Source organism: Helianthus annuus, chromosome 2 (genome assembly GCF_002127325.2).
Source record: "Helianthus annuus cultivar XRQ/B chromosome 2, HanXRQr2.0-SUNRISE, whole genome shotgun sequence".
Classification (NCBI taxonomy): Eukaryota; Viridiplantae; Streptophyta; class Magnoliopsida; order Asterales; family Asteraceae; genus Helianthus; species Helianthus annuus.
The window spans coordinates 168,066,937-168,211,115 of NC_035434.2; the positions used below are offsets into that span (position 1 = coordinate 168,066,937).

Below are 144,179 nucleotides of genomic sequence, written 5' to 3' on the forward strand. Positions count from 1 at the left end.
ATTGATCTGAGTGTGGCTCTCACCGAAGAGGCAATTCGGTTGAACAAGTTTGATGAAGTCGAGCCGAAGAAGAAAGAGACTCACGTGGAGTCGTCAGGTGGAAACAAGCGAAAGTTTTCGAATTTCAAGCAGGGCACCGGGATGGTGGTTAAGAAAGGGGAATTGAATGCGCCAGCTCAAGATACAGCTGGTAGTAAAAAGAAAGGGAAGGGATACATGGGTGCACAACCCAAGTGCAACTCATGCCAACGACATCACTCTGGTCGTTGCAGCCTAAGAGTTTGTGAATCATGTGGGAAGGCTGGTCATACGAAGGATTTTTGTTGGGCTAGTGCTGGCCGGGGAGGCCAGGGAGGATCTGGGAATAGGAATAACCGTGGTGGTAATGGGAACCGCCCACAAGGAAACCAGGGAGGTGATGGGAACCGTGCCAACAATGCTAACCAAGCAGGCGCCATGAATCGGAACCAGGGAAACCATCAAGCTGGAAACAATGGTGGAAACGGGCAGAGGCCCGGATGTTTTAACTGCGGTGATGTTGGGCATTACAAGAGGAATTGCCCAGAATTAAACCAAGCACGTGGAAGAGTTTTTAACATGGAAGCCAGGGAAGCGCGCCAGGATCCCAATGTTGTCACCGGTACGTTCCCTGTAAACCAACGCTATGCATCCGTTTTGTTTGATACTGGTGCCGATTATAGCTTCGTATCGCTAGAATTTAGAAACATGCTTGGTTTAGCCGCTAGTAAGTTAGATATTCCATACTCGATCGAATTAGCGAATGGGAAGTTAGTAGAAGCAAACGAGGTGATTCGAGGTTGCCTAATCGAGCTGGGAGAGCGTGAGTTTGCTCTCGATCTACTACCAGTCCAGTTGGGAAGCTTCGACGTGGTAGTAGGGATGGATTGGTTATCAAGTAACAAGGCAGAGATAGTTTGTTACGAGAAGATTATTCGTATCCCGACCGATGATGGTGAGACCATTGTTGTTCATGGGGAGAAGCGTGAGATGTCGTTAAGGATGATTAGCTGCCTGAAAGCAAGGAAGTGTTTGCAGAAAGGATGTGTTGCTTTTCTGGCACACATTGTGGATAAAAAGGCTGCTGAGCCGAAGATCGAAGACATCCCTGTCGTGAGGGAATACCCAGACGTCTTTCCAGAAGACTTGCCTGGCTTGCCACCTCAAAGGCAAGTGGAGTTTCGCATCGACTTAGTTCCAGGCGCCGCGCCTGTGGCTAAGGCACCCTATAGACTTGCTCCGTCTGAGATGCAAGAACTGTCAACACAACTTCAAGAGTTGTTAGACAAGGGTTTTATCCGACCAAGCTTCTCGCCTTGGGGAGCTCCAGTTTTGTTTGTGAAGAAGAAGGACGGTAGTTTCCGTATGTGCATTGACTACAGAGAGTTGAACAAGCTGACGATCAAGAATAGGTATCCCCTGCCAAGAATCGATGATCTGTTCGACCAGCTTCAAGGTTCGAGCTTCTATTCAAAGATCGATCTTCGATCTGGATACCATCAGCTACGGATACAGGAGGAGAGTATTCCGAAGACAGCTTTCAGAACTCGATATGGACACTACGAGTTTCTCGTTATGCCGTTTGGTTTGACAAACGCACCTGCTGTGTTCATGGATTTGATGAACCGAGTTTGTAAGCCATACCTGGATAAGTTCGTGATTGTATTCATCGACGACATTTTGATTTATTCAAAGACAAAGGCTGAGCACGAGCAGCATCTTAGAGCCATTCTGGAGCTGCTGAAAAAGGAACAGTTGTACGCCAAATTCTCTAAGTGCGAGTTTTGGCTAAGAGAAGTGCAATTCCTTGGGCACGTGGTGAATGGAGATGGAATTCATGTGGACCCAACCAAGATCGAGGCGATCAAAGATTGGGAAACGCCAAAGACGCCAACGAAGATTCGGCAATTCTTGGGTTTGGCTGGCTATTATAGAAGGTTCATCGAGAACTTTTCAAAGATCGCTCAACCGTTGACACTCCTCACGCAGAAGGATAAGAAGTATGATTGGGGAATCAAACAGGATGAAGCGTTTCGGATATTGAAAGATAAGCTTTGCAACGCGCCAATCTTAGCTCTACCAGAAGGCACTGACGATTTCGTGGTATACTGCGACGCATCGCGTCAAGGATTGGGTTGTGTGTTGATGCAACGTCAGAAGGTTATCGCCTACGCATCACGCCAACTGAAAGTGCACGAAAAGAACTATACCACTCATGATTTGGAGCTAGGTGCAGTGGTTTTTGCCTTGAAGATCTGGAGACACTACCTTTACGGTACAAAGTGTACAATCTTCACAGATCACAAGAGCCTCCAGCATATATTCAATCAGAAGGAGTTGAATATGAGGCAAAGGCGATGGGTCGAGTTGTTGAACGATTACGACTGCGAGATCAAGTATCATCCAGGGAAGGCGAATGTGGTCGCTGATGCCCTAAGTCGTAAAGAGAGAATCAAGCCCATAAGGGTTAGGGCTATGGAAATGATAATTCAAACCGACCTTTCCTCGCGCATTCGTGCAGCACAGAAGGAAGCTCTCAAGGAGGGAAACCTTGAGGAAGAATATCTCCGTGGGATGGAGAAGATATTGGTGCCAAACAGGGAAGGAACGTTATGTTTTGGGAAAAGGATTTGGGTTCCTCTGTTTGGTGGTTTAAGAGAGATTATCTTTGATGAAGCTCACAAGTCGCGGTACTCTATCCACCCTGGAGCGGATAAGATGTACCAAGATCTTAAAGATTATTACTGGTGGCCTAGGATGAAGGGTGATGTTGCTATTTACGTGAGCAAATGTTTAACTTGCGCCAAAGTTAAGGCGGAATACCAGAAGCCTTCGGGACTTCTGCAGCAACCAAAAATTCCCCAGTGGAAGTGGGAAGAAATCTCCATGGATTTTATTACGAAGTTGCCAAGAACGCCAAAAGGCCATGACACTATCTGGGTGATAGTGGATCGCTTAACAAAGTCAGCACACTTCTTGCCTATCCGCGAGAAGGATCATACAAGCAAATTGGCTGAAATCTACATGAGAGAGATTGTTACACGCCATGGAGTACCTCTTTCGATTATTTCTGATAGAGATGGGAGATTCGTATCGAGGATATGGCAATCCTTCCAGGAAGCGTTTGGCTCAAAGCTGAATATGAGCACAGCTTTTCACCCGCAGACCGACGGTCAAAGCGAGCGGACGATTCAGACATTGGAGGACATGCTGAGAGCATGTGTTATGGATTTAGGCGGTAGCTGGGATAAGCATTTACCCCTGGTTGAATTTTCATACAACAACAGCTACCACACCAGTATTGGTGCCGCGCCATTCGAAGCGTTATATGGGCGCAAGTGCAGGTCGCCGCTCTGTTGGTCTGACGCAGGTGATAGACAATTGGTAGGTCCCGATGTAGTTCAGGAAACTACAGATAAGATCGCGCAAATCCGAGATCGCATTAGTGCGGCTCGCGACCGTCAGAAGACCTACGCAGATCTGAAAAGGAAACCTCAGGAGTTTGAGGTTGGGGATATGGTTTTGTTGAAGGTATCACCCTGGAAGGGTGTGGCACGATTTGGGAAACGTGGGAAGTTGAATCCGCGCTACATTGGTCCTTTCAAGGTTTTGGAAAGAATTGGGACTGTAGCATACAAGTTGGATCTACCTGCCGAACTGAATAATGTTCACGATACATTTCATGTATCCAATCTGAAGAGAAGTCCAACTCAAGTTAACGTTGCCATTCCTACCGACGAAATTCATATTGATGACACGCTCCACTTCGTTGAAGAACCTGTCAGGGTCACGGATTGGAAAGTTAACAAGACCCGCCGGAGCAGTGTCAAGCTCGTCAAAGTTCGCTGGAATGCTAGACATGGTCCTGAGTTCACCTGGGAGCGTGAAGACCGAATGAAAGAGAAATACCCCCACTTATTTCCTGAGAACCCTGCTTCTACAAGCAGAGTTTAAAATTTCGGGACGAAATTTATTTAACGGGGGGAGAATGTGACAACCCTCACTAAACCAGGTATCCGTACGACTTAATTAACTATTAATTGTTGCCTAATTACTGTGCTTAACTGAGATTTCTGATAAACTGCTACTGGATTGTTGATACTTGTACATATCTGCATCATACTTTGATTTTTCCGTCACTACATTATTTACTTACTGAACTCTAGTGACAAACATGATGCACAAAAGCACAGTAGCATTTGGACGGATAACCTATTGAACATGCTGATATAGCCAGCATCAGGCAAACACTGCCTCTAAAGGCCTGAATGAGCCAGAAATATTTTACTACACCCATAGTGTGTGTAGGGATACAAGGGTTGTTAAACTGCGTCTTTAGGAATAAGATACAGAGATTGGATGTGCCTAAAACGTACTCTAAGCACAAAACACAGCACTTTTATCTACACACTAGCTTTTAGCTAATTAATAAAGTGCCAAAACATGGGGAAATATTCCTGACACTTTGCAGAATAAATTGTGTCGCTAAAAATATTATTTACAACGCTTAAAAGATTACTTAAGCACTTTAACGAATTACTATCCAACCGAACAACCGGACTATACCCGGAACATAAAAATATTGCCAGAAATATTATTAGCCTTTTTCTGAGCCAGTTAGGGTCCCTGATTACCCTAACACCCGCTTTATAACGCGTCATGCAACTAACGGGGTTAATCTCTAAAAGTAACCAACTTAATGTAACTGAGCACTAACTGAACAATCGAGATCCAACCGGATACCCCCCCCCCTTTGGGCCGGTTCCATCCTCATGGAACTAGAGGTACACCTTTTTGAATATTTTATTTGTTGATTGTGGATATCTAGAGACATAAGAAACCGTTGGACGATGATCAAGTTTTGTCTATAAAATCACCACAAAACACACAAGACTTGTCACCATTTCACCAACACCCAACTCTCTCTCCCTCTTGCTCCCTTCTCGGCCGTAACCCCCCACCCACAACCATCCATCTTTCGGTTCTTGTTTAGCCATTCCAAGCTTATACAAGGTGTTCGGGTCACGTATAAGGAAGCTTGAAGCAAGCGGAAGTTGAAGGACCTCGTTCATTTGCTTTTATCCACGCCATTTCCGACTAGATTCTTCCCTAGCCCCGAGCTAGAGGTATAACGTTTAAAACTCACTCTTGATCGTATCTAAAGTGGTTAATATGATTTTTAACGGTTAAAAGTCGGAATCATGCGTTTTGAATCTTTAAAGGTTACTAAAACTTGAATATTGTTGGTTAAAAGCTTATAATGCGTGTAAAAGTCGTAGTATTTGAATATGTTGATTATTGAGGCCCGATCTACATTGTGGTGGCTCTTATCATCGTTTAACCCGACTTTGTTAAGATCACGAATCTTGACATACGCTTGTTTCTATTGGTACAAGGGTTAAAAGGTGAAACTCCACCACACGAGAAACATGAACTTGTGTAAAAGTATTTTGACTTGTAAAATAGTATTTAAAACGAGCCGATCTACGTATGTACAAGTGGTATATTCGTAGAACCAAGTGTCGAGAAAATCATGTTTTATAAAAGTTGGATGACATGTTAACAAATATGATTTTTACAAACTACAAGTGTATAAACACTTGTGAAACGAAAGATCCGACAAAATAACAATTTTTACAAAAGATTGTCGGGAAGTTGTAAAGAATGATTTGTTCCAAAAACGGGGTTTTTACAAGACTAAACTATTTTATACATAGATCCATTAAATATAAGGTGATCTACACTATGACTTTCGGAAAAATTACAAGTTCATGTAACAACGCGACTTTACATATTAGTCTACAAGTTTAATGTATTGAAACTGGTTTGAAGTATCGGAAATTGATTGGTTGATTTAAAGAAATTGTTGAAGTGATTTTGTAAAAGAAAATGATACGCTTGAAAGCGTGGCCACCTCCAGTTACAGGGGAAACTCTGGCGAAATTTTTCTAAAATCTAACACTTAGAATTATTTGCAAGTGTTAAACTATTTTGAGATGTTTTCAAAATATATTTCGCCATGACTTTATCAAATATTCGGAGGTGGGATTTTCACAAAAACTAAACGTGATAAATATTTATTCGATAAATATATTTTTCACCACACTGTTTATGATTATTTTGTGAAAATATATAAATATTATTTTTAGAGTAAAAATAATATTTACAAACTGTAACGAACCCAAAATAATACCAACGCCTACACGACAAACATATAAGTTACAATGGTAATTACTATTACCACTTAATCACCAAAACGTAACTTACGCTTTATACGGAAATATTCATAAATGCGGATATTGTCAATGTATTATTTTGGAAAGTATTATACGAAGAGAAAATATATTATTTTTGAGAAAAATAATTATATTTTGGAATGAGAAGTAAAATATATTAAGTGAGACTTAATATTATAAACGCACATGTATTAATTCCCCCATCCTTGGGAAGGAAATTAACTACCAATTATGTACAAGGAACGGTTGTCTAACTGTTTCCCGAAAATTAAACTATAAAGCTAAAGCACGGCCATCCGTCTAATAGAATTAGCACATGTAGGTCGTTGCACAGCTTTCGGACATTTGGAGTGCTTGATTTAGCGACGCACTGACTGTGAGTTCATGTCCCCCTTTTCTCTTAACTGTTTTCAGTTTTCTAAACTGCGGGGGTGAAATACATGTTACATTGATTATCAATACTTTATACATGGTATGGTTAGCGTAAGGAGGTTTGTTACTTAGATCATGTGAGTGGGTAGGCGGAAACTTGAGGCCATTAATCCTCATAGTAGGACCGAGGGACAGGAGCGGTAGATCTATCTGGGTGTAGCGAGCCCAGCCCCAGGTCCAGCTGAACGGACCTCGGGGTGACTTAGTGCCCGACGCATAAATCCGCTAGGTTTGAGTCATCCCTACTTGCACTTCACACATATCAATGGCCTTGCAAACCATTGGTGATCTCTTTTTTCCTTATTTGCTACATACTAGGTTTTTTGATAAAGATAAAGGTTTATTTACTCACTATCGCATGAACTCGCTCAACATTATTGTTGATTTTTCAACTTACATGTATTTCAGGAAACTAACGATCTGGCGCGGTATGGCTTGTTTTCCGCTGCATTAGGCCCGAGGTCATCCAGGGTTCGAGACTTGTGACTCTTTCCTGGACAAGTCACAGTCCCCGAACCATGTTTACTTTAAGTTTGCATTTGTAATGTTTAGACAAGGTTATGGTTGTTGGGTGTTAACCCGTTAAGACAATGTTTAATATTTTTATTATCAATGGATGATCTTGCATATTTTTAATTCATATAGCTTGTTATGATTAAGCTATGGTATTAAGAAGTCACACCAAAATAACCACGCTTCCGCAAAGCCAGGGTGTGACAATAAGAGTCTAAGATATATATTTGGGCAAAAAGAATTAAACATGAGGCAAAGAAGATGGATGGAAATGCTAAGCGATTACGACTGTGATATCCAATATCACGAAGGAAAGGCAAATGTAGTTGCAGATGCCTTAAGTCGTAAGTACCATGAAAAACAGAAACGAGTCCGTGCTTTGAGGTTAAATTTACAAGTAGATTTAATGGCACAAATCAAAGAAGTTCAGAACACAGCAATCCAAGATGATGCTAACAGAATGAAAGGTTACTTAAAAGAACTAGAACAAGGAAATGATGGAATTTGGAAATTCCATAAGAAACGAATTTGGGTACCTAAGCAAGGAGAATTAAGAAATAAGATCTTAGAAGAAGCTCATAAATCTAAGTATACCATGCACCCAGGAAATAATAAGATGTACCAAGATTTAAGAAATAATTTCTGGTGGATAGGAATGAAAAAGGATATAGCCGAATACGTATCCAAATGTTTAACCTGTTCACAAATTAAAGCTGAACACCAGAAACCTTCAGGGCTACTACAACAGTTAGAAATGCCTGTATGGAAATGGGAACTCATAACAATGGATTTTGTTACTAAGTTACCCAAAACAAAAAGAGGGAATGAAGCAATTTGGGTAATTGTAGACCGATTAACCAAATAAGCTCATTTCTTACCAATGAAAGAAACCTTTAGCATGGAAAGGTTAGCACAACTATACGTGGACGAAGTAGTATCCCTACATGGAGTCCCACTCTCTATTGTATCGGATAGAGATAGTCGATTTACTTCTCATTTCTGGAAAAGTTTTCAAAAAGCAATGGGAACTCGACTAAATCTAAGTACTGCATATCATCCACAAACAGACGGACAGAGTGAAAGGACAATACAAACTTTAGCATGGAAAGGTTAGCACAACTATACGTGGACGAAGTAGTATCCCTACATGGAGTCCCACTCTCTATTGTATCGGATAGAGATAGTCGATTTACTTCTCATTTCTGGAAAAGTTTTCAAAAAGCAATGGGAACTCGACTAAATCTAAGTACTGCATATCATCCACAAACAGACGGACAGAGTGAAAGGACAATACAAACTTTAGAAGACATGCTCCGAGCATGTGTAATTGACTTTGGTGGTAATTGGGATAGTCAATTGCCATTAATTGAATTCTCCTATAACAATAGTTATCATTCAAGCATCGAAGCTGCACCATTTGAAGCACTGTACGGACGTAAGTGCAGAACTCCAGTATGTTGGGCAGAAATCGGAGAAAGTCAATTATCAGGTCCTGAAATTGTACAAGAAACTACTGACAAGATAACTCAGATTAAGGAAAGATTGAAAACGGCTCGAGATCGTCAGAAGAGCTATGCAGACAATCGTCGTAAGCCTTTAGAATTTCAAGTAGGAGATAAAGTACTTTTAAAAGTCTCTCCTTGGAAAGGAGTAGTACGATTCGGAAAGAAAGGAAAGCTAAGTCCAAGGTACGTTGGACCATTCCTAGTGATTCAATGAATAGGACCAGTAGCTTATCGATTACAACTACCAGAAGAATTGGCTGGAATACACGATGTATTTCATGTATCCAATCTCAAGAAATGTTTAGCAGATGAATCCTTGGTAGTACCTCTTCAAGATATAGAGGTAAACGAAAAGTTGAAATTTATAGAGAAACCACTACAGATCGAGGACAGAAAAGTCAAGTTTCTCAAGCACAAACGACTAGTACTAGTAAAAGTCAAATGGGAATCCAATAGAGGACCAGAATACACTTGGGAACTGGAATCAGAAATGAAGCGAAAATATCCACATCTATTCCAGTAAATCTCGAGGACGAGATTTTTCTTAAGGTGGGGAGGATGTAACAACTGTCAATAAAACCCGTAATTAGGATAATAATTATCCAATAAGAAAACCCTAATTAAGACACCCAAGTAATTTGGCGTAAACCCTGAAATTTTCATAACAATCGGAATCAGGATTAGGGCCCCTAAAACTCAAGGGGGTAAACCCTAGTTGATAATTATCAACAATTACTCGTTGTCTAAACTGAGAATTCTCGAGGTAACTGATTCAGCAAAGCTATACCACGACAAGGCTACTCTAGGCTAGATAGTCACCTCAGGCGAGTCGCGACAGGATCAGGAACATCTTCCGCGACACGCGGGGGAGTCCAATTTCAAGTATAAATAGAAGGGGTTGGGACTTGAATTCAGATGTTCATTCGACGTTAAAACTCATAATATACACCGAGTTAGACGTAAATCACTATCAAACACACACGAATCACGAGGTGCTGCCACAATCAGGGTAATAACTCGATCGCTATTACGATTCAACGTCCGATCGATTATAACTATCCAACGATAGTCCGGGTGCTGCTCAATTGAGCTTGTACTTTGATTATTCGTCGTGATTTCGACTTGAATATTTGAGTGCTGTTCGAATTCGGACTATGCTCTGTTATTCGTTGTGAATCCGATTGAATTATCGAGTATTGCACTGATTAATCGTTGTGAAGGTTTAATCTCGTGAATTGACATAATTGCTGTATTAGTTACTAACCTGTCTGTGTGTACATTGTGTTAAAACTAGGTGTAATCAAGGCTAATCAGTAGGCTTATATCTATTGCTCGTTAATCTGCAATGTGAGTCATTCTTCTTTTTAAACTGTTTTCTCACAGTTTGTGAGTAAGTATTACAATACCTCAAATTATTTTCAAGGTTATAATTACAGGGATTAAGTCTTTGTAATCACCAAATTACAGCTGGTATGTGGGGTATTGTGCACATTACTATTTTTATCACTCTATGTGAGTGAATATTACTCTATGTGAGTAATTATTACTCTGTGTGAGTACACCGTCACTATTAGGGCAACGGGACCCAATAGTGGTATGACCACAGTCACAGAAATGAATCGAGTGACAAATACCCATTCTTGATAATTGGTTGATAGAAACATTGTAATCGCTCTTAATACTGTAAATTATAACTAACGGGTCGTTTTAGAAAACAGAATGATTCACTCAGTATTTCCCCGCTGACAAAACCTTTTTCAAACATGTTTCAGGTGATCTGTGTGATCCAGGAAAAGTGCAGTAAAGCACTATCAAGCTCAGAGAAGTGGCTCAGTGTAAATAAACCAATAAAACGTGTTTTGAAAAATAAAGATTTCTGTGTGAAATCAACTTATTGTAAATTATGGGATTTATCCCTTAAACTTTGTGTAATATATTAAACGAGCATTTTCCGGTGAAAAGATCCTGTTGTAAAAAGACTTCCGCTGTCGCATAAATTAAATACCACGGGTACCACTGAAATCTGCATCGCGGGCCCCGACTCCGTCCAGGGTGGGTCGGGGGCCGCGACAACATGTAACAACCAAAATAATATGGATAACCAGATATTAAAACTAGAATAATTTAATCCTTACGAAACTTATTAAACTGATCGAGAGAGTCGACACAAAACAAAGACAGATTCAACGAAAATTATAGAACAAAGATTGAATCAAATACTGAATACAGGTACTGACAGATACAAACTATACGTATAACACGGAATCGTAATCCAAATTGAGACTGATACTGAGATGAAACTGATATAGAGAGACTGAGTCAAAACAGACATAACTAATACAGAACATAATCGGATACTGAACATAATCAAGAGGATGATTAATTCGATACATGATCGCAAACATGACCAGATGCGTACAAAACATATTAGACATATCAGAACAGATACTGAACAGTATGGAAAGCATAACCCGATACATAATCGAAAGTATAATCATACGCGTATCCGACATATCAGACATATCAGAACAAATACTAAACATATTCAGATACAGACATGTAACACCTCGAAAATTCCTGTCCAATAAAATAAAGACACGTATCATGTGGGACAGACGTGTCAGGAACCCGGATCAAATATAAAGATGTATGGTAGGATTTTTAAGAGGGCGTCATGTTATTAAAAATACCTCTGAACGACCCAAGGGCGACATATTATTAAAAATACATCTGAACGACCCAAATTTATAAATCCCAAGATCCTTAAATCGTTTGATAAACATCTTATATATTAACCAGTTGTTTCTAAATAAATAAGAATCCATCTTTTATATGGAAATTGGATTATTGGAATGTTACTACAAAACTCTAATTTAAATTCTGGAGTTAAAAAGAAGTTGAAGTAAGTTTAGTAATTCTTGTTCAATCTATATTGAGAATCCAAGACTTGTTCTTAGTATTTTCGTCACTTTAAAATCCCACAATAATCCAAATTGATAGGGGGACATGTAAGAATCATTCAAGCATGCAATGGTTGAGCAAGAAGGTCCCACAACTGAAAAAGATGGCATGGTTTCGGACTTGTGTGATTGCATGGTCAAGGCTTGAAAGTTTACAAGCAAGGGTCATGGCTTACGGTCCGTAAGAGGGGTACCTGGGCGATCGGTTACGGACCGTAAGGGTCATGGCTTACGGTCCGTAAGAGGGGTACCTGGGCGATTTCAGCAAAGGTCGGTTATGGACCGTAACTATTTCAGCATACGGTCCGCAAGAGGAGCTTACGGACCGCAAGGCCTTAAGCTTACGGTTCGTAAGGCTGTCGCTGGCAGCAGGTTTTGGACAGCTGCCTGTTCAGCCTGTTGCACCGACTTAAAATGGTGGTATTCGAAACAAGGGTCTTGCTAGGCAGTATTTAGCCACATAGGGACATTTGGGATGATCTTGTAACTATCCTAGACTACCTTGGCATGATCTTGAGCTTCTTGGTTCACTATATAAAGGACTTGAGTTGTGACCATTTCACTTGCTCACTTGGGACTTTTGTTCAAGACACTACTGGAGCTCCTGGACAGCTATCAAGTTTTCTTAGGCTCCATAAACCTTCTTAGGACTCTTGTAAGTGTCCTTAACCTCCCTTAATCCATTTTAGCTTAGTTAATTAGCTAAAAGTCAAACCATCGTAATTAAGGTTTGACTTCGAGATTAGTCCATAATTACTCAGTTAAATCTCGAATTAAAAATACCTATAAGTAGGTAATTATGTGGGTAACAAACCCTTAAAAGGGTATTTCCAGATTCCCATTCTAACCATGATAATTGTCGAGTCAAAGTACATTTTAAAAAGTCAACAGAATGCTTAAATCCAAATTAACTTATAATTAGCAATGTAGGATACATGCAACCTGTTTGATCATTAAAATAACTTGGTAACTAATCTAAGAACATGTCCCAACATGTTCAACTCGACAATTTTCTGTTTAGACCCGGTTTGGAACCGAAAGTCGCATAGTTTGACTTTTGCATTGACTTTCAGTTCTGACCCGTTTTAGTCAAGTTTAGGATTGCCTTAGAGCTTCTTTTGGACCTATTTACATGTTAGTATATCCCCCTGTGATTATACAACTTGGTTCATTAGATATCCTATTCACATACATGTTTCCGTTAAATGCCCATATGTTGACCATTATGCCCATATATCCATAAAATGTGATTTTTGAAAATATAAAAGGGTAGGCATCTTAGTTACTGAATTATAGACTTGTAACCAAAATTTGACCTCAGTTGGAGGTCTAGATTAAGAATTATGCTCATTAGCGTAATTAGAAGCTTTCTTAGTATTTAATTAGCGTAATTAGCATATAGCCCATCTAAACCCAATTTTTATATCAAAACTTTATACCCACTGATATATATTAATATTTTGGGATTTTTAGAGATTTTTATTTATTTTTAGGCTGAGCATAACTTAGAGTTCTAAACTTATTTCGGTTATCGCCGGTTTTGCCCTTTTGGGCTATAAAATGAGTTTTATAAATCCTTTTGACCTCAAACCTTTTTCTACTGATCCTTAAACAGTATAAAACGAAGATATTGTTTAAAAGTATTTAATCGCTAAACAATATGGCTGATTAAAAGTATTTGATCGTTAAAAAACAAACAATATGGCTGATTATTAAGTACCGATTAATTAATGAGCTATAGCTCAATTGGCATTGCAATGAAGTGAAGATTTGGGTTTGAGGCCATATCGATTCCAACCTGGTTTTACCACAGTGGACCTTCGGCAGTGAGTTTTCCCCGTAACTGGAGGTGGTGGGCTTGAGCTACCCAGCGGTATCTGCAATCACAGATATATCGGATCGCCTTTTGCCATTGGATTACCCAGGGTAGCCTAATTTTTATTCGTTGACTATTTAAAAAAAACGTAGATATATATTACTTGCCGATTTGAACCGGTTTTTAAAACATTGGTAACTTGTGCTAAACATGTACAAAAAAAACCGGTTTTAGAATTGAAACCGAAAAAAATAAACCGAAACTATTTTTTTTTACTGGTTTCACACTGAACCGACCTGGCGGTTTGTAACTGGTTCGTATCCTCAATCTTTGAAACCGGTTTTTAAAACGAATCTCAGTTGTAAAAAAACCGGTTTTACCAGTATGGGGTTTGAACCCTAGAAACCGGTTTTAAAACCAAACCAATTTGAAAAAGAAAAAAGAAAAAAAAAACCGGTTTGCCCCCAACAAAAATAAACCGAACCCGTTAAAAGAAAGGAAAAAAGAAAAACGGTTTATACACCTCTACTAAAAAAAGAAAAAAGCGGTTTATACACCTCTACTTGTGAGTTGTGACTGCTACACTCATGATGAGTGAGTAAAACCCTCAAAAAAAAAAAAAAAGAAAAAAAACAAAACCAGAGGAAGAATTAGCGATGAGCAACAACGGCAAACGGAAGCCGGTGAACGAAGAAGAAGACGACGACGAAGAAGACGGAAACGAGAGAGATCTCGAAGCATGGGAGAAAGCATACGCCGATGAAAGATCATGGGAGTCACTCCAGGAAGACGAATCTGGACTCCTTCGTCCCATCGACAATCAAGCGTTGCATCACGCGCAGTATCGCCGTCGCCTCCGCTCACTCTCCTCCGCCTCAGCCGCCTCACGTATTCAAAAGGGTCTTATTCGCTATCTCTACCTTGTTATCGATCTATCTAAGGTATTGATAATGTTGGTTGGGTATTATTGTTTACACATTTTTAGGCAAATTTGATTGATAGGGTTGTTCTTGTTTACCGAAAGTTGGGGAATTGATAGGGTTTATTATTTGGGTTTTGGGTTTTTTTATGTATTGTAACCAACGTTGTAAGAATCGTTAGGCGTTAGTCGGCATGTGGGGTACCGACTAGCAATTAATCGGGATTAATCGGGTCTCAGATGTTGTTCAAAGGGTCTGCCGCTTGGGCCATTTTCAAGGGACATCTGGGTGAAGGGACGAATTGGGGCTTTAATCCTGGGTTACGGGTGTGAGAGTTTACGAATTCCATCCGGTTCCGCGCATCAGGGACACGGTCTCATGGTGGTCGAGGAGTCGACCTTGAAAATAGCCCCGTGCAGGGTGGATTTACACGTGAGATTCTTTGCCGTTCAAACAAAAAATTAGGGATTAATCGGATTGGGATTTATAAGTAATTTTCAGTTTTATATGTATTTTTTTTAAGTAGACCTACTGATTAATTAGCCGATTAGATAAAAATTACTCGGTGAACCTGGGACTAGTGATTAATCGGCGACTAATCGGAGGCTAGTCAGGGTTTTTACAACCATGATTGTAACTGATGACTAATTGGTTTTGCAATCGGGTTTGTCGGGTTCAGGTTGTTTGGTTATCAGGTTATTCGGGTAGGGTTTGAATTGATTACTGGACACAAGTCATGTTAGTGTTTGGTTAGCTGTTAATTGCCAACATTTGTGGTGTTCAGTTCTTGGTTTAAAAAAGCGTGCCTTAGGCGCAAAGAGCTGCGCCTTGTGTGACATAAGGCGAACTCTGTACAAAAAGCGAGCTTTTTTGGAAAAAAAATCTCACCGAGGCGCGCGTTTCTTGTATAGAAGGTGCTTTTGTGCTTTAAAGTGTTATACATGTAGCTTAAATGGTTGTACATTTAAGTGTTTTATACATTGGGGAACACTAAAAAAGCGGGGAACAGCGGGGAACCGACTCAAACGAACTCCGATTGGACTCATTCCAACGGCGTTGGAACCGGCTCGTCGAACCCTAACTAAGATCTCTTAACCCTAAACCCTAAATCCTAACTCCTAAACTCTAAACCCTAAAGCTAAAAAATAAGGCTAAAACCTAAGCTAAACCGTAAAATCTAAACTATAAACCTAAAAGTTAAACCCTAAAGGCTAAACCTAAAGCTAAACCTTAAAGTTAAACCCTAAAGTTAAACTCTAAACCCTAAAGCTAAACCCTAAAAGCCAAACCCTAATATATTTAGGGTTTAGGGGTTATGATTTAGGGTTCAGGGTTAAGAGATCCTAGTTAGGGTTCGACGAGCCGGTTCCAACGCCGCTGGAATGAGTCCAATCGGAGTTCGTTTGAGTCGGTTCCCCACTGTTCCCCACTTTTTTAGTGTTCCCCAATGATACTCACTATATATACATTAAATCATATATTAACCTTATTTATAACTATATTTTGGGTAAGGGATGCTAAAAACCTATAGGATAAATAAATAAAAATATAAGCACCTTGCGCCTCGCGTAAAAAAAAGCCCTCCGCTTTTGCGCTTTGATTTTAGACCTTGTCGCTTTTGTGCGCTTCGTGCTTTTTAAAACCAAGGTTCGGTTGGATGTTATAATATACAATTATGTTTCTAATTACTGTTGATTGATTTTTTTAATATTATAAACTCATTCACTAAATCAAGTTTTCGTTTTATGATCCCTCGAACGGTAACTCGTAGGCAGCTGGAGAGATGGATTTACGCCCAAGCCGAATGGTGGTAGTTGCTAAACAAGTAGAGGCTTTCATACGCGAGTTCTTTGACCAAAACCCGTTAAGTCAAATCGGTCTAGTAGTTATAAAAGACGGGGTCGCTCAGTGCTTAACTGATCTCGGCGGCAGTCCCGAGTCTCACATCAAAGCCCTAATGGGAAAACTCGGGTGCTCGGGTGAAGCGTCCCTTCAAAACGCTTTAGAACTTGTACACGAGCAACTAAATCAAATCCCGTCGTACGGTCATCGGGAAGTTATTATTTTGTATTCGGCTTTGAGTACTTGTGATCCCGGAGATGTGATGGAGACCATTCAGAAGTGCAAGAAATCGAAGATTAGGTGTTCGGTTATTGGTCTCTCTGCGGAAATTTATATATGCAAGTATTTATGCCAAGAGACCGGAGGATTATACTCCGTTGCTTTGGATGAGGTATGTTCAAAACCCGAAATTGCAATGCTTAATAGGCTAAATTAGAGTAAAATGTCATTTTCGTCCCTGACGTTTGGCTAGTTTTGTGACTTTCGTCCAAAGGTTTGTTTTTTCACATCTGGATCCAAAAGGTTTGAAATCTTGCCATTGTCATCTGGCTCGTTAACTCCATCCATTTTTCTCCGTTAAGTCACGGGTCTTTTCGTCCTTTTTATTTAGTAAGGGTATTTTGAATACTTGTACATTATGCTTGTACATAAAGTGAAAAGACCGAATTGCCCTTTAAGTTAACAAAAAAAGACGAAAATACCCTTAACAGAGAAAAATGGCCGGAGTTAACGAGCCAGATGAAATTTGCAAGACTTCAAACCTTTTGGATCCAGATGCGAAAAAACAAACCTTTGGACGAAAGTCGCAAAACTGGCCAAACCTCAGGGCGAAAGTGACATTTTACTCGGCTAAATTATAAAGCGAAATTGGATAAGAACTTATTTGACGTAATTCTTTTGTAGGCGCATTTAAAGGATCTAATATTAGAGCATGCGCCGCCACCACCAGCTATAGCGGAATTCGCTATAGCTAATTTAATAAAAATGGGATTCCCACAAAGAGCCGCGGAGGGTGTTATCTCTATATGTTCATGCCATAAAGAAGCTAAATTTGGCGGAGGGTACATTTGTCCAAGATGCAAAGCGCGTGTTTGTGAGCTACCAACCGAGTGTCGTATTTGTGGTTTGACACTTGTTTCCTCTCCACATTTGGCACGGTCGTATCACCATTTGTTTCCCGTAACACCTTTTGACGATGTTGCCCCTATGCTTGTGCCTAATCAACATCGTCGACCGAAGAGTTGTTTCGGTTGTCAACAGTCTCTTTTGAATCCTGGTGAGTAGCATGCATACATGACTAAGGCTGCAAACGAACCGAATGAACACGAACAAGACCTTGTTCATGTTTGTTTGTTAAGGAAATATATGTGTTCACGAACTGTTCATGAACACTTACGAACGAGATTTTGTGTTCGTGTTCGTTCGCTAAGGAAATGAACGTGTTCGTTTGTTAATTTTAGGTAACGAACGTTCATGAACACAAACTTATGTTCATATACTGATACTTATTAAAAATTTAATTTTTTAGGATTTTGAAGTATTTAAACAAAATAAAAACTAAAAACACTAATGAAGTATCAAACACAAACGAACATAAACAAACACGTTACCGAACGTTTACGAACATAAATGAACGAACGCGGCCTTTGTTCATTTAACAAAACGTACGGAAATGTTCCTGTTCGTTCATTTATTAAACGAACGTAAACAAACGAACTTCCCGTCGAACGGTTCACGAATTGTTCGCTGAACATTCAGTTTGTTTGCCCATACATGACCGCTTTGTGCTGTTTAATAAAAATTATCTTTTTAAATTCTTTTAATGATCGGTTTAACGATGTAATGTAGGAAACATGCCGGTTCGTTGTGTTACTTGCCCTAAATGCAAACAATTCTTTTGCCTTGATTGTGACATATACATTCATGAGAGTTTGCATAACTGTCCGGGGTGCGAAAGCTTACGAGACTCCAAATCGGTTAATTGATTTTAGTTTTAAAACCGGAGAAATGATGCATGAAATTTGTGTATTCCATTTTGTTTGTTGTTCTTATATGCTGCCTTCTGAACCGTTCTTTATATCGTGTAACTTGTAAGCATGGTTACTGATAGGATTTTGATCCAGAAGAACAAGGGATTTTTACTTTTTTTCTTTGTTATATTTATTTAGACGAAAGATTTCGTTGAGTTTCTAAAGATGTATGTTTTTGAGAACCAGAAATTTTATTAGTGTTTTGAAAACCGGACCAATCAAGCTAAACCAACCGAGCACGAGCTCATAAACTAGGTACAAATGAACAGGCTGATTTTGAGTGAAATCGAGCAAAACGGATAAAGAATAGTTGATGCTTTCTTCCCTCAGTTGCTGACCATCAATGAATCGCCAATTGGGTTTTCAAAACATTGTAGTTCTTTCAGAATTTTAAACCCCCAATTGTTTGGGTTTTATGTGATTTTAGAGATGACACCCAAAACCGAGTACGTGAACGGAGAGGGGGTCGAGCTATGAAAGCGTCATATGTGCATGTTTTTTAGGACCCTCAAAATCAAACTTATTAGAGAAGCTCTAATGGATTTTACTTGCGACTCTTTCAAGGCGATGGGGCACTCACTTGCGACTCTTTTAAGGCGATGGACATGCACAGAGCGCAGGTTGAAACAGCTCGAAATGCAGATGCGAGACACGCCTCTTGTACACAAGCATTTTTTTATTGCTTCACAAGATTGTACATGTAGCCTTTTAAGTTGTACATAGAAACTATTTATATATGTATTATAAAATCATATAAGCAAGTTATTTCTATCCAAGTTTTTGGTACGAGACAAAAACCTATGAGAAATTAAAAAAAAAAAAAAAACAATTCTATAAAAAACTTTGCACCTCGCTTACGCATGGGCGTTCTCTTGAGCGTCAGCTCCGGAGAGACCCTATTGCCTCGATGCAGGTCATGCTTTTTGAAACCATAGTTTAAGCAAATGACATTTAAAAACTATTTTGCTACCAAAAAGGTATGCCACAAACAGGGTCTCTAGATAAAAAAATAAAAAATAAAAAGAAGAATCTATACCAAAGCCCTGTGTACAATAACATTAGCAATCGATATAAAAACAAAACTAAATAAAACAGGGCTGAGATTAGGGTTAACAGAGAGCAGGTGTACTGATCTAGAGGGCAAAAATGGGGTTAACATGGAAGAAAAAGACTTATTATCGGTCTATCTATAATCTATCATCTTCAGAGTCGGAGTTAATAGATAGGTACAATCGCGGTCTCACTGAACGCTTTTGACGGGGACATGAAAACGGGTCATCAGATCTTGTCTTCCCAGGTTTCATTCCAAGTAGCAAAGAAGCTGCAACAAATCCATTCATCAAATAATTAGTTTCAACTGAAACTACTATTTATTGGTCAAACAGAACGTAGCTGCAACACCACATTATCATACTTGTGTGATTATTTACCAGTCATTTTACATAATAAAAATGAAAAATTACAAGTTTTGTCCTTTATCTTTATAACACTTTCAGACGGTGTACTTTTTAACGAATGTTGACAGGCGGTGTCCTTTACTATGTATTTTGTTGCAAATTTAGTCCTTTACACTCAACCCAGTTAAAAAACCCTGTTAATTGTTGGGTGTAAAGGGCTAAACTTGCAACAAAATACCTAGGCAAAGGACTAAACTTGTAACAAAATACCTAGTAAAGGACACCGTCTGTCAACAATTAACAGAGTTTTTTAACTGGGTTGGGTGTAAAGGACTAAACTTGCAACAAAATACCTAGTAAAGGACACCGGCTGTCAACATTCGTGAAAAAGGACAAAACTTGTAATTTTTCCTAATAAAAATGTTGATATAGTTTCCGTTTTGTTATAGTAGTTGATTCCGATTATACCTAGGGGTGTGAATTTCTGACACCACACGAAATTCGCGGGTTTGGATTTAGTCTAAACAGGTTCGGATCAGTTTCAGGTTGAACCCACGTACCAGTTTAGCTAAACGGGTCGGGTTGGCGAGTTGACACGTTTAACCCATTTATATTATTATTATATTTTTACAATATGTTTAATGTTATAAATTAAATTGGGTGTGTATTTTATATTGTAATTATAACTTAAAAAGACAAACTGACATAAGATTTTATAATTTAAATGTAATTGTATTATATACATTTGTGTTTTTTGTAGTGAATTTTAATTTTAATATATTAATTTGTAGATAGAGTTATAAAATAAAAAAATTTCGGGTCGTGTTTGGGTTCATATGTATGACACGATTTTCGGGTTCGTCTAAAATTTTCGGATTCGGGTCGGGTTAAACCCACCAACCCGCAAACACGACCCATTTAGCACCCCTAATTTAAAACCCTATGCCAAACACTAAATCAGGTCGAAGCATTTGATGAACAATTTCATTGAGTCACATATTTACCAGTATCCGTCATTTCACCATCTTGGGATGGTGGCTGCTGACTCGAGTTCAATCCATTCACGGCAGCAGGTTCACGATTTCTCCCACCATCACCATCACCGCCACCTAGCCGGAGGGATATCCAGTCGTCGTCGGTCAAACCCTTCGAAACAGTTGGCTGATCTTTCGAATTCACCTGCTCCGGGGTCTCTATCGGTCGCGTAGGAAGAAATAGCTGAAGTGACGGGTCTTCATGCCCAAAAGCTAACGGGTTATCAAATAACTCATTGTTAACTTCAAGATTAGATTGATAAAGCGAAGAGCTGGGACCCAGTCCAATTTCATCTGTGAATGTGAAGCCATTGTTATTATCATCTGAACCGAAGAGCTGGAAACCGGGCCCCATTTGACTTGTTGAAGGTAAAGACCAAAACGGTACACCGAAATCATCATCATTGTCGTTAAATAAACCTAAACCAGAACTCCCACCATGATACATTGCAGGATCTTCAGCTTGAGGGGTAACGTTAATTGCACCGTTTTCGTTGTACGCAGTAGGTGCTGACGACATTGGGTTTTCAGTCTCGTCATCTGAATCACTAAGAATGATGACGTCAGCATCCCCATCACCGCCAGTAGCTGGCGGGTTCAAGTTAGTAAACCCATATCCCAGATCCATGTTCGGTGAAAGTGAGCCAAAATCAGCACCGTTGGTGGTAGAATGACCAAAATGCCCTCCATCTTGATTGATACTAGCATCTTCACCGTCTCTACCACTGAAAGTCGCACTGCTACTCATAGGAAAACCGTTATTCCCATTATGCCCATTATTCACAATATTGTTGCCAGAAGAAAGTGAACGAACATTTTCGGGTTTGCTGACTTCCCAAATTCCATTGTTGTTCTTTTTGATCCCAAGTTTTAAACCTGTATTTTGAACTTCGGAACCGCCTTCGTGTTTAACGGGTCTTAACGTTTCTGGTTTAGGTTTAGACTCGACTTCCATTGGAACGAAGAGAGTACCGTCTGGTAAATGCCACTGCCCGAGCTGACCTAAGCTTTTTTGGTCGTTTTCGGCTTTTACACGCCAAGATCCGTCTGGTTTCACCTCAATTTCTGTTACATCCTCTCCACAATTCTGCATCTATATAAAAAAAAGTTTGGAAGAATAAGAAAAGAACCAACAAAAGTAAAAATAAAAAATGAAAATTATACTGAAGCAATAATACCTTAGTTGTGATACGAGTAAAATATGGATCAATTATAACATCTTCCAATGAGTAGTTCTTGAGACAAATAGGGCATTGCCACTGAAAACAACCCAAGAGAAAAGAAAAAAAAGTTAATTAATATATGTTAAAAAAATTGAATAAATTGCATTTTACATCCTTTAAATTTGAGCCAAAATGCAGGCGTTGTCCTTTAACTAAAGAAATTACACTGGATGTCCTTTATGTTACTGTTTCTCATCAGGCGGTGTCCTTTTGCCCTAACCTAATTAACTTTTTTGTTAACTACACATGCACTCACATGAGGGCAATATGGTCATTTTCACTTACTTTGTTGTTAATATATATTATTTTCATTTAATTTTGTTTTAGTTTTTAAGTGAAAATGGCCATTATGCCCTCATGTGAGTGGCACATGGTATAAGTTAACTGAAAAAATTAACTGGGTTACGGCAAAAGGACACCACCTGATGGGAAACAGTAACATAAAGGACATCCAGTGTAATTTCGTTAGTTAAAGGACAACGCCTGCAATTTGGCTCAAACTAAAAAGACGAAAAATGCAATTTACTCAAAAAAAGTCAATAAAAGATTTGTCTTTTATATAAAGCTTGCCTTTCGAGAGCGTTGGTTCATCTGCACAAATACTTCAAGATCAAAGCATCCCATGTGAACACAAGGTTTGAATCTTCCAGCAATTTTCATTCTTGAACCACTCATCTATATGCATACAAAACAAAACAAAACTCAAGTGTCAAGACACAAAAAAAAAAAAAAAAAAAAAAAAAAACAGAAATATGAATGCTTTTTTTTTATTAAATACCTGTCATGACGCAACACTTTTATAATGACACACTTTCTAAAACAAATATTTTAAAAATTGGCTCGTTTTATAACAACAAATTTTGAAATTGTTTTGACTTGTATGTATGACAAATCCGTTTTCATTAAATGGCCAACTTTTTAAATTTTAAGTAGTATTATTACGAAAAAAGTTACTAGTCGTGTATTATTATTTTATATATACAATGACTATTTTTATAGTACTACACTACTACATGTACTAAATTTTATAAAACAATTTTAAAAAATGCGAATACTATTTTCATGTGCTCACTACCCAAATTTAGTCAAATAGTCAACTTCTACAACAAACTTGTAAGTGTAAAACGTAGCAAGTTAAGAAAAGGAATTACTCACAGGACACCGTAAATTAACCGGTATATTATCGGCGACAACCTCCAAATCACTGTCACTGTCTGCATTTTCTGTAGCGGCACCACCACCAACGCACCGACGAACACGTGCCAACGCGTCTTCAAATCTCTCACCATCAGACTCTTTGGGAATGAGGTTGAGAATCTTTTAATGTTAACGTGCAACAAAAACAGTATTAGAATAACTAGAAAATCCTGTAAATACTTTGTTTACAGATGGACACAGGCAGTCAAATTAGGTTGGACACTTAAATTAATATTACATCTATAAAAAGCTTGAAGAACGCCAAACAAAGGACCAATACATCAGATTTAATTTAGTAATATTACTGCGGGTAGAAGTGGCAATTTATACCCATTTACTTATTCACAAGTCGATTTGAGTTTTGTTTAATCTCAAAAAGGTAAAAGTCAGTTACTTTTTCTTCAGAAATTTAAATTTACAGATGAGTTAGCCAGCAGGCAGTATCACCAAGCTTTAAAACACATGACTACAGGTGCAAACAAGCTGAGCGGCTCGCGAGCTGCTTGAGATCGGCTCGAGAAAAAGCTCGAAACGAGCCGAGCCTTATCGAGCCTGAGCCGAGCTTGACCCTAAAATAAAGCTCGTTTATTTATCAAGCCCGAGCTCAAGAGCCTGGCATGTGAAGCTCGTCAGGCTCGTCAAGCCTTAACGTAATATTAGTTTCTATTAATATTTAATAACATTTACCCCTTATTTATACTTGTCTAGTAAACGAGCCGAGCTGAGCTTATTTAAACTTGTTTACGAGCCGAACCCGAACTTAAAAATAAGCTTGTTTAGTAAACGAGCCCAAGCTCGAGCTTCACTTATCGAGCTCGCGAGCCTAAACGAGCCGACCCCGATTTGAGCTCGAGAAACTACCAACTAGCCGAGCTCGAGCTCTCATAAGTTTATTGAGCTCGAGCCTGGTCGAGCACATGACTAAAAAATAGAACTTTTTCTTCACCTGCTGAACTGTGCGCCGCCTCACAATTCTTACACCCAAACAGAACACGCGAGCATCACATCCTGTCAATGAAATTTTGTTACTTCCTTCACGGGTGCATGATGTGATCTGACATGACAAAAAGAAAAAAAAAGACAACTAAATAATAATCCTTAACAACATAGTGTGTGTGTGTGTGTCAATAGAACATAATTAATAGAAAACTGTTTGATGCAGAGGTTGAAACTTACAACAGGGCCATCATCACGGCCATTCGCACCCAGAAGTTGAGAGCCAGGTCTATTGATTGCTCGCACAGGCATACCTGTCAAGCCCAAGAATCAAAAATTAAAAAACAAAATTTTAATTATACAATAATTTAACAAATTAATACGTTAATAGAATCAGATACAGCATACCATTGACTTGTAAGTCTGCATACTGTGGCCATTGCATTCTAAAAGAAACCTTGTCATTCAAGAGCATACACCAGACCTATTATTTATAAATGGTCATTTATCAACCTATCATCAACATGTTATGATCACCTAAACTAATTTAGGAAACCATTGAAAAAACAATAACCTGAAGTTCGAACTCTGATTTTGCCAACAAATCCCTGTCTGCTTTTGTAAGATGAAAAGTCTTTTCAACATTCTGCATTGGGCTTGTGCTGAAAAATATTATGAATGCATGCCAACAAGAGCAAGCTAATATAAGTGACAATTTCGACCCAAAGGCTTATGAATGGGTCGATACGGGTTATGTTATATCTCTTATCAGATTGAAGTTGAATAGGTAAAATCAAAGTATTAGCTAGAAAAGAAATGGGTTAAATGAGTCAATCACGTTAGAGGTAGGGCTGTCAGTTTTTACCCGAAACCCGACCCGAATTTGAAGCCACCCAAACCCGAATTAGAGAATATCCGAAAAATCCAAACCCGAATAACTAAACCCGACCAAACCGAACCTTAAATGGGTCAGTTATTGGGTCACTTTTTCCCAATAAAAAAACCGAACAACTCGACCCGAAAAACCCGAAACTCAGAACCCGAATAAAAACCCAAACATTAATTGTCTTTTTTTATAGATGGGATTTGATTTGGAGTGTTTTGTATTTGAAACATTAAGTTTTGGGACTTTTGAACACTATCATGCCAATTATTGTTAAATAACGTTTGAATTGTGATGATATTTTTTAACATGATATATTTGATAATATTTTGTGAAAAAGAAAAAATCTTTTTTTTTTCATTTTACATCTAAACCCGAAAACCGAACAACCTGACCCGAACTAACCCGAACCCGAATAACCCATACCCGAACAACACGAACTTTAAATTGTTCGCTTATCGGGTCACTTTTTCCTAGCCAAAAACCTGAACAACCCGAACCGAAACCCGAAAAAAAAACCGAAGAACACCCCTAGTTAGAAGTCATTCAAATAAATGAGACCACTAACATATGTCTTGAATATCTATAAAAGCATGGAAAGGTATATTTGCTTATTTCATAAATTGCGCATTAATAAAAAGGTTAGTTTCTTCTACTATAAACAAAATTCCACCTACAGCTTCTATGTATTAGAAATTGTAAAAAAATAAAAGTTCAACATCATAGAACTTATAGACTCACCCATCTGTAGGGACGCTTGCAATAGTCAGCTTCAAAGGATATAAAGGATTCCCCATGGTTACCCAAAACCTGCATGCTCAAAAAGCATTTCAAAAGGATATGTGTTAATTTCTCATTTCTTGTTATCAGCTTAAAAAATCATCACATTAGAAGGCTATAAAACAATATGTATTTTATAATGTCGCTTACGGATCTGCACGAGCAAGTCTACATAGTTCACAATAAAAAGTTGTGGGACGTGTTGGTTGAATGCCCTCCACTGGCTTCTCGGGTATAATAACACAAGCAAGATGCTGCCGCACGTTACACTTTCTATCTTCACACTGAATACACGAACATAAAGAGATTAGGTTAAAAAACCCCAAACTTAATCATTATAATACCATTTTGAAAAAACAAATAATTAGGCATGTAAACGAACCGAACGGACACGAACGCGGGCATGTTCGTGTCTTCAATTAACTTTAACCGAACACAAACATGAACATATAATCCAACACATTTTTTTTGTTCAAGTTAGTTCATTAAGAAAATGAGCATGTTCATGTTCGTTCGTTTAAAACGTAAACAAACAGTTCACGAACGAAAACGAACAAAAACAAACTTATACGAACATAACTTAAAAAACATAACGAACACAAATGAACATAATTGACCACATAAACTAGTTTCAATTATATAAATTAGTAATTAATCACGATAAGTTCCAACTCGAACGCTCACTTTATGTTACTAGGAAGCCCAATTACTAATTAGTTATTTTTATATAGGTAGTTAGAAATCCCATTTGACGTTTATATCTATATAACTGTAACTCTTTATGTATTTATTAAAATTTAAACGAACGTAAATAAAAGGGCGTACATGAATATTAAAATTTAAACGAACGTACATGAACGAACATAAACGAATTTCCCGCCGAACTGTTCACAAACATTTCATGAACATTCAGTTCATTTACAGGCCTACAAATAATGGAGAATGGAAGAAATGTTAAAGTTCAAACCTTAATCATTGAATCTGTTTGTAAAGAACTTCCACAGAGACAGCGGACTTTATCTATATGATAACCATCTTGAATTTCCTCCTTAAATGTTATATTGATAGTAACATTTGAAACATTTTTACTTTTTGATGCCAAGTCAGATGCCCCTGGAAGCTGCAACTTTCTGATAAAATAAACAGGAAATTGAAGGTCTATCGGAACATTGCAAAATAATTTAAACTAGAATAGAATTGAGTCCCCCGCATTGCGGAAGGGGGGGGGGGGGGATACCGTTAAGCCAACAACGACAAAAATGGGACAACATTTAATACACCAAGTGACTTAGCGTCGAGGGAGTCAAAGTGATATTGTATAAAGTTTTTGGAAAGCGGGGGTAAAAGTGACAACTTTTAAACATGAGGGAAAGGAAGTAAAAGCTTACATTAAAAGACAAAACAAAAAAGTTGAGGGGCCAAAGTTGATCACCAAAGAAAGTATGATGATCAAACCCAAAAGTCACCGAAGGTGGCTGTCCTTAACAATAGTCCACAATTGTGCCCAAATCTAGGAAAAGCGTAAAACAAAAACACGAATTTCTAAAACCAAGTGACTTACTTGACATTAAACATAGATGAAATTAATGTGCAAAATTATAAAAAATTAAAGTTTGGTTGCAAAAATATAAAATCCTAAAGTTTACAATACTTAAAAAATAACAAACTATTAATAAATAACTTCATAAAAAAGACAAATACACTAAAGAACAAAATAGTTACTATTCATTGGGGTGTTAAGAATTAACATATACGAGTCATACGAAAAAGGATACATGATTCTAAAAATAACACCTGTGAACGTCTTCAACTAGTTTTGCGACTTCTTCCTTCCTAACAAGGGTTTTTGTGACCCACATTCCAGAAACCGCTAAACATGACATAAAAATGCAATGGTCATTTTGTTTAGAATACAAAATAGATGACAGAAATATATATATGTAGGGGAGGGTTATCTTGAGAACGCTAAATATTGCGAGAACCATGAAAACAAATGGAAAAACCGTGAGAACTTGGTCAAAACAATTCAGATTCAATTTTTTTACACTTATCATTATTATTCGAATACAATGTTAGAAATTAAATTTACATGTATTCTTAAAAAAAGAAAATTTAGACATGTGTAAGTTTGCCATTTACACCTGTGTAAGTGTAAATTTGTTATGTTTACACATGTGTAAAAATTTTATTAAGAGTGATTTTGAGAAAAGAGATAAATTATTTAAAGAGTAAATTCTTTTTTTAATGTTGTTTTTTAATAATAATGAGGTTTGTATTTAAAAATTTTGATTTAGATTGTTTTTTTTCATTCTCTCACGGTTCTTGCAATATTTAGTGTTCACAAGATAATCCTCCCCTATATATATATAGATAGAGAGAGAGAGAGAGAGAGTTTAAAATACAAAAGTCCTTGACGTGCGAAGCTTACACAAGTAGAGAAATAATGTGCGTAATTATGCATATAACATGCGTGATTAAGGTTTACTCTTGCGTGATTTTGTTTGTTTTTTTGGTGACTACATGCGTGATTATGGTTTTTGTTCATGCGTGATTATGTGTATTTTGTTCATGCGTGATCTTGGTTTAGAAAAAGCGGGAAGCGCACAAAAGCGACGAGGTCTAAAACCGAGGCGCAAAGCGCAAAAGCGGTGAGCTTTTCGAACGCAAGCCGCAAAGTGATTATATAAATTATTTTATATATCCCATAGGTTTTTAGCATCCCTTACCTTTGATTTAGCTAAAATTAAGCTTTATATATGTTTTAAAATGAAAAAAACAGAAATGTACAGCATAAAAAGCCTGTTGTACAACACTCATCTGCACAGAAACACCCCATGTACAAAAGGCGCGCGCCTCACCTGCACCTCAGGTCAAATTTTAGCCTAAAAAGCGCGCCTCACCTGCACCTTTTGTACACCCTGCGCCTTATGTCACACAAGGTGTTTTGGTTTGCGCCTTAGGTCGCCTCGTGCTTAGGCGCGCCTAAGGCGCGCTTTTTAAAACCAAGTGCGTGATTAGGGTTTGAATTTTATAACATGTGTGATTTACTCATGTAGGCTTCGCACGTTAAGGATTATTGTACATTAACCTTCCCCTATATTATATATAGACTAAAATAACTTCCATATTGACTATGGAAATAGTTAGTATACTTCCCATATTCGGGAATAACAGTGAAAAGAATGTAATTCCAGGAACTCAAATACAAGACAGATGTTCAAATATTGGATATAATGAGAGGAAGTACCATTTACCTCGGTCATCTGAGATAACTGCTAATATCCGGTCAGCAAGATCCTACAAACAATGATACCAATTGATAAATTAAAGAACCGCATCCCTTCATAATAAGCCAACGGAACACTAAACTAGTTAAACAATGAACCTGCTTCTTTCCTTGTTTGGAAAGGCCAAGTTGAGTAAGAATGTCTTTAAGCTCTTTTAACCGGAAATGTGACAATTTTTCCTAAATAATAACAAAATTATATAAACATATAGTGATCAATTTAAAGCATGTGAATAAAAAGGTAACAACAATAAGGCTTCTCATCTGTAAGAACTAAGAATAGCATTTAATTTTACTATCTTTTACCAAAAAACAAGTGTATGTGTCCGGGATATGCGTACATGATACATGTATAATGGATATCGCTATATCAGGATTCAGATCAACTAAGAAGTTACAATTCTATACCAAACCAATAAATAACAAGTTGTTTTATGATTCATATGTTATATAGGCAACATGTATATAAACTAAAAAACCAGGCTTTATGATACTTTTTTACTTGGTGCCCATTTTCATCCAATCGATTAGAATCGCCTAGGCGCAGCGCCTATAAAAAACTGCCTCACGCGGGCCCGGGTTTTTCGGAGCTGCATTCGTGTCCGCAGGTGCGGGCACGCATGAGTTCAACCAAATTCCAGCTCAGAAACTCGTGTAGGACTTGTGGTAAAACGTGTCATAAAGCTACAATAGAGTAGTAAAGGCTTTACCTTATAAACAACCACTCACTTTGTTCCCACACCAATGTGGGACAAAGTATTTACCACCTTTTGAGACTTTTATTCACACACCCAAAACTTACAACATATAAGTCCTAAACTTTTGCTACTAACTATTAGCTCCATGATCTTAAATGGCATATATAATAGTTTTTTTAATTTTATATGTGGAATCTTATTTATTTTCAAAGCATAACATGTTTTTTATATTTTTTTCTCTATGTGCGCTTTTCTTAAAAAAGCCCACGCCTTTTTTGCGCCTTGCGCCTAGGCTCCGGGCGAGGCCGATGCGCCTCGCCTGCGCCTTGCGTCTTTGACAACATAGTAAAAAACTATGTGTCAACAACTTCACCACTCATATCCTCATAACTCCTTAATACTGGCTAATTTAAAAAGTTTCACATCAAGCATTTTTTTAACTACATGCATAAGGTAAGTGAAGGGGTATGGTCCCAAAAAGTCGCGCAAACCTCATAACAGGTTGCACGTGAGACCATACTCCTTAACATAACAACTTGATAATACAGCCTCGCGCAACTCACGTCACATTATAACTTACCCCGCGCGAGGAAGGGCACATAATAAACTCAGATAGCAACACTTAGCATAAAAACAATGGTATAAGTGAGCACACTAGCCCCGCGCGGGTTAGTTGCCATCAAACAAAATCCTCTCCATAGGAAGACGCGCTGTTACCTACAGAGGTACACAGGGTACAAGTGGCAGCAAAAAGAGCCAATGAGCGTCCAGCAGGCTCTGTTCAATCGTGCGCCACGATCTTCTGACGATAAGTACACAAGGACGCCTACATGGCACCAATCAAGAGACGGGGACAACTGTCCCACGATCTCCACTTGTCTGCTGATGACAGAAGGACAACAAGGCCGACAACAATGACACGTGGCTCCAATCAAGGTGCGCCAGCGCCGACGAGCATCTAGAAGCCACTAAGCAGTCGAGGCCAGCGAGGCAAAGAGCATATTCGTTGTTGTCCGTTTCTGGCCCAAGGCCCATCAGCCCACAACCTCTTACACCTCTCCGGCTATAAATAGAGACCTTCATTCCTCAGGTTATTCATTCTATATTCTCGGCTCTTACTCTTAACTACTTAATTACTCTCAAAGCAGTCGCTTATTCTCACGCCGGAGCCCGGTTAAGAGGGAAACCCCCACATTCCCCTCTTAACGAGTAACGGTGTTCTGTTTTGCAGGTTGATTAACCAGTCGGAGCTCAAATACCTAAAAGAAGATTAACCTCTATGATAGGAACATAAACCCTTCTAATTAGTACCATAATTAGATCACTGTTTCTTCATTGGCGCCCACCGTTTTTTTCTATAACCACCCTCATCTTCTTTATTTGAGCCTTTGACATCTTTTCATCCTTCGACTATGACTGGTCAAGGAATCTTTCCAGAGTTCGGCTTCGGAGCCAACTCTAACACGGTCTTGGGTGAAGGAGTCCAAAACCTCCAAGCCCAAGTCGAAGAAATAGGTGAAGTTGAGATCACCAACACGGGGGGTCAACGCGGGAGCGTTACCCGTATCACACAAATGGTTACCCCAGGTAACAACGGCGAAGGACCGTCCAACCCAGCGCCACCTCAAAATGTATCTGCATTACTTGGCTTACCAGAAGGCGAAACTCCAGCCTCATGGTATGCCAAGAACATCGCCACTATCAATGCAGCATACCAATCGCTCATCGCGCAGCAAGCAGTTTTGACGGCAGAACCGTCCTTGGTCACCCCTCCGAGTCAGGGGGTGCGCCAAATGCCACCACCAGCCAATCTACAAGGCAGAACTAACAGGCCTCCCCCTACAAGACGTTTAAGCGTACAAGACACGCGCGATACAAGAGGGGAAACGGATAGTTACTATGAATATCCGTCGAACCTTCAACGAGGCCCTGTTCACAGCCGGCTCACGCCGCGCAACATGAACAATGAATGGGAAGAAACCGACCCATATGATCCTACATGGGAAGGTGATGAAGAATCATCGGTCTTTAATCGTTTACCAAAGAACCATGAGTACTATAAGCCAAGACAACACATTGGCTATACAGAAGAAGCTGAACGAGATTTCCGCCTGGCATACAGACCAGCGGAAGCTGCGGAACATTCCAAGTTTATTCCGAAAATCGCACTCGCACCGCTCTCACGAGAGAAGCTACCCCCAACCGTTGGGAAATTCAATGGGTTGACTGACCCAGACGATCACGTCAGAACATTCACGAGTGTAGGCTGCATGGGAGGGTGGAACATGCCCATGTGGTGCCACCTGTTCATTCAAACTCTTACCGGAGCGGCTCGCGCCTGGTTTGACAGCCTTACGCCCGGAAAGATTAAGTCATGGACAGATTTCAAGACGCAATTCTTAAGCTACTTTAGCCAACAACGTCGCTACCAACGCGACACAGCCGAAGTAGAAGATATTTGGAGAAGAGATGGTGAAGGTCTGGAGGACTTCATCACACGTTTTAACAAAGAGTGCTTGGAAATAGGCGGCGTCAGTGAGCAACTCATGCGCTGTCACTTCAAAAAGGCTATACGCTGCGATAGTCTCATTAGAACCATCACAGGCAAAGATGGAATGCCGAAAGAGTGGGATAAACTGATGGAAGCCGCAAAAATCATCGCGCAAACTGAGGAGTTCCTTGCTGGTGGAAAGGGCTACTACCCAGAAGATCGATTTTCAAGAGGAAGTACGCGCGACAACAACAACAAGCGCAACAAGTACAAGAGTCATGACTGGAAGTCTGAGAGACCCAGAGGCCGCGACGACAGGCCACGTTACAGAGAAGATGCGCGAGAAACGATTGACCGAATCGGTTACAAGAAAGCAGTCAGAGACGACAATCGTGACAAACACTGGACTCCGCTCACAAAAACTCCAAAGGAGGTATTGATGACGAAGAATGTCGATTTCAAGGCGCCAAGGCCAATGACAAACAAGAAAGGGCAAGACCCTAACTTGTACTGCGATTTTCACAAAGATTCAGGGCACCTAACCGACGACTGTTACAGCTTGCGCCAAGAAATCGAGAGAGCGCTCAAAAACGGCAAACTAAGCCATTTAGTAAAGAATGTGCGCAAGGAAACCCGTCAACTCCAGCGCCATGATGAAGGTAACCACAAAAAGGTCCGTCGACTAGAGACTCACATGGTCAACGGACCCAGGTACAGCGCGAAAGATAAAGGCAAACGCCCTTATGAACCTTCGTGGCAAGAGCAGCAAGTTGTATTTCCAGTAGTGCGCGGCGGACCTCGCGCCACACGTCCCGTGGTCATCACCGGCATACTCGGGCATTATGAAACTGACTACATATTCATAGACCCGGGAAGTACTGCCGACATCATTTATGAGCAATGTTTCAATCAGCTGGATGAAGAGGATAAAGCGCGACTCGAACCTGTCGATTATCCTTTGTCTGGATTTTGCAACGAAATGGTTTTTCCTCTCGGACAGATCAGTTTCCCTGTCACGCTCTCTGACGGGAAACACTCAAGAACAACAAATGTGAACTTTATGGTAATGCCAGTGAAATCAAGGCATGATGTGCTTCTTGGGAGGGAAACACAAGGCGAGCTAAACATGGTGACGTCAACGCCTCATTCTGCAATAGGTTTCCCAACCAAAACAGGAGTAGCAATCATATACGCCAAGAAGGAAGTAATGTCAACTGACGAGCTGCGCCCAACAAAGGCGGCAAAGGTCTCCACGACTGAGCCGGAGAAATGGGTTCTAAACCGAAAATACCCCGAGCAGACCGTGACAATTGGCCACGCCATTTCGTCAGACATCAGAACACGTCTAAAGCAACTGCTGTTTCGAAACATGGATATATTTGCCTGGACGCCGGCAGACATGACCGGTGTCCCGCGCAACATCACCGAGCATTGTTTAAACACGTACCCATCTGTCGAGCCAAAGGTCCAAAGAAGGCGCAGCCTAGGGTCAGACAAGACAAAAGCAATGAACGAGCAGGTATGTGAGCTGCTCAAAGCCGGGATCTTGCGAGAGGTAAGATATCAGAGTTGGGTGGCGAACCCTGTGATGGTAGAAAAATCAAATGGCGGATGGCGCATGTGCGTAGACTACACTGATCTCAACAAGGCGTGCCCAAAGGATTGCTATTCCTTGCCTGAGATCGATAAAAAAATCGATTCTCTCGCGCCATACCGATGGAAGTGCTTTCTGGATTGCTATAAAGGATACCATCAAGTGCAGATGAAGCTAGAAGATGAAGACAAGACAGCATTCAGAACAGACCTTGGAATCTTCTGCTACACAAAGATGCCTTTTGGTCTGAAGAACGCAGGCGCGACATATGAACGCTTGATGGACAAAACCTTCGCAGGCGACATCGGAAAGCATATTGAGGTTTATATCGATGATCTAGTGGTGAAAAGTCCCGAGGAGGACCAAATGTTAAAAGACATCGAAAAAACGTTCAACTCATTGCGCAGCGTCAATATGAAGCTAAATCCAGCCAAGTGTTCCTTTGGCATGGAAGAAGGGAAGTTTCTGGGCTTCATTGTCACAAACGGCGGTTTCAAGGTGAATCCAGAGAAGGTACAAGCTATAGAACGAATGCCATCACCGAGAAACATCAAGGAAATGCAACGACTAGCCGGCCGGCTGGCCGCGCTAAATCGTTTTCTCTCCAATCACGCCGCAAAGTCGTATCCCTTCATTAGCACGTTGCGCAATTGTGTAAAGAAGCAAGAGTTCAAATGGACCCCGGAAGCCGAAACAGCTTTTCAACAAATGAAAGCGTGTCTGATCGAACTCCCTACCCTGACGGCACCATTTGAAAAAGAGCCCCTTGTGCTGTACTTGTCCTCCTCAGATAAGGCAGTAGGGTCAGTATTGTTGGTAGACAGGAACGGAGTGCAAACCCCGATCTATTACGTCAGCAGGGTACTCACAGACCCAGAAACAAGATATTCCACAATGGAAAAGCTGGTTCTTGCGCTACTACACGCCTCCCGAAGATTGCGCCGATACTTCACAGGCCATGTGATAACTGTGCTTACAAATTTCCACATTGGCACTATACTACAGAAGCCGGAGACATCAGGCAGATTGGCGAAATGGGCCATTGAACTGGGCGGCCATAACATCTTGTATAGGCCGCGCCCAGCCATTAAGGGGCAGGTCCTCGCCGACTTCATCACAGAAGTGCCGGCCGATAAAGTCAAGGAGTGCGAGCTGGTAGAGACTCCCGAAGAAAATACAACAGAGACTTGGATGCTTTACACTGACGGGGCATCAAATGAAGATGGCGCGGGAGCAGGTTTACGTCTAGTGAGCCCAGAAAAGCACGAGTTTACTTACGCCATTAAGCTTGACTTCAAAAACACCAACAATGAAGCTGAGTACGAGGCTTTTCTGGCAGGCTTACGCCTCGCCATCAAGATGGGAGCAAAAAACTTGCGCGCACATGTTGATTCACTCCTGATAGCCAGTCAAGTAAATGGCATATACGACGCGAAGGGTGAAGTCATGGCTTTATATCTGAAACAAGCGAAAGAATTGCTCCAACAATTCAAAACCCACGAAGTCATACATATCAATCGCTCAGAAAACAAGCCCGCTGATGCCCTGAGCAAACTCGCCTCGACTTCCTTTCAACATCTCGCCAAGGATGGAAGGATAGAGGTACTCAAGAATCCGTCAGTATTGCTGCGACAGGTGAATGTGATCGAAACAGGGCAAACATCGTGGATGACCCCCATCATCCAATACTTACAAGAAGGGGTGCTTCCCGAAAACAAAGCGGAAGCAAGAAAGATCCAGAACAAAGCCCTACAGTACGAAATGAACAGCGGTATCTTATACCGAAAATCCTTCCTGGGACCACTACTGCGCTGTGTGGACCCCCAGGACGCGAATTATTTGATAAGGGAAATCCACGAAGGGATTTGCGGCATCCACTCCGGACCAAGGATGGTTGTCGCGAAGATCATGAGCGCCGGTTACTACTGGCCTGGTATGCATGTTGACGCAATGAAGGAGATCCGCAAGTGTGACTCTTGCCAGAGGCACTCTCCAAAAACGCTGCGTCCTAAAAACGATCTTATCCCCGTATCCACCGCATGGCCCTTTCAGCAATGGGGAATTGACATGGTGGGACCCTTCCCGAATGCCCCCGGCGCCGTAAAGTTCATCATAGTAGCTATCGACTACTTCACGAAGTGGGTAGAAGCCAAAGCCCTTGCATCCACCACAGCTATGATTGTGCGCAAGTTCATATGGGAGCACATCATATGCAGATTTGGCCTCCCGCTCAAGATCGTGACAGACAATGGCACCAACTTTGCTTCGGACGATCTTAAGAACTGGATGAAGGAGATGAACATTGAACACACTTTCACCTCTGTTGCACACCCACAAGGCAACGGACAAGTGGAAAGTGTGAATAAATGCATCGTCGAAGGGATAAAGGCCAGATTAGGAACAAGGCGGCGCGGATGGGTTGATGAGCTCCCAAGCATTTTATGGGCTCATCGGACCATGCCAAAGACGAGTACCGGCGAGACCCCTTTCAGCCTGGTCTATGGCTCAGAGGCGGTAATCCCGGCGGAGATTGGCCTGCCCTCGCCACGCATGACAACGGTTAACACGGTTGACAATGAAGCAGAAAGGCGCCTAGACTTGGACCTGTTAGAAGAAAGACGCGAAATCGCAAGAATCCGAGAGGCCAAGTACAAAACTCAGCTGGAAAGGTACTACAACACAAGGGTCCGCATTTGTACCTTCAACCCAGGGGAGTACGTCTTTCGCGACAACGAAGCATCGAATGCGGAACGCCCAGGGAAATTGGCACCTAAGTGGGAAGGCCCATATCTGATCCATGAGGTCCTGGGCAAAGGGGCCTACAAATTACGCACCTTAGATGGCCACATCTTACCAAGAACTTGGAATGCGCAACAATTGCGCAAATGCTATATGTAATCTTTTCGGCCTTACGCCATCTTTCAATTAACTACGCCGGCTACGAGCCACTGGCAAATATGTATGAAGGCCTAAGAGCCAACTTCTGACTTGAATGAAAACATACGACGTGTTTTTTCTATTACATTTTTTCGTTACAAATGCATGTTAAACTTTTGATTAGCGCGAAAACACTATAGCATTTCAAGACGGTTCAAACAATCTCCAAGGTCCTCCGCAAACAAAGCGCGAGACCGGACGATCACCTAAATACTTACAAAACGCTTCCATTTATTCGAACTAATTTAGCATAAAGTTTTATAACAATGCAATAATTGCAACGGAAAAAACAAAATGTTTCATTAACAACTTGCGCAACCGCGCAGCATCATACATAAGAATATCAAAGATATTACAAAGGCACAAATGCCTATCGACTACCTACTCAACAAACTCTCCTACTCTTCGCGACGATCATCACCATCATCTCCGTCATCTTCACCATCATCATCGTTGCCATCATCATCACCATCACCGCCATCATCACCAACTGGCTCTTCGTCGGACAACTCGACGGTAACCGGTGGATCGAGGATTGCCTTAAGACGCTGGCACCAGTCGTCTTTCTTTAACGATTCGACAACCAACTCCATGATAGGCAAGGAGAGGTTGTCATAGGAATTTTCAGCACTTGCCAGCGCCGCATCGGCATGTTCTGTTACTGAGCAATGGCTTGTGTCAAATTCTTGCCCGAGCATTTGCTCAACATGATCAGCACACTCCAGGTAGCCTCCCCGGTGACCCACCGCACGCGCCGCATCTGTCAGAGCCGCTACGGCGCGATCTAGCTCGTTCGCATTTAGGATGGAGTTGGCAACCTTCAACAAAAGATAAGCATTAAAGAAAAAACTCTTCAAATCAACTTAAGAAAAAAAGCATAAGGCACTTACCAACACTACTCCACGAGTGCGCATCCACTCCGCTTCTGAGACAAGTGTATCGACGATACCTTGAGCCTCAGAGTAGTTGGTTTGTGCCACATTCAGCGCGGCAGTGCTCACAGCACGCGCCTCCTCAGCATCAGCAGCCTTGACCTTCTCAGCCTCAAGGTCAATCTCCAAAGACTCACATCTGTCGATTTGCTCATTCAAGCGACGTTTGAGTTCCGCTATCTCAACGTCCTTGGCATGGAGATCCTTGTCCTTGTTGGACAATTGCACCTTGGCTGCAGTCAGCTCAACCTAAAAATTGGCAAACGCCTTGAGAATTTACTTAAAAAAATCTCATAAACAAAAAAGGAAGAGCGAGAATCAGTAGAACTAACCTCCATCTGCTGCTTGGCAGCTTTTTCACCCTGCGCTTCCTCCACCTTTGAGGTCAAGTCCGCAACTTTAGCCTCAAGATCAACGATCTTCTGTCGTAGAGCATAAGCACGATCGTTGTCTTGGGCGCATATACGCTTGAACTCGGCCTTCTCCTTGGCCAGTTGCTCCTCAACATTGTGGAGTTTTTTCTGCAGCCCCTCGCGGCCCCACTCCTCCGCCTTCTTGTCAGCCTCAAACTTGGCTCTTTCTTCGTCGAGCGCAGCTTTCGACTTCTCAAACTCCGCAATTCGCTTCAGAGTACGCTCGCGGTAACCTTCCCAATCGGCACGTTCTCTGACCATCGTCCGCCATTCGCGAACGATCTGATGGTTGGCAGCGCGGGCATTGGCCTCCCCAAGAATATAAGTACGATATAACATCTCATGGGTTTTTGCCCTTTGCCGATTGACCTCACCAGGGGGGAAGGAATTCAAAAACCATTCACGCGAAGCGCCAAACTCAACAAATGTATCCTTCTGTTTTAAGCTCCAGGGGGCTTGATGGAGGGCATCGCCGCGCTCTTCTTCAGTATATGTCTTGTAGTAGATATCTCCAACGGTATCTTTCGCCCCTACCACGTTAGGGTTATAACCACCGGCTCCACCGGAGCTCGCGCCGCTAGAAGAGTAGCGGCCGGACCCTTTCGAAGTGATAACAGGGCCGGTGCTGGTTGGCCTGGTGACTTCAGGACCTTGAGACTTCAAAGGCTGATCCATAGCCTTTTTCGCCGCTACCTCCTTCTCCAAGGCCTGCTTCCTAGCCACCTCAGCCAGCCTCTCCTGTTCCGCCCTGCGCTTCCTTTCCTTTTCTTCCTTCTTTTTTCTTTCCTCCTCCTTCCTCTTCTCTTCTTCCTCCTTCTTCTTTTCCTCAGCAATCTTTTTCTCTTCTTCTTTCTTACGCGCCTCCTCCACCTTTCGTTGCGCCTCAGCCGCCTTCGCGGCGTCCTGGGCTGCAGTGTCAGTAGGCTTGACGGTTATCTTGGGCCTCTTTACCCCAGCTTCACTGAATGTAACCGCCTTTTCAGGGGTCTTCTTCTTGATCTCTGCAAAATAAGGCAAGTGTATGTAAGCAAAGAGGTTTTTTAGAAAAGAGAAGAAAAGAGCATACCAGGAGAAAATTGGTACAACGAGCGCAGCCTGCTTGTCTTCCCTATCACAGGTATCACCACAGATGTAGGCGCGGAAGCGACAGCAGTCGTAGCCTCGCTCCTACCCCTCTTCCGCCTAATAAGTTGGGCAGCAGCATCTTCCTCTTCCACTTCTTCATCCTCTGGGAAAGACGGAGTCGCGCCAGCTTCAGGGTTGCGAGAACCCGCGCTTCCAGAACTCTTTGACCCACCAGCACCAGCTTTTCCCTTAGCTGCATATGATAAACCTTCATATGAGTCACTGATGATCACATAATCATCCAAGTCACGTTGACGAAGGCGAAGAGTACCTTTGCCAGCAGCAGTTGTTGCGCGACTAGGGCCAGTGCCCTTGCTGGTCACCTCCGGCTCCGCCTTCCTCTTCTTCTTCACAGGCTTCTTCTTTTTCTCCTCTGGGTCAATCCCCAGGTCGCGCAACACACCTGCAAAGATTTTAGACCAAGAGCTTAGCTCGCCGCTGGAAGAACCTACAGACTCATCGCTGGAAAGATAGAAAGTCTCTTTCCCAGCGAGAGTCACAGAGCGCAATGGACGAGGTTTAGGGTACTGCGCACCTTCAGTAGCGGTTGGCGGTGAAGCGAAAGCATCAGCAGCAGGAAACATGAAGTTTCCTCTAATCTGGTCATACCAGCTTTCCTCGTCATCGCGCAATGGGCGAACGCCCATGGAGCCTCCAAAAGTAGAAAAAGCAGCTTGGTAGAGTTGCGCCTCTATAAACGGAGATACGTAAGTAATAATTACAGAAATCCTACTTAAAAAGAAGACAGAGAAACGACTAACCTTGATCGCCAAGCTTCAACACGGGAACATCCCTGCTGCTAGGTGACCACTGGTCACTCATCTTTGCTGCAACTAGAACACTTTCCCCAAACACCCGGTTCGGGGTTGGGGTCAGCTGCTGATACCATAAAGCCGTTTTTGGGATCGTCAGGTCTTCCTTGGGTATGGCCTCAGTCCATTCCCTAAAGGTCATAGCAATCGGCACAACTTCTTCCCTGATGAAGAAGAACTTGGGTTTCCAATCATGGAAACTCTTGGGTGGATTCAACAAGATCTTTTTCGCCGCACCCCGGCTCGCAAACGAAAAAACCCCATCGTCCTTTGCAGTTGGTAAAAGGATCGAAACTTGTCTACAGATGGCTCGATGCCATGAGACTGACATAAGAACTCGAAGTGTCTCACCCTCACCATCCCAGGTGGACTCATCTGAGATATGTGGAACCTGTAGTAAGATAGGATACTACCCAGAAAATTGGTCGCCGGCAGCCGGAAATTACCCTAAAGAAAGAAATCTTCATAAAGGGTAATATAGCCGGGTGGGGCATCAGCCGCGGTTTGGCCCTGAGCCGGATACCGGGCGTCCCACTCCGGTGGGAATCTGAAGCTCCGAACAATCTGTTCGAATAAACCTAAGTCCCATCTAAGGACTGGAACCGGTCCTTCCTCACTAGCAGGAACCTCTTGGTGCTCCTCACTCATATTTTAGCAGGATCTGGAAAAAAGAACGAAGAAAAGTTTGAAGATTTGAAGAAATCTTGAAGAAGATGAAGAACACTTTGAAGATTCAAAGACCTTTTGAGAGGAAATTGGAGAAGAAACGAAGAGAAAGTGAATCTCTCACCTTTCTATTCGGATATATATACCCATCGCATTTAATGCGATGGGTAACCGTGCCGCACTCGCCGTAAGGGCAACCAACGAGAAGTTGCCACGTAGAGCGGAAAAGCAGGGACGACGGTTACCACGCGCGCATGGCACCCACTCTCCTGACATGAAGTGCAACCGCCGCAGGCGGCATGATGACATCCGTGCCAGGGGTCAACTCAAGCGTCGCTCTCAGCGACTTATCTCACCAACCTGTCAGAAGTTCAAATTTCGAAGTTTCCCGCCATAAAACACACAAGAAACTTCATATAGAAGTTACATGAGCCGCGCCAGATATATATAACCTACTATAATCTTGCGCACCTAAAGGGCACAATAACAAATCACCCAACACCTGCCTTGGGCCTGCGCATGAAGAACATCAGTATCATACATGCGCCATACAAGTCAGGACCAAAAGGACTATTTCCCCTTCTCTTATTTTTATTAAGTCCAGAACTCCAACCACTTGCGTTGCGCATGGTGCAGCACTGGACTGGGGGGACTTGAAGGGGTATGGTCCCAAAAAGTCGCGCAAACCTCATAACAGGTTGCACGTGAGACCATACTCCTTAACATAACAACTTGATAATACAGCCTCGCGCAACTCACGTCACATTATAACTTACCCCGCGCGAGGAAGGGCACATAATAAACTCAGATAGCAACACTTAGCATAAAAACAATGGTATAAGTGAGCACACTAGCCCCGCGCGGGTTAGTTGCCATCAAACAAAATCCTCTCCATAGGAAGACGCGCTGTTACCTACAGAGGTACACAGGGTACAAGTGGCAGCAAAAAGAGCCAATGAGCGTCCAGCAGGCTCTGTTCAATCGTGCGCCACGATCTTCTGACGATAAGTACACAAGGACGCCTACATGGCACCAATCAAGAGACGGGGACAACTGTCCCACGATCTCCACTTGTCTGCTGATGACAGAAGGACAACAAGGCCGACAACAATGACACGTGGCTCCAATCAAGGTGCGCCAGCGCCGACGAGCATCTAGAAGCCACTAAGCAGTCGAGGCCAGCGAGGCAAAGAGCATATTCGTTGTTGTCCGTTTCTGGCCCAAGGCCCATCAGCCCACAACCTCTTACACCTCTCCGGCTATAAATAGAGACCTTCATTCCTCAGGTTATTCATTCTATATTCTCGGCTCTTACTCTTAACTACTTAATTACTCTCAAAGCAGTCGCTTATTCTCACGCCGGAGCCCGGTTAAGAGGGAAACCCCCACATTCCCCTCTTAACGAGTAACGGTGTTCTGTTTTGCAGGTTGATTAACCAGTCGGAGCTCAAATACCTAAAAGAAGATTAACCTCTATGATAGGAACATAAACCCTTCTAATTAGTACCATAATTAGATCACTGTTTCTTTAGTAAGATAAGTCAAAAACTACATTACCAATAACACATGTCACATACTGCACACCATAGTATTAGTACCATATCCCCGATATTACTATTTAGAATTCAATTTTCCAATGAATAGTTCCAACATGAGCCCGTTTCGTTCTAAAACGACTACGTGCCCATAACTTCACCACTCAAACTCCCGTAATTCCTTAATACTAACAAATTCACAAAGTTTCACATCAAGCATTAAAAACACCAAAAAGCAACAAACAACAAGCATCAACAATGAACAAACGCACAGAACTGAAACAATACCAAGCAACTCGCTACCAACTCACATTTTCAACTAAATGCATAAGGTACAATACGTCAAAAATTAGTAATCACAATCCAATTTTAGTTATCACAATCCAGTTTTCCAATAACTAGTTCCAACACAAGCTCGTTTTCGTTCTAAAACGCCTGCGCCTCCATAACTTCACCACTCAAGCTCTCATAAACTCCTTAATACTAACAAATTCACAAAGTTTCACATCAAGCATTGAGAACACCAAAAAGCAACAAACAACAACAAGCATCAACAATGAACAAACGCACAGAAATGAAACAATACCAAGCAACTCGGTTCCAAATCCATATTTATCTGAACTAAATGCATTCACATTTTCAACTAAATGCGTAAGGTATAATAAGTCAAAAATTAGTAATCAGAACCCAAATTTAGCTATCAGAATCCAATTTTCCAATAACTAGCTCCAACACGAGCTCGTTTTCGTTCTAAAACTCGTTCTAAAACGACTACGCATCCATAAATTCACCACTCAGACTCTCATAACTCCTTAATACTAACAAATTCACATAGCTTCACATCAAGCATTAACATTAACAAAACTAAACATCAACAAACAACAACAACAAGCGTCAGCTAATTTACAGAACCGAAACAATACCTACCTTACAACTCGCAACCAAATCCATAACTATCCGAACAATTATACCGCCAGCAATGAGCAATCACCGCCAATAACCGCTCATACGCTTCCAATAAATCACCGATCAATCTAAAACACAAAACATTCAAACACGAACAACAATCAGCTAAATTTGCAAACAAATCACCGATCAACCAATTCAAAAACAACAAAATCAACAAACATTCGTTGTTTCCTCACCTGCAAGGCAGCAGTCGAGCAATTAGGTCACCGGAACGATGAATAATGATGATTTGGGGAAATCGGAGTGAATTAGGGTTTCGGTTTTCGGTATTGATGTATATGATGAAATGATTTCGGTGTGAATTGATTGAAAAATGTTGAAATGATGCTGGAAATTGATGATAATAGCAATATAATATAATAAAAATAATAATAATAATAATAAAATAATCGAACTGTAATAACAAAGGTGGACGGACGTGTAAGGTGTTTTGCAATCCGGTTAAATTCATGCAAACAAATCCGGGTTCGGATTCTCTGGTACGGTGTGTAGTTTAATATTCCTGGGTCCTCCTTTTGAGTTATTTGTACTTTGATGGTACATGTACATTTCGTATCTTTATTTGTATTGAGGTAGGATTCCTCATTCCTACACGTGTATGTTTATCTTATTGGTGTCGGTGTAACGTTTTAGAAGGCTTTAAGCGAACTAGAAAGTCGAGCTTTATTTAATTGGTATAAAGAAACCATCGGCAGTGATTATTGATTATCCTTAATTTTGCCCTAGTTTCTCCCTAATCACCATTCACGTTGGTTGCAGTTCGGGAGGTCACAAGTAATGAGGATGGAAACGGGGCTACAGAGGACGCGTTTAAGGGAAAGGTGATCGGGTTGTTAATTCTTCAAGTGTTGGACTGTACATTTTACTTGTTTCGGTCGTTATGTCTTTACTTATTTGTTTATTCATTTGGACAAATACACGTGTGATATAAGAAGAAAAAAATTGGGGGTCCTAGGCCTTCGCCCTACTTGCTAAGCCTATTGGGTCGGCGTTGGTTGTGTTGGGGGTTCTGCTAAGATTCCAAATATCAAAATGTAAATACAACAACACGTCGCAAACTATTACTCCCACATAAAACCTACATATCACTCCCACATAAAACCCTAAAGCATTTCGCATTGTAAAAGCTTCTTGCACTTCTTAAACTTTTAGTTTTCTAAAATTTATATATTATATGTTTCACATGATTATGTGATTTAATCTTACATAATTCGTATTTACTATCTAAAGACACAAGATTTCATCATGACATTCACCTTATATATTTTACCAACCTTAATGATAAAATATTACTGAATAATGAACATGACACAACTCGCTATGTTAAAATTCCAAAACATCATACAATGAACTAGCTAAGTTTAAGAATTGAACAATTCATGTCTTAAGCTATAGAAAACTATAATTAAGACTCAAGTTTAACTTGTGAACCGTAAATGCAAATCTTTAAACAAGAGACTTAAACGTGAGCTTGCAGTCGGTAAATATTGATCGTTCTTTTGACCGTTTGATGAGAGACTCACAAGGACATTTTCAAAATATATGAAGATATATTTTAGCCATAGTGAACCAATTGGTACGACACACATACATATATGCATAAACAACCGTTTTATTGAATCTTGAAGCAACATAAGCCAATAAACTTCATAGCAGTTTGCACTTGAGCATCAATTTAGTGGTTAAAAGCAAAAACGAAATGTATGATCAATTAAAAAGCAAGAAACAAAAAAAAAAAAAAGAATTGGCTGATTAATAGGTATTAGTAGTTAAAAAGTAAAAGTAAAAATACTATTGATTGAAAAGTATTTGATGTTAAAAAAATAAAAAATATATGATAGTTAAAACATGAAATAAATGATAGTTAAAAAAAATATGATTGTTAAAACAACAGGGGAGGGACTGCTTGTAAAGTCATAACTAAAAGCGAAGTGCGGAAAAATACAAGGTATTCAACATGACATTTTATGTGATTAAAGAAAAGCTTGTATTTTTTTCCATCTTTTACAACTTTTATTTATCATCCTCTTTTCTTTTTTTTTTTTAACGGCAAATTTGGATCACTGACGGACTACTGGAGTATCATCGTGCCACCAGCAGAACCACCCAATTATATCCATCTCCACTAGGCAATATTGCATATACACCAATTCAGGAGGAAACCCAATAAATCTGGGAAAAAACCCCCTTTTGTGAGAATCGAACTCATGACCTAATGATCATAAGCCTTATTTATCATCCTCTTCCAACCAATCTTCTCTTCCTCACCATAGTCGTTTATTGTAGGAGAAGACGGGGTGAAAGAAAGAGGATGTTGAATATATATGTTAGGGTGTAGGGAGTGGTTAGACACTTGAAAGTGGCAAACTTGAAAATCAACCAATGAGAGTGTGCCACGTGGTTCAGTCATAAGTGTTTAAACTATGTTGAAAAGTGTTGGCAATGGTTAGACACTTGGTGAAGTGGTAAACTTAAAAAAAAAAAAAAAAAAGGTGTAATTGGTTAAAGATGGCATGGACCCCACTCCCCACACACACTTCTCCCTTTACCGAACGGTGATCCATCACCGATTTGGCAACTTTGCCGCACGTCAAACAAGTGAGGGGTGGTGGTTACCGAGCGGCAACCATGTTTGCTGATGGTTTGCCGCACCCACTCCCTATCCCCTTAAAGTATATATTCCATCAAGACGACTTGACTTTAATTGTTATTTATTGAATATATTGATATATGTTGTGATTTTTCTCTTCTGTTCATACCATCAAGCAAAATGCAAGCCTCACCTTATGAAGCCTTTTGCTATTTGAGTCGATGCCTACCATGTTGAACCGATATAAATCTATCTACTATAATAAAAGAAACCAAGTTTTGGACACGTATCATTCATTGAAGTCATCTATTTTTATAGATAATAGAGTAAACTGCAATTTTACCCCCTGTGGTTTGGGGTGATTGGCACCCTTACCCCCCCTAACGAAATAATTGCAATTTTACCCCCAATGTTTGCTGTTATGTCGCAACCTTACCCCCCGGCCTCAAATTTGTTGACTGATCTGTTGACTTTGTGGTGAATGACTATTTTACCCTTTTATTTTACCCTCCAACATTCCTGTTATGTTGCATAATTACCCCCCACATGTAAATTACTAAAATGCTCTTTCTTATTACCCCCTATACTTTGTGTTACGAAGCAATATTACCCCCTGCAACTTCCAAAAACCTTCCTGCCACCATCCATATTCGATTATTATAAACCCCTGCTATTAATAATCAACCCATTGATAACCTATGATTTAGTGATTTGCATACTATCATCAATTTACAGAGCTGATGTAAATATATATGCTAATAATTTTATATAATTTTATACTATCATCAATCCATGAAGGCGTCACATAATTTTATATTTTTTGTTTATGCTAATATATATTACGGAGGTGTTTAGGATTCCTTGTTTTCCCCCAACTTTTAACTTATTGACTTTTATAAGTTAATGAGTTGTTAAAATAGTGTTTAGCAAAGTGAGAAGGACTTTTAAAATGACTTTTAGTTTACTCTTGATAAGGGGCTTTTTGAGAAGTCATGATTTCTCACTTCTCAAACCCCAAAAGTCCTTTTATGAACAAAATCCCCATTTTACATGAATAAGTTAAACCAAACACCTTTTAAAAAAACTACTTATTGACTTATTGACTCGTAAGCTAACCCAAACACTTTTTTAAAAAGTCATTTTCAAAAAGTCATAAGTTAATAAGTCCTTCTCACGAAAAGTCCTTTTTAACTTAAATAAGCTAACCCAAACACCCCCTATATCAGCATATCCAATCTCCGTGCACTGTCGTCTTCATCATCGTTTATCATTATCCTTGTTCCGACCGTCCACTGAACACTAGTCATCGTCTCCGACGATCTCCGTCGATCATCATCTTCTCACCTCCGACACCTCCGAGGTTCATCATCTTCACCATCTCTCACCTCCGGCACCTCCGACACCGAACACCATCACCTCCGGTTAAAGCCTCCGCCACCATCATCCTTCATCTTCTTATCACCTACAACCTGCAACAACCTTGAAATATGGCAAAACTAAGGGTAGTTCGTTGATTCAATAGATTGATTACACTTAAAGAAACGAACACAAAGATAGATTGAGATAGGAATAAGATTACATGAAGAGATGAGAAGAGAAGAGAAGACAATCACAGTCATAACAATATTCATTCATGACCCGTTCCCTATTCTCGTTGTGCTTATACCACCACTACCAACATAACTGTTCAATTTGTTGGGCCATTGGACTGGGCTGGTTGGATCTCCACTACCCTTATCTTTTAAGGGCTTTTTTCTCTTTCTTCTTCATCGATTGCAGAGTGAAGGAAGGCACTTACTGTAGATCCGATTTGTTTGTTCAGCCGGCCATTGTTAGGGAGATTTCTCCGGCGAGCGATTTGGTTAAGTAACGGCGATGGAGGTTGATCAGATCTGTTCTTGTGGGTTGAAGGAAGAAGGGGGTGGGTGGTTGCGGTGGGGGAGGAGCGGCGGCTAGTGGTGGAGGAGCGGTAAAACGCCGATGGAGGTTCAGATCTGTTACTTGAAGATGATGATGATGATAATTTGAAGATGATTATGATGATGGATCTGTGAGTATTTGAAGATGATATGATAATTTGATTTTATAAATAATAATAATAATAATAATAAAAATAATAATTAATATAAGGTAAAATTACCAAAATACCCTTACCTATAAGGGTCAAACTACCGTTGACTGATGCCAGGGGGTAAGGTTGCGACATAACAGCAAACGTTGGGGGGTAAAATTGCAATTATTTCGTTAGGGGGGTAAGGGTGCCAATCACCCCAAACCCCAGGGGGTAAAATCGCAGTTTACTCTAGATAATATCAATTAAAAGATAATTATACAATTAAATTTAATATAAATTTAAACAATTCATATAGGAGATAATATATATAATATTTAAAATAGAGTAAATTACAAAAATCGTCCTTTATGTATGTCACTTATTGCAAACTGTGTCCTTTGTCTTCAATAATTACAGAAAACGTACTCGATGTTTGCAAACCCTTGCAAGTTATGTCCTTTAGCCCTAACTCAGTTAATTTAAATGATTTATTTATTTTATTAAACTAAAATAATTAAGGGTGGAACCTATTTCAAAAATGTTTAAAAGGTGTTTATTGGTTCTATACTTATATTTTCGTGTTCAATTCTCAACTCAAATGCGGTAATCACTATGTTTACGTGACATTTATAAGAACAATCACCGCAATCACCCCATCCATCGTATATCGAGTATATCCGTTAGTTTTTTTAAGATATAAATTTTTATTAGATTTATTCAACCCGTGTAATAAACGAGGTTTTTTAAAGATATAACATTTTTATTTTTTACTATACAAAATTACATTTATGCAACTCGTGTAATACTCGGGGTTTTAAAAATATAACTTTTTTTATTATGTAGTATATAAAATTAGATTTATTCAATACATATAATACATAGGATTTATAAAGATATAACTTTTTATTGTTTGGTATATAAAATTACATGTGTTCAACCCGTATAACACAGCCTCCCGCTTTAGTCTCACTAACGGTCGAACTTAGTCTCGCTCCTCAGCTCGACGAGGTTCTTAAAAATGTAACTTTTTTATTATTTAATATATAAAATTAAATTTACTCAACCCGTACAATACACGGGGTTCTTAAAGATATAACTTTTTTTATTATTTAATATATAAATTACATTTATTCAACCAATGTAATAAACGAGATTTTTAAATATATATTGTTTTATTATTTGGTATATAAAATTGCATTTATTCAACCCGTGTAATAAATGAGATTTTTAAATATATATTTTTTATTATTTGGTATATAAAATTGCATTTATTCAACCCGTGTAATACACGGGGTTCTAACCTAGTTATTATAATATTCGAAAAGGTCATATGTAAATTATTATAAGAGTAAACTTCTGTTTTGCTTCACGTGGTTTGGTCATTTTAACGCCTTTGTCCCAAACCTTTAAAAATAGTCATTTTCCTCCAATAGTTTGCTATGGTTTTTTCAATTTGCTCCCTGCAGAGAGCAAAATGAAAAAACAAACAATTTGGATGGAGTTAGAGACGGTGAGCAAAATGGAAAAACCATAGCAAACTATTGGAGGAAAATGACTATTTTTAAAGGTTTGGGGCAAAACCGTTAAAGTGACCAAACCACAGAGAGCAAAACGGAAGTTTACTCTTATTATAATATTTGAAAAGGTCATGACATTAAGGCTGGAGGGTGTGGTATAAAGCCCCTAGGGTTTACGGGCAAAACCGTTAAAGTGACCAAACCACAGGGAGCAAAACGGAAGTTTACTCTTATTATAATATTTGAAAAGGTCATGACATTAAGGCTGGAGGGTGTGGTATAAAGCCCCTAGGGCTTTATCACGCCACCCTAGCGCCACCTCACCACCACGTCACACAAGCCCCTTCCTTTAACTTTCATGATGTGGTTTAAAGCCCATGTTTTAACTATAGCGCCCCCCATCAACTTCGAAAAACCTCAAATGTCCTCGTTAACGTGCTGGCGGAAGGGCCATGGTGCCCCCCTTTAACCACGGCAGTGTGGACGATGGCGCCCCAGGGCGCTATGGAGGGTGATGTGGCGGCCATGGGAGGCTTTGATGGTGTGCGGGGAGGACCTCCGCACAAGGCCCACGATTTCGAGGGGTATGCGATTTAAAAAGAAAATCCGATATGTATATGTTATTTTTTTAAATAGCAAACACATACCACTTTCAATATAGGCCCATTTACAAATCATTTTTTATGGTTTAGAATTTAGCCCACTTGGAATTAGTTTATTAAGCCCAATATTGATTTGATCTTTTTTAAATAATTACAAAACATAACAGAAGGGCACATTTTTCAATCTCGAACAGGGTACATGAATTCTCAGAGACGTCTCTGGGGGCGGCCATGGTGCCTCCCATACCCACCGGCCACCGGACTAACCATATATTTTAAGATATTCGTAAGAACACTAATGTTTATAGGATATGTTTGAAGGGTGTGATTGTGATTGGGAAAAGAAAGAAAAGCAAGTGGTAGTTATTGGAATCAGGTGTGAAATACGACATCAATGTTGACAAAAACAATCTTGTTCACATATCTTGACGAAGAATCTAATGTATTATACATTTCCATCTTACTTATCATTTGAACCTAATATATAGTCAAGAACCCTATTGTGCACCATTACAAAATACGCCGCCCCGAATACAAACTACATATGTAACTTTGCAAAACACCCCGTTGGACTATCTAGTTCTATCCAGAACGTCCAGACTAGATTTTCTCATATACCAACGGTCTCAACTGGTCTAACATGAGTTGTTAATTACTATAGAACATCTTTTCTTGGATGACCACGGGATGAAATGCCTTTTTGGCGGAGTTAAATTGTTTCTTGTGCTAAGTAGGACAAAAGATGTAAGTATGTTATAAGGGGAGTGGGGGCGGTCCGTTATGGCCGTCCCACCACGCGTGGAAAAATCACGAACACCGCCTCCACTGAATTGATCACGCGTGGATATTTCAACGAGCTGAGAATATCACGCGTTGATTTCAAATGTTACCGTTTCATTTTTGACGGTTTGGAATTTAATTGTTTGGAATTTAATTGTTTGAGGGTTTTTTATATAAAATCCAAATTATTCCCCCACTCAATCAAAAAACTCTCCAATTCAACTCAAAAACTCTCCAATTCAACTCAAAAATTCTCAAATTCAACTCAAAAATTATAAAACAAACATCGAAGGTTCAAGCAAGAGAGGTGGGGGTTCGAAAAAAAGAGGTTCGTGTACGAAGAAAAATCCCGTAAGACCCAAGGTTCGAGCGAATCTTGGCGAGCCGACGCGCTTTAGGTTGCAAGACGAACCCGAGCAAGTCCCACCCTTTCAAACCCAACAATATCCATCCTTTCAAACCCAACAAGATCCACCCTTTCAATCGCAAACGTATCAAAACCAACCGTTGTTCCACCGTTTCAACCTCAATAATTTCAACCCCAATCGTTTCCAAACTTTCAAACCCAACTCGACCCACTACTAGAAGACAACACCCTTATCCGTCAATTTGCAAACGCGTATCGTGAACCACAACAAAGTCTTGACGATGAAGATGATGATTATATTCAAGAACAAGAAGAAGAAGAAAAAGAAGAAGAGGAAGAGGAAGAAGAAGATGGCGTTCAAGAAATTGTCCAACCGTCCGACAAAATTGGACGAGCGAGTAGGAGGTGGCCTTGGTGAAGGCGTACTTGCACATCTCCGAGAACAAGAAACATGCCAACGAGCAAAGAAATGATGCGTTTTGAAGACGGGTCATTAATCATTTTAGCCACTTCCCGGTGCAAAGGAACGAAACATGGACCAAATGACGTCGAAATGGACGAATTTGAACGGGAAAATTATTAAGTTCAACGGTTGTTTCATTCAAAAAGTATGTTTTTTTATAAAGTTTAAATCTTTTTTTAAACTCTTATTTAAAAAAAAAGTTTTTTTTTTAAATACAGAAAACTATTTTTTTTAACAGAAACAATTTTTTTTAAATACATAAAACTGTTATTTAAAAAAACAGTTTTTTAAAATAAAACAGAAAACAATTTATTTAAAAAAAACAGAAACAGTTTATTTTTTTTAAAAACAGCAACAGTTTAAAAAAACAGAAACAATTTTTTTTATATATATAAAACAGTAAACAGTTTATTTTTAAAAAGCAGAAACAGTCTAAAAAAACAAAAAACAGTTTACTTTTAAATAAAACAGAAAACAATTTATTTTTTTAAAAACAGAAACAGTTTAAAAGAAAAAGAAAACAGTTTTGTTAAAAAAAACCAAAAAACAGTAATTTTTAATAAAAACAGAAAACAGAATTTAAAAAAAAATACATAACTTTTTATATTTTGTGTAGAGCCAAAATCCACAAAGTGGAGCGAGCGAGTCGACAATCATGCAACAAGCCACCGCAGAGTATTGCGAACTCTACAAAAAGAGGAGTTTTCCACACGTGGTGGCATGGGAGGTTGCGAGACGTCACCCGAAATGGGTCCCGGTTGATTTGGTCGACGTGGTTGGGCCTACGGCTCCAAAAAAAGAGGAGGTCCGAAAAGATCAAAGACCTCCGATTCGGGGAACTACACGACTTTCGCGTCGGATAACTTGCCCCAAATGAACTTAAACGACGACCCCATTGACGAACCCGATCATCCCGTTGACGACCCCGTTGAAGAAGATACGCCAACAAGGCCACGCCGCAAGAGAAGTGGTGAATCGTCAAGCAAAGGAAAAGAAGCGGTGGCGGAGTCGATCTTTATAATCGAAAAGGCGAAAATGACGCAATGCAACAAGGCCGAACAAAGAAAAGAAAAAATTATGTCCGTAAAAGTTGAACGCGAGCAGGCGTACATGAGCCACTTGAAAACGGTAGAAAGACAAAATGATTTAAAAATCTTGTGTGAGCCGCACGCCCATCTCGACGAACCGTTTAAGACGGTTGTACTTCAACAAAAGCACGAGATTTGCGAAAGGTGGGGTTGGGAGATGCCACCCGTTTAATTTAAGTTTTTTTTTTCCAATGTTTAGTTGTTTTTTTATTTTGCTATGTAATTTATTTTTTAACTTTAATGAAATTTATAATTTAGTGTTTTATTGTTTATTTCTAATTTTAAAATAAAAATTAAAAAAAATTGTGAGTGATGGAATTCTATCACTAGTGTTGACCACCGCCACTACAAAATGCTTGTGAGTGATAGAATAGTGGTTGATGACATGGCAGGAGTTGATTGGATATTGTGACTGATAGAATTCTATCACAAGTGACCACCCCCACTCTCCTAAACACCCAAATGGTCAATCAATCTGCCTACAGTTAGATGTGACCAGCCAAAAGTATGAAGCATTACAAACCATCACTTGAAAACAAAAGACAACAATGCAAGCACAATAAACCTTCAGTGTTCAAAAGCAACATATAAGTCTTCAAAATCAATAGACAGTTTCAAGCAGTTCTTCGAATATGTTATGATTGATGTACTTTCAACAAAGCTTTTGACGGAGCATGTCGACGAACAGGTCATCCTGCTCAAACAAAAAAAAAAAAAAAAAATTCCAAGAGGTTAAATGTTTGAGAGAATTAATTCTAAATAAATTCTTTATAGTACTTATAATTATCCTTCAATTGACCACTTCACAATAGAATAGAATATAATAGAATAGATAGATTTCAATACCCGTAAAAGCATCACAAGTGAATCTCGGACTTCTTCTCTGATCAACTATTTATAAAACACAACAGAAGTAAAACTAGGAGTTTGTGACGGCGGCGGGAATGGCTGAAGCAAAGAAACACCAACACTTTTTTGTACATTCAGTGGCGGCGGCTGGAGGGCGGCAAATGGCACAGATGTTGAGGGTTGTCTCATCAAATGATTGTTGTTGTTGACCGAGGTGGATGAGGGTGTCTTCAATGGTCGAATGTTGATCACAGGTGTTGGTGCATCACGAGAAGATAAAGGAATTGTTGTTGAGCTACTGCAATTATTATGTCCCAAATTCATAGCAGTCTGCGGTAAAAAATCGATGTACAATAATAAGCCGCCATATATTCAGAAGGATGCATAATATACACGGGTGTGCCCACAATTCACAGGATGGCATATAACACAAAAAAGCACTTAGGGGTGTGTTTAGATTTGTGTTTTATGAATCAGATTATGTATGTTTGGATATCCTTATATATATAAAATAAATTCAGTCCCGCTACAACAAAACAGACAATTTACCTATGTACCCCTTTCTTTTAACAAAACTGGGACACTTATACCCTCAAGTGATCAGGATTTGCTATTATATTACTCCACTGGTTTGTATAAATTTAACAAGTTTGGGGCTTTAGCAAGTCAAAATTTAGTTGAGGGATTTTTTCAAGCAAAACAGAAAGTATGTTGGTTGGTTTTTGTATGGTATTACCCTTATTTCATTATCACTGATTCAAATAAGAGAAGCACATCCAAACACTAGCTTATACACCACAATTTTTACTATTATTATTTAATATTCTGGTTACATTATCACAGTCACTTTTTACGGCACACACATATCCAAAAATTTCCCCTAGTCATATTGTCGCCACATAACAATCAAACATAAATTAGAGATATGTGTTGGTAGATGTATACATTACAGGGGCTGACAACTAAAGAACCCTCAGGTACATCTGTAGACCGAGAGATGATCAACCCCAGCTCCAGTCGTCGTTCAAGTTCCTCAATCTCCTCACTACACAACAAAACGTTAACCAAAAAGAAAAAAAAATGTAATGACTTATTACCATAGTTGTTAAAAGTCATCGCCTCTTGCGCCTAGACCCAATTTCCTAGCGAGGCGAGGCAGTTGCGCCTTAAGTCAAGGCAATTGCGCTTTAATTCTCCAAGTGATGGTTCATGCACAGGTTCCGGCGAGATTCCTAGATTCTTGAGAGTTTTCGGCCAAATTCTCTAAATTCTGGCAAGATTCTAGCTAGACTTCTACTTTTATCTAATAAAACTACTTTTCTACACTAATAAACTAGCATTTTATAACTTTTAGTACTAAATAGACGATATTAAATGTTATATAATAGCTTTAGTTTATTTTATTTGAAGAATAGTATTAATTTTCTATTATATAAAAATATTTTATGTTTTTTTTGTTGTACGCTTTTTTTTTCTCAGGCCCGCGCTTTTTTTGCGCCTAGGCCCCAGCGAGGCCTATGCGCCTTGAGTGCGCTTAACGCTTTTAATAACTATGCTTAAAACATGAAAAGACAAACGAGAACCGAGAATTAAAGGTGGTAATTTCAACCCGTTTACTTATACTTATGAATTGGCCGACTCAAGCTATATTTTATTTCCAATGGGTTAAACGGCTAAAATTGGAAAACAATTCACCGAAACCTCTTGAAACATTTAACTTAAAAAAAGATTATTGAAAACATTAAAGCTTTGCACTTCGGCAGTCAGCTATCTAAAGGTGTTAATAGAACTTAAAACAATTATAGGATCTTGGCATCCAATATGAAGAAAACAAAGGTATATAGCACAAAGAGCATCAATATGCATACTGAATTAGATGAAGATTATAAATCATAATAATATTAGCTATCTTTTGTTCACTTTCTGTTTTTGGGGAACCTTTGAATATGAACCACGTATTCTGGAAAATAAAAAATTAAAAAAAGGATGATTATTAAACAAGTATATCTCTGCCAACTGCATTCAAACATATCATGAAAACCATGTATTAGTGTAAACCATGACAGAGTACTAAACCATTTACAAGTATGTCACAAAATAAACTAGAAATATACAATTATATATGTATATATTCAGGTTAATGACTCTATGTTTCGTGGCTTGATGACTTCCATAACAATTGGTTGTACTGTTGCAGCCTTGGCAGGTGTCATTATAGTTGGATTTAAGAGACAAATACCATGTGTCTAATTATTATTGCATTAATGAACGGTAAAAGAGAGTAAAACTAGCACAGAAAAAAAAAATTAATTACCTAGTAAAGAGGCTTGCAACACCCTGACACTCACGCTTAGTGTTGAACCAAAAACCAATCACTTCTTGAGAAGCATTTCGGTACAGCAGAGTTGAAACTTGAACTTCAACCTCAAACTCTCCTACCAGATTCTCCACAAAGTTTTCTGTTAATTATTAGAAAATTTTGTCAAAAATCATGAAACCAAAGCACGCTAATATGAATCCACATTTGTACTAGAACAAACAGTGTCATTCAAAAAAAAAATAGCAGCATACTTATTAAATATTATAGGAAGCATGCATGTACTTCGTCGATTCATTACTATAAACTGGAACCTCGGCTAAATGGTCCTGTAATTACAGTGAAGAAGATATAATATATTAAATCGAATCCTTGTCATACTCCACATAAAAGCAATCAATCAAAAGCTTGTCCCTGATGCTCAGAAGATTTCAACACTTAGACCCAATGTTCTCAGAACCGGACCGGACGTCGAATCGGTCTCCTTACCGGTCTACTGGTCGGACCGGTTCAACCGGATGTAAGAACCGGATGGTTTTACAAATATTATAAAAATGTATAGGATTTAAGTAAATGCAAAAATATGATTTAATGGCCTTAAATAAAAAATCACCATTATTTACTTCAAGTTCTTTATTTAAATGTAATTGGAATTGACAACATTTCCAAGTTGAGGTGTCATACACTTGACTTTAATTTACAACTAGTGGGAAACCCGCGCGTTGCCGCGGAGTCGACAATATGCGGCAAGTACATAATTTGCATCTGACAACCAGGTGGTTAGTAATATGATGATTTCATGGGTGGTTTATATCCAATTTAGTTATATAGAAAGTTTATCCATTAGAAGGGGTCTAGAGGCCGGAGCCCTAAGTTCCATGCGTTGACAGTTAAATCACTATAATGTATAAAAAATGATTTGTGTTGAATATGAATGAATGCATAACATTCACTTCAAATCTATAAAGTTGGAGACCTAAAAAAACAAATACCCGAAATGAAAAAGAATGTTCAAACTTAGACTTCTGAATTCACAGCTACTTGCGTTCAATGTGTTGAGTGGCTTCATCAATAGAGAGTAGTTGTTGCATTAATGAGGCGAGTTTTGTAACATTTTCTTCTTTGATATGAGCTGGCACCTTCTCCTTGTACCCCTTGGCACCCATCACCTTGTTTAAATTATCCTTTTGCCTGCTCAAATAGGGAGACGTCAACCAATGAGGTGGTACAACCGACCCGTTTACTAATGAACGGGTCAAATCATATTGAGAAAAGAACAAGTAAAATGGGTGAAAAATCACCCAAAATATATTTTTAAAGTATATAACTTTCAAATTACTTTTATTAAAAAATTAAATTATTACCGTACTAATATAACTTTGCATAAGATTTCGTAGAGGTATGCTTAGTTCTGTAATTCTGCAAACTTAGCGTTGAGGTTTTCTCGTTCCGTTTTAACATCAATAGCTCCTTGAATATTCAGATAAACTGAAAGTGCTTCATTTACAAGCGCCACTGCACATCCAACTGGTGCAAGATCATTTTCAGTGAGTACCTGCGAGTTGTCAAATACCAAAATATTAGAATGTTTCTAACATATCGTATTAAACTCCATTAATATGATATCAAACGTGCATACCTTTAAAGTTGAAAAGTTAGCTAGGGTTGAAACCTCCATTTCATGGCTCCTTAAAAGGTCTGCAATTTGATCAGGTTGGGACACAACAAAACCAGCCCGCCTGAAAAGAGAGATATGTTTTTTATATTAAATATTAATATTAATATTAGAAAATCACTGAAGAACTCCATCAACAAAGACGCATAATCCCAATCAACCTGTTTAAAGCAATTTGGTTGAAAATGTCACCTGATGTTACTGTTAAGACTTGTTTTAATTTGATACAATACAAACAACTGTAATATAAAAATAAAGAAAGAGATTGAAGAAAATAACAAAATTGTACCTTTCCGCCAGGAAGGCCGCCACCTCCAACTACACGCACAGGTGAACAGTTCGTCCCGAGAAAACAATGAACATCTGCACCAAGCTGCTTAAGACCTGTGACAAAGTCATCTATCGGTCTCTCTCTCTTATTCGAGGAACCCCATGTAGTATGTAACCGGAGAAAATGACAATAAATTTATGTGTGTTTCTCTAAGAAGAGATACCCAAAGTATGCTTAAGCAATTTACAACTTTCTAAATTGCTTCATTTACAAAAATTAGATGATTATCAATAAAATAGATTTTGCAATCGTGTTTAGTATAGTAATTATTAACGTAAATAAGAAAAAGACAAACACTCTGGGAGGTCAAACCCGACCCGAACTAAAGATTTTGACCAGTTACCCAATTTTACCACAAAAAGATACCTCACTATTGGCATACCATCTCTAATGGCTGTAGGGCCATCCGCATAGAGAGCAACAACAGCAAGAGTCATGGCAACATCATGAGTAAGAAAGCCTTTCAAGTGTTCCAAGATGTCTGCTCCCTTTATGTCTCATAAAAATCCTGCGTATGATTAAAATTCGTAATAGTAAATAGATAATCAATATAAAACATACTTAGTCAATAAAGACTGAGTGACAGACCTTATGCATACGAGCTACATCTGAAAAAAATGGTGGCGAAATCTCTTTTGACGATCCAATCACCTTCGACACCTTTTTTCCGACAATCATCAATCATCCTACTTAGACCTAGAATAATGATAAATATTATTCACTAATAGAAACAAAAATTAGAAACTCAGTACATATTTAGAAGATTTAAATATATAAAATCAAACCTTGATTGCATTGTGAACACCAGTTATCTCTTCAAACTCAACAAATCGTCGTAAAGCATATTTAGAAACCCTAAATCAGAAACAAGGAAAATTGAGCCCATAACAGACAATAATGATTGCCTATCTCATATACAAAATCGCATTACCTTAACACCTTCGTATGGAACCAACAAAAAGGCATGACTGAGGTTTGGCGTAAACTAAATCGACCCACCATCGCCGCCTGGTGTTCATCGTCATTGCCTAGAATCCACCAGTCGTCTTCTGTGTGAACCAACGATTGAAGATGACGGTGAAGTAAGAGTCGCAGAAGCCAAAAGATAATGGGGAATGCGAGACTCCTAGATTTACACCCTTCTATTTATGTTGAAACTGTAACTGAAAGTGAAGGAAGAAAGGGAATCAATGGGTTTATTGCGTTTTTCCAAATGACGGTGTCATTTCTCTCTCCTGCAATTAAGGTTATGGATTCCAAATTACCCATTATACCCCTGGAGCGTCTTAAAAATCTGATGAACTTCCTCTTTTTCCAGCTTGCAGTCCCTTGTACATGCTTCTTAAAAATGTGTACCCCTGGTCAAATTACTTTTTTGTACATCACTTCTCCTTTTTATAATAGTATAGATATAAACTTTTGACTTTTCAAATTCATCATTCGCAATACCAAATTTACTTTCACCTTCACCAGAACCTCTATATAAACAAATATAATGTGACAACTCGAACTTTCGACTTGCTTTGATGTAACGTTACGTGTTTATGTGACACTTTGAGCTAATGAATATTACGTGATTTATGAGATGTCGTTATGTGTATTGTGTGATATACGTTGTATGTTAATTGAACCGAACCCAGACTGCACACGATAAACCGGTCACACAAGCCTTTGGGCTTTACACCTTACATTCGGTCCATTAGGTAACCGAGTGGGCTCGGCCCACTCCCCACTCGCAACACACAAAACCGAGTTAGGGGTTTTGTTTTACCACTTTTGCAAATCACAAACACACACACATAACCCTAGCTCCTCCATCTCGTCTCTCTCTCTCTCGGCTTGTTTAGGAACCGACGGCACAAGGCCATCCGATCACCCTCTTGTTCGGGTCACATCTCGTTACTTGTAATCGGTTAGTATATCATCTATGATTCTGTGTTTTATATGCTTAGATGATGCCATGATAAATCGGATTGCATGATTTAGTATTCGGTTAGTATGATGTTTTATGCTTGTGTGTTAAGTGATGTTTTGATTACATGTCTAGATCGAACCGATTAGAATTTGCGTGATGATGAACTAGGGCCGGTTAGATATTGTGGTTATGTTGGTCCTCGTATTGATTGATATAAAACCGGATTTGTTGTTGATGATGTTAATGATAATGTCTTGTTGATTGGCTGTGAAGTTATGCAATTCGAGTTTAATGTTCATGAAATCGGATCATAATATGATTGAGTGTTATGATTATTGTTATTGTTCATAAGTGTGATTATTAGGGTTCATAAGAATTGATGATTTATTTCCCTGTTTGATCGATGAATTCTTGAATGGCAAACTGTTAGTTGATAATTGATTTTTGAAAACTGTCAACGATGATTGAATTGCCTAAATGAATTGCATGAAATCAGGAAAGTCGTTACACACGCGGTTGCGACTCGGCATCACTCGTTGCGAGTCGGAACCCCACTCGAGACCACAACCGCACGAACCGCAACCACGGTTGCGAGTCAGATTGCGACTCGTAACCAGACCGGGATGAACCGAGACCACTTGTTACGACTCGAGATCCCCGTTGCGACTCGTAACCCCGTTGCGAGTCGAGACCATCGTTGCACATGCGCACTATTGGGCCTTCACTGTCACGGGCCCAATGATTTGATGGGCTGTTTATTAATGGACTTGTATGTGTTTGCTATTTGGGCCGATTGAGAATCTGGACTGTTTTGTTATTGGGCTGCTTATGTCATTGGGCCGGGTATGATTGGACTTAGACAATTGGATCACGCATGCTATGTCTTATCTGCTTACGTGCGTACATGTTTGCCATGACTATACGTGATTACTATATACGTGCTATATACAAACCTGACTCGTATAATAACCATGATAGGACGTGAGTGACCATTTACTTGCTACTTATATTCCTTGTGTATCTGCCGAGCAAACCAAGGTGAGTTCACACAGCCAAGGCATGGGATTCCCGGGTTGGGAATTGGGTTGGATATGATGAATGTGGAATGATTACTCGTACTTACGCATAATACCAGACTATAGACCATCGTCCTCAGGTTAGTCAGGACACGTTACGTAAAGCCTACGTAACCCAGATCTTTTGCCATATGTCTCCCGGGTCGGGAAGGACACGTTACGTAAAACCTACGTAACCCAATACCATTCACTGGCTTCCAGGACGGAAGGCCACGCTGCGTAAAGCCTACGTAGCCCCCACGCGTACCACTGTCCTCGGGGAAGGGCACGTCACGTAAAGCCTACGTGACCCTGTACGTTTTCCTGTTCTCGGTAAAGAAGAACACATGGTCGGAAGTTAGTCTAGTAAGTACCGTTAATGAGAAGCCCTCATTAGCCAGGATAAGCATGGGAAGCCCCCACCTTTAGTACACACTAGTATGGGAAGCCCCCACTAGCTATACTTATGCATTACGTTATGAACTTACTTTCTGTGAACTCGCTCAACTAGTTTGTTGATTATTTGCTGCATGCCTTGCAGGACCTTAGGTACATATTGGAGCTTGCACAAGGAAGGAGCAGGTCGTTGTGGCAGATGGGTCATGAACATTATTGAACTTATAACTTAATTTGGGTTTACTTTATGTTGCTTCCGCTACTTAAACAGTATTTGGTTTTGGAACATCAGTCATGTCACGATGATTTACATTGATTACTTTTATTATTAAATGCTATGTTTGATATGATTGATGGCTTGATCCTGGTCAGTCACGCCTCCAAGTGGTGGTACTCCGCGGGTGGATTTTGGGGGTGTGACAGATTGGTATCAGAGCCATTGGTTATAGAGAACTTGGTTTTAATATGGGAAAACGTTTTTATTAAAACCGGACTATAACCAGAACAGTGCTCTCAATGATCCACAACGACGCTTCGCTCCACGTGCAAGACTCGACATCCTAGGTAATAAGGTTATGTTTATTGCCTGTTCGCTAGAACTGTTTAGAACTTTGCTCGCATTACGCTTAGATACACATGCTTTGATTTCATGAGAACACCTATATGCCTACGCTTTTCTGTCATCGCCCTACTCGCGAACCATTCTTACGTATGCTACTTGTTACTATGAAGATCATGTCTGGACGAATCAACATGACACAAGCCCAGCTAGAGGCTCTTGTTCAAGCTCAAGTTGCTGCGGCAGTTGCAGCAGCTCAAGCAGGTAGTATATCCTGCAGTATAGGCACACACTAGGATCTTTAGATCCTACATTAACTCTCGTATTTAACTTCGTCCTATTCGTACACAATAGGTCAACACGCGCAGCAGCCTGTCTGCACATTCAAGAACTTCATGGACTGTCGTCCAAACTCTTTCAGCGGTACAGAAGGAGCGGTTGGACTCCTCCACTGGTTCGAGAAGCTAGAATCAGTATTCGAAATGTGCGAGTGCCCTGAGGCTCGCAAGGTCAAGTTTGCCACCGGTACTCTGGAAGGAATAGCACTGACTTGGTGGAACGCCCAAGTTCAGATCTTAGGGTTGGCAGCTGCTAACGCCACCCCGTGGAACGACTTTAAGGAACTCATCAAGCGTGAGTATTGCACGCGGGAAGACATACACAAGCTGGAAGACGAGCTTTATAACCTGAAAATGGTTGGATCGGAAATCGAAGCATATACCAAACGGTCGAATGAGCTGGCCGTTCTGTGTCCTACTATGGTGGACCCTCCATACAAGCGCATTGAGTTGTATCTCAAGGGTTTAGCGCCAGAAATTCAGAGCCACGTGACGTCGGCTAACCTCGAAAACATTCAGGAAATTCAGCGTCTCGCTCACCGTATCACCGATCAGGCAGTGGATCAGAATAAACTGCCCAAGCGTGTTAATGCTACTGCTAATGTCACCACCTCAGTTATTCCTGCTACATCTGGTGACAGTAAAAGGAAATGGGATGGAGATTCGAGTAAAGGTTCAGCATCCGTTCAGTCTCAAGCTCAGCAACAGAAGACTGACCAGTACCAGAGCCCCAGTCAGCAATCCTCTGGTAGTCACAGACAGAGGAGATATCAGGGTAGTCAACCTAGGTGCCACAACTGCAACAGGCATCACCACGGTCCATGTAACAAGGGTCGTTGTCAAAGGTGTCTTAAGATGGGGCACGAGGCCAAAGACTGCAGGAGCCCCCGTCCTGCGAATCAGAATCAGCAGCCTCAGCAACCAGCTCCACAGAACCAGCAGCAGCAGCAGCAGCCACAGCGTGGAAACCGGGGATGTTTCCAGTGTGGGGCCGAAGGTCACTTCAAACGCGATTGCCCTCAGTTGAACCAGAATCGCAACAACAATAACCAGGGCAACGGCAACAACAACGGTGGAAACAACAACAACAACGGCAATGAAGCTCGTGGTCGTGCATTCGTGCTAGGTCGAGGTGACGCAGTGAACGATCCCAACGTTGTCATGGGTAAGTTTCTCCTTGACAATATTTACGTTACTGTTTTGTTTGATTCGGGTGCGGATACAAGCTATATGTCTGTGAAAATGTGTCAACTGCTAAAACGTGCACCAACACTTTTACCCACCAAACATGTAGTCGAGTTAGCTAACGGTAAAAGTCTAGAAGCCACGCACGTAGTTCAGGGTTGTAATCTTATCCTAGCTGGTCAAGCCTTCTCTATTGATCTCATTCCCATAGTTTTGGGTAGCTTCGACGTCGTGATTGGGATGGATTGGTTATCCCAACACCAGGCAGAAATCTTATGCAGCGAAAAGGTTATTCGTATTCCTCGTTCTGGTCAGGAACCTCTAGAAGTTCAAGGCGACAAGAGTGGTGCAGTGGTGGGCATCATCTCTTTCTTGAAGGCTCAGAAATGCTTACGTAAGGGGCACACAGCCATTCTGGCTCTTGTTACAGACGCCTCAGCAAAGGAAAAGAAATTGGAAGACATTCCAGTTGTACGTGATTACCCTCAGGTGTTTCCTGAAGACTTACCTGGCTTACCGCCTCATCGTCAGGTCGAATTTCAGATCGAGCTCGCTCCAGGAGCAGCCCCCATAGCTCGCGCACCATATCGTCTAGCTCCATCGGAATTGGAGGAATTGTCAAAACAGCTGCAAGAACTCTTGGAAAAGGGTTTCATTCGACCAAGCTCTTCGCCTTGGGGAGCTCCAGTACTTTTCGTGAAAAAGAAAGACGGTACGTTCAGGATGTGCATCGACTACCGTGAACTCAACAAGGTGACGGTGAAGAACCGTTATCCTCTTCCACGCATAGATGACTTATTCGACCAGTTGCAAGGGTCGTGCTACTATTCGAAGATAGACTTGAGGTCTGGTTATCATCAGCTGAGAGTCCGGGAGGAGGACGTCTCTAAGACAGCATTCAGAACTCGTTACGGTCACTACGAGTTTCTTGTCATGCCGTTTGGGTTAACGAACGCGCCTGCCGTATTTATGGATCTGATGAACAGGGTGTGCAAACCCTATCTTGACAAGTTCGTTATAGTATTCATCGACGACATCCTGATTTACTCAAAGAGTCAGGAGGAACACGAGCAGCATCTTCGCCTTATTTTGGAACTCCTTCGGAAGGAGCAACTGTACGCCAAGTTTTCAAAATGCGACTTCTGGCTTCGTGAAGTCCACTTCTTAGGCCATGTGGTAAACAGGGATGGGATCCATGTCGATCCATCCAAGGTAGATTCGATCAGAAACTGGCCTGCACCGCGTACGCCAACGGAAATACGCCAATTCTTGGGTCTGGCAGGTTACTACAGACGGTTTATTAGAGACTTTTCGAAGATTGCTCAGCCGCTTACGCTACTGACACAGAAGGGTGTTACCTATCGCTGGGGAGAGCCTCAGGAGACTGCTTTTCAGCATCTAAAGGATAGACTTTGCAGTGCACCTATCCTCTCATTGCCAGAGGGCACAGATGATTTCGTGGTTTATTGTGATGCATCCATTCGGGGACTGGGATGTGTGTTAATGCAGCGCGACAAGGTTATCGCTTACGCCTCTCGTCAACTCAAGGTTCATGAACGCAACTACACGACGCACGATTTAGAGTTGGGAGCTGTTGTTTTCGCGCTTAAGATATGGCGACACTACCTGTACGGTACCAGGTGCACGATTTACACCGATCACAGGAGTCTCGAGCATATTCTTAAGCAGAAGGATTTAAATATGCGTCAACGACGATGGGTCGAGTTACTTAACGATTACGAATGCGCTATCAAGTATCATCCAGGCAAAGCCAATGTTGTGGCTGATGCCCTCAGTCGGAAAGACACTTTACCACGGCGCGTGCGAGCGCTACAGCTTACGATTCAGTCTAGCCTTCCTACACAGATACGAAATGCTCAGACAGAAGCACTGAAGCCCGAAAACGTCAAGGCTGAAGCCTTACGCGGCTCACGACAGCAAATGGAACAGAAGGCAGACGGCGCCTACTATGTAACGGGCCGGATTTGGGTCCCTCTCTATGGCGGTTTACGCGAACTTGTAATGGATGAAGCACACAAGTCTCGCTATTCGGTACATCCAGGGTCGGATAAAATGTACCACGACATCAGCACTACTTATTGGTGGCCTAGTATGAAGGCCCACATCGCTACGTACGTTGGAAAGTGCTTGACCTGTGCGAGAGTCAAGGTCGAATATCAGAAACCAGCTGGCCTACTGCAGCAGCCTAAGATACCACAGTGGAAATGGGAAGAAATTTCCATGGATTTCGTTACAGGCCTACCTAGATCCCAGCGTGGGAACGATACGATATGGGTCATAGTTGATCGACTCACCAAGTCTGCACACTTCCTACCGATTAAGGAAACGGACAAGTTCTCCACACTTGCAGACGTCTATCTTAAAGAAGTTGTCTCGAGGCACGGGGTGCCCACATCTATCATTTCGGATCGCGATGCACGATTCACGTCAGAACTTTGGCAAGCAATGCATAAATCTTTTGGCTCACGACTAGACATGAGCACAGCATACCACCCTCAGACGGATGGGCAGTCTGAGCGAACGATTCAAACTCTTGAAGACATGCTTCGGGCATGCGTCATTGATTTCGGCAACGGCTGGGAAAAGCACCTCCCTTTGGTGGAGTTTTCTTACAATAATAGTTATCACACCAGCATTCAAGCCGCTCCATTCGAGGCATTGTACGGGCGTAAATGCCGGTCACCTCTCTGTTGGGCAGAGGTGGGGGATAGTCAGATCACGGGTCCAGAAATTGTAGTGGACGCCACAGAAAAGATAGCACAGATACGACAACGCATGGCGGCAGCACGCGACCGTCAGAAAGCCTACGCGGACAAGCGTAGAAAGCCATTGGAATTTGAGGTCGGGGACCGGGTTTTATTGAAAGTTTCACCCTGGAAGGGTGTGGTCCGTTTTGGCAAACGGGGTAAACTAAATCCGCGATACGTCGGACCATTCGAAATCATAGAAAAGATTGGCAAGGTAGCCTACAAGTTAAACCTACCAGCTGAACTCGGGGCAGTTCACAATGTCTTTCATGTATCAAACTTAAAGAAGTGCCTATCAGACGAAAACCTCATCATTCCTTTCAAGGAACTCACTATCGACGAGCGGTTGCAGTTCGTCGAGGAACCAGTAGAAATCACGGACCGGGATGTGAAGGTCCTCAAACACAAGAGAATCCCTCTTGTCCGAGTTCGTTGGAACTCCAAACGTGGCCCAGAGTACACCTGGGAACGCGAAGACAGGATGACAGAAAAGTACCCCCAGTTATTCGGGAACAAGGCAACCACTACTGAGGCTGAAGCTACTACTTCGGAATTTCGGGACGAAATTCCAGATCAACGGGGGGAGGATGTGACACCCCAGGAAAATCAGTGAACAGTACAGTTTACCTAGCTTCCTCAGTGAGTGCATACCAAATTTCGGGACGAAATTTCCAATTAGTTGGGGATAATGTGACAACTCGAACTTTCGACTTGCTTTGATGTAACGTTACGTGTTTATGTGACACTTTGAGCTAATGAATATTACGTGATTTATGAGATGTCGTTATGTGTATTGTGTGATATACGTTGTATGTTAATTGAACCGAACCCAGACTGCACACGATAAACCGGTCACACAAGCCTTTGGGCTTTACACCTTACATTCGGTCCATTAGGTAACCGAGTGGGCTCGGCCCACTCCCCACTCGCAACACACAAAACCGAGTTAGGGGTTTTGTTTTACCACTTTTGCAAATCACAAACACACACACATAACCCTAGCTCCTCCATCTCGTCTCTCTCTCTCTCGGCTTGTTTAGGAACCGACGGCACAAGGCCATCCGATCACCCTCTTGTTCGGGTCACATCTCGTTACTTGTAATCGGTTAGTATATCATCTATGATTCTGTGTTTTATATGCTTAGATGATGCCATGATAAATCGGATTGCATGATTTAGTATTCGGTTAGTATGATGTTTTATGCTTGTGTGTTAAGTGATGTTTTGATTACATGTCTAGATCGAACCGATTAGAATTTGCGTGATGATGAACTAGGGCCGGTTAGATATTGTGGTTATGTTGGTCCTCGTATTGATTGATATAAAACCGGATTTGTTGTTGATGATGTTAATGATAATGTCTTGTTGATTGGCTGTGAAGTTATGCAATTCGAGTTTAATGTTCATGAAATCGGATCATAATATGATTGAGTGTTATGATTATTGTTATTGTTCATAAGTGTGATTATTAGGGTTCATAAGAATTGATGATTTATTTCCCTGTTTGATCGATGAATTCTTGAATGGCAAACTGTTAGTTGATAATTGATTTTTGAAAACTGTCAACGATGATTGAATTGCCTAAATGAATTGCATGAAATCAGGAAAGTCGTTACACACGCGGTTGCGACTCGGCATCACTCGTTGCGAGTCGGAACCCCACTCGAGACCACAACCGCACGAACCGCAACCACGGTTGCGAGTCAGATTGCGACTCGTAACCAGACCGGGATGAACCGAGACCACTTGTTACGACTCGAGATCCCCGTTGCGACTCGTAACCCCGTTGCGAGTCGAGACCATCGTTGCACATGCGCACTATTGGGCCTTCACTGTCACGGGCCCAATGATTTGATGGGCTGTTTATTAATGGACTTGTATGTGTTTGCTATTTGGGCCGATTGAGAATCTGGACTGTTTTGTTATTGGGCTGCTTATGTCATTGGGCCGGGTATGATTGGACTTAGACAATTGGATCACGCATGCTATGTCTTATCTGCTTACGTGCGTACATGTTTGCCATGACTATACGTGATTACTATATACGTGCTATATACAAACCTGACTCGTATAATAACCATGATAGGACGTGAGTGACCATTTACTTGCTACTTATATTCCTTGTGTATCTGCCGAGCAAACCAAGGTGAGTTCACACAGCCAAGGCATGGGATTCCCGGGTTGGGAATTGGGTTGGATATGATGAATGTGGAATGATTACTCGTACTTACGCATAATACCAGACTATAGACCATCGTCCTCAGGTTAGTCAGGACACGTTACGTAAAGCCTACGTAACCCAGATCTTTTGCCATATGTCTCCCGGGTCGGGAAGGACACGTTACGTAAAACCTACGTAACCCAATACCATTCACTGGCTTCCAGGACGGAAGGCCACGCTGCGTAAAGCCTACGTAGCCCCCACGCGTACCACTGTCCTCGGGGAAGGGCACGTCACGTAAAGCCTACGTGACCCTGTACGTTTTCCTGTTCTCGGTAAAGAAGAACACATGGTCGGAAGTTAGTCTAGTAAGTACCGTTAATGAGAAGCCCTCATTAGCCAGGATAAGCATGGGAAGCCCCCACCTTTAGTACACACTAGTATGGGAAGCCCCCACTAGCTATACTTATGCATTACGTTATGAACTTACTTTCTGTGAACTCGCTCAACTAGTTTGTTGATTATTTGCTGCATGCCTTGCAGGACCTTAGGTACATATTGGAGCTTGCACAAGGAAGGAGCAGGTCGTTGTGGCAGATGGGTCATGAACATTATTGAACTTATAACTTAATTTGGGTTTACTTTATGTTGCTTCCGCTACTTAAACAGTATTTGGTTTTGGAACATCAGTCATGTCACGATGATTTACATTGATTACTTTTATTATTAAATGCTATGTTTGATATGATTGATGGCTTGATCCTGGTCAGTCACGCCTCCAAGTGGTGGTACTCCGCGGGTGGATTTTGGGGGTGTGACATATAAACCTTCCATTAAAACTCTAAAATCTAAATCCATTGTCAGCCATAACCAATCACCTCCGATCGACATAAAAACCCCAACACAAGATCTGATAATCCGATTTCAGAACATACCCATTGTTGATCAAGACGAAAAACACTAGCAGCTTCCGATTTAGCATTTCCATACTCATCGGTGGTCAAAGTTCAGCATATACACAGATCTGAGCATCTTTAACAACAACCGGCCTGATTGAAAGCGTAGACCCGACGGCCCGACCGCCGGCTCCCGGCCCGATGTTGAAAGCGGTTTTGGGTATGAACCGGCCCGGAGGAGGTGACGGATCCCGGCCGGCCCGGTCCGGTTTTTAAAACATTGTTTAGACCACCCGTAGTGGGCGTCTTCTCCCCCCAAACACGCCCAAAAACGCCACTGCCCCCACCCCCGCCGGCGTGTTTGGGCATTTTCTTTCAAAAAATGCCCGGCCGTGTGTTTTGAATCACGCTGAAATGGTATTGTATGAAGGAGAATTGGCCAATAGCATTTTTTGAAGGTTTTTTTTTGTTTAATTATATTTATACCCCCTTTTAACATAATGCCCCATAACCCACATCCCCACCACACCCTTTTTAACATAATACCCCTTTGCTGACTGGACCGCCACATGGCGCAAAAACGCTCTAGGGTGGGGGCATTATCTTCCCCTTCCACTACACATGGTCTTAAGTGTCATTGACATATAATGCATAATCAGAGATTATATGCCATAATGAATCGGGACCCTTGGAAATCACAACTGGCAAAAAAGAAACAGAAAGTAACAAGATAGCATAATTTGAATCAACTACCACCTCTTAACCACAAAGAGAGGCCCTGCAACATCCTTGCAAGTCTGAGAAACAAAAGAAGAAGAAAATAAAAAGAAGACTAAAAAAACATTTTATACAAAAAAACACTAATTTATGAGATGGTTGCAGGGCATCATTACTGAACTTAGTTTAGATTAAAAATTTAAGATCTATATATTTAACTAAAACTTCTCTCTATAGCTTCAATATCATGCAAATTTCAGTGCGAGTTTATGTTAGTTTTTACTCTATGATTAATATATATATATATACACACATAGGGGTTGGTTAACGTACAATATTTCTTAACGTACGATGTGTACGAGATGAAATTATGCATGTTATATAACTAAAAAACCCTAATCACGCATGTTGAAAATGAAAACCATAATCACGCATGTACAAAATCAGAAATCACGCATGGGGTAAAAAACCTAATCACGCATGTTATAAAACTAATCACGCATGCTATATTTTCACAGCGTACGTTAAGCAAAATTGTACAATACACTTTCACTATATATATATATATATATATATAAAGTATATCGTACAATATGCCTTAACGTACACTGCGTACGCGAGGCAAGTTCACATGTTATAAACCCGCTAAAAATATCACATGTTATAAAAACAAAAGTAAAGTACAACTCGCATGTTCAAATGAAAAATACAATTTCGCATGTTGTATGGAAACCCATACAATTTCGCATGTTATTATGAAAAACCCAATTCGCATGTTACTTACAAGTATTCGCATGTTGATAATGCCTCGCATACGCGTCGTACGTTAACGCATTTTGTACGTTAACCGGCCTCTATATATACACACACACACACACACACACACTGAATCAGACTCAAAAGTTGAACCAATAAGTCGAAGACTTCAATGATATGCACACATCTCATCCAGATCTGTTAATCCTTCATTCCATACTAATTATAAAAATTAAATTTCAATCCACCTATATCTAACATTTAAAATATATATGTATTATCAATCAACAAGTGAGTGAGTGATAACATCTAGAACACTAAAAAACACTCTGAACATTCAATCACAGTTGCAATCAGTCGATCAAATAACAACTCAACAATATCGACTGAAAACAATAACCAGCTAGTATAAATCCTAAACTCATTCTAGAAAACCTAGAGATTCAAAATTAACCACAAACAGCTACAGGTAAACCAAAAAACATGAATTTACCCATTGATTGAGGAGGAGGTCGACATCGTGTAAGGTGACGTGAGCAGCGGGCATTAAGATCTTTTCGATGCAGGGATCCATCCTGTGAAGAGCGGTGCATCAGTGATCTTCATGCTTTTTTGGTCGATATTGGGTATTGATTTGCCACTTCGAAGCATTAGATAAAATATCATATATATACCCAACACAAAACCTAAAATTTACCCTTGTTGGTAAAATATCATATATGTCCTTAGGCTATGAGGTGTGGATGGAGCCCCCTTGGGCTTTATCATGCCAACTAGGATTCACGTCATCGCCATATCAGCATGGGGCTTTATCGTGCCCCCCTTTAGACCGTGGGGTATGGTGGGGCGTGGGTTGGGGGCATGGTGCGACACGTGGAGTATGGGGCACCCAAGACCAAAAGCCAATTTCAAAGGGGTATGGTGGGGCGTGGCTAGTGCTCTTGGCCAATGAGGTTTCACCATATCATGTGGGTAGCCCCGCCCCACGCCCGGGCTAAATCCCACGCCAATGGGGCCACGCCCAAACCCAAGCCCACCCGGGGTGGTGACTTGGGCGTTTCTCTTCAACCCACGCCCCATACCCCATGGTCTTAATTTGGAGGGTGTGGATGGAGCCCCGTGTCATGATTAACTAATGTCACACCCCAAATTTCCACGTGTCACCGGTGGGCCCGGTGGGGGATTATCGTGACGTAGTTGATATCATCATTGTCAAACAACACAAATTATAATACACAGCGGAAGCAATAAAAATAGATTTACTTCAACCATCAAATGTAATATCTAAGTATCACAAGTAGTCGAAATAGATCCACAGGCGGATCGGAATAAAAGAGGTAATTGTTCAACAGATAAATGCATCCCAAAGCTTGCGAGACTCTAATGATGCTAAGGAGTGGCCAGCCTATTACGTGTAGAACCTGCACTTAATCTTTTTAGGGAAAATACGTCAGTTTACACTGGTAAATACAATTTAACTGACTCATTTTGAAAATCTTTTAAAAAAATTGATTTGAATGCACATGGCACAAAACTTTTTATAACTTGGGATAATTAATCAAATTAAACTTGTAAAAGAATTACATGTTTGTTATGCGTTTAGTGGCCCGGTTCGTGCCGGGTTTAAGATTAATAGACACGCCACATAGTATAAGTCCGCGGCAGGAAACCAACGGTTATACCTTAAAAATATGGACACATTGTCAGGTGTACGCCTACACCCGCGTGTCAAGGTCGTGGCCATTTCATGAATGATGCCAAGGATATCCGGGACATGGTCATTAAACTCCCAAAGGCGTAAAACAAACAAAACCAATTTTTAAACGGGTCACATTGATAATACCCAACTACCAATGAGTTAGGGTCAATTTCCCGACCAAGCGGGAAGGAATGTGATTTTAGACCCAACAATTTTGGAGACTTGTATAATATGGGTAAACTAAACACATTCTGGATTTTGAGACAAAGATGATATGGTTTGACCCGTTTCGGCTAATATGCGTAAACTAGTTAGATAAGCCGATTCGAACACGAAAAATGCGTAACGGGTAACCATATAAATCATATACAAGTTTCCTGAGGTTATATGCACTAAATATGTTGCGACATCAGTAAGATATGTCCAATTATGCCCCAAATAATTTTAAATCTCAAATTATGCCTCATAAGGGCATTTTGGTCATTTAAAAGGGTATAAAAGAGTTAAACTAGAAATCTGAGTTATATATCTGAATAAATTAGTAAATATATTTAGTTAACTAGGTTATAACAGTATAGTATCAATTATATGTGAATTTTATTAATTATAGCCATATTATGCACCGAAAGGGCATTTTGGTAAATTCACATAAGCCTAAAAGGTCAAAACTGGAAATCTGAGTTTCAAACTTTAGTTTACTGTTATAATATAAAATTTTACTAAGTATATCAGTAGGTATTAACTCATATATATATAAACTAGTTTTGACACATACTATTTCGTAAAAATGCCTAAAAAGGCGATTTGAAGCCAATTCCGGGTTTTAAAAGAAAAGCTGATATTTTGAAAATTTTCAGAAGGCTCAAAATAATATATTTATCATAATAAATCAGTAGAAAAAGATTTGTGGTCAAAAGGATTTACGAAACTCATTTTATAGCCTAAAAGGGCATAACCGGCAATAACCGAATTAAGCTTAAAACTCTAAGTTATGCTCAGCCTAAAATTAAATAAAAATCTCTAAAAATCCCAAAATATTATTATATGTCAGTGGGTATAAAGTTTGTTATAAAAATTTGGGTTTAGATAGGCTACACGCTAATTATGCTAATTAATTATTAAGAAAGCTTCTAATTACGCTAATGAGCATAACTCTTAATCTAGACCTCAAACAGATGTCAAATTTCGGGTACAAGTTTATAATTCAGTAACTAAGATGTCTACCCTTTTATATTTTCAAAAATCACCTTCTATGGTCATTTGGGCATAATGGTCAACATATGGGCATTTAACGGAAACTTGCATAATAATTAGACAACTAGTGAACCAAGCCGTATAATCACAGAGGGTTATAATAACATGTTACTAGGTCCAAAAGAAGCTTTAAGGCAATCCTAAACTTGACTAAAACGGGTCAGAACTGAAAGTCAAAGCGAAAGTCAAACTATGCGACTTTCGGTTCCAAACTGGGTCTAAACAGAAAATTGTCGAGTTGAACATGTTGGAACATGTTCTTACATTAGTTACCAAGTTATTTTAATGATCAAACAGGTTGCATGTATCCTACATTGCTAATTATGAGTTAATTTGAAAGTAAGCATTCTGTTGACTTTTTAAAGTAAGCTTTGACTCGACAATTATCATGGTTAGAGTGGGAATTTGGAAACACCCTTTTAAGGGTTTGTTACCCACATAATTACCTACTTATGGGTATTTTTAATTCGAGATTTGACTGAGTAATTATGGACTAATCTCGAAGTCAAACCTTAATTACGACGGTTTGACTTTTAGCTAATTAACTAAGCTAAACTTAATTATGAATGGTTAGGATTACTTACAAAGATCCTAAATAGGATTAGGGACTTAAGAGGAACTTGTTTGTTGTCCAGAGTAGCTCCAGAGAGTGCCTTGAGTGTAATGTGAATGAGCAAGGAAAAATGGTCACAACTCAAGTCCTTTTATAGTGAACAAAGGAGCTCAAGATCATGCCAAGGTAGTCTAGGATAGTTACAAGATCATCCCAGATGTCCCTATGTGGCTAAATACTGCCTAGCAAGTCCCTTGTTTCGAAAACCATCTCAATAAGGCGGTGCAACAGGCTGAACAGGCAGCTGTCCATTTTCTGCTGCCAGCGACAGGCTTACGGACCGTAAGCCTAAGCTCTAGTATGCTCCTCTTGCGGACCTTATGCTGAATTGGTTGCGGTCCGTAACCGACCTTTGCTGAAATCGCCCAGGTGTGCACCTTACGGACCGTAAGCTTAAAACCATACGTTCCGTAACCGGTGGCCAGAAGCCAAAAATTACAAACTTCCAAGGTTGACCATGCAACTTACAAGTCCGAATTCACATGCTATCCTTTTCAGTTGTGGGTCCTTTAGCTCAGCCATTGCATGCTTGCAAGTCCCTTACATGCTTTTGGATCCATGTGAGAGTTTAAAGTGACGGAAATTACAAGAACAAGTCTTGGATTCTCATAATAGTTGAACAAGTTTAATTTACTACTTTCAAATTCCCATTAGACCAGGATTTAAATCAGAATTTTTGGTAGTAACATTCCTAATAACCCAATTTCCATATAAAGGATGGAATTTTAATTATTTAGAAAACAACCGGTTAATATATAAGATGTTTATCAAACGATTTAAGGATCTTGAGATTTATAAATTTGGGTCGCTCAGAGGTGTTTTAATAACATGTCGCCCTTGGGTCGTTCAGAGGTATTTTTAATAACATGACACCCTCTTTAAAATCCTACCATACATCTTTTTATTTGATCCGGGTTTCTGACACGTTTGTCTCTTGACACGTGTCTTTATTTTATTGGGCAGAAATTTCCAAGGTGTTACATCCTCACCCCCTTAAAAGAAATCTTGACCTCGAGATTTACAGAAATAATTGAGGGTATTTTTCTTTCATTGTGGACTCTAACTCCCACGTATAATCGGGACCTCTGCGGGCATCCCATTTGACCTTGACAATAGGCACATACTTCCTTCGAAACTTCTTTACCTGTCGTTCTTCAATCGACACAGGTTTTTCCACAAATTTCAAGCTTTCATCTATGAGCACATCTGAGTGTGGTATGACTAGTGATTCATCAGCTAGACATTTCTTAAGATTGCAGATGTGGAACACATAGTGAATACCACTGAGCTCTTCAGGTAAGTTCAACTTATAAGCCACTGACCCAACACATTCGATGATCTCGAATGGTCCTATGTACCTCGGGCTTAACTTACCTTTCTTACCAAATCGCATCACCCCCTTCCAGGGTGATATTTTGAGCAAAACTTTATCACCAACCTCAAACTTGAGGGGTTTTCGCCTTTTATCAGCATAGCTCTTCTGCCTATCCCGGGCAGCTTTCAGGCGGTCACGAATTTGGACAATCTTGTCCGTCGTTTCAAAGACTAGATCGGGACCTGACAATTGAGTATCTCCTACTTCTGCCCAACAAATGGGTGTTCTGCATTTTCTACCATATAGTGCCTCAAAAGGCGTAGCCTGAATGCTGGTATGATAGATATTGTTGTAGGAGAACTCGACCAAGGGTAGGTGCCTATCCCAACTACCTCCTAAATCAATCACACATGCACGAAGCATGTCTTCCAAGGTCTGGATGGTATGCTCACTTTGCCCATCCGTCTGAGGATGGTAAGCCGTACTAAAATTTAATTACATGCCCAGAGACTGTTGGAAACTTTTAAAAAAATGCGAAGTGTATCTAGTATCCCTATCAGATATAATAGACACTGGTACCCCATGTAGGGATACGATTTTATCAACATACAGTTGGGCCAACATGTCCGAACTGTAAGTCTCCTTAAGGGGTAGGAAATGTGCTGACTTAGTCAGTCTATCAACTATCACCCAAATAGTGTCATTTCCCTTCTGTGTCTTAGGCAACTTGGTGATGAAATCCATCGTCACCATTTCCCATTTCTAAGTGGGAATTTCAGGCTGTTGTAGCAAACCTGACGGGTTCTGATGCTCAGCCTTGACTTGAGCACACGTCAGACATTTGGCTACATGGGTAGCCATAGACTTCTTCAAGCCTATCCACCAATAATTTGCCTTCACATCCTGGTACATCTTATCCGCTCCAGGATGAACGGAATATCTGGAACTGTGGGCTTCCTGAAGGATAACGTCTCGAAGTCCTCCCTAAATAAGAACTCATATTCTTCCATTTAATCTCAGGATTCCATCTTTGCCATATGATAATTGTTCTTCAGTCACTCCGAGCTTTTCATTAGGATAGTTAGCTTCTGGCACAGCTTCCTTCTGTGCAGCTAACAACCTTTCATTCAGACTGTTCTTGATTTCAATGCTCTTGGCATTGATCCTTATTAGCTTCACTCTTTCTTTTATGCTCAAGGCATCTGCGACTACATTAGCCTTGCCTGGATGGTATCTTATTTCACAATCATAATCGTTCAGAGTTTCCATCCAGCGTCGTTGCCTCATGTTCAAATCCTTCTGATTGAACAGATGCTGAAGGCTCTTGTGATCAGAATAGATCACACACTTGGTTCCATACAAGTAGTGCCTCCATAGTTTTAGTGCAAATACAACGGCACCCACCTCCAAATCATGAGTGGTGTAATTCTTCTCGTGCACTTTTAACTGTCTCGAAGCGTAGGCAATGACCTTGCCTTTTTGCATTAACACACAACCTATCCCGGTGTGTGATGCATCACAGTAAACTACAAACTCTTCAATTCCCTCAGGCAACGTCAACACTGGAGCATTGCTCAACTTCTGTTTCAAAATATCGAAGGATTCTTGCTGCTTAGGCCCCCAATTGAACTTGCTATTCTTGCGAGTGAGAAGAGTTAGGGGTGTTGCGATCCTTGAAAAGTTCTCGATAAAGCGTCTGTAGTATCCTGCTAATCCTAGGAAACTGCGAATCTCTGTAGGCGTCTTCGGCTCTTGCCAGTTCATGACAGCTTCAACCTTAGCGGGATCTACTTGGATACCACGCTCACTCACAACATGTCCAAGAAATTGGACTTCTCGAAGCCAGAACTCACATTTAGAAAATTTGGCATAGAGCTTTTCTTGTTGTAGCAGTTTCAGAATGCAACGGAGATGCTTCTCGTGGTCAGCTTGATTCTTCGAGTAGATAAGAATGTCGTCGATAAAGATGATGACGAATTTATCTAGATAAGGCTTGCAGACGCGATTTATGAGATCCATGAATGCGGCAGGTGCGTTAGTGAGCCCAAAAGGCATCACTAGGAACTCATAATGACCGTAACGAGTCCTAAACGCAGTTTTGTGTACATCTTCATCCTTGACCTTCAATTGATGGTAGCCTGACCTTAAATCAATCTTGGAAAAGTAGCTTGCTCCTTGAAGCTGATCGAACAGATCGTCGATCCTGGGCAGAGGATACCTATTCTTTATAGTGACCTTATTAAGCTCACGGTAATCGATGCACAAACGCATCGAACCATCTTTCTTCTTGACGAACAAGATTGGCGCTCCACATGGAGACGAACTAGGTCAAATAAAACCTTTGGCTAGCAGATCATCTAGCTGCGTCCTCAATTCCTTCATTTCTGTTGGTGCCAATCTATATGGTGCTCTTGCAATAGGAGCTGCTCCTGGAATGATGCCGATTCTGAATTCCACTTGTCTATCTGGTGGCAAACCAGGTAGTTCTTCCGGGAAAACATCAGGGTAGTCAGAGATGACTGGAATATCTTCAATCTTGGGTCTTTCCTCACCAATGGTTACCTGTGCCATATAAATGACACAACCCTTTTTCAAACATCCGGATGCCTTTAGCATAGCCACTTGCTTAAGCAATCCATGTTGAGTATCTCCCTGAATGGTAAGTGGTTCACCAGACGGAGTCTTGATCACCACTTGTTTCTTATTGCACACTATCTGAGCTTGGTTACGCGATAACCAATCCATGCCTAGGACTATGTCGAATCCGGCTAGCTTAAAGGGTAACAGGGATAAAGGAAAAGAGTGGTTCCTAATGGATATAACACGTCCATCTAACACAGTCGAGACTGTTTCCATAGTCCCATCAGCTAATTCTACCTCATAATTCACACTTAAGGCTTTAACAGGTAATCTTAACAACTCACAAAACTTATTATCTACAAAGGATTTATCTGCTCCATAATCAAACAATACTCTTGCGAAAACATCATTAATGAGAAACGTACCGGTTATGACGTTGTCGTTCTGGATGGCCTCCTGAACATTCATTTGAAAGACCCTGGCGTTGGTCTTCTTCCCCTCCTCAGCTTTCTTCGCCAGTTTTGGGCAGTTGGTCTTGATATGCCCTTTTTCATTGCAACTATAGCAAGTTGCATCCTTTAACTTCTTGCATTCAAGGGTCCTATGCTCAGAGGACTTGCAAATCCCGCATGCCTTCGGCTGGGATTGGGATTTCTGTTCATACTTGCACCTTCCAAAATGGTGCTTCTTGCAAATCTTGCACTTGGGCCTATCACCCGATTGTTGCCCATCTTTCTTGGTCTCAGACCCTTTCTTGTGGTCACGGTTCCCCCTATGCTTCTTGCTTGACCGACGTGAATTATCATCTTCACGTTTCCTCTTCTCTGTGTAAGCATTTCTCAATGATCTCTGTCTCACTGCATCCAGAGTGAGAGACAGAGATATATCAGCTACGGATCTGAAAGTAGTGGGCCGAGAGGCCTTCACGCTAGCTTTGATTTATGGGGCCAAACCCCCAATGAAACGTGCGATCCTTTTGGGTTCCAGGGTCACAAGGTACGGAACCAATCTTGACAGGGTGTTGAAACTTGTGAGATAAGCCTGGCAATCCAGGTTCTTCATGACCAGCGATAGGAAATCAGATTCTATCTTTTCAACCTCATGCTAAGGGCAGTAGTTTTCCTTGATAAGAGCAACAAATTGCTCCCAAGACATGTTGTACAAAGCAACTTTTCCAGAGGCTTGGATCAATGACCTCCACCATGCTAGGGCTTCACCCTTAAATGACTGGGATGCAAACTTTACCATGTCCCTTTCAGCACAACCACTAATGTCCACCACAGTGTCCATTTCATCCAGCCAGGTCATGCAATCCACATAGCCCTTTTCCCCAGTGAAATCTCAGGGCTTACATGATACAAAATACTTGTATGTGCATCCTTTAGAGCGGGGTGCATCATCGAACACTATTTTCTTGGGGTGAACATTGTTCTCATTTGATGAGTGTCGGTCATCATCCTTCTTAGGTTCATCCTTCTTAGACTTAGGCTGGACAGAGGGTGGTTTGCTATGAGCCTCAGAATGGGTTTTTGGCTTGGAATGAGGTGTAGACATGGTTCTACTTTGGGTCCTAGAGGACTCACTGTTCTGCCTCTCCAAAGCTTTTGCAACGGCGTTGTCCACTAGTGCTTGCAGCTCCGCACAAGTCAACTGTATTCTGGCGTTATCATGGTTTTCCACCGGATGGCTATTTACTTCATCCGACCCCGCCATGTAGCTTCAATTGCTACATATAAAATAATGGGCAAGGTTTTTATTTAGAGGTTTTTACAGTATTTCTTATTCTATTAACCATGGTTTTAAATTGCCATTTTAGGTTAATTTGTTAAAATTTTAGGATCTTTATTATTACCCTAAATTATGAAATAATAGCACATAAGGCCTAGTCACAAGGACAATTTTAATTTAATTATGAACCAGAAATTTACAGAGTCCTGGTATTCAGGTTTGAACCATAGTTCGTTACCTGTTATTTACAGGGAGTCATAAGCTACCACTGTTCTTAGTCCCAGATGACATTTAATTATTGCCCATAGGCACTTCGCCCTTAAGAAGCGGTTATATAATTAAGGGAATTTAAATTAACCCTTTTTAAAGGATGGCCTGTGTGACTTTACTGATTCACAGTTTGCCAAGAATGTTAACATACTAACAGATGTTAACATACTAACAGATGTTAACAATAGTTGGAATCTATTATGTGGGTTCTACCATCTTAGCCATGTCTGCAACAACATAAGGCTAGGTTTTACCTCTAAGATTCCTTTAATAATTAACGCAGAATAGTCCTAAATTGAGATGTTAATAAGGATCTTAATCTAATTATGGAACTACCATCTTGGCCTTGTTTTATGATAACATTTGGCTAGGTCTTTGTCCCTTTTTAGATTTTACCGTTTTAATATGATGGCAGACCTTTTAATTATTTTCATTTATTTCATGTTTTATGCACATAATAAATAATAAATAAATAAAATGAAAATTTAAACTAGAACATCTCATAAATTGTTTTAACAAATACATCTTTTGCCCTAAACGGGACTTCTATGCACATAAATGCCCACGCAGGGGCGGAAAAACCAAAACAAACCCACGCGGGGGTCAACTAAAAGACATGCCCACGCAGGGGCTGAATACAAGAGACAAGCCTACACAGGGGCTGAGTACTGAAGCAAAAAGTCCACGCAGGGACTTGATTACAACTAAAATAAATAAAAAAAAGGTCTTCAATGACCCCTTCTCTTGGACTTCCCTTTGATCAAGTCTGATAATCCCTTGAAGAAGCCTCGTGTGTTGTAACACCTCGAAATTTTCGTGTCCAATGAATAAACGACACGTGTCACTTACGACAAAAGTATGGTAAACCCGGATCAAATTAAAAGATGTGTGGCAGGATTTTTAGACACGTCGACATGTTAATTTACACCTCTGAGCGACTCCATTATAAATCCCAAGACCCTAACATGATTAGCAAACATCTAAATTACCTTAATCCGATAATTACTAATAATAAAGGATGCCCAAGTTTACTAATTTGGATCCTAAGAAAATAATGCAATTCAGATCTTTGTTCATGAACCTCATCTTTATGCAAGCCAATAATCTTCATGATGGGTTGGCACACCTGATCAAGCATGGGTTAAAAGGGCCTCATACTGATATTTTCCAGACTCAAAATCATGCATTGCAAGTTGTCTGTTCGAATCATGAAAGGTTAATTTTTTTTGCTTCTGGCAAGGGCTTACGGACCGCAAGGGTCCTGCCTTACGGTCCGTAAGGTGCGAAAGGGTAAAACATTTTCTCTGTCAAAGGCTTACGGACCGCAAGGGCCCTGCCTTACGGTCCGTAAGGGGTGCCCAGCGACAGTAAGTTGGCTGTTGGCTGTTATAACGGTTAAACCGACTTAGTAAGATATTTTCAGCAACATGGGCGACCCCTAACCTTTCCTAGACACTAGGAAACACTTGTAAATGATCTGGATCACCCCTTAGACCTAGTTGTCATGATCTCAATGGATTAAATTCACTATAAAAGGCCAATGAGTTGCACATTGTGTTCACTCATCACTTCTGCATTCCTGGAGCTTTTCTGGAGCACAAGTGCCTTTCCTAAGCCTTTCTAATCTTGTATTAGACTCTTGTAAGTATGCTCCACCCTTTCTTGGTTAAGTTTTGCTTAGATGTAGCTTAAAAGTCAATCCGTCGTAATTAACAATTAACCTTACGATAAATCACAAATGGTCCAGTGATTTGTCGAATCAAAGGTAGTTATATGTTGGTAATCATGTAGGCTTTAAACCCCTAAAAGGGCACCCTCTGATTCCCACTCTAACTAGTCCGAATGTCGAGTCAAACTTGCTTAGAAAAAGTCAACAAAATGCTATTTTGCGATTTTATGCATAATCGGTAATGTAGATGGCGTGTAACCTGTTTTAACACTCATATAACATGATAATAAGTATATTAACTAGTCTAAGCTTGTTTGATCCGACCATTTACTGTTTTGACCCGGTTCGGAACCGAAAGTCGTAAAACTTTGACTTTTGCTTTGACTTCAGTTTTGACCCGTTTTGGTATGAGTTAGATATGCCTTAGGACTCTCATAGGACCAGGTTACATGATGGTATAACCCTCTGTGACCGGTTCGTTGTTTGTCCAAATCTTTAGCACATTTCCGTTAAATGCTTAAAAGTTGACCGTAACGCCCTTTTTACTTTAAAACGAGAATTTTGGACACATGAAAGGACAATAACCTTAGTTACTGATTTCTAAGCATGTCCCTAAAATTTCGCATCAATCCGAGGTCTAGAATAGGAGTTATGCTAAATAGCGCAATTACGGAAACTTTAGTAATTAAACGGCGCAATTAGCATAACGCCTATCTAAACCCAGATTTCGACACCAAACCTTTTACACACTGATGTAAAATAATATTTTGGAATTTTTAAAGATTTTTAATTATTTTTAACCTGCTCATAACCTGCGGTTATGGTATCGGTTCGGTAAATACCGAATATACCCTTTTCGAGCATAACTTGAGTTCTACAAGGTATTTTGACCCGATTCCAGTTGCTACCGATTTTAAATAATAAATAGAGTATTTTGTACTTTATAAACTGTTTGGAAAACTCAGATTTCCTGTAGAACTCAGAAACCTCTTTTATAATCTTTAAAATGACCGAAATACCCCTACGGGGCATATATTGGATTAAAAACTCGTTACGGGCATTATGGAAGGTATCCTACTGATACCACAACCTCTTTAAAGCATATTGACTTAGAAAACTTGAGTAGGACTCTTACGGTTACCCGTTACGCCTTTTGCACGCACGGTTCGGCTTATGTAACTAGTTTACATAAACTAGCCGAAACGGGTCAAACCTTATTGTTTGACCTCAGAATCCAGAGTGCGGTTATGTTACCCATATAAAACATTTCTTCAAACTTGTTGGGTCCAAACCACATTCCATTCCCGGTTTTTGCCTTTCACGCGATTAAACCGTAATTATCCTTTGAAACTGACCGGTCTAAGCTAAGGCTAAATTAAAGACCCGTTAGGATTCTAATAGGTTATTTTAAACCTTCGTTCCAGAGTAGGAGACCGGTAAAAGAAACTTGCATTTGTTTATTAAGGATAATACTTGCTCAGGTAAATACTTTTAACTTATTTTCCCTTATACGGGCTTGGGTTACGGTATTTAAAATACCGCTTGGTCGGGCAATTGACCCCAACTCATTAGTAGTTGGGTGATTTCAATGTGACCCGTTTAAAAATTTGTTTTGTTGGCTTTACGCCTTTGGGAGTTTAATGACCATTTTACGAAATGGCCACGACCCCGACACGCGGGTGTAGGCGTACACCCGACAATGTGTCTATAATTATAAAGGTGTAACCGTTGGTTTTCCCGCCACGGCTTTATGCTTTGTGACGTGTCTATTAACCTTAAACCCGGCACGACCCGGGCGACCGAACGCATAGTGAACATGTAATTCTTTTACAAGATTTAATTATAAATTATCACAAGTTATAAAGAGTTTGTGCCACGTGCATTCAAATCAATTTTATTAAACATTTTACAAAAGTGTCGGTTGAATGTATTTACCAGTGTAAACTGACGTATTTTTCCCAAAAAGATTAATGCAGGTTCTACACGTAATAGGCTGGCCACTCCTTAGCATCGTTAGAGTCTCGCAAGCTTGGGATGCCAATACCTGTTGAACAATTATATTTTTTCTATTTTATTTTTGATCCCCTGTGGATTTGTTTCGACTACTCGTGATACTTGGATATTACAATTAGTGGTTGAAATATAATTTATCTTTATGCTTCCGCTGTGCATTTAAATATTGTGGTTTGACTATATTGTTGCCAAATACGTCACGATAATCCTCCACCGGGCCCACCGGTGAAACACGTGGAAATCGGGGTGTGACATGTGTTACTGCGCTCTGTTCGGATTTCCCGTTCACATCGGTCCAATCTCTCAAGGACCTCTTGCTGGCGCTCAGGCGGGATCAACTGCGGCTGCGGCGGCTGGTACAGAGGTTGAGGAGGTGGCGGACGCTGGTACCCATAAGTTGGGTAACCAGTGGTCCAAAGACCACCATAGGGTCCCTCTGGGTGACTAGCATTGTAGTCCCATGCCTCCTGGTATGGGTCTACATCAGCATAGTTGTAATGGGTATATGCCGACTGTTCAAAAGGGTTATATGCCGCTGAACCAGCGTAGGCAGGGATTGGGTTATCAAAACCCACTGGTGGCGCCATAGGCGCAGAGTTGATCTCTGGGATGGGGTTTGATGGACCTCCCATCTGTGGTTCTTCTTCTTCTTCCTGGAGTGGCGGAAAATGACTGCCACTCGAGGGCTGAGGAGTACTGATGCGGACTCCTCCTCGCACGGACATCCGTGCGTTTGACCTTCTCCGCCTCGGTGGCTCCGGGGGCGGTTGCTGTTCCACTGGTGGTGGTGGTGGTGGCGGAGTGACTGCCACAAATCGGTGATCCTCGGAAGGATCCTGCTGCTGCTGCTGGTATGGGGACGAGTGTTCAGAGGGCGTGAAATACCAGTCAATCTGCATGAACCTCGCCTCGTAGCTGTCAGGACCACGATAAGGTGATCCATGGAAAGATGACCCATCGGAGATTTCGATGGGGTGGTTCCGTGTTCCGGACGCAGGCTCCACGGGATCCGTGTCTTCGTCCATGTCGTCCGTGTGATCCCCTGAGAAGTGATCCTCAGGTCCTAGTGGGTTAAAACCCACGGGTTCTTGAAAGATATTAGCTGGGTTAAACCGGCTCTGGAAGACAGGTGAAGGGTCGCCCAAGGAATGGTGTGAGTTCGATCTTTAAAAAGGTATAAAAGAAGGTGGTTAGTTGTTGGGCTCGTTCTCCGAGTGGGGCCCAAAAGAATGCAAGTACGAAGGTGAGGAACTGAGAGAGACTGACCGCCTCCCAGGTTCAACATAGAGCCTCGTTCGCCGGTGTGAGGGCCCGACTTCATGATCATGGCCCGTAACTGGGCCCTTGCCTCGACCTCTCAAAAATCTTGGCGGCATTTTCGACCTGGAAACATGGTTAAGATAACGACCAATATATATAAAAATAAAAGACCGAATAACAAAAACAAAACAGAGTTTGTCCTATGTTCGATGTCTAGACTCGGAACTCGAAGAATGTGCAATTCGTGCATTGAGATTAAACACAAAAGGCCAGTGTTTAATTCACTCAGTGTTGGCTCTGATACCAACCTGTCACACCCCTAATTTCCACGTGTCACCGGTGGGCCCGGTGGGGGAGTATCGTGACGTAGTTGATATCATAATAGTGAATAGTCAAACAACACAAATTATAATGCACAGCGGAAGCAAAAAGATAGATTTATTTCAACCAAACAAAATGTAATATCCAAGTATCACAATGTAGCTGAAATAGATCCACAGGCGGATCAAAAATAAAAAGGAGAAACTGTTCAACAGATAATGGCATCCAGCTTGCGAGACTCTAATGATGCTAAGGAGTGGCCAGCCTATTACGTGTAGAACCTGCACTTAATCTTTTTGGGGAAAATATGTCAGTTTACACTGGTAAATACAATTTAACTGACTCATTTTGAAAATCTTTTAAAAAAATTGATTTGAATGCACATGGCACAAAACTTTTTATAACTTGGGATAATTAATCAAATTTAAACTTGTAAAAGAATTACATGTTTGTTATGCGTTTAGTGGCCCGGTTCGTGCCGGGTTTAAGATTAATAGACACACCACATAGTATAAGTCCGCGGCGGGAAACCAACGGTTATACCTTAAAAATATGGAAACATTGTCGGCTGTACGCCTACACTCGCGTGTCAAGGTCGTGGCCATTTCATGAATGATGCTAAGGATATCCGGGACATGGTCATTAAACTCCCAAAGGCGTAAAACAAACAAAACCAATTTTTAAACGGGTCACATTGATAATACCCAACTACCAATGAGTTAGGGTCAATTTCCCGACCAAGCGGTATTTTATATACCGTACCCCAAGCCCGTATAAGGGAAAATAAGTTAAAAGTATTTACCTGAGCAAATATAAACCACAACAAGCAAGTGCAGTGTCTTTTACTGGGTCTCCTACTCTGGAACGAAGGTTTATAATAACTTATTAGAATCCTAACGGGTCTTTTAATTTAGCCTAAGCTTAGACCGGTTAGTTTCAAGGATAAATACGGTTTAATCGCATGGAAGGCGAAAACCGGGAAGGAATGTGATTTTAGACCCAACAAGTTTGGAGACTTGTATAATATGGGTAAACTAAACACATTCTGGATTTTAAGACAAAGATGATATGGTTTGACCCGTTTCGGCTAATATGCGTAAACTAGTTACAAAAGCCGATTCGAACGCGAAAAATGCGTAACGGGTAACCATATAAATCATATACAAGTTTCCTGAGGTTATATGCACTAAATATGTTGCGACATCAGTAAGATATGTCCAATTATGCCCCAAATAATTTTAAATCTCAAATTATGCCTTATAAGGGCATTTTGGTCATTTAAAAGGGTATAAAAGAGTTAAACTAGAAATCTGAGTTATATATCTGAATAAATCAGTAAATATACTTAGTTAACTATGTTATAACAGTATAGTATCAATTATATCTGAATTTTATTAATTATAGCCATCTTATGCACCGAAAGGGCATTTTGGTAAATTCACATAAGCCTAAAAGGTCAAAACTGGAAATATGAGTTTCAAACTTTAGTTTACTGTTATAATATAAAATTTTACTAAGTATATCAGTAGGTATTAACTCATATATATATAAACTAGTTTTGACACATACTATGTCGTAAAAATGCCTAAAAAGGCGATTTGGAGCCAATTCCGGGTTTTAAAAGAAAAGCTGATATTTTTATAATTCCAGAAGACTCAAAGTAATATATTTATCTTAATAAATCAGTAGAAAAATATTTGAGGTCAAAAGGATTTACGAAACTCATTTTATAGCCTAAAAGGGTATAACCGGCAATAACCGAATTAAGCTTAAAACTCTAAGTTATGCTCAGCCTAAAATTAAATAAAAATCTCTAAAAATCCCAAAATATTATTATATGTCAGTGGGTATAAAGTTTGTTATAAAAATTTGGGTTTAGATAGGCTACACGCTAATTATGCTAATTAATTATTAAGAAAGCTTCTAATTACGCTAATGAGCATAACTCTTAATCTAGACCTCAAACTGATGTCAAATTTCGGGTACAAGTTTATAATTCAGTAATTAAGAAAGCTTCTAATTACGCTACACGCTAATTATGCTAATTAGTTACCAAGTTTTTTTAATGATCAAACAGGTTGTATGTATCCTACATTGCTAATTATGAGTTAATTTGAAAGTAAGCATTCTGTTGACTTTTTAAAGTAAGCTTTGACTCGACAATTATCATGGTTAGAGTGGGAATCTGGAAACACCCTTTTAAGGGTTTGTTACCCACATAATTACCTACTTATGGGTATTTTTAATTCGAGATTTGACTGAGTAATTATGGACTAATCTCGAAGTCAAACCTTAATTACGACGGTTTGACTTTTAGCTAATTAACTAAGCTAAACTTAATTATGAATGGTTAGGATTACTTACAAAGATCCTAAATAGGATTAGGGACTTAAGAGGAACTTGTTTGTTGTCCAGAGAAGCTCCAGAGAGTGCCTTGAGTGTAATGTGAATGAGCAAGGAAAAATGGTCACAACTCAAGTCCTTTTATAGTGAACAAAGGAGCTCAAGATCATGCCAAGGTAGTCTAGGATAGTTACAAGATCATCCCAGATGTCCCTATGTGGCTAAATACTGCCTAGCAAGTCCCTTGTTTCGAAAACCATCTCAATAAGGCGGTGCAACAGGCTGAACAGGCAGCTGTCCATTTTCTGCTGCCAGCGACAGGCTTACGGACCGTAAGCCTAAGCTCTTGCGGTCCGTATGCTCCTCTTGCGGACCTTATGCTGAATTGGTTGCGGTCCGTAACCGACCTTTGCTGAAATCGCCCAGGTGTGCACCTTACGGACAGTAAGCTTAAAACCATACGTTCCGTAACCGGTGGCCAGAAGCCAAAAATTACAAACTTCCAAGGTTGACCATGCAACTTACAAGTCCGAATTCACATGCTATCCTTTTCAGTTGTGGGTCCATTAGCTCAGCCATTGCATGCTTGCAAGTCCCTTACATGCTTTTGGATCCATGTGAGAGTTTAAAGTGACGGAAATTACAAGAACAAGTCTTGGATTCTCATAATAGTTGAACAAGTTTAATTTACTACTTTCAAATTCCCATTAGACCAGGATTTAAATCAGAATTTTTGGTAGTAACATTCCTAATAACCCAATTTCCATATAAAGGATGGAATTTTAATTATTTAGAAAACAACTGGTTAATATATAAGATGTTTATCAAACGATTTAAGGATCTTGAGATTTATAAATTTGGGTCGCTCAGAGGTGTTTTAATAACATGTCGCCCTTGGGTCGTTCAGAGGTATTTACACCCTCTTTAAAATCCTACCATACATCTTTTTATTTGATCCGGGTTTCTGACACGTTTGTCTCTTGACACGTGTCTTTATTTTATTGGGCAGAAATTTCCAAGGTGTTACACATCGCCACTCAGTCACCACCACATCGCCACACCACCACTCAGTCACCACCACACCGCCACACCACCACTCAGTCATCACCACACAACCACTTATCGAAGCCCAAATCCAACGCCACCACCGTACTCCCGTCTTCACCACCATCTCTGCTTCCGGTCACCAGACGCCATCGTCAACCACCCACATCGGTCATTCGGACTTCACCCAACTCGTCGGTACCACCACCGTACGCCCCGAATATAGAACCCTTCTGTTATTGTTGAGATCGCACGAGATGTAACCCCCAAGCCCTAGTGCCACCACCGTCTACTCAGATCTGGATCCACGGAGGTCTATTCTAGTCTCGACACTCCCTTCTGCCGTCGTTACCACATCTCACTCATACCTACCTCACTACATCTCTCTCTTTCTAAACCTCTACAACTATGTATGTTCAAAAGGGATGATTACTGCTGCCATAAAAACACTTTAAGCATCAACCCCGTTATTCGGATTCAACCTAACATCACGATAATTAAATGTAAGCTCTTCATGGATTATAAGTCAATACAAGGATTGATCGATGCGAATGTGTATTGATTATAGAAAATTAAATAACGTTACAATCAGGAATCGATACCCGTTACCTAGGATTGATGATCTCCTTGATCAACTTCAAGGAGCTAGATATTTTTCTAAAGTTGATTTACGCTCCGGATATCATCAACCACTGAAAGTACAGGAAGAGAACGCTCCTAAGACTGTTTTCAGAACTAGATACGGTCACTACGAGTTTACAGTCATGTCATTTGATTTAACAAATGCTTACGCAACATTTATGGACATGACGAATAGGATATGTAGACCCACACCCAAAAATCACAACGGTAACAAAATTCAAGTTTCAACGCGTGATCATGGCAACGCATTATAAAGTCCACGCGTGGAACACTTGGCCGGCGACAGTGTATCACATGGATCAACGCGTGAAGATTGAGTTATCACGGGGTGCCCGACCCCCCTTACGACGAGGAGGCGTAAAATCATGCTAAATAACAAACGAATGACAGCTAAATTCGAGAAAAAAAACGTAAAACAACTTAAAGAACAAACCCATTTAACCTTTGTGACAAAATTACATATATATTAAAGAGCATGGTCGGTGACTATGACTCTTATTTGTCAAAAAAAAAAAAAAAAAAAAAAAAAAAAAAAAAAAAACCCTCTCAACTATTCTATGTGCTATGCAGACAAAATTCAATTAACAATTGACAATATGACCCCCCACTTTCTAACTTTACAAAAAAAGCCTATACGTTTTCTAACTTCTCTTTAACACTTATACTTTTGTCATGCAACCCATTCTACCCTCAAACTTTGCTATTACGTAAAAGGTAACCCTCTAACTTTGTAAATGTCACTTTCTCACCCCTTCACGTTTCTAAAGTTTTACCATAATACTCATTTTTTACGTTTTTTACGAATGTGTCTGTGTAAATTCGAGTTCGTATACGCTTTAACGTAGTTTTTGTTTGAAGATGAGTCGGGTCAATGATAAAAATGTTTTCTTTTAGGTACGTTTTAAGTGGACTATGTTTTGACGTAAATTTAATATGTTTTGATTCGACGATATAAATTTGAGTTCTTATATGTTTCTACGTAAATTTAGTTCCAAACCAAATCAGGTGGATTGTAGCCTATAAGTTATCATTTTGCATATAGCGTCGCCGCAACGTGTGGCGGGTAAAAAATTAATTATGAAAAAAAAAACAAAGTTTTAGTACAAAAATAGAAAAGCTTATGATTTACTATGAAAAAAAAAAACTTACAAAAGATAAAAAATTACTATTTCTTCAAATGTTATGAATATGAATTAATATATAGATAATTTTTAAATATTTTATAGATGAAATCAATGTGCAAAATTATAAAAAATTAAAGTTTGCTTGCAAAAATCTAAAACCCTAAAGTTTGCAATACTTAAAAATAACAAACTATTAATAAATAACTTCATAAAAAAGACAAATACATTAGAAGATAAAATAGTTACTATTCATTGGGGGTAATGAGGTGTTAACAATTAATATATACGAATAAAAAAGACAAATACACTAAAAAACAAAATAGTTACTATTCATTAGGGGTATTGGGGTGTTAACAATTAATATATACGAGTAATTTACTCCGCACATGTAACTTTAAATAAATATATAAATCGAAATACTTTTGGTGCATCATATAAATCCAAATAATAATAGGGTAGTGTTTGTTATGTATGAATGAGAGGTGTAATTGAATAGACCATTATGAGCGAATGAAGAAAAGAGTGTTTGGTTGGTCGATGGAATGGAATCGCCCATTCAAAAATTTGCATTTCATTCCTCCAAAATCATTTCATCCGTCCCCCAAGTATTTTTTCCATTCCATTCCATTTTCATTCTTCAGTAACAACACCACAATCCACCACTGTTGTCTCCACCCACTACCACCATCATCCGCCGTCATCACCCATCTCCGTTGCCACCCACCACCGCCGCTGCCGCCACTTGCCGCCGCCACCCACCTCCGTCGCCGCCACCCACCATCGCCGCAGGCACCTCCGATCACCGCCACCACCCTTCGATCATCGCCGCCACTGCTGCCACCATCGCTGCCGCCACCTCCGATCACCGCCGCTGTCGCCACCTCCGATCACCGTCGCTGTCGCCACCCACCTCCGCCACCGCTATCAACCGCCACCACCCACCACCGTTATCAACCGCCACCACCCACCGCCCCTACCACTTGCGACCACCGTCGCCGCCGCTACCACCTTCGATCATCGCCAACACCTTCGACACTGCCGCCACCCACCTCCGCTGTCACCACTCGCCGCCGTATCCACCCACCACCACCGCCAACCACCGCTGCCGCTACAACTGCCACCTATCACCACCCACCATCACCGCCCATCACTGACCACCGCCATCCGATTTTATTTCTTCATCTTTTCTTGCATACCAAACAATAAAAAGTAATGGTTCATTTCATTCTCACATGGTAACCAAACAAGACATGGAAAGATAATGATCAATTCCATTATCTCTTCCATTCCATTATCTCATCAATTCTATTACCTCGTCCATTTACACATGTTTGAAAAGGAAAACCAAGGATACTAGCATTTTAGATTTGGGAATCCATCAAATCCAAATCCCAATTCCTATTTAATTTTTGAAAGCTATATATTAGTTATTTATTTATTTATTTATTTATTTATTTTGTATTCGAGGCTAATCAAGCTGGGTCACGTTAACTCGGTTAAAAATCAAGCCTAGTTCAAATCAGCTCGATTAAAAATCAAATCAAACTCAAGCTTAGATTTTCAGCTCGGCTTGTAAACAATTACTCCCTTCCTTTAAAGGTTAAGGATTCAAAGCACATTCTCAACGAACTATGAAGCATAATTGAAAATGGATTAGATGTGTAAGTCTCGTTCTAGAAAAAAAAACAAAACTTATTGTTTGTTTATGTTTATTTTTTAGACACCGATATGACTATGGGTTTAAGAAGTCATGTATATAAAAGGTGTATATTTTCCTATATTTCACATAAGTTAAATGGTTAAGGTCATAAAAATCAACTATTTATTTCGTTTTGTGCTACTAACTAGCCTAAGAACCCGCGAGCTTCGCGGGTGGCTTAACAAAATAAAAAAATTCAACCAATTTAAAACTATAAAACGTAAATCGTGCTTTGTTAAACCTAATGTTTTGAGACACTTTAATACGTTCCAAAACTACATCAACATAATGTTCGTTTCAGGTTAAACATTGCTAAACAAAACATAGTTAATAATTGTTCCAAAATTGTTACCACATATAGGATAGCGTTGGTAACGATATTATATGTTTACTTCTAACGACATCTTTCAATAAACACATCGTTCAGTGGTCCGGATTAAGAATTTGCAACATGTTTTGATCCCTAAAATATCGAAGCAGAAACTCAGCTCCATTTTCCAACCCAGCTTGCAGCATGAAGTTACGCCATCCTCTGAAAGCATACCGAGGTATCCCACGTGCCGTTTCCTGACGGATCCCGAGTGTCATTGAAAAACCGTCTTCAGTTTGAAGCAACATCTCATCAAGGACCGAGAAATCTACATTTGCTGCAAAGTCCTTTGGGATACGCTGCATTAAAGTAAGGAAAAATAAAGAATTTTAAATAAAAATATAAACACTGAAAGGTTTACATAATATAAAAAATAAAGCATTTCAACTATGAAACACTTACAAAACGAAAAGATAGACACCATCTTAGTTCGTATACGTTGCCTTCATCAACAACTGCCGGAATGTGTGGAACGTCAACCACGCCTGCTTCCAGGACAGGATCGGCAATAAAGATGGGCACAGGATCAACGTCTACATACTCATCTTCCGTGTCTTGATTTCCCGTGTCGAGTATGCAATCTTCACTAACATCCATTTGTTCCGTGTCTTCCTCTTCTTGAACACAAACACTATTTGCAAACTCGGGAAAAACAGATTGTATTCCATTGGGACGGAAAAGCATAATGTTGAAAATGCGTCTCGCAACCAACTCAAAAAAGATGACATCACCTGATATGAGATGAAGATCTTGGGTGATTTGTGAGAAATCATGAATGAAGTAACCGGATCCCCAAAGCCTATTCACTTTAATAGTCCACATGTATGTACTACCAAAACGAATTGAAAAGTTATCGTCCAATGTGTCTGCTTTGAAATACATGTTCATAAACTCCTTTGGCAACCACTGAATACACAATAAATGCAATGGTCAATAAAAAAATTGAGTTGGTTATTTATCATAAGTAGCAAAAGTATAACTTACCAAGTTAGCGTTCTCGGGAAATAACATCTTTACATAAAACTTGTTCTTAACACAGGAAAGACCATCAGCCTTAAAATGAGTGAACTTTAGCTTGTGATCATCAACCACATGCAAAACAATAACATCGTTATCCTCTAGACCAACATCACGAACCATAGCAGACTAACCATTCGAGAAACAATAACCATTAGCAGTAGATTTAACACAAACAGTCCACTCATTGCCCTCTTGATTTGTCATAAGTACAGTACCAATCGGATAGCCCTTCAAGTTGTCAAACTTATTGTACCATAAAGGAAGAGACTGTAAATTAAAAACAGGGATTACATTAGTTAATGCTAATACGCTTGACATATTAAAAATTAGCAATAAATTAAATAACAATTACCTGTTCGGATTTTGAGGAGTCCGCAATAAGAATATAAAAGCCACGGTCTAAATAAAAGTTTAGGACCTCCTGCTTAATGGATTCAACCACTGGTACGGCAAGGTCGGGACTAAGAGACTGAAGACCATTAGTACGGAACAGTTTAATTTTAAAGACATATTGATCAACAAACTCAAAAACAATAACATCGCCAGATACTAAACATAGATCATTGGAAACTTGAGTAAAATCAACAAAGAAATGGTTCATATCCCAGAGTCTACTCATACTAACGGTCCACGTGTGGTTTTTGTCAAAAACAATAACAAAATCGTCATACAGATTATCACCGTTGAAATGCTCTTGCATGAAGTCTCTCGATACCCACTGCAATTGATTATAAAACATTGAATAAGTACAAAATGTAAATCTTTACTTAAAATAAAAATATATGTTTAAAACATACCAGATTTTGGTTCTCAGGGTATTTCATAACAATGTGGAACTTTGAACCATGATCCGGGTGTGGATAACTCTTAAAATGAGTTATTCTAAACGTCAGTACATCCATAAGTTCAAATACAACATAGTCTCCAATGTCTCCTTCAAGAACATTTATAAGAGTTGACCAACCGTTTGACAAACAATAACCGTCCGTAGACTCCTTGATTTTAACATCAAATATTGCTTTATCATCAGTTATTAAGAAAACATTACCAACAGGATATCCATCTAATTCATTAAACTTGTTATACCAAGCTGGTAAAGGCTGCAAGAATCATTTAAGTGATTAAATAATAAAAAGAACATATAATGCTACTTAAACGGTTCCATAAAACTTAGATTGTTACTTAACAATATAATAATATATAACACGTTATGAACAAACGTATAACCTGTTCTTCCAATTTTCTGTCCTCGATGTAAACATAAAAACCACGTTCCATATCTGTAAAGATATTTATAAAGAACATTCATATATCTAGATTACAGTTATAAATCCATCGAAAAGTAAATTAGAAAGCCAAACAAATGATATTAAGGCAGTATGATTAACATTATTGGTAAAATTGGAGATTTATAAATGCATTCATGCCTCTTTTGTATAGTAAAAGTTACTTTAATATAATAGACATAACATTAACTGATTTAATAAAATGTTAAAAACGTCAAGTAATCGTCAAATATACTTTTAACATATGCACTGATCAATCTAAAAAGACTTAAGTGGTAGCAAGGGCATGTAATAAAAGTCAATAAAAACAACAAAATACAGAGTATACCAGTATATTAACCTAAATTGGAAAAAAAACATCATGAAACAAAACTTTAATAACAGAAGGTGATGAGAAATACAAAGATACATGGTATGGTTCAATTATTGTTCAATCAGACAAAAATTAATTCATTCAATAGAAAAAAAAACTTAAAAAAATCACACAGAATAGTTGGTTATCATCAAAATAGAACAACTTAAACAAAAATAACACTAAAGATGTGCATATCAACAAAAGTTAATTGCCGAAGATTTCGGGTATATGAATATAAATCCAAACATAATGAAAGTAATCTGTTAAAGATAATGACTAAAACAACAACATTAAATGAATAGAAAGTTACAATAAACATTATGGCCTAAAAAATCAAGATGCAAAAAGATTAGGGTTTATAAAATAAACCGTAAATAACTTTAAATCAGTTACTAAATCAAGAATCAGAGCTTCACAAAATATAGAATCGAACCTGTAATAAACTTACCGGAGGCAAAAACGACGAACTAAATTGCGAAGATGATGAAGGCGATGGTAGATAGATAAACCGTTTAGAGTTTAAGGAAGAATGACGGTATGAAAATCCCCAAAAATTCATCATTATAAATTATATTAAAACACCGATCTTCGTAATTTTGGAATGACTGATGTGATTATGTATAGATTGGAGAGATGCAATGATAATTTTTGGAAGAAAAATAAGGAAACAGGGAACTGTAAGCGTGGTTTTTTTAAATGGATTTCAAAATACTAAAGAACATGAAGTTATGAAAGACTAAACCAGAAATAAGGTTTTCACGATATATATTTATATATGTGTATATATAAACAAAAATTAAAATTAATGCAAATAACAGAAGTAATAAGACAACAAATGCCAAAAAAATGTTATTATTTTCAAATCGTTTATTAAAAAAATTAACATTCAGTAAATATTCATGTTGAAATTATACATATTAAGTAATAATGAAAAATCATAAGTCGTTGAATATTTCTTTATACACAACATTAGTTGTTTTATTTGTAGGCTTCCCATCTTTGTCCAGTATTAGCATTTTAACACCGTCTCTTGTTCTAACTCTCGATAACGCGACATACAACTGACCGTGGGTGAAAACCGGTTGTCTTAGGTACAGACCAACTCTAGAAAGTGATTGACCTTGGCTTTTATTGATAGTCATAGCAAAGCAAACAACAACCGGAAATTGCCTTCTTTGAAATGAAAAGGGAATCTTCTTGTCTGAAGGTACTAAAGTAATTCTGGGAATATAGGTTCGAGTACCAATGTTGTGACAACCCGAATTTCCGAGGACCCAAGATCCTTCGACTGGAGATCTTTCGACTGGAGTGCCAGTCTTTCGAATATCCTTTGACCTTAGGATATATGACCTTTCGAGATAAGACCTTTCGACCGAGTTCTAGTCTTTCGACCTGAGGCTTAATCCTTCGGCCCACTTGTTGTAAACTGAATCCTGGCCCAACTATTACACTTAAACATGATCACCGGCCCACTAATTGTTTGTTCAGCATTATAACTGGAAAGTGACATCCCTATATCACACAATATACTACATAGCAAACCCTACTTCTCATCTTCTATGTACGGCTGCAGACCCCCCCCCACCTGCAATATCATCTTAATCGATCAAGACATCCAGTTAGTAAGTTCAATTCATGTTTGTTTAATGCTCAAACTGCTTGATTGTGATATGATGCATATGTAAATAATTATTAATCTTGTGAGATAAACTGTTATGCTAGTAATTCTTTGTTGATGTTTATGACTAGTGATGCATGATCGATGATGGATATACCTTGTTATGATCTGATTGGAACATGAACATGTGAGTTAATTCTAGGAAAGATAAGGTTGATCTCTAGGTAGTGATTAGGGTTATATGTGTACATGATAAACCGGTGATGCGAAACTAGACAGTTGCTCACGGTATCAAATCGATAATGTAGGATTCATGCTGAAGTGGTAATTATCATGTGCTGATTGACTGTTATTGTTGATTGATGGAACGATTATACGAAGTATTGAATGATTACGTATTACTGTTTTGGTAAACACATCGATGATTTGATGCAAGAGTCTTTGTGATGCTTGATCATGTAACTGTAAGCGATGATTAGGGCTGTGATAGGGTGTAACTGTTGATCGAATGATAATTGCTGAATCGTATGTTTAGGGTTCTTGGAACCGAAAGATAACTGTGTTTGTCGAAAACTAACTGTGTTTGTCGAAAGATGACTGTTGTTGTCGAAAGATAACTTGTGGTCGAAAGATAAGTGTAACTGAAAGATAAGGGTTGTATCGAAAGATAACTGTGGTGAACCGAAAGATAACACTTTGCCGAAAGATACCTGTTGACCGAAAGATACTAAGGAGTTATGAACATACTTTGAATAATGGAATTTGTGCTTGGTTAATTGGTATGCCATGCTTAGTGATGGATGTTAACACTTGTATTCGTGTACACTAGCTGATGACTAAATGTGAAATGATACGTGTTGTGCTTGTATGCAACTGATTGTTATGTGTAACTGTCATAGGGCTTGGTAAATCACTGTTGTGAAACGAGTAAATAATTCTACCGAGCAAACCAAGGTGAGTTCACTACATTCGAGCATGCGTCCCAGTGGTTGGGGACAGTCAGTGGGTATCCCATGGGGGGATGAGTCTTTGGGTAAAAACGAGTATATTGGTTAATATTCTCACCTATCATCTTTTGTAAGTCCCTCATCGGGTATTAGTTAGTAGCGCTACTTAGGTTTGGCACCCTCACCCCGTGCCTGTAGAGGACGAAGGTGAACTAATGACCCAGTCTGGCCCAGTACTAGATAGGAGTACGTGGGAAGGGCAGTCGTGTATTTCAGGAGCCGTCATTGTTCGGAATTGAGATATTAACAATATTACTTGCATTGGTTATTGAACTGTTTTACATACAACGGGTAACAAACATTTTCTAAAACTGTGAACTCGCCAGCTTTGTCTGATACACGTGTTACATGCTCGCAGGACGTTAGGCATCTTGGTATTGGGAAGCTTGCTATCTGGGAGTGCTGGAGTGGTCATGGATCGAGGCTCTTGGATTAAATTACATTTGATACATTGGTTTTAAGCGTTACTATGAAACAATTGCTAAACAACTTATTACATGCTTCCGCTACCCAACTTTTGAGAATTAATATTATGTTGATAACTTATTCTGGTAAAATAATGTCATGACTTATTTAAATATTTATCTTTGGTTCAATGTGATTGGTGGCTCGAACTCTGATGCGTAACACGTCTCGCGGGGTTTCCGCAGGTGAAATTTTTGGGGGTGTTACAGTTGGTATCAGAGCCACTGGTTATAGTGAACTAGGTTTTAAAACGTTTTATAAAACCAGACTATAACCGAACAACTTCGAAAATCGATCATGACACTCAGCTCCAGATTGCAAGGTTCGTTTCTCTCTCACTTTATACATTACTTGTTTAACAGCCACACACTCACAACGTATATGAACTGAAACAATTAGCACCATAGTGACTTGATAGCGTGACCCCACACATCGACTCATGCGAGCCATAGACCTGTGATATCATCTGTTGTGTTGTTTGAACGGGGGAAACTTTGAGCGCGAGCTAAGAAGCACTGAGATAAGCATGCAAATTGCCTTATTATTATGGGTGCACACTTAATAATAACGCGGGGTGCATGCAAGTCCCAGTGAGACTTATCGAGCGTGAGGAGAGTTCTGCCCTACTATGTGTGAACTTGGTAGTACGTAAATATCAGTATAATACTTGACTCTCATCTCGTTTCGACCTCTAAATCGGTTTATTCCCAACTATAGAAACATGAGTGGACGAGGACACGGACGTGGCAACATCACCATGACTCAGGCTGAGTTGACCGACCTAATCAACACCCGCGTGGCTGAGGCTTTAGCAGCCTATCAAGCTGGTACGGAATGTACCAAGCATCCTTACCCCCATATTGTGTACACGGCTTTTCACTTCCATAATGCGAGTCCCAGCGAGGCTATTCACTTATAATGTGTACACGGCTTTTCACTTCTATTATTTGATTAATGTGACACACAACAGCCGATAGGAGGCATAGCAGTGAGTGACTCTTACATGAACACAAACTTTTTGAAACACGAACTTTCCACTTCTCATCAAACATTTACGAACCTCGATGTTAACAAACATTGCCTGAACACCCATCAGAACGCCTAGCAAACTGTGTAGAATGCTAGGTGCTTGTGCGAACGTCCCTGAGTTGGATGTGGTAGCGTCGAATGAATGGTTATTACCTTCCTCACTTATCTTCATTTGTTTGGACCCAACACACTAACGCTCTAAACCTCGAAGTGCGATCACTTTTGCAACACTCTTGAAACACACTGGGAATAATTCGAATCACTTGCTGGAATGATGGACAAAAGGATGAGTGTAGTATCCTACCGACTTCAGTATTTGGACGACCCCGATTACCAACAACGAACACCAGCGAACTGACTTCAATCTAAGTTTTTAACACTGGACAGCGACTCGTGGGGGTCAACTGTTACAAACCAATCTGGACTTTAGCAATGACAACAGATCTTAGTGTGGGATGTGTAAATTCCAACACAACGAGTAGTACCTTGGAACTCGGCACGAAGTGTGAAGAGAGGGACATTGTGGTGAAAGAACGTGGCGTTCGGCTTCAAGCACCAACATTAGAGCAACAGTATTCGTGACACCCAGGTACTTGTAATAGTAGCCTACTGTAAGGGAAATGAAGGTGCCTTCGGCATGCATTGGACGTTGGTAATTCAAAACGACCACAACCAAGGGAGCGATGACGGTACGGGAGGAATCCGCGTGATTGTAACAATTACACCGGTAGTGGTGCTCACGGAAGGGAAGTTAGGATTGATGTGAGCAACGATAGGACAATAACAACATGGTGGTTTGGATGGGTAGAAAATCGTTTCGCCCTAATTCTGTTTAACCCTGATGATTCGCAAAACCAAACATGTTATGGAACCGGCTGATGGCAAGTCACTGCGACCTCACATGTTAGTTGGGACACAAACTCGACCCTACGGGAGACAGGCACGCGACACCGGTCTCACTCCTACTATCCTGGGTGGTTACGAGATAGTAGTCAGTAATGGTTCATTAACTAGACAAATCACTCGGACGCACCCTGTGTGAAGAAATTTAGCGTCACTTTATGCATTGAAGTACCAGAGTGGTGAGAAGATTTGCATCGTGTCGGTAATGACAGCCCAGAAAGCGTCTATGAAGGGATGACCTCACTGTAGTAGCAACTAACTCTAATAATCAGACAAAGGGCGATAAGAACGAGGATCTATCAATTGTCGTGACTAATCTCAATGTACAACTCGAAGAACTTTTAGACATATCACCACAATTATTAGTCAGAAACTCGTTGATCTCACGATCAGAGGAAGCTCCGAATACTCGTACTCTTACTGTCTTGCATCAGGATGGGTGCAAGAGCAGTATAAGCCACTATGAGAACTGTTCGGCAAGAAGGTCGTCAGACCTAGTCTTCGCGTTGGAAAGCCCCAGATATGTCCGGGAAGATGAGCCTTTTGGTGCGTGTACTGATTATCGGGAACTCATCAAGGTGACAGTCAAGGAACCGTTTTCTATGACCGTGTATTGACGACCCATTGACTAGTTGCAAGGAACGAGCTTTATCAGATGAAAGTCCAGGGGGAAAAGATTATTAAAGCGACACATCCGACGCAATTCAGCCATGCGACTTTGTACCCCATGACCTTTGGGGTGGTCATCACACCCGCAGCTTTACGTATCATGTGAACCAACCATGTTATTCGATGACGTTCCGAATCTTTCCCCAAGAGAAAAAGAACATCACAGGCATTCTTGCATTTTATTAGGAGAGCCCCTGAGGGAGGAGCCATACCGCACGAAGTCTCGATGAATGTAACTTCTGGGTTCGAGAGGCGTCTTGGGTGGGCCATATAATCAATGAAGCAGAGATGCACGTGGATCTCGCTAAGACCCGTTTTGGTTGGAAACTGATCGACACTGAAGAATTCCCCGAGGCTACAACGATTACCTGGTTCCGCTTGATGTTACCGCAGATTAATCGTAAGGATTCCGGAAACCACCAAAACTTAGACCTCTCTTGTACAGCCGAGTGATGTGATTACGAAGGACAGAACAGGAGGAAGCCTTTCCAACTTTCGAATCTTAACTCTGCAAGACGCTGAGCATCGTTTCACCCGAGGGTGTGGGTAATACAGTGGTATATCATCATGTTTGAATCGGAGTCCCAGTTACACGCCGACGCAACACAAGAAAGTGACGACTTACGTAATGGAGTTACGAAGAAGAACAGCACGACACACAACCGGTGGTAGAAATCGTGGCCTTTGGATTCACTTGGAGGCATTACTTAGGCGGTACCGAACGCGTTACTTAGACCGATCACAAGGGCCTCCCGTGTACCCTGACCACGAAAGAAGCTTTATCAGTTGATGAGAACGCTGGATGGAACTTTTGGATGATTACGACCGTGAGACCTGAACGTGCACGACCTTGCAATTCGCCATCCACTCTGACACACCTGACCAGACTCACCTTGTTCGAAGTGAAGACCTGTTGGAAGAGAATTCACAAGATGGGTTCATGCAAGGCATGGAGAAGCAACTATTGGCAGGGCGGACGACATTCGCTATCTCATGGAACAAATGTGGATCCCACTATACAGCAACCGTATGGAACTCATACTGAGCGAAGCACACCGACTCCGATGTTCCGGTAGTCTGGACTTGATAGGGGACATTAGGATTTTAAGTCTCGTATGAATAACCGGGCATGAAGGCCCCATAACACTACATATGAACGATGTTGGACATGTGCGAAAGTCAAGGTGGAACACCGGAAACCTACTTGTTTGACAGTAACCAGAAACACCCATATGGAAACGAGAACGAACACCATAAAATTGTCATCGGTTTACTTAAAACTCAGAACGGAACCGATATCACCTGGTGATCGTATATTGCCTCACGAAACCAGCACACTCTCTTACAATCAAGAAAACTAGCGAGTCTTCACAAGCTGTGGATGTTCTTCTGAGAGAGGCGGCCTCATGCACGAGGTGCCAACTTCTGTTACTTCTGAGATTGGAGCTATACCTGATTTATGACAGGCAATACACGATACCCTCGGCTTACGTCTAGGCATGGACGTTTCGCATCACCGTGGGGCAAACGATCAGAGTAAACGAACCATCCTTGCACACGAGGACATGCTGTGAGTAGTACTGGAAGGACGCTCATCTTTGGGTGGGTGATAACCTAATCACAGGTCCAGGACTTGAGCTCAAAACTCTTGAAGATTGATTAGATCGGAAATTGTTTGATGGCAACGCGTAGCTGCTAGGAAGACTGATAAGCTTAAGAAACTCTGGGAGTTGGTTGTGGACGAACATGTCATAATCGAAAGTATCACCTAGGAGGGTGCGGTACGTTATAGTAAACATGGTAATCTTAGCTTTCGACGCGTGGGAACATTCGAACTACTAGAATGAAACGGTGGCATGGCTCACAAACCCGGACTAATTGATGGAGTGGGATAACTGTTGTAATGGTATGTACGCCATGGATGTAAGACCGTGTTGTCTGATGAAACCCTTATGATACCCTTGTCGGAATCTGAAGTCATCAGAACAGTTGTATTTATCAGGGAACCTATCGAAAACACGGACTAAGGAGTCAAGGTTCGCTAGCATAAGTTGTATGACAATTGTGTGGATTTGTTAAACTTCAATACGTGGACTGGAGTTTACATGGGAATGTAAGAATCTGTTGAAACTTTAATATCCTCAATGGTTCAAGAGGTTGAACCAACCATGGTTATCACTGGTGAATTTCGGGACGAAATTCCTCTTCAAGTTGGGGATGATGTAACACCTGAGGAAAATCCGCAGCAATCCTGAATTGCCACTTCACTCTCTCGTACTTACTTGTCAAATTTCGGGACGAAATTTCCTTCAAGTTGGGGATGATGTGACAACCCGAATTTCCGAGGACCCAAGATCCTTCGACTGGAGATCTTTCGACTGGAGTGCCAGTCTTTCGAATATCCTTTGACCTTAGGATATATGACCTTTCGAGATAAGACCTTTCGACCGAGTTCTAGTCTTTCGACCTGAGGCTTAATCCTTCGGCCCACTTGTTGTAAACTGAATCCTGGCCCAACTATTACACTTAAACATGATCACCGGCCCACTAATTGTTTGTTCAGCATTATAACTGGAAAGTGACATCCCTATATCACACAATATACTACATAGCAAACCCTACTTCTCATCTTCTACGTACGGCTGCAGACCCCCCCCCCACCTGCAATATCATCTTAATCGATCAAGACATCCAGTTAGTAAGTTCAATTCATGTTTGTTTAATGCTCAAACTGCTTGATTGTGATATGATGCATATGTAAATAATTATTAATCTTGTGAGATAAACTGTTATGCTAGTAATTCTTTGTTGATGTTTATGACTAGTGATGCATGATCGATGATGGATATACCTTGTTATGATCTGATTGGAACATGAACATGTGAGTTAATTCTAGGAAAGATAAGGTTGATCTCTAGGTAGTGATTAGGGTTATATGTGTACATGATAAACCGGTGATGCGAAACTAGACAGTTGCTCACGGTATCAAATCGATAATGTAGGATTCATGCTGAAGTGGTAATTATCATGTGCTGATTGACTGTTATTGTTGATTGATGGAACGATTATACGAAGTATTGAATGATTACGTATTACTGTTTTGGTAAACACATCGATGATTTGATGCAAGAGTCTTTGTGATGCTTGATCATGTAACTGTAAGCGATGATTAGGGCTGTGATAGGGTGTAACTGTTGATCGAATGATAATTGCTGAATCGTATGTTTAGGGTTCTTGGAACCGAAAGATAACTGTGTTTGTCGAAAACTAACTGTGTTTGTCGAAAGATGACTGTTGTTGTCGAAAGATAACTTGTGGTCGAAAGATAAGTGTAACTGAAAGATAAGGGTTGTATCGAAAGATAACTGTGGTGAACCGAAAGATAACACTTTGCCGAAAGATACCTGTTGACCGAAAGATACTAAGGAGTTATGAACATACTTTGAATAATGGAATTTGTGCTTGGTTAATTGGTATGCCATGCTTAGTGATGGATGTTAACACTTGTATTCGTGTACACTAGCTGATGACTAAATGTGAAATGATACGTGTTGTGCTTGTATGCAACTGATTGTTATGTGTAACTGTCATAGGGCTTGGTAAATCACTGTTGTGAAACGAGTAAATAATTCTACCGAGCAAACCAAGGTGAGTTCACTACATTCGAGCATGCGTCCCAGTGGTTGGGGACAGTCAGTGGGTATCCCATGGGGGGATGAGTCTTTGGGTAAAAACGAGTATATTGGTTAATATTCTCACCTATCATCTTTTGTAAGTCCCTCATCGGGTATTAGTTAGTAGCGCTACTTAGGTTTGGCACCCTCACCCCGTGCCTGTAGAGGACGGAGGTGAACTAATGACCCAGTCTGGCCCAGTACTAGATAGGAGTACGTGGGAAGGGCAGTCGTGTATTTCAGGAGCCGTCATTGTTCGGAATTGAGATATTAACAATATTACTTGCATTGGTTATTGAACTGTTTTACATACAACGGGTAACAAACGTTTTCTAAAACTGTGAACTCGCCAGCTTTGTCTGATACACGTGTTACATGCTCGCAGGACGTTAGGCATCTTGGTATTGGGAAGCTTGCTATCTGGGAGTGCTGGAGTGGTCATGGATCGAGGCTCTTGGATTAAATTACATTTGATACATTGGTTTTAAGCGTTACTATGAAACAATTGCTAAACAACTTATTACATGCTTCCGCTACCCAACTTTTGAGAATTAATATTATGTTGATAACTTATTCTGGTAAAATAATGTCATGACTTATTTAAATATTTATCTTTGGTTCAATGTGATTGGTGGCTCGAACTCTGATGCGTAACACGTCTCGCGGGGTTTCCGCAGGTGAAATTTTTGGGGGTGTTACAAATGTTACGTAACAACATGACTGGGACACCAACTTTTAGCACTAACCGATGATTCGGTAAGCCTGAAACCTTAAGACCATTGAGAACATCCGGTGTGTATAATCTTTCTTGTATTGAACTTACATTTTCAGTTGCACAAAGACGGTCAGAGCTTAGATACTCTCTTTCTTCACCGGGAAACAACGCTAACAGCCTATCGTTAATCTCGTTGACAACCTCGTTCTTCGGCGCAAGTATAGCCCTATCACTAAAATAATTAGGACTATTAAAGTTATCGAGAATTGAAGGATAAACAAATTCGATCAGGCTGGAAATGGGGTCGGAAGTATCATTGATTATAAGATTAGATGGCACTTCAATTGTTGCTTCTCCATCATTAGGACCACCAACATTTCCCTCTCCTATGTCCAAAAGCCACTTTGCAAAACTATTTATTTCCTCAATCTCGGATGGAGATCTTCCAACGGTTAACCTCATATTCCTTGACAACGTTAGCACCTTACATTTACTCCACAAATACGACGAACTTAATGATGCGTTCACCGTCTCTTGTCTTCCACCATTTCGAACAACGGGAAGTACTTGTCTAAAATCTCCACCAAAAACAATAACCTTACCACCGAAAGAGGTTTCAGAATTTCTCGAAGTGTCGAAATTGAAGATGTCATTCATCGTGCGGTTCAAGGCTTCAAACGCATGTTTATGGACCATAGGTGCTTCATCCCATATAATAAGTTTGGTCTGATGCAACAATTTAGCAACATCACTATCAGCTTTTATATGACATACCGAATCCTCATTAAGATTCAAAGGAATACGAAATCTGGAGTGTGCAGTCCTGCCGCCTGTCAATAACAGCGATGCAATTCCACTCGAAGCAACATTTAATACAATTTCTCTTTTTGACCGAAGTGCAGCAGACAACGTCTTCCATAAAAAGGTTTTCCCGGTGCCCCCGTAACCGTAAACAAAAAACATCCCTCCAGTGTTACCATCAACAGATTTCATTATCTCTTCAAACACTGACCTTTGTTCTTCAGTTAACATATTAAACAGATTAACATATTCCTCTGCGAGACTTAATACGTCGTAAGTACGCTCCTCGTTAATCAGACGATTGTCGAGATCAGATAAGGAAGAAGAATCTGGAAAAGGCATTGTTGAGAAGTTGCGTAGCGATGAGCTATTCATACCTAAAAACTTTTCAATTTCCAACAAAGCGTAATTTTTAAGTTCATCGTCTGGAATTGATAAACCTGTTAGATGTTCAAATACTGATACAATGAGTATGATATTTAAGTTAAACCTTGTATAAAAAAATTAAAAAAGCAAAATGGATTTTATAAAGTTTGATAATGTACCTTCAACACGATGTAGTTTACTATATCTGTAGATGAAATCATCTGTCATGTATTTCCACGTGCTTTCCCATACGATCTCCGGTCTTGACATAGTATTGGACAATAGCATCATGCCAAATAAATTTCGTACGTAAGAAGCTGTTGCTGTTTCATTTGCTTCTTTAATTGCTTCGATGTACTCTTTGTCATCATCTAAAAGACCAAGTGCAAAACACGCATCTCGAAATGTATCATGTACATGACCATTAACAGTTTTGATATCGTCATATGACTTAGGTCCTTTGACTTTGTTGAGCAAGATTCTTAAAAAATAAGCTTCTCCAAGAGATGGAGCAACATTATGAATTCTGCCAATTGTGTTACCTTTTTTCCGAGGTTGCCAACAACGGTTTTCAGTCTTCCATACATACCAAGTTGGAAACTGGACATAAGTTAGTGTACGCGCCAAATGGTCATCAGGGTCTTTGTTCCTTTCCATCCAAGACAGAAACATAGAACACTTGACAGATGGCCTGTTAAGAACATAATTGATGTCTTCATCTGCTCCAAATACAACCGGTTGGAGACCTGGAAGATGGAATGGAAGCCTCATAACAGAAGGATATCTGTAATTTACATCGTAACTAAAAATCCTCCATGATGCCTCGCATGCTGAGATATAGCGACAGTCATAATACTCTTTAATCTCATCTTTTTCATGTTGTTCATTATGATTATCACTATGCAAAACAGCAACTGTTGCTCTATCCGGACCTTTGTTGATATACTTAAACAAATATTTAATTGACCCAGCTTGGTTGCACCACTCAACGTTTATATGTGCCTGATACTTTTTCAATAACTTTTTGTTGTATGGTACAACACTTCTATTATCTAACTCGATCCGGTTTTTGACAACTGTTCTTCCATCATCTCTCCTTCTGTATAATGGGAAACCATTGGCGTCAATTGTCGTAGTATCTTGAAATCTTTTAGGAAAGCCTTTAGAACACTGTTTATCAACCATACATGGGCAGCTCATATTAGCATTACCACACGGTCCATGAATCATAAAATCCTTCACAAGCGTATACAACTCTGGGTCATCATCTCTGTTTGGAATTTCTGCACATATGAACGGATCAACTTGGTCAACAGTGGGAATTTTAGCTTCTGGTTCCATGAATAAGCACAAATGCGCATGAGGCAAGCCACGTTTTTGAAACTCAATTGTATAAATAACTGCATAAAAATAATTTAAAATCAATAAAAGCAAATGTAAAAAATATATTTAGTAATAAAGGATTGCAATACGTACTTGCTGCTGCTTTTCCAAACATATGACATTCCTTTAAATCTTTACAAATTGCATCCAGTTTGAATTTAAACAACCTTGACAGGATATCAGGCCTATCTTCTGGATTCAGAGTGGTGTCTTTAAGATACCGTTTTACCTCTGGCCACTTGGGATTGCATGTAATGGTTATAAAAAAATCAGGATAACCAAACCATTTACATAAAGCCATTGCATCTAAATAGTTTTGCATCATATATCTAGCTCCACCGGTAAACGAAGAAGGCAATATAAGAGGTGTACCAACATTAGATATATCTTGCTGACCATTATTTCTCAATTTCCGGAGACTTTCATAGGTATCAGATCTTAGATTTTTTTGTTGAAAACGTATGTAGTTTAGTCTCTCGCTCTCAATCATCGTATAAGCATCAACCAAAAATTGTTGGAAAAGTCTCCTTGAATTTAGAATCAGAGAAAATTGGTTTACTCTATCTTGAATACGATACGAAAAGAACTCTCTCATCGTACAATTTGGACGCTTCTTGTTGGTTACATCTACGACACCTCTATGAGGGATGTCAACTCTGTAACCATCATCTCCATACGGGAAGAGAATTGGGTATTGAAGAGCAAGGTAAGAAGGATGTAATTCACTAATTCGTTGAAGAGTCCCCGATTTAGTTTCAACAACAATGTATCTGTTCTCAAATGCGTTTTCAACATCTCCAACAATTAGAGCAGCAACCTCGCCACATGTTGGTAAGTTATACATTCGACCATCCTTGTCCCTTCTTCCAATAAGACGTACCTTAAGAGTAAGCTGCGGATCGTCATGAAAACAATCTCTAACCATCCTGTAAACTTTAACCAATACATTATCGGAGTCTAACACAGACTTGATATGTTGGATCAAGTGACGATCAACTGAAGCAGAAGATGATGTATCCGACTCCTTAGATCGACTGTTTTGACAAAATTTTTAAAAATGAAATATTAATTATTAATTCAGAAACAATTGAATCAAATTATACTGTAAGATACTTACCTAAATATAGAATCTCGGTTCGAAACTTCGTTCTCTGTATCGTATATGTATAGCTGGCAAAACTTTGGTTTATTGCCATTCTCCGGCAACAGACTTCCAATACTATGATAGTTTTCACCGCTAATCCTGTAGCAAAATGGGCCATTACCTCTATTAACAGTCGGATCGACCTTACCACCCATAGATGTGAAAGCGAACATAGAATTATAACGGCGAATGTTTTTCAAAAAATGCTTGCTTTCATTATCCAAAGACGTAAACAGTTTCTGATAATTTGGATGCGCATCTTTATAATCGGGTAGCTCTACTTTAGCATATCCACAACATAAAAAATAACTTGTCTTCCGATTATTGGTTCTGCCTCTCGCCGTTTCTACTTCCCAAAACTTTGCATTGCATACTTGACACGTAATACACTGGTCCCCATGATCTAAGTAATCTGTAGATTAGCAGGAAATAAAAATAAATGAAATTAAGCGATGTATTTAAAAATAAAAAAATGGTATACAAAATAATGTCGACAATATGTAAATGAAGCGACTACCTGGTGAAACACCTTTGTAAGGATCTACATCTAACGCTGCATCTGTAGTCAAATCAACCATTGGAATAGGAGATGTAATTCTTTGTCTGCCTAATAACTTAGATTTACCAGTAGATAGCTTTGGAGACGTTTTGCGTAAAATAGGAGTTGTATTCATTGTTGTTATGTTTGGAGAAATAGAAAAGCGACGGACACTTGTTGAAAGTGATTGGTTGTTTGAAGCAGATGGGTAATCACCTAGACAAAATATCAATTTAGAAAATCGGATATAATATTACTTGTAAATATTAACAAATGTATAAAATTACCATTTTGTGTGTTACATTGAAAGGACCTTGTAATAGAAGAAGATTGTAAACTGTTCATAGCCCTGGATTTGCCTTGTAAGATAGGAGATTTTTTACTATCTAGATAAAGTCTCCTTAATCTCCGTCTCTCTTTAGTGTAACTTTGATAACTTTGCGTGAAAACAACTGATAAAATAAAAAAAAATAAGTATATTGTTTTAGACATAAATATGTATAAAAATAGTTAAGTATGCAAATTAAAAAAAAAATTGAAAAGCTTAATGATAATATATAATTAAACCGGGCGAAATAGTAGATGAATGTCGTGAAGTATTCGGAGTGTGTAGTAAAATGGAAGAAGAATTAGAAGTCGACGATTCTTTTGTCGTAGAACCCGGTAAAACGTGTGATACGTTAGATCTTTTACTATCCAAATACAGTTTTCGTAGTTTACGCCTCTCTCTGCACTCGTCTTGTGTAATTACCGGAGTAAAAACTGTATTAGCATATAACACCAAAGAAACAATATAATAGCATTAGTTGTATAAAAAAAGTAACTATATAAAAATCCATTAGGTGCAATGAAATTTTATAATAATTTAATTTTTCGTAAAAATGTTATCATATTTGACATATATAATAATTTTAGACATATATACGTTTTACCAAATAGTTAAGTATACAAATTTAAAAATTATGAAAATTTTAAATAATTTAAATAAATAAACCTGGCGAAATAGTAGATGCATGATGTGAAGTAGTTGGAGTGCGGAATAAAGTGGAAGACAAATTAGATGTCGACGATTCAATTTTCTTAGAAAGCGGTAACACGTTTGATACATTAGATCTTTTACTATCCAAATACAATTTCCGTTGCTTACGCCTCTCTCTGCACACGTCTTGTGTAATTGCCGGAGTTAAAACTGTAGTAACATGTAAAACAAATGAAACAATATAATACGATTAGTTGTATTAAGAGAATTAGTATATCAATCAATAAGTATAAATAAAACTTTGTTAATATTTAAAGATTGTATAAAAATGTTATCATACTTGATATATGTTATCATGGTAAACAAAAAATTATTACCTTCTAATAATTGATGCCACAATAGGTATATAAAAAATTAAAAAAAGATATTAATATATAAAATAGAAAAATGCAGAAATAGATATAAATATATGGCTAAAAATGATTCTCAATGCATGGAACCTTGTGCTCAAATATGACATACTGATATGCATAAAAATTAGTCAACATTTACTAATTGCTTCTACGTCGACCTCATCATGATTTGTGTATATATCATTAAAAAATCTTATACTTTCATTTACTTTCATTAAGGGTTGAAAACTTCCGGCTAACATCTGCATTCTGAAATTGTGCATTATACGGTTCCCAAGTCTACGAAAATCAGGTAACATAAATCCTTTAAATTCAATGTTGATGTTCATCTGTAATTATCGGATTCGATTTATTTGATAAACTACCAAATCTGGATAGCAGAAGGTAAACGGAACTTGTTTCATTGACAATTTTGTTTTCATTGATTTAGTTAACATACATGATGTTGTAAGTGTATTTGGTGCATACCTGTATTCTGCTATGAAAATAACTGATTTAGGTTGTGATTTGAATATAATGACATGCAATAAGACATAAAGAATACAATGCACACCAGGTGTTTGAATAAATGTCTATATGAAAAATGTTGCAGTTAACAAAAGAATCATTTTTTAAAATTAAAAAGACAAATAATAAGTAGGAGTTTTATATGATTAGGTAGTGAAGTTAAGTTGTTCTCGGATATGGGTTTAGGGGGTAAAAAGAAATGTAATAAGAATGTTTGTTAGGAGTAATTGTTATGTTATTGGGTAAGATGAAATGTAAGAACAAAGGTTGTTAGGATTTTACTTATAATGACTTTAAAGTGTGTGAAGATAATGAAAGTTAGAAAATTAACAATACTTTTAACTAAATACAAATGATTGGATTATATGTTATGAGTTTATGTTTCCTTTAAAATATGTCAACCTTTTAACTGTTTCTTAGCATGGCCGGAGTAGAGAACAATGTTGTGGTTATATCGGATTCTGAAGAGTCTTTGGCTGATTCAGAAGAGTTTGATGATGATGACGATGAAACTAGTCCGCTGATATTCATTGTCCCATACACCAAACGGTTTGTAAGTTGATACTAAATTATATATTCGTACATTTCTAATATGTTTACATAATTTGAATAAGTTTGGTATTTTTTAAAATATTTGACATTAATATTGGAAATTGGTAATATGTTTTGAAACTTGAAGCGCATACCAGTTGAGGTAGCACGGATAACAGGAGTTGACGAAACATTGAAAGTTAAGATCGTCAACAGGGAGAATGTCGAGACAAAACATGATGTTAGGGCGGAGCCAAATAAAAACAGTATCAAGTACGTTGTCAAAGGATGGGCGAAATGGCTTAAGGATAACAACATAAAAGATGGTGATCATTGCAAGTTCTAGTACTTTCCACATATTGGTGTTTTGTTCCTTGCCAATGTTTTCGGCTAGTGGTAATGTCTGAAAGTTGGAACGACTGTAGAAGAATAACATATTGTTCTTTTGGCTAATGAAGTAAGATAGCGTAAGTTATGTGGTGTTAAAAGTTGTAAAGTTTTTGTTAACATGTGTGATCTTTATGTATGTGTTAAAAGTAAGGTAGCGTAAGTTACGATCTTTATGTAGTTTGGACAGCTACTATGTAACCGTATTTATATATATATATCATGTGTTGTACTTTTATTTTTTAGCTTATATTTAATATTTATTACATGTTTTGTACATTCACATGAATTGAATAACATAAAATCGATATACATTGGTAAATAAATGTTGAAGAATAAGAAAATAAGTTAGTAAATGAGAGAAGTTCCATACCATTGGTAATGTCTGAGAAAGGACTTCTTGAGGTAATAGCGGCAACATCTAAATTAAAGAAACATAACATAAATCATAGCACAAAATAGTAGAAATGAGAGAAGTTCCATACCATTGGTAATGTCTGAGAAAGGACTTCTTGAGGTAATAGCCGCAACATCTAAATTAGAGAAACATAACATAAATAAATCATATCGATATAGTTATTCTAGTTATACAAAGTAGACAAACATGACATTAATCAAAAAAGTGTTACCTGTTGAGTTGTTTATGTTAACTTCATTACTGGAGATAAATGAAGATCTACGCTTGCATTTACTTGAAATGCCTATCATTGAAGTAAATAAAATGAATTACACTATAATAAAAATCATTAATAAACATAAACAAACAAAGGAATGTTAAAGATAAATCAAATAAGAAAACCTGAAGTGTTTCCCTGGTTTGATTGGTTTCGGGAAGTATTGGAATCATGCTTTGACCGTTTATACATTGCGGAATAAGCTTTTGGAATATCAAACTTATCGTTTGTTCAAATTGAATTAAAATACCATTGGAGTGAAAGGGATGTACTCATAGCACAAAATAGTAGAAATGACTTGAAATGAGATGAAGAGATTTATATGATGTAAAAATTCTTTTTTAAGGAAACGTTATTAATGTTAATATTTAATGATATTAATATTCTTCATTTTGGAAAGTCAACAGTTTAAATTTTTTTTTTGGAAATAATATATATAAAACCGAATCAAGTTACCATATGTAAATAACTTACCAAAACAAAAACTTTAATATAAAAATTATGCTTTAAATGCATCGTATATAAATTTGGTTTATATGGCAGCATTCATACATTAGAACTTTAATAAAAATATTATTCTTCTTTTTTATTAATAATATAATCGGGTTAAAAACATTATTAGACTTAAAAATAATGGATATATAACATCAAACAATAAAGTATCGTAAAAATATATATAAGAAAAATAAGTATAATTAACAACAATTAGCAAAAATAAAATTGTAACCAGAAATAAACAACTAAACCACGAAACAATCACGTTCATATAAATTAACCACAATAGTCAAATCATTGTCAAAATCCAAAAAAATCCCAACAAAAATATCCAAAAAAATGAAAACAAAACAAACGATGATATCAAATGTTTGAATTATAGATTACTAAGCTTCTTTATTTGGAATCAGAATAACTTCATCGACACCACCGTCTTTACGCATCTTTGATGAAGACTGGGAAGAAACAGCATCCACGTCATACACGGTATCCAAATTGCGCTTCAAGTCACGTTCGCTGTTCGTATCCAAGTCAGCATCCTTCTGATCAAACGATGTTGTAAAGCCAACTTTAAAAACATTCGAGCTAGGGGTTACATCGTCTCCCGTTTGGGATATGGAATCCTATAAAAAGAAAATAAATAAATAAGTAGGGATGAGTTAAAAATATTAATTTATTTAACAGGTAATGAGTAAGAATTAATTGAAACATAAGGTATAGTATAGTAAACCTTAACAGGCAAATCTTCAGTACGATTTGAATCAGATGGTTCGACACTGAAGGCTTCTTCATCAATAGGCTGAATTTGTATAAAAAAAAAATAACCAAAAAATGATAATAATTAATACACAAAAATTATTGACAACTTGTAATAATAGTACAAAGGTAAATTAGAAAAAATATACCTGAATAGTGTCAAAATGTTTATCAAGCTCCGATAAAACGACAGGGTTATTAGTCATCTTGGAGACTGAGTAGCCATCAGACTTTTTGGTAATGTTAAAAGAAGAAACAGCAATCTTGAACGCAAACTTCATATTGAGTAAAGAATTAAGCTCATTTGGAAAACTTCCTTCGTTTGCTAACTGTTGAAAAAGAAAATATACTTTACTGTTGTATGTTGTATACTAACGAAAAAATATGATAAAAAGGAAATTTTTATTACGTACTTCAATGTTGTTGTCTAAAAGCTGATTAGCATTAACCTTCAAAAGCTTTGTCACCTCACGCTCGAACAATGTCAGGCTAACAATACCAGTACAATCTTGCACACGTATATAAAGCCTAATTCTGCAAAATATATTAATGATATTTAATTATCTTGAAAAAAAACTTAACATGGATAAGATTTACCTTGGAACTGATGAAACGTTCTTTGTATTACAAACATCAGTCTTGCATTCCAAGACAGTGACCTCTTCAACACCATCAGTACCATCCTGCTTCTGTTTAACAACAGTAGTTGTTGAAACCTTTTTGTTGCAGGTTGTGCAGGCGTTGTAAAACCACTCATTGTTCGATGCAAAACTCTTGATAGTGCCAACAATGACAACAAACCTCGTCTGTGTTTAAGATATAGATAATGTATAAAAAAATAGATAAAAGAATAAATATTAAAGATATTTATATCGGTGTTACCGTATCTATTGAGTTTAACGACCCAATGGGATAAAACGTCAGTCAGATAGGAACTCTTCAGTGACAGTCTTCACAACAGGAGAACTTAAGCCAGAATAACTGGAAGAAATCTCGGGAGAAAGTCTCTCGATAAATCTAATAAAAAATGTCAAAATAATTATTTAGAACATTATTGAAAGTAATACATATTAAAAGTAAAACTATAAAAAAATGTAATACGATTGCAAACCTTTTCTTGAAATCCATTATCTCTTTCACCTCAGAGTTTATCAAGACTCGAGTTACATTATACAAATTTGAGACATACATATTACCTGTTTCATTATTACAACATAAAAATAAAAGTCAAAGTTGTATAAAAATCAATATGTAGTTTAATGAAAAGTCTGAATGTAGGTATAGAATATACCTCCCCAAAATCTGTACTTCCCAAACTGAACAACAACCACAACATTCTTTTCGTCCTTATTGTTTTTCTCAAAATCCAAAATCTGATCAGCATAACAACCCCATAACGTGACGTAAATCTGATGGTGTCTAAAAAACAAAAAGTAAAGAATTAACTTGATAGTTGTAAAATATATAAAAAACGGGAGAAATATATAAGTAATATAAGGTATATGTATATATATATAAGGATGTACTGCAAATCTTCCAAAATAAAGGTTGTCTTCTTCTCGTCTTTGCCGTTATTATTATCACTCTTATCATCTGACGGAAGACACTTGACAACAAAACCGATAACATCTAAACATCACAGAATAATGAAATTAATATTACATAAGATATATAATATTAAATTTATTAAAAATTAAGAAAAATTAAAAATAATTTACCAATAGGGCTTTTGAAAGACTTGCTATCATCTAGAGGGTCATCCACAATAGAATCAAATGGAGAAAAGTCAAATCCCCATTCAGCACCAACAGGCTCATTGCATTCTTGGACAGTAGTGTTGGGATTTAGATTGATCTTGAACGAAGTATGAACATATTTGACTTTTTGACGATTTTCACCCATCGAAGGGTTACGAATGGTTAAACATTGATTTTCTTTCAGCAAATGTTCATAACCAGTAGTGTTTTTCTGTAAAACAAAGGCCTGCATTTTCGTACCCTGAAAAAAAAAACAGTTTTATAAGTAATTATAATCTGAAACTAAATATTTTTTATTCAAACAAAAGTATGAGTTGGTCTAAAAAAAACCTCCTGGTCCATGAATATCATGTCGTAGCAATAAATCTTTCTAGGATTATTGAAAGTAGGTCTTGTCCATAGCCTGACAATGCGGATTCTGATGGTGTAATCATCAACATTAAGATCAACATTATTCAAAAGTGTGACAGCAGCCTGTTCCATCTCTAAAATAAATAAAAAAACAGTTAAAATATGTTAGTTGATGATGATATAGAACAATAATTGAAGAAAAGAACATGAAAACATCCTATGTATGCTGATGACTAAAACAACTTAAAAATAACTACATCAAAGACATTACAAATTCAAAACTCATACCAGAAGATATGTATATCGAAAGAGACAACTTCAGTAGTTGTGATGTGTATGAATAATAACAAATGAAACTAATTTATATAATAAAATGGTCACTTAATTATGGTAGCAATATTATTTATTTATCTTAATTATAATTGATAAACTTTACTAAAATAAAAAAAAATTACATTTTTATAAATTATTATGATTCAACAGTTTCCATAATTAACTAAACATTTACTAAAGTAAAAATTTTCGACTTTGTTCAAGCAATTAAGAGAAAGTTGACTTTCTATTGTTAAAAAGAATATTAATACTTTCTTTATGCTAATTAAATGTTATATTAAAATTAAAAAGTTTATAATATAACAGGTACAAACTAAAATGCAGGTTTACAGATGAAAATGAAAAACATACAATATTCTACAATCTAGAAATAACAACAATATAATCTATGTGCAGAAAGTAAGTTGATAAAATCATGAATAGGATCGTGGTTATTTTAAATCATGTTAAATGGTTAAAATAATAAGGTATTCTATCAATATCAATCATTTATAAATATGCTTGACTTTAATGTTTAAAATTTTATTTTTTTATATTTTTTTAAAAACCAAAAAAATATAGAATACATTAAATTATCACAATAACAAAATATACATTATACAGTAATGTTATTATAACAACTTGAACCGTGAGTTATATAAAAACTATATAATTTGTAAACATTAATCAGTTAATATTGGAATATATCAGCTTCTTTTATCCTTATAAGTAGTTTGTATATTGTTTTAAATACATCATTAATGTAGTGAGATTAAAAAATAGTAATAACATACATTGAACTTTAAAGACATGGCATATAGTGAATAACATAACAGTTAAGATATGAAAAATAAAAAAAAAAAACCTTGAAATTGAAAACCAAAACCAATGTTAAAACCAAATAAATGGATAAGGCAAAAAACATGCCGTAATTGTCATATAACTACTTAGTACGCTTAACGTAAGGTACAACCCTCTCAACACTCAAAACCTGCTCATTTTCATCAAAAGAATAGTGAACCTGGTCACGGACCTTAATCCGAGCGGCTTTCATGAACTTCTTCCAACAGGTTAAAGCGTATCGATAACCACGACCGTTGGGTCTTTTTTCACGTCTTGTACCGTTGGTAATTTGCAGTGGAGGATCCATATGCAAAAATCTTATGTTCAAATCCTTTAAGCCTTCATCAAGTCTAGCCTTGCGTGAAACAGGATCAGGGATTCTCTGCATTGTTGTAAAAATATCTTTAACAATAGATATGATTATTTATCTTTATATCTTTATTCTTTATATCTTTATAGAGTAAAATAAAATGAGATAACTTGTTTTTAAGGAGTTTGTAAAAGTATATTCAAACTTACAAAATAATCTTCACCAGCCATACGAACAAACGTTGTAACACAACCATCTATGTGTTCATCAGGTTCGTTTTCAGCATCTAAGGGTGGAACTTCAGCCTGAAAAGTAATAAATATAATTTGTAATCAATTAGCATGTTAGCATATATATATAATGTATAAATTGCTATCAATATGTAATTTACCTCATCAGCATCTACATCAGGATAATTGATTTCAACACCGTTTTTTCCAAAAACTTTTAAATAGAAAAAATGACCAAAACCTTTAGTAAATAACAATAAACAACCAACCTCCAACTGAAACAGGCTAACAATTACGTCCATACCAACGGTAAAACCGACTTTACCGTCGTATGTTACAATAGAAACGTTAAATGTTTTGTTGTCTATCATTACAGTAGAGGTTACGTCATTTGAGGAATAATCATAACTTTTGGGCAAAGTACTTTGAGGGATGTCCTGTAGGATGATACAAAAGGAAAGAAAAAAAGGTTAATATTAATATAAATAAATTAATAATTCTACACATTAGGAAAAAGTAATATATGAGTTTATCTTACATAAAAATTACATGACGGAGATAGCATATATGTCCAGAAAGAGCCACGACTAACCCCATCAATGAAACTTGTTAATTTAAAAGTTGTAGGATCTAGTGGATTAAAAACTACCAAACACCCTTTGGTTAGTCCCAAGTGTATTACAACATTGGACCAACCATTAAAAAAAATATCTTCCCTTTAGAAGCGCTTAAAAAAACATTAAAGACACTGCCATCTTCAGTGTGTATCGTAACATTAGTAGGGCCTTTGTCAACACCCCATAGTTTAGACGCAGCGTCATCTGGTATGGCCTAATGTAACAATAGAATGGAAAAACGAATTATAATTATACTCAAAAGGTTTAAAAAAAATTATAGTAAACTTTATAAAATAAAAAGAAAAAAACTAAACAAAAACTCAATAAAAAATTATTCACCTACCATAATAACTTGGTCTGCTCGACTCATTTCCCTACAGAACCAGGGTGCTCTGTAACTGAATTAGAATACAATACAAAAACAAATGTTAATAAAGTAAAACATGTTTAGGTTATTGCAACAAAATAAGTAAAATGAATACAAAAATACCTTGATGAACTATCACCCATAGTAAATACCTAAAATACAGTTTACATAAACAAACGACATCAGATAAATCATTATGCATTCAACGTAGTTACAAACAAAATAATCAAATTATGCAATCAAACATAAATTTCTGTAAACAACTATCTTCATAAACATAATGTGGAAAAAAATTATGACAACTAATTATATAATCATATTATGATAGCATAAAAAATAAACTGATTACACATTACAATCTGTTTAATAAGTAGTTCTATAACACAAAAAGTAAGGAAAATATAAAGTTGAAAAACCAATATAAACATATTAATTCAAAACAAATTGTTAAACCCCCAAAATCAATTCATTTTTATATGCAAAATCGGATATAGACTGTTGAATCAGAATCACAGAATTATTAACAATTACAGATCAAAAAATCAAATAATATTAATATACAAAAGTTAAAATTATAGAATTCAAAGTTATTCAGCATCCAAATCGGGAATAGGGTTTGATACAAAGTTGAATGAATGAAAAAACAATATAAATTAAGATAATTCAGCAGCATGCATCGGGTTTAGGGTTATTCATAAACATCGTATTTGTAAAGGTAAACATAAATTAAAACCCCAAAATCAACAGATTTATCAATGACAATCATATTTAGGGTTTATTCAACATAAACATAAATTTAAGAAAGTAAAGAAACGAAGAAACACAAAATAATGATTAAAGAAGAAATTTAACATAAACAACTTACGGATTTGTATATCGATTTCAGAATCTTCTATGAATCGCCGATAAAAGAAAAAGTATGCGTCGATGAAGAAGCAGAACAATCGAATCCAATGATTATATGTAGATCCAGCGATTTTCATTCTTATGTAAGGAAACCAAATGTATTTTGGGAAGATGATTGGAGTGAAGATGAAAAGATTTCTTTGTGAAACGGTGGTGAATTAATTAGGTTAGAGAAAGAAAAAGGAAAATAAAAGAAAAGTGAGGATTCTTGGTTTTGGCGGTCATTAGAAACAAAAATGGATTAGTCAATTGCCAAGTGGCAAGTAATAGGTTAAAACTATGACAAATGGCTTAAAATTATTTTGCTTTATTAGAAGTAGTAGATTAATTAATATATACATTTATCATATACTTCTATCAACATTGACTGTAAAAATATTATACGATGCATTAGTTTTATAAAAAACTGTCCGTAAGACCACTCCCATTGGTGCCTTTTTTGAGTAGTGTCATGGCTTTTTGATTAAAAAAAAAAATAAAAAAGCAAACAAAATCCACAACCTGGTCGTGCTTGTGACCCCAAGGTTGCAACCCAACTTAGCCACTTGTCACCCTTTTATTGGTTGTATTTATTATTATTATTTCCTTTTTTCTTTTAAATCATTTAGTTTGTATATAATTAGATTATTAATAATAACTTATAAAATTTCAATGTTTTTAAAAATTTAAAAGCACAGTCTTGTTTAGTTTTTTTTTTGTGAACATTCGTATATAAATTTTATTAAAAAATATTTTTTAACAAAAAAAGGTATTTTTTAAAGTTTTTTTAATCTAACATTATCTTGTATCACGCTTGTAACTTAAATTATCTATCTAATTAAGTATGTTTGATGAACGTGAATATTTTTTATTAGCTTTAATAAAAAAATTGTATTTAAAATAATATTTTTTTTAAATAAGCATTTTTATTATTTATAATAAATTTATAGAATAAATTAAAACTTAAATCATATTTGTTAGTAAAAAATGTTGGGTTGGGTTGGGTCACTAAGAGCATTCACATCCATTCCACTATATTTTCACTCTAAATTACACTAAAAAACACTACATTTTCTCTCTCTTTTTCAATTAAATAATATTTTTTATACCTTTATCATTATCTTTTCTCTCTCCTTCACTCACAACCACTTTCAAAATATATTAAAAAATTATAGGGGAGGAATAGTGTCCCCCCAAATATACAGATGAACAGTAACATTTTCTCTCTCCTCCACTCACAACCATTTTTTATACTCTTCATATTTTAAAAACACCACACACATAATATGATTCCTTGGATGTGAATGCTCTAATGGGTGTAAAAGGTTGAGTTAGGTTAAGTTGTGTAGGTGGAAGAGAGAGAAATACATATTTTATTGTAGGCTCATTCTATTCCCACCCCCCTAATTCCTGATTACACCCCCCCTATCAAAAACATCACATCCATCAATCATTTGGTTTTTGTTTTTAGCCTGTTTTGTCTTTTTATTGTCTTTTTTTATTCATTTATTTAATTATTAGTTATTTAGTATTTGTTTGTATTTGTTTATTAATTAGTTATTATTATTATTATTATTTTTATGATATAGTATTTATTATTAGTTTTTATTGTTATAATTTATCAAATTATATTTATAGCTGTAACAAAAGCTATATAAAAATAAGTACTTTTTTACAAAATTATTATCATTTAATAATTTACATACCGAGGTTTAATCTATACTCCCCCCAAATGTAGCAGGTTGTGCTATCCAAGACTTATACATATTTTGACGTGATTCAAATATATTCTCCCAGCCAGCTACATCATTTTCTCTCATTAATTTCCATAGGTTGTTTGTGCTGGCAATTGGATACTCTCCTTGCAATTCTACCATTATAAAATGGTTACCATTCACGTGTGTAATTGTAATTATTTTTTTTTCTGGGAACTCGTGAGGGCCTCTCCAAAGCGAAAAACAAGTAGAACTGTTTCTTTTTTCTTGAGATAAAAAATGAACGATCACATTAAACTTGTTCGCAATCAAGAATCCTGCCTCTGGCATAATCATCCAGTGTTTTTCAGGTGCAAACCCCGATCCTGACCAAGCCAAGGACGTGAACACATCTTTGAATGAGCCTAAGAAAGCCTTAGTGTACTTATTTCTAAACTCGAGTAGCTCTTCCATCAGTGATCTCCGGATAAATAACCATTCATCTTCACCGTAGCCGAGAGCAGAAGCTGTCGCCCGAAACCCACAATTTCCATCACCTAACACGTTATGTATGCGTGTAACATACGCATGGAAGATTTTTGGAATTAGATGAATATAGTTGTGTATCACCTGTGATGCTTGATCTTGGTTCAACCCCATGAAGTAAAACAAGACCCTTAACATAGCTAGATTATATAACTAAGTTGAAACTTGAAACATGGGAATTAAAAACTATACCTGATCTGTTGAAAATCCAGACATCTCTTTAACTTTTCTGAATGCTATGATGAAACATAAATAGATCACTCTTTGAACAAGTAAATTTATGCAGCTCTTTGAATAGCTTTCTCAAGTATATGAAGCGAATGCACTGAAGTTCCCAATTTTGGAGGAAACTGGTGATATTTTGGAGGAAATATCAACTATTTAATATCACCACATAGAACTTGCAGCAATAATAGCACGGCTCATATGAGCTTTTTGTGTTCATTATTATATCACCACGAGATAGTTGTACACCAATAATTTGAGCACTAAAAAGGTAAAAAAAAGTAAAAAGAACTAATAATTTGAAACCACCACCACAAATATTTTATCAATTTTAATAATAATAATAATAATAATAATAATAATAATAATAATTCATTACTAATAGTAAATAATAATAATAATAACAACAAAAATATAAAAAGACAATAAAATAAAATAAAAAAGACAACAAAAAGACAAAAAAAGACTAAAAACAAAAACCAAATGATTGATGGATATGATGTTTTTATAGGGGGGGTGTAATCAGGAATTAGGGGGGGTGTTTATAGTATCACCCTTATTGTAAGGTTGGGTTGGGTTGGGTCACTAAGACCATGTGTAGTGGTAGAACACTATAATGCCCCCACCATGGGGCGTTTTGCGCCATGTGGCGTCCTAGTCAGCAAGGGGGCATTATAGCAAAAGTGGTGTAGTGGTGAAGAATTATAATGCCCATATTATTTTTAATGAAAAAAAAAAGAAGTGAAAAGCATGTCAGACAAAAGCTCCAAAAGTGATTGGAGGAACAAGGTGAAAAGTGAGGGTGGGCCACAAAAGTCAAATGCATGTCAGAAATTTGGGCGTTTAAATAAAAACGCCGGCCCCTATTTTTTTCGAAAATCACGCCTGAAAACGCCCCCTGTAATGGGGGGTTGGGCGTTTTAGGGCGTTTTCGGGCAATTTTTTTTTAAAAAAACGCCCCATTACGCTTGGTCTAATGGGAGTAGTCTAACTAAACCATTGACACTTCAACGTTACACCATGTTCCAATCATACCATAGGCTACTAATTTTGACCCGAACCTATAATAATTGACTCATATTCTTGTGGCATGTCAATGTATATTGTATACTCAAATCAATATACAACTAAAACAAAACATCGGTAATATATACATACAAATATAACAATTTCAAATATTTTATTTATTAAGAGACAAGCTACAAAAAAAAACACGTCAAATAGGTTAAAAGACATCGCTTTCTAAGCAAGGAGTCAAGTCTTACAAAAAATTGTTACATTTAACACCGTGTTATATATACTAACTAGTATATGATACGACATTTTCGATGATAGTTCCGTTGCAATTTGTCAGTGTCGCTACAAAGGATTAAAGGAAATAGGAGTGCTTGATGTTGCTACAACAAATCTGTTGGATCGGATCTTAGATCCTTCTGGACTTGACCTGACCCAACCCGAAAATTAGGGGTGTGTAATAACTGAACCGAAAACCAACGAAACCGAGCCGAAATTAACTGAAACCGAATTAACCGAAAGTCGATTATCGGTTATTTTTTTTTACCATCGGTTAACTGAAATTAACCGAATCGAACAATTTATATTTTCAGATATTTCTAGTTTTTATGCCTCCATTCCATTTATATATACTTCAATTTCATTTATTTATAACTCCATTTCATGTATTTATACCTCCAATACATGTGTTTCTAAGCAAAAATTTTAGCCGTTGTTTGATTTGGTTATTAACCGAAAATAACCAAGCCGAAAACTAACAAATTAACCGAATTACCCAAACCGATTAACCGATGACTTCGGTTACAAATACAATTAATGTTGACAACCGAACCGAATCGAACCATACACCCCTGCCGAAAATAATGTACCGGGCAATATTACAGTTTTGACCCTAACTTATCCACATCATCAATTTCCCATGTGCATAACAAAAGAGAGGGAAAGTAAATGAGTAAATGAACACATGAAAACTTTCTTTAAATATGAAAGAGATGTAACCTTACAAGATGAACCCACCACCCTTTTTCAGAGGCCCAAAGATTCTTCTATCATTAAATGATTCACCATCATCATCATAAACCCCAATAATTCCCTTTTGAACACAAACACAAAATGCATTCTATCTTCAACAACAGCTTCCCTCTATGCCTCACTGGAGTCGCATACTATCATCAACATTCTAGTGCTAAACGGTGTCTCTTTACTCGTGTTTTTATTACACACTTTTGCGGTTGAGTATGCGATTTTGACGTGTATATTGAAACAGGATTGCGGATCATGATAGGAAACGTGAAGAAATTAAGCCGGCAAAACCGGATATTAGTGGAATCAAAGGCGAGGTAAGAGAAAATGATGATCAAGCGTCACTTTGTCGCGCTTCTTGTATAGCTAAAGCTGCGTAAGGTATTAGAGTAAAGTACACGGATGGTCCATGTGGTTAACCAAAATTTTGGATTTAGTCTTCAATTTTTTTAAAGTACACAGATGGTCTCTGTGGTTTGCTTTTTTTTAACACATTTAATCCTCAACTTTTGCCAAAAATACATGGATGGTCCCTGTGGTATGCACTTTGTAACACATTTAGTCACTAAATATTAGGGACTAACTATGTTACAAAGTGCAAACCACAGGGATCATCCATATACTTTTGACAAAAGTTGAGGACTAAATATGTTATAAAGTGCAAACCACAGGGACTATCCGTATACTTTTAAAAAACTGAGGACTAAATTCAAAATTTTGGTTAACACAACGACAATGTGTGTATTTTACTCTAATTATTGTTGTACTGTTGTGATCTTCATGAATTGGACTAATTGGTCATGTATTTGCCATATGTGTAAGATTAAAACTATTGTGATATTATTATGTCGTGAAATGATTTGTTGATTAATTTTTATATATCGATCTTAAATTGAAATTAACAATGTGGAATTGTGGATGAATGCATTGAATGTTGCTTCCAATTAATTTCACTTGTTCTTATTATATCATGTCATGATCATGGAAAAAATGTTTGTTTAGATTGTGACGTGTTTTATCCTTATTGTGATAGATAATATCTAAGGATCAAGATATATTTTTTTTTAACTCGGGCTCGAAGTTAAACGAGCCAATCTTGCGCGTATGGTTTATTTGAACGAGCTGAAATTCTAAGCTTGAGCTCCGCTCGTAAAAAAACTCAAGTCAACTTGTTTTTTTAATTATAATAAAATACAATATTTTTTGAACATAATTTATAAATAGACTTAATATATTTAATAAATTGTACAAGTCATGGTATAAGTTCAATAAATAAGCATATTCAATTTTAGAAATAAATAATTTCCTAGCACATAGATTACTCGTACCCACCTAGAAAATTTCACAAATAGTAAAACCCTTGATAGGATCTAAACATAAACAGGGTAAAATGTAGGCAAAAGTTACTACAAATATATATATTTGACAATTAATTTTTGATATGTCGATCTTTAATTTGCTATTAACAAGGTCGAATTGTCATTGTCGATGTATACATCTTGTATTGTTGCAAAAAAACTACAAAAGAGTGTGATTCTAGCCCAGGGGTGGGTGTGGTGGTGTTTATAAGGCAAAAATGTTGCTTCCCATTAGTATGACTTGTTCTTATCATGTCATGATGATGGAAAAAATGTGTTTGTGTGGATTGTGATTTTTTTTTTACTTTTTTCTTCTGTGATATTATCTAACCAGCAAGTCAAGCCGGGCCACCTTCAGCTCAGGCTTGAAATTAAACGAACCAATTTGACTCGACTAGTTTATCTTAATAAGTTGAAATTCTAAGTATGAGTTTGGCTTGTAAAAAGCTCGAGTCGGCCTGTTTTTTTCCTCCTCAAGTTTCAACAAAAAATAATAAGTTCTTGACATTATTTATAAAAATAGAGTAGCAAAGTGTAAATGAATCGAAAACCGAACCGAACCGATCATAGTCTTGTTCATGTTAGTTCATTTAGCATCGAACTTGTTCAGAAATGGTTCACGAACACTAACCGAATAAACATCCAAATCTTTAAAAGAATCAGTCGAAAACCCGAAACGAAACTGCCCTCTTCTCAATCTGGGTTGCAAGTAATATACACAACTCACAACCCATAAGGTTTTTTTTTTTTTTTTTTTTTTTTTTTTTTTTTTTTTTTTTTTTTTTAAGGTTGATGTTTTTTGTTTGTTATAGGTTTCAGAAAACTAATGGATGATCGAATCTTAGCAAACACTTTGCTGTTTATTTTATGTAATAAGTTTTAACTAGAATGTGCTAACTTGTTTTTGGACGACTTGTTTTATTTATTTTGTAGAGCTTGTTTATTTTTGTGTATTTCACATAATGGACTAATAAAACTCAAACCGTGGAACCAAATTGTTGGTAACGGTCCGGTTTGGTTATAAATTTCAATGGTTTAGTTTTCGATAATAAAAAACCGTTATTAGTGGTTTGACTCGCAGTTTAACCCAAGAACCATCAAAACCGGACTGTGAACAGCTCTAGGTTGCATCCTCCCAACTAGTTAATGAAGAGCTAAGGTCAAGGCAAAACAGGGGTGTGCAATAACTGAACCGTTAACCGAAACCGAAAACCGACAAAACCGAACCGAAATTAACCGAAACCGAATTAACCGAAAGTCGGTTAACGGACTTTTTTGAGTAAACTGTCATTATGGTCCCTGTGGTTTGGTCACTTTTGCCACTTTAGTCCAAAACTCAAACTTGTTGCATCTGGGTCCTTGTGGTTTCAGTTTTATTGTCATTTTGGTCCAAAAATGAAATCAGGCCATATTTGTCTTATAAAATCCTGCTATTTTGTACTTTTCCGAAGGGGCAAAATGATCATTTTTTAATAAATAAATACCATATTTTATAAGATAAATATGACCTGATTTGCCCCTGAGGAAAATGACAAAATTGCAGGATTTTATAAATTATAAGACAAATATGACCTGATTTCATTTTTGGACCAAAATGACAATAAAACTGAAACCACAGGGACCCAAATGTAAAAGGTTTGAGTTTTGGACTAAAATGGCAAAAGTGACCAAACCTCATGGACCAAAATGGCAGTTTACTCGATATTTTTTTTTACCATCGGTTAACAGAAATTAACCGAACCGAATCATTTATTTCTTTATATATTTTTAGCTTTTATACCTCTATTTCATGTATTTCATGTTTTATACTTTCATTTTATGGCAAGATGTGGATAAAGAAGGAGTAGACAATCAATATTGGTAAATGTATCAGATTCGATACATGGTGTACATGCAGGGACGACTTAACTGTTTTGGAGGCCTAAGACAAAGTGAAAAATATGGGTCCTTTTTACAAAGTCATCGTTATAAGCTCTCCTTTACCCAAGTTGAGACAAGCAATAATAAACTAAAAATTTTGTTGTTGGCGAAATTAACTAATAATGCATCTAGTTTGATTTTTTGTTTTCCTTTTCAAACTACCCTTATTTTTTTTTCGAGCTGATGCAAATTAACTAATAAACTAAGGTAGTGTTTGGTATACATGAATGCAAGATGGAATAGAATGGATTGTAAGGGAATAAAAAAAATGGTGTTTGGTTAGTCAAAAAAATGAAATCATCTATTACACAATGAATCTCATTCCTTCTAAACACCCAAATTCTTTCTATCCACCCATTTTTTTTCTTTCCATTTCATTCCGTCTTCCACCCTTCATGACCATCACCACCCTCCCACCACAACACCACAACCACCCACCACGACCACCACCCACCCTCCCCACCACCGCAGGAGATGCATAAGAGTAATGAATTGCTTCTTTATTTTTTTAACTTGGGGGCCAAATACTAATGGAGGCCCAAGGATAAAGTATTTATTAATGAAGTCGGCTCTGAGTGCATGGGTCGGTTTTAGACTCAAACAATCAAAACAAAAAAAAAATTTGTTTTTTAGACAGAATCAGTTTAGTTTTAGGTTAATAATCGAAATTTTGACTTACCAATGGGGTGGTGGTCTATTGGCAAAGGCAAAACACCTAGGTTGGGAAGATGAAGGTCTTGGGTTCAAGTCCCACGAACGATATGGATTAAAGAAATTAGCCTTTCAAAAAAAAAATCAAAATTTTGAGTGGGTTCAAATTTTGACTTAGGTAACTATGGGTGAGTCAACATGTATAAAGATTTTGAGTTTGAATCATGTAAACAAAAGGGAAGACAACAAAAGGATCCAACTTATGATCTCTTAATGTAAACAAGTTTGAATCATGCAAACCAAAGTTAAAGTCCAAATGCTAGTGAGTCAACATGTATAAAGATTTTGAGTTGGAAATTTTGAATCTAACAGATGGATGGATCTAAAACTAAAAGTCCAAAACTTGTTACATTTTTCAACTTGTTGTAACAATTATATATAAAATTCGTTTGTATCGGTAATTCATAATATGTCACTACAATAATATCATCAATAAAATACATAATAACTACGCTAGAACCCCGTGTATTACACGGGTTGAATAAATGTAATTTTATATATTAAATAATAAAAAATTATATCTTTATTAAACAAGTATATTGTACGGGTTAAATAAATGTAATTTTATATATCAGATAATAAAAAAAAAGTCATATCTTTAAAAATCATGTGTATTACACAGGTTAAATAAATGTAATTTTGTATACTAAATACTAAAAACGTCGTATCTTTAAAAAATCCTTGTATAATCGGGTTGAATAAATCTAACAAATGATAAAAAGATTACATCCTTAAAAACTTCGTATATTACATGTGTTGAATATATCTAACAAAGAGTTATATATTTAAAAACCATGTGTATTACACATATTAAATAAATGTCATTTTGTATATTAATTAAATACTAAAAACGTCGTATATTTAAAAAAACCCGTGTATAGTCGGATTGAAAAATCTACCAAATAATAATAATATTTATATCCTTAAAAACTCCGTGTATTACACGTCTTGAATAAATCTAATTTTACATAGCAAATTATAAAAAATTATATCTTTAAAAACTTCGTGTATTACACGGGTTATATAAATGTAATTTTGTATAGTAAATAATAAAAAAAAATTTAAAAACATCGCGTTTTACACGAGTTGAACAAATATAATTTTAGAAATATATTAAATTAACAATTTAGTTTTGAGGATAATATTTTATTAAAGTATGATAAGATTTAATATTAATTTATTATTTATTTAGTTAATATAAGATAAGTATAGATTTAAGGATACCTTCAATGAATGACACATGTTCAAAAATTGATTTTTTTTATTATAGTAGATAGATATGACAAATATTGTAAGTTTTAAACAAAAACACCACAAATAGTATACTTATTTTGTTAACATCAAAATTTTTAACACCTTAATTCCACCTTTACTATTCACTTGCAAGGATTTGAACCCATGACCTCACATTTGTAAAAAGGGACACCAACAAAAAATATAGTTTGTATCGTGGACCTCGTGGTAAGTCCATCGTGTATGCGTGGGAGGTCGCGGGTTTGATCCTGCACATGCTCCTCCCCCTTTTTTTCTAGCCCCCCCCCCTTTTATCTTTTTTCTGTTTTTATCTTTTACCTTTTTCCTATATTTTTTTTTATCAAATGCCCAATTTTAGTTTATTGTGTCACACCCCGATATTTCCACATATTACCGGTGGGCCCGGTGGGGAGTATCGTGACGTAGTTGATATCATCATTGTCAATACACATAATATAATGGCACAACGGAAGGCTTGGTGAATAAACTATTACAAACCATAATGTATGAGTGTTCGAGTTTAAGAATATACAGACTGGAATGTAATAAGATCCACAGGCGGATCATAAATGTACAAAGAAACAAAAACAACAAACTTAAGGTATCTTATGGATTTTCAAGGTCCACACCCTATAGCTCCAGCCTATTACGAGAGGTGCCTGTCAATTCAGTCTTTAAGAAAATACATCAGTTTACACTGGTAAATACAATTAATTGACTCTTTTGAAAATATTTATGAAAATTGATTTAAGTGCACATGGCACAAATCATTTATATGTTTGTCATACAATTGGGGCCGGTTGGAGGCCGGTCGTGATTAACCGACTCACCACTTATAGAACCCACAAAGGAGTTATCCCCAACATGTGGGTTTATATTTTAGCATTTGCATCTGTCAGGTGTATGCTGTAACAACTCTCACTAAAAACAATAATTAGGATGATAATTATCTATTATGGAAACCCTAATTAAGACACCCAAGTGATTCTACACAATCCTTAAAATTTTCAGAACAATCGGAAACAGGATCAGGGCCCCTAAAACTCAAGGGGGGCAAACCCTAGTTTAATAATTATCTAAAATAAACGTTGCTAGCATCTGATTGGCTGAAATTTTGAATCACCCAAGCTTGTCCCGAGCCTAGGCAGCCTATGAATTAGACTGCTTAACTTACGGACCGCAAGGGAAAGGGCTTACGGTCCGTAAGGGAGTCCCAAAAATTAGTATAAATAGCCGACCTTGGGACTTGCCTTCTGAATTGAAAACGACGTAAATTGTCCCTGTGTACGTCGAGTTAGAGTTGTTACACTACAATAAAACACACACGAATCACGAGGTGCTGCCGCAATCAGGGTAATAACTCGATCGCTATTACGATTCAACGTCCGATCGATTATAACTATCCAACGATTGTCTGAGTGCTGCTCAAATTGAGCTTGTACTTTGATTATTCGTCGTGATTTCGACTTGAATATTTGAGTGCTGTTCGAATTCGGACTATGCTCTATTATTCGTTGTGAATCCGATTGAATTATTAAGTATCACACTTGTTAATCGATGTGAGGGTTTGATCTCGTGAATTGACGTAACTGCTGAATTAGTTACTAACCCGTTTGTGTGCGTGCATTGTTAATTAAATTAGGTTAATCACAGGCAAATCAGTAAGGCTTAAACTCTGCTCGTAAAATCTGCAATGTGAGTCATTCTCTTTTTATCAACTGTTTTACAATACCTCAAATTATTTTCAAAATGTTATAATTACAGGGATTAAGTTGTGGTTATCTTAACCGCTGGCTAGTGGGGTATTGTGCACATTACTAATTTCTCACAGTTAGGCAATAAGCCCTAACAGGGGTTAGGCTAATAAGACCTAACAGTGACAAAACGTCACTAATTGGGTGACTGGACCCAATAGTGGTATGACCATCGTCACACGGGTGGCAAGGCCAGATATAATTAAGATACTGCCATAGTAATCGCTCTTATGCTGTAATTTATAACTATGGGTCATTTCATAAAACCTGAATGAACTCACTCAGTATTTCCCGCTGACAAAACCTTTTTAAAACACGTTTCAGGTAATTACAGTAGATTGGCGTAAGGATTGGATCCGGTACTGAAAGGACTTCAAGAAGTGGCTTATTTTATTATATAAATCAACTTAAGAAATATTGTTTTTGGGTTTATCCCGTATTAAAAGCTACCTTTGTAAAACATGGAATTTATTCCATCTATTTAATAAAATCCGGTGTTCCTAAACTCTGATATTTTTCCTAACTCACGGTCCTGATGAAATTTCCGCTGCAATGTTTTTCAAAATAATCACCGGTACCACTTGACTGCTCGCGGCTTCCGACTCCGGCCAGGATGGGGTCGGGGGTCGTGACAGAAGGTGGTATCAGAGCTAAGCCACTGCTTTAAGCCTATAAGTGTTGTGATAACAATACTTAAGCTTAAATAAAAGAGTTAGGAGATTAACTGGTAGCACATCTGATAGCATCTAGACTTGAACATAAGAAAAGATGCCTTAGTATAAACTAAGCCACTTGTTTAGAGCAAGTAGGTGTTATAATAATAATACATAAGCTTAAACGGAAAGTTAGAAACTTAATATTATCTGATAGCACTCCGGATGATATTTAGACTTGAACTTAAGAATTTTGCTTTAAAATAAACTTTAAGGTAAATTACTTATATAAGTACAATATTGGTATTCCATAAGAATGACGAGTAGCAGGCAATAGTACTTAACTGCTTCTTGCTTATTGATATTATTTGGTCTAGAATAAGATATGTTACAGAAATATAAATTTCCTTGATTTTGGATAAAATCCCTAATAAAAGAGGCACTTTTAAAATCTTGAAAAGATACTATTTATGGGAAATAGAAAATTTTCTCCTACAAAACTGGGTATAGAGTAGCAGACTCTCCAGCTTGTCCGGATATACTGAGGTTAGCTCTCCGGCGCGAACCGGGTAAGATGGGGTATATAAAATGTCAAACAAGTGACAAGATTTCCCTAAATAGTATCATGACCAAATATTTGACTGGTTCTTGGAAACATGAATCTGATAAATACATTAACCTTATAAAGGGTATGTATATTACAACATGTGAAATATACGATTATATAGATATGTATATCTATAAGAAATTCCAAAAGCCATAACAATTGATAATTAAGAATAAAGCATAAGTATATGTGTCAATAACAAATCTAGATTCCTTTGTCAAGAATCTCTTACATATATCGATATCAAACATTATTTCGTTTGATCATCCACCTCGTAACTCGAGCGCTAACATAAAACAGTGGAAACTCTATAAGCTGGAACACCATCAAAAATATAAGAATTTCCAATACATTACCATAAACTATTAACGCCAGTAAGAAGCATGTAAAGTTGTGATAATGCACAAGAAAACACATGAAACTTAAATTATACGTCCACATACGTCGAAGTTTATCACACACGACTTCCAAGGCAAGACCTATGAAAAATATAAATTAGGCACGATGATACCAACACTAATTCCATCAGTAAAAGAACTCCTAATAAAAAAAAAATCGGCACTTTGCCACATGATCTTACAAACGATCAAAATATCGCTGAGGTACGTTGGAACAATATTTCACAACCATCGGTGCACAGTCTAATTATAGTCATAATTATTGGCACCACAAAAGAAGTCATCTACCTTTGCAAATCACCTATTTCATTTCATTTCATTCGACATTCCTTGGTAATGTCACTTAACAAAGGTTATCACACGAAGTTCCAGATAAAGTTCTTATATTTCCTTCAGTGCAATTCTGACTTCTGCCTATAAATAAGTTGACTTTCGTGTTTCTACTTCTTTCAATGGTCATCATACCATAAAGATTTCTTTCATAGTAGCAAATATTGATCCATTTCATTTCTTGGTAAATCTACACGGTACACATGCACTGTTTGTTGTACATGTGGTTCATTTGAGTTACAAAGACCATAGGAGGGTTTCATTCCAATTTGTTGTTTTATCAAAAGTTCAAATCTCGTTTTACTATACTTGATCTTTGCATTTATAAACCACGTTTATTGCAAAACGTTGACTCTTTGATATCAAGTCAATAAGTTTCTTGAAAAAACTCAATTCCCTTTAGCATACATGGTTTTGTTGTAACCACATCCAAAATTTCTTAGTGATACATGAACTCGTTTTGTTTACACCCAGTTCAATTATTTGAACTTGCTCGCAATACGTATTCAATTCGAAGTCCCATATGATGGATTGAAACCATCATATTCAAAATAGTCCCAACAAGCACTTCAATTCTCTTGAACCATAACATGCTTGTTTAGTCCTAGAAATTCATCAAATCATTTCTTTGATCACGATCACTTTGTGATAACATTTTCACAAATTTGAAGATTGCGCTAATCTAGGATCTAATTATTTATTATTTATATTGAATCCGCTTTGTTGATTTATTTTATAAAAGCAATCTTAACACAATTGTGTGCTAAGATAATGATCCACCATTTCATGTCCTAATTCCGTAGTCCTTACAACCTCAATCGAGCCTTTCGTGATATTTCTTACCTTATCATCATTGATCGAAAAACATTATATAAACTTAATTGATTATATATAGAAACTTACAATATAGTATTCCTGTATTTAAAATTTTGTTAAAACCATTAAGGTAAAGAATTTATATTTTTACGTATAAAATTTTGTTTGAAGTATACTCTCATTTAAGTTTATGCATTTATTATTGGCAATTAATATTAGTAATATTATTAGTATTATTATTTTTAGATACTAGAGTTATTATCAAGGGCATGTATTGAATAGTCTAGCCTTAGTTAGGCATGGACTGGCCACCTATGCTTAAACAAGGCAGCACTAACCAATATCTAACCATGATAATAACTATTTAGTAAATTTCAATTATATATATATAAAAATATTTTATATTATATATAGAAATATATATACTTTGTATTGTAAAGAGAAGACATATTTTCATAAAACAATCAAAGGGACGAATAAAATTATCTAAATAATTGTCTAAGTATTCATGAACAAGACATATTATAAATAAATGTTCATCTTGATTAATATTTCACAACTATTAATAGAAATATTCTTTTATAAATATATATATTTATCAAATGTTATTTATGCAAGCCAATATTTAAGTATGCTTGATATTAAAATAAACATTTATTATTTTACTTTTATGATTTAAAATACCTTATTATAAAATCTTATAGTTAAACATACTTGATTTTAAAAATGATAATCGTGAGTTCTAGGATATTGGGTAAACCTATTTATAAAACATATATCATTATATTGTCAAAATTACCACGGGTTTTGATATTTTAAACCTATCTATACTTATTTATTATTCTAGGAAAAGGTATTTACTAAATCAAAAGATCACCTATCTTTAATCAAACCTTTTGATTAAAATCATCTGAATACAATTATGTATTAAGACAAAAATACACTAACTTTATTATCTTTTCATGTATTCTTACAAATCACCCATCTCAGCACATTGATTTTCTCATATCATAATTCAATATTTGACAAAACATTTTCATGTTTTCATTTCATTTTGACCCAGTCAATCTTAAGTTTTCCTTAGGTATCAATCAAGGTAAGTTTTCTTCTGACAAAGAATTTTATTAAATCCAAAAAGTTCTTCACATTCATTCTAAAAATCTATAGATCATATATCTTTTGGCTTAAACATAATCACCTTGGAAACTATATCATTTCACCGGAATATCTCATCTATTGAAATATCCAAATTCGCTTCCTTGAAACTCTCAAATTCAAAAACGATAAATTTATTTGGTCATCATTGAATTCTTTCAATCATTACAAACACTTTGTAGCGTCCGAATAGATTTGTAGCCTGTGCTAAACCCTATTCATACGCCATTTGTTTGATTTGTCATATTCTTGGTACAATTATGAACTCAAATTACGATACACTAAATTCTATTATCCAGTACCATTTAAGTAAACGATATTGATTTTCGGATAATCATTAACAAATCATTTTCCATACTTCCATTCACAAATAGATATTTATTAATTCGGAATCTCCCTCAATTGATCAAAGTAAGTTTATTTCGAATATTGAATCCAATCTATAAAAAAATTCATACCCCTCGAAATATCTTTTGATTCCATTCCCACGATACATTGTTCAAAGAAGAAACATAACCCCAAGAAAATATCATAGCCCAAATCTCGATGACGAGATTTTTATTAAGGTGGGGAGGATGTAACAACTCTCACTAAAAACAATAATTAGGATGATAATTATCTATTATGGAAACCCTAATTAAGACACCCAAGTGATTCTACACAATCCTTAAAATTTTCAGAACAATCGGAAACAGGATCAGGGCCCCTAAAACTCAAGGGGGGCAAACCCTAGTTTAATAATTATCTAAAATAAACGTTGCTAGCATCTGATTGGCTGAAATTTTGAATCACCCAAGCTAGTCCCGAGCCTAGGCAGCCTATGAATTAGACTGCTTAGCTTACGGACCGCAAGGGAAAGGGCTTACGGTCCGTAAGGGAGTCCCAAAAATTAGTATAAATAGCCGACCTTGGGACTTGCCTTCTGAATTGAAAACGACGTAAATTGTCCCTGTATACGTCGAGTTAGAGTTGTTACACTACAATAAAACACACACGAATCACGAGGTGCTGCCGCAATCAGGGTAATAACTCGATCGCTATTACGATTCAACGTCCGATCGATTATAACTATCCAACGATTGTCTGAGTGCTGCTCAAATTGAGCTTGTACTTTGATTATTCGTCGTGATTTCGACTTGAATATTTGAGTGTTGTTCGAATTCGGACTATGCTCTGTTATTCGTTGTGAATCCGATTGAATTATTAAGTATCGCGCTTGTTAATCGATGTGAGGGTTTGATCTCGTGAATTGACGTAACTGCTGAATTAGTTACTAACCCGTTTGTGTGCGTGCATTGTTAATTAAATTAGGTTAATCACAAGCAAATCAGTAAGGCTTAAACTCTGCTCGTAAAATCTGCAATGTGAGTCATTCTCTTTTTATCAACTGTTTTACAATACCTCAAATTATTTTCAAAATGTTATAATTACAGGGATTAAGTCGTGGTTATCTTAACCGCTGGCTAGTGGGGTATTGTGCACATTACTAATTTCTCACAGTTAGGCAATAAGCCCTAACAGGGGTTAGGCTAATAAGACCTAACAGTGACAAAACGTCACTAATTGGGTGACTGGACCCAATAGTGGTATGACCATCGTCACACGGGTGGCAAGGCCAGATATAATTAAGATACTGCCATAGTAATCGCTCTTATGCTGTAATTTATAACTATGGGTCATTTCATAAAACCTGAATGAACTCACTCAGTATTTCCCGCTGACAAAACCTTTTAAAAACACGTTTCAGGTAATTACAGTAGATTGGCGTAAGGATTGGATCCGGCACTGAAAGGACTTCAAGAAGTGGCTTATTTTATTAATTAAATCAACTTAAGAAATATTGTTTTTGGGTTTATCCCGTATTAAAAGCTACCTTTGTAAAACATGGAAATTATTCCATCTATTTAAATAAAATCCGGTGTTCCTAAACTCTGATATTTTTCCTAACTCACGGTCCTGATGAAATTTCCGCTGCAATGTTTTTCAAAAATAATCACCGGTACCACTTGACTGCTCGCAGCTTCCGACTCCGGCCAGGATGGGGTCGGGGGTCGTGACATATGCCTACACCCCGTGCATAGGTCGTGGTCATTTTCAAATGAAATGAGCCGAGGATATCCAGCACACGGTCGAATTAACCCCCAATGCTTATGTTATCAAACAAGACAGATTAAAACAGGTTATGTAAATTTATTAATCACAATCCGATTAAATGATTTCATACCCGACCAAGCGGTATTATTATAATACCGTATCCCAAGCCCGTATAAGGGAAAATAAGTTAAAAGTATTTACCTGATGCTAGCAGTATAATCCTAAAGCTTTTTTAAGGCACCTTCTATCGGAAGCTATTTAATCTGTATAGAAGGTTTATTACCTATTAGGATGCTAACGGGTCTTTAATTAAGTCAAGGACTTAGACCGGCTAGCTAGAAGGAAACCTTACGGTTCTAAACGCTAGATTAAGCGGAGACCAGAATAGAATGTGGTTTAGACCCGACAAGCTTGGATACTTGTATAATATGGGTAAACTAAACACATTCTGGAAATTGAGAATTTAATGATAAGGTTAAGCCCGTTTCGGCTATTTTACGTACTAGTTATGTAAACCGATCCGAACGCATAAACGCGTAACGGGTAACCAAATAAATTATATACAGGTCTCAATCGTTATTATGCTCAAAATATGTTAATACATCAGTAAGATGTTAACATATATGCCCAAAAAGTAATTTAAACCAAAATAAGTCCCATAAGGGCATTTTAGTAATTTTAATGCTCATAAAAGAGTTTAAATATTAAACTGAGTTTCAAGTCTGATCAAATCAGTAAAAATATGTATTTTTATAAGTTATAACAGTAGGGTATTTTATATATGTGAAATTTATCTTATATAACCAAACTATGCACCGTAGGGACATTTTGGTAATTTCACATAAGCTTTAAAGGTCAAAATAGACTTCTGAGTTTAAAAACTTTGGCTTACTGTTTTATTATATAAATTAACTTAAAACATCAGTGGGTAATAAGTTTTATATGCCAAAAATAGTTTTGACCCATACTAGGTGTTAAAAACGCTTAAAAATCGGTTTTAAGGGATATTCGGGTTAAAATAGTAGATCTGAGTTTTTGATCAGTTTATAAAGTTCAAAATACTTTATTTATCATGTAGAATCAGTAGCAAAAGGTTTGGCATTAAAAAGTTATGTAAAACTCATTTTATGCATGAAAAGGGTAAAACCGACAATTACCGAAATCAAACTATAATCCTATGTTATGCTCAGCCTAAAAATAAATAAAAATCTTCAAAAATCGCAAAATATTATTTTACATCAGTAGGTAAAAATTTTGGTAACAAAAATTGGGTTTAGATAGGCGTTATGCTAATTACGCCATTTAATTAATAAAAAGCTTTCTAATTACGCTAATGAGCATAATTCCTAATCTAGACCTCAAACTGATGTCAAATTTTCGGGACAATTCTAAATATCAGTAGCAAAGGTGTTTGTCCATTCACATTGCTAAAAATCTCAGTTGTATGTCAAAAGGGCGTTTATGGCATTTTTAAGCATAATTACGATCAAGTGCATATAATTCAAACCACTAGGCACCATGCAATATAGCTCCAGAGGGTTATACTACTAAGTAATGTGGTCCTAATGGAAGCTTAAAACATGGGAGTAATAAGCTTGAACGGGTCAGAATTGAAAGTTAAAGCAAAAGTCAAGCTTTTGCGACTTTCGGTTATAAACTGACCTTAGACTATTAATTGCCGGGTTATGACTGATAAAACATGTTTTAATATTAATTACCAAGTCATTAGAATGTTAAAATATAATTTAGAACTTCTGTTTTATTAATTTTAATCATTTTCAAACATTCTGTCCAGTTTGACTTTTTGTCAAACTACTTTGACCCAACAATTGACTAGTCAAACGAGATAATTAGGAGGTGTCCTTTTAGGGGTTAATCACCTACCTTAATATGGTTCCATAACCACTTTCAATTTGATCAGTGGCTGGTCCATATGCAATTAAAACGAAAGTCAAATCTAATTTACGATAAGTTTGACTTTTAAGTAATTAAGCTAACTAAAACGACTAAGCAAGTAATTAGAGGCTTACTAATGGTCCTAGCTGTCTTTTCTACACTTGATAATCTTCTCCTTGTCCTTGGTAAGCTCCAGAAGTTGTAGAATAGGAAAATGTTGCAAGTGTGCTTATGAACTCAAGAACTAGTCCCTTTATATACTAAATTCCATGAGCTTAGATCATTCACACCTGTTATGGGACATCCTAGGATCACCCCTGGTGTCCTAGTTGATGAAATAAACCGACATATAGCCCCTAGAGTCGATACTATTTAAGTTATGGCGGTGGAACAGCCAAAACCCGCACCTGGTAGCCATTTTCTGAGCTGGGCATTCTCAGGCGGGCCGCGTGGACCTGTGTTACTGGCAAAACAAGTTTTAAAGCTGGCAGTTTTAGTCCCTGGTCCATTTAAACCTCATATAACCTCATTTTTTTTACATATAAGGCCCTTGTAGTCAGTTTGTTGAGGCTCAAGGATGTATGAACAACCTTCGTTAGGCTCGGGTTCGTTAAATATCACTATAAAAGCAAGTTTCGTCAAGTTGACACTTATAGCCCGAAGTCTTGAAAACATGTTTAACGATCTCGAAACCACGTGAAATTTTTATCACTTATTCTTGGGAGTATATTTGAATATTTTGAAGCCTCGGTTTTGTTAAAAGGTCACTCAGAGGTCAGAATTGACATGTTGACACGTTTAACCCTTGTAGTTTTATAATCTTCCGATTATTTTCACAAACGGCTTCTTACATCCAATCAATCACTCGTTTAAGAATATATTTATCACGTATGGTCATTCAGAGGCTCAAGTTTGGCATGTTGACACTTTTAGTCCCTCTGTAGGCATAGTTTCACTGTTTGTCAACTTTAGTCCTTCAAACTGAATCTTTTACATATTCAGAGTTTAGGACACATGTCTATACACAGTTGGAAACGTTTTTACGTGGTGTTACATATTGTTAACGTTTTATTTTTCTTTTCATTTTTAACATAAAATTAAACTCATGTTTTTCAACCAAAATATCGACTTCAAATGTGATTTCAAAACAAATTGTTTAATTTGACACACAACAACTTTATTTTTCGGATTTTCTCTCTTGATTGCTATACCATGAAGAAACAAACCGATGCTAACCAAATTTCCGTTGCGTAACACGGGAGAATTTTACTAGTTATCAACGAACTTGATAATTTAAATAATAATTATTAAATAACTTAACACATATTTATTTACTTTAATTTGTAATTATAAAACAACTTTGATAGTTAATCAATTAATTTGATTTTTTAATTATCAACTAAATAATTAATTAGTTTGCTTATCTTGGAGGTCCTGAGTTCAAGTCTAGACAAAGGGGGTGTTAATACTAACTTGGTGATACTAACATACTAACCACTAATCCGGTTAGGGATATCCTAACCGTACGCCGCTAAAAAAAGTGAAACAAGAATTGGACAATAATCTCATTAGCATGATGATATATCTACTACTGTATATGGCTAAAATACCAAAATGACCTCAATATACGAACTATACAAACTCTATAAACACTTGATAATCTTTAAAATAGTGAGATCTAAGACAAAAATAGACACGAGTAGATGAAATCCTAGGAAACCAAACATAGAAGACAAAGATGATGATCATGTCGGGTATGTTTGGCATGGAGCTTTTAGAGGCTCTTAGAAGCTTCTAACTTTAAACTTTTGAGAAAAAAGCTCATACTCAATAAAATGGTTTGTTTGGTTAAAGGAGTTTGAAGCTTTTAGGTTAGGGGCTTGAAACTTTTGGTTGAACGCTCATACTAGTAGCGTTTAGAAAGAGCTACAAGCTTTTAGGGAAAAAATTGACTATTTTAACCTCTAAAGATAATAAACTTTTTAATGCACAAACTTTTAAAATTTTTAGTTATGCCCATTTTGGTAATTTTGCTACTCTGCCAAACACCAAATATATCTAAAAAGCTACAACTACTAGCTACCAGCTTCCAGCCACCAGTCACCAGCTACTTTTGCCAAACATACCCGTCATGTGGGAAACCTCTAAAATCTTCTTGGTGAAGCATCGTGAAAAGCATGGTCAACAATACAACTGAAACTTTTAAGAAGTCCCCAATATATTGATTAACACCTTAAATAAAAAGTAGATTCCGAGCTTAATCCTTTAGTCATTCAATTTTCATTTATAACCATACATGCCCCTCCATAATCACTTATCTACGACAAAACCCTTCACAATTGTATCCTAAGGCTTGAAGGGTATGGAATTGAGCTCTTAGAGGGTCCATTGTGCCACATCAACTCCGCCTCATCAATAACGCCCCCTTTAACATTGAGAGTATGGGATAAAGCTCTAACCCATCAATAGCGCCCTCTTCCTTCACACACATACATCTTGATGTTGCTCGCCACTGCAACCACAACCCTTCAATACCGCCCCCTAATGGCGCTCATAGTATGGTTAGGGAGGGAGATGTGCTATTGATTTTTTTTTGACTGAGGTGGCAGTGGCATGAAGATGGCGCCCCATACCGTGTAACCTAAGACTTCAAACACTTCATGTATGTTACATCGACTTGCAAAGCAATAACATCCCCAATCTAACTAGGGATGGCAAAAAAGCCCAAGCCCGACGGGTATACCCGAAACCCGAAACATACGGGCCGGGTATACCCGAAGCCGGGCTTAAAATTAGAAAAAAATCGGATATGGGTACGGGTATGGGATTTAGTGATACCCGCCCAATACCCGGCCCATTTACCCGAATAATACCCGAATTATAGACTTCCATATATATAAACTTAGTAAATATACTTATTACCTTCTCTATAGTCATATGTGGCTATTTATTTGGCAAGTGTTTAGTGAACATATAACTTATTTTTAAGTATGTATATTGGATATGGAAGCTATCACCCTTTATTATGTGGATGTTTTATGCAAATAGGTGGTCCCGATACAATTACTTAATTAAGTAATCGTTTTAATTTAGTTTAGTATATGTGGTCTGATTATGATATGTAAGTTATTAATCATATTTTCATTTGTTAAAGTCATTAAAATAGTAAATTATATAAACATCAAAGTAAAAATTGCACATTTGTCCTAACATGTATTTTTAAGAAATTAACGAGTATACCCGATACCCGACGGATAATTACCCGAAAAATACCCGACGGGTAACGGGCCGGGTATGGGACAAAGAATTACAACCGGGTACAGGCCTGGGATTACCAATACCCGACCCATTGCCATTCCTAAATCTAACAAAGTGTCAGGTCATCTTTGGCTACCAATTATGAGTCCTATATATGGATGCAAAGTCCAAAGACACTCGTGGGCTAAGTGAAAGAGAGAGACGACCAATGTAGTAGTCTGGTAGAGCAACCAGGTGATTTCTCACGACTAACGTATGTAGAAAAGACAAGGTTGACTATGGAAAAAGAAGAAACGTTTGTGAAAAGTTTGTAGGAGTTTTTCACATCTGTCAACCGATCAACTACAGATGCCCTAAGACTCTTTAACAAAGGAGTAACAATACACATACAACCGTAGTTATACTTAGGGATGAGATTGGTAATGTATCCGTACCGGTTTAAAATTTGAACAAAATTGGGTACCAAATACCGTACCGAATATTTTGATATGAAACTAGTATTTCGGTACGGTACCCATTTTGCTACCACTTTGTTTTTATTTTAGGTTTTAAGCACTCGTACATGTACTAAATAGGAAAAATTGGCACGAATACCAACATATTACAAGTACCAAATAGCTAAAATCGGTAAGAGTACCAATGCGATACGGTAACCAAATAGGTAAAATCAATACGAGTACCACATATACCATAATACGAAATAAAACTTAGAGTAAACTTCCGTTTTGCTCCCTGTGGTTTGGTCACTTTAACGGTTTTGCCCCAAACCTTTAAAAATAGCCATTTTACTCCCTGATGTTTTGGTTTTATTGCCAGTTTGCTCCCTGCGGGGAGCAAAATGGAAAAACAAACAATTTGGATGGAGTTAGAGGCGGGGAGCAAACTGACAAAAAAACCGAAACATCAGGGAGTAAAATGATTATTTTTAAAGGTTTGAAGCAAAACGGTTAAAGTGACCAAACCACAGGGAGCAAAACGGAAGTTTACTCTAAAACTTAAAAACTTTTAAAGTTCTGTTATATAAAATTCGGTACCAGTATAAAACCGGTTATAATTCTACTTTTTATTTTTATTTTTTTAAATAAAAAATTTGTCTCATTTAATAATCACAACGATTAACAAGCTAGGGCAATACGTGGAATCCACGGCTGCTGAAGAAAACGATATAACAAACCCACACACCACCACAACCGTCAGATCATTTAATCCAACGGCTCTAATAAAACCCTAGCCTAAACCTTCATGTTCCCCGTTTATAAACATCTTTCCAGTCTACACTCTTTCTCAACCATTTCTCTTAATCTCTCTCTCAAATCGGCGATTCAAACAGCTTTTCAAGCAGATTCGGTAACGATAAATCATTCCTTTATCTGTTTCACTGTTCGATTTTGATTCGGTTTAACTTCTGTTGTTTGGATTGCGTTTGATCGGATGTTATTTAGGGTTTTTGCTTAGTTTTTTTGTAGTTGAATCATTTTTTTGTTGAATTCGTCTGTTTTTGAAGCGATCGGATGATCGAATTAGTTTATTGTGTTGTTTTGATGTTGGAATTAGTGTGTTTGATCTGATTATCGGTGCTAGTTT

General features: G+C 38.1%; 6 protein-coding genes, 2 long non-coding RNA genes and 1 pseudogene across 11 annotated transcripts in view; 4 read left to right on the plus strand and 5 right to left on the minus strand.

Annotated features, from left to right (window-relative positions):
* The first annotated feature begins 14,056 nt into the window (after positions 1–14,056).
* LOC110927083 (general transcription factor IIH subunit 2) lies at positions 14,057–18,436 on the plus strand. The gene is made up of 4 exons (XM_022170683.2): positions 14,057–14,421; positions 16,172–16,633; positions 17,146–17,518; positions 18,091–18,436. The coding sequence occupies exons 1-4, from the start codon at positions 14,137–14,139 to the stop codon at positions 18,225–18,227; spliced, it is 1,257 nt and encodes a 418-aa protein (XP_022026375.1). The 5' UTR covers positions 14,057–14,136; the 3' UTR covers positions 18,228–18,436.
* Positions 18,437–19,252: 816 nt separating this feature from the next.
* On the minus strand, positions 19,253–43,565 carry LOC110927082 (E3 SUMO-protein ligase SIZ1). 3 transcript variants are annotated; one of them, XM_022170677.2, is made up of 17 exons: positions 43,357–43,565; positions 43,139–43,245; positions 29,108–29,188; positions 28,977–29,019; positions 27,517–27,592; positions 26,690–26,852; positions 25,873–26,006; positions 25,684–25,752; positions 24,634–24,721; positions 24,468–24,543; positions 24,300–24,373; positions 24,070–24,177; positions 23,082–23,243; positions 22,497–22,601; positions 21,882–21,962; positions 20,674–21,796; positions 19,253–19,593 (listed from the first exon to the last, which is right to left on the minus strand). In XM_022170677.2, exons 2-17 carry the CDS (start codon positions 43,160–43,162, stop codon positions 19,460–19,462), a joined length of 2,541 nt encoding a protein of 846 aa, XP_022026369.1. In that variant the 5' UTR covers positions 43,163–43,245; positions 43,357–43,565; the 3' UTR covers positions 19,253–19,459. The 3 variants fall into 3 exon arrangements, with proteins under 3 accessions (XP_022026369.1, XP_022026372.1, XP_022026374.1); XM_022170680.2 differs by lacking the exons at positions 43,139–43,245; positions 43,357–43,565 and having other exon boundaries at positions 28,970–29,019; XM_022170682.2 differs by lacking the exons at positions 27,517–27,592; positions 28,977–29,019; positions 29,108–29,188; positions 43,139–43,245; positions 43,357–43,565 and adding an exon at positions 27,111–27,467.
* On the minus strand, positions 34,400–43,132 carry LOC110927081. 2 transcript variants are annotated; one of them, XM_022170676.2, is made up of 6 exons: positions 39,960–43,132; positions 39,470–39,889; positions 39,140–39,391; positions 37,993–39,074; positions 37,619–37,909; positions 34,400–37,546 (listed from the first exon to the last, which is right to left on the minus strand). In XM_022170676.2, exons 1-6 carry the CDS (start codon positions 40,339–40,341, stop codon positions 37,127–37,129), a joined length of 2,847 nt encoding a protein of 948 aa, XP_022026368.1. In that variant the 5' UTR covers positions 40,342–43,132; the 3' UTR covers positions 34,400–37,126. The 2 variants fall into 2 exon arrangements, with proteins under 2 accessions (XP_022026368.1, XP_022026367.1); XM_022170675.2 differs by having other exon boundaries at positions 39,140–39,889.
* A 9,966-nt stretch (positions 43,566–53,531) lies between the features above and the next one.
* On the minus strand, positions 53,532–71,209 carry LOC118486473 (annotated as a pseudogene).
* On the minus strand, positions 58,182–59,218 carry LOC110907589. The gene is made up of 3 exons (XR_004884077.1): positions 58,598–59,218; positions 58,401–58,508; positions 58,182–58,320 (listed from the first exon to the last, which is right to left on the minus strand). It is a non-coding gene; the product is annotated as an uncharacterized LOC110907589 (long non-coding RNA).
* Positions 71,210–90,970: 19,761 nt separating the features above from the next.
* Positions 90,971–92,193, plus strand: LOC110900146 (formin-like protein 5). The gene is made up of 2 exons (XM_022147045.1): positions 90,971–91,623; positions 92,154–92,193. The coding sequence occupies exons 1-2, from the start codon at positions 90,971–90,973 to the stop codon at positions 92,191–92,193; spliced, it is 693 nt and encodes a 230-aa protein (XP_022002737.1).
* A 22,944-nt stretch (positions 92,194–115,137) lies between these two features.
* On the minus strand, positions 115,138–118,304 carry LOC110900139 (replication protein A 70 kDa DNA-binding subunit B-like). Its single transcript, XM_022147040.2, has 9 exons — positions 118,182–118,304; positions 118,000–118,095; positions 117,671–117,862; positions 116,305–116,459; positions 115,936–116,215; positions 115,744–115,846; positions 115,509–115,636; positions 115,329–115,413; positions 115,138–115,234 (listed from the first exon to the last, which is right to left on the minus strand). The coding sequence occupies exons 4-9, from the start codon at positions 116,455–116,457 to the stop codon at positions 115,138–115,140; spliced, it is 846 nt and encodes a 281-aa protein (XP_022002732.1). The 5' UTR covers positions 116,458–116,459; positions 117,671–117,862; positions 118,000–118,095; positions 118,182–118,304.
* A 6,081-nt stretch (positions 118,305–124,385) lies between these two features.
* Positions 124,386–125,270, plus strand: LOC110907609. Its single transcript, XR_002573970.2, has 2 exons — positions 124,386–124,561; positions 124,636–125,270. It is a non-coding gene; the product is annotated as an uncharacterized LOC110907609 (long non-coding RNA).
* An 18,520-nt stretch (positions 125,271–143,790) lies between these two features.
* Positions 143,791–144,179, plus strand: part of LOC110927094 (elongation factor 1-alpha) — a 3,755-nt gene continuing 3,366 nt past the window's right edge. Inside the window, exon 1 of the mRNA XM_022170696.2 lies at positions 143,791–143,942. The gene's annotated coding sequence lies outside the window, so the exon portion shown is untranslated. The remainder of the gene's footprint in view (positions 143,943–144,179) is intronic.

What these genes read in the sequence shown, in the direction of transcription:
- LOC110900146 (XM_022147045.1), top strand. Translation starts at nt 90,971, where the DNA reads ATGGAATGGAATCGCCCATTCAAAAATTTGCATTTCATTCCTCCAAAA. An exon ending in TTATTTCTTCATCTTTTCTT is followed by an intron (nt 91,624 to 92,153) that starts GCATACCAAACA and finishes TTTATTTTTTAG; the next exon opens with ACACCGATATGACTATGGGT.
- LOC110927083 (XM_022170683.2), top strand. Translation starts at nt 14,137, where the DNA reads ATGAGCAACAACGGCAAACGGAAGCCGGTGAACGAAGAAGAAGACGAC. An exon ending in TTGTTATCGATCTATCTAAG is followed by an intron (nt 14,422 to 16,171) that starts GTATTGATAATG and finishes GGTAACTCGTAG; the next exon opens with GCAGCTGGAGAGATGGATTT. An exon ending in ACTCCGTTGCTTTGGATGAG is followed by an intron (nt 16,634 to 17,145) that starts GTATGTTCAAAA and finishes ATTCTTTTGTAG; the next exon opens with GCGCATTTAAAGGATCTAAT.
- LOC110927082 (XM_022170677.2), bottom strand. Translation starts at nt 43,162, where the DNA reads ATGGATTTGGTTGCGAGTTGTAAG. An exon ending in CCAAACAAGGAAAGAAGCAG is followed by an intron (nt 29,020 to 29,107) that starts GTTCATTGTTTA and finishes CATTGTTTGTAG; the next exon opens with GATCTTGCTGACCGGATATT. An exon ending in TGCAGACTTACAAGTCAATG is followed by an intron (nt 24,374 to 24,467) that starts GTATGCTGTATC and finishes TGGGCTTGACAG; the next exon opens with GTATGCCTGTGCGAGCAATC.
- LOC110927081 (XM_022170675.2), bottom strand. Translation starts at nt 40,341, where the DNA reads ATGTCAGTCTCATGGCATCGAGCCATCTGTAGACAAGTTTCGATCCTT. An exon ending in GTTGAAGCTTGGCGATCAAG is followed by an intron (nt 39,890 to 39,959) that starts GTTAGTCGTTTC and finishes CTCCGTTTATAG; the next exon opens with AGGCGCAACTCTACCAAGCT. An exon ending in GCACTCGTGGAGTAGTGTTG is followed by an intron (nt 37,547 to 37,618) that starts GTAAGTGCCTTA and finishes CTTTTGTTGAAG; the next exon opens with GTTGCCAACTCCATCCTAAA.
- LOC110900139 (XM_022147040.2), bottom strand. Translation starts at nt 116,457, where the DNA reads ATGGAACAGGCTGCTGTCACACTTTTGAATAATGTTGATCTTAATGTT. An exon ending in TGATATTCATGGACCAGGAG is followed by an intron (nt 116,216 to 116,304) that starts GTTTTTTTTAGA and finishes TTTTTTTTTCAG; the next exon opens with GGTACGAAAATGCAGGCCTT. An exon ending in GAAGTACAGATTTTGGGGAG is followed by an intron (nt 115,414 to 115,508) that starts GTATATTCTATA and finishes ATAATGAAACAG; the next exon opens with GTAATATGTATGTCTCAAAT.